Source organism: Erpetoichthys calabaricus, chromosome 11, assembly GCF_900747795.2.
Source record: "Erpetoichthys calabaricus chromosome 11, fErpCal1.3, whole genome shotgun sequence".
NCBI classification, from domain to species: domain Eukaryota; kingdom Metazoa; phylum Chordata; class Cladistia; order Polypteriformes; family Polypteridae; genus Erpetoichthys; species Erpetoichthys calabaricus.
This window is the reverse complement of record NC_041404.2, coordinates 108,922,703-109,057,397: the sequence shown is the minus strand read 5'-3', so window position 1 is coordinate 109,057,397 and position 134,695 is coordinate 108,922,703. Positions and strand designations below refer to the sequence as shown.

Genomic DNA, 134,695 nt, shown 5'->3' with positions numbered 1-134,695 from the left:
ATAGATGTTAAGCCATCTATAAGCTTAGAACGCCGATTCTTCAAAAATTTGAAGGAACATTGAAATATCTTCGTAGTACATGTTTAATTATTCTGTCCATCTATCGTTCCAATGTTGCGCCAGCCCCAGCAAGAATACAGCGCGAGGCAGGAACAATCCCTGAACTAGCTAGCGCTGCGCCACTGTGTCCTCACATGTTTAATTAACAATATAGATCATTTAAATTACGTTAACATTTTATCTGTGTAATGTAATAAACATATTTTGCTTCATTTCATCTTAAAAATGATATCGTCATCATATGTAAATACGCACTTTATGAAGTGGCGCAGGTTGTGCAATATTATAATTGTATCGCAAGTTTACAGTGAGGTAATTGTACTTGTAAGTAAAAACAGTTCTACAAGGAGCACTTGATGGACTGATTGAGTGCGTTTATAGGTCTTGGGATGAAACTGTTTCTGAACCGCGAGGTCTGTACAGGAAAGGCTCTGAAGCGTTTGTCGGAATGAGAGCAGTTCAAATAGCGAATGGCTGAGGCAGTGTGTGCTTGATTCTGTATACTGGTAATTCTCTTTCTGATCAGCTGCTCCCAGTGGTGCAGTGAGAGTAACAATGCTAAAGCAGGTATGGTATTTGGAATAGTTTGGCCATTCTGTGGACCATTATATTGTTACAGGTTAATTACCATCAGATGCCTTAAACTAATGAACAATATGCGGTTAATTTCAGTGTATTTGATAAAGCCGGCATTATGGATGTAAAAAGAAAGGGAAACCACCCGGGAACAGCAGCACTGCTTTGACACTGGGTGTCACCAGTTTGCAAAACTGAGAGGAGAACTTGCGTATGCCAAGGTTGGAAATACCATGAAAATGTACGTGGCTTTACGCCAAGTTTAGGTTTTATACATCGCAATTTGAGCATGGAAATGGGCTTACGCAACATTTTTGTGCATACGCACCATTTATACATTAGGCTCAAGTTGTCCTGGATTTCATGGAGCCTGCATTGTGTAATTGATCTAGTTTTTTTTCACTTCTGCAGGAGGGAAACTGATGAGGGATTTGCAAGTCATGATGTCACCCTCTATGGCTGGGATCTGGATGTGTTCAAGTTGCTTGTGAAGATGACTTGTCAATGCATTTTTGGTGTCAATGGTTGCAAGGCTGAGGCGTGGCTTGGGGGATTGCCTTTTGGTAGGTGGTCTAAGTACAGTGCAGAGGATTGACCAGACAAGTCTATGGTCTACCCAGCATTCTGTTCCTTGTATTGTTTGTGGGATCAAGAAATCCTGGAGATCATGCTGATGGGCAATCATATGGTCCAGAAGGTGCCAGTTCTTTGATCGAGGATGCATCTATGTCATCTTGTGTTTGCTGGGGAGCTGAAAATTTGTGTTGGTAATGGACAGCTGGTACTCCACACTGAAGACTGAGAGATGGAGCCCGTTAGAGTTCATGTTTCCAGTTCCCTGTTTCCTCATCACATTACTCCAAACATCAGAGCTCCTTCCAACTCGTCCAACTTGTAGTCTCCAAGTAAAGTGGTCTTGTTTGAAGCAGGAACATTCTGGATTGCTTTGTCAAGGGGAACATAGAAGTTGTCCTTCCTTCCTATACACTAATGATTGTCATATGGGAACCTTATGCCAATGGAACGTGCAGGGTCATTAAGCACGAGCTGATACCAACAGGGCACTCTGGTATTTTCAGGAGGAGTGCATTCTTGACAATGAGACTAATTCCATGGATCCGCATCTCTGACTTTGGTCAGCCATTCCGGAAGAATGTATATCCAGCTGTGGTTCCAAGTGATGGATTGTTCATCAGCGAGATGAGTTTCATTGATGGCACAAATGTCCATAATTTGTAACTCTGATGCTACGAGGGCTGTTCTCTGAGGTGGTCAGTCAGTAGTGGTTGAACTTATGAGTGTGTGTAAATTCCAAAAAGCTAATATAAAAGATTTGTAGTTTTTCAACCACGTGTAGAGGGGCGACTCACCAGGTGTGGTTCCCTGGCTGAGTTCCGAATGGACAAACTTTGTTTAGGACACCTTTTATTGTCCCCTCCCTGTCAGGGGTAGGCAGTCCTATCCTTGAAGGCTGCTTAGTCATGCCGGCAGGACACAGACGAGGCATTTGTCCTGGGTGTGCCTGTGAATGGCCATCACACCAACGCCCCCATATGTACAGGTTCCATACTAAGAACATAAACCATCAACCAATGGTAGTTCTCTTTGTCTGTTGCACATCGCCGCAGGACTTTGATGCAGGAGAAAGGATGAGGAAGATAGATGGAAGGAAGAGCCTGCGCAAACCAGTTGTTGATATCGGTAGAAGTGAGGGTACTCAATCCTCAATTACACTGCTTCCCTTTCTGTCAGGAATCCAAATGGCAAGCCAGTTGCAAGACGACAAGATACAGCAGGAAGTTGCACCACTTTGAATAGACCCTTGGTGGGACAGAGTGTGGGTGGTTGAATCAGTCTTAGTCAGGACCTCACCTCTAACCTTGCCGCCATGGGTGGCCCTACCAGTAGAACATGACTCCCGACAGCATTGCTCAGGTGATCATTGAGGCACAGAAACCACTCCACCATATTAAGGCACTGACTCAATGGAGGGACTTATGTATATAAAACTCAATGCAATGGACTACTCCCTTCCAACATCCAGTTTTTTTCTGGAAATACAATAGCATGGAACTGCTTGGAGTATATTGAACTATATGATTGACTATCAATTGTTGATTTATATATTTGGAATATAATTACTGCACTGTTCAACAATTGTTTTTGATATTTTTCATGTTTTGCATTTATATCAAATATTACATTCATCTTCTCTCTTTGCTATCAGGCACTATTGACTATGAGCCAGCTGATTTTTTCAAATTGTTTTTGTCTGTGGAGTACTTTTGAGGTGTTAGGTATGGAAACATGCAGATATGCAGAAAATTTTGATTCTCCCTGTGAGTTATTAATGCATTCCTATTTTATCATTTTTCAGCCATCTATAATAACAAACAGCACAAGCCAGACAGTGCAATTTGTGGTAACAGATGTAAAGAACGTCATCAGCATTGCAATTTGTACTGCAAACAATATGAATTACCTATGTATTGTAATGGGCAGCCAGGATTCTTACCCGGCCGGGATACCTCCATATCAGAAGGACTGGGGGAAGGAGCTTGCATGGGGCAATACCTCCCCCAGAACGACAGAGGGCAGCCCCCCCTGGCTTGCTACAGTGCCATGGAGCATGGAAGCTCAACCCTGCTGGGGCCCGTGGCTACTGCCAGGGTGCGTATGGAGAACGGCTGAGCCCTCTTCTGCAGGGCTGCTATCACACCTGGAAGTGCAGCTGGAAGGAGGTCATGTAACACCTGGAGCACTTCCAGGTGCTCTATGAAAGGGAACAGCTGCCACAACTCGAGGAGCCAGAGTCAGGTGGGGGAAGATGAAGCTGGCCTGGAGAAGTGGAGGAGGAAAAATAAAGTGAAAAAGAAAGAAGAAGAGGCATGTTGTGGGACTGTGTTGTGCTTGTGGGAGATGGGGAAGTTGTTTCCCACAAGGGAGAAGGAAAATAAAAAGCTTGTGCTTACAATTGTGCCTCCTGCGTCTGTCTGTGTCAGGTTGGTGTGGCAGTGCCCGCCTTGGTGGTCCATAGTATGCAATGAGTTGCTTAGAATGGTATCAGGTTCATGCACTGGCAATTTGAGTGATAAAGAAGAATTTTCACATCTTTGAGGAAAGGTGAGTTATTCAGGATAAAACAATTTGTCCTACATCCATGATGAAAAAAAAAAGAGACATTCAAAAGGGTTAAGCTAGCCGAGTTACTTCACATTATTTTTCATATGAGACAGCCCAAGTAGTCTCTCTGCAGTCAAGCAATAAGCTCCAGGCAGGTCCAATTAATAAACTGCTTCAAATAGCGATTAAATACAGAGCTTAAGGTTTATCTGATATTCAGGACAGGACTGTCATAAAATAAGCATCATGTCTCCCACTATGCTAAAACACTAAACATCTATATTTATTTATATGTTCAATCAGTTTTTGTGGTAAACGTTCCCACCTGTTTTAAGGCTTCCTCTAATTATAGAGTCTTTATGGATACTACTCATTTGGTTATTCAAACATTTAAGGATTGCCTTTAAATGTCATTTATTTGAGGTGGAGCTAGATAAAGCTTTTCCAAGTGTTGAGGACTCTTTCTTTTCACTATTAAGTTATGTTTTAGAACTACGCGCAATGTTTGGTTAGCAGAGGGAGGCTAAACACAGAGAGAAGTGATGTGTTACCAGACTGTTACCATGCAGCACAAGTTTGATTTGCTATTAGAAGTGCCTTTGTATGATGTGTCAGGATGACACATTAAGCCAGACATCCCTTTGCCAAAGCTAAACTAAAGAGAGTTCCCTGTCTTTTAATTGGCGTGTTTATGATAAGACAAAATAAGAAAAAGTGCCTGTACAGCCACAGCTCACTCAATTGCTAAAATATTTAAGGTTCACCTTTAACCTTTAAACTAGGTGCTATTAAATAAAACGACCTTCTAAAGTATTTCTGCGTGCCTTAGTTAACTTCTGTTTATTAAAGGAGAAGTTCAGTATTTTTCAAGTCAAAGTTATTTCTTCACAAACATGGTATACATACATTTGCCACACAATATTGTGTTCTAAAGTTAAGTGTTTTCTATAATCTTTAAAAAATATCTTTCTGCCCTAGCATTTTATAATGGAGTAAATGGGGCATAGAGCTACACAGGTAAATAGAAGCTTAAAAACTTACCAAATATGTCAATTTTTCAAGCCAAGAAATGTAATTGAGCATTGAGCACACCAATAAAAAATAATTACTTTGATTAACTCCAAAATAAGGCTGAGGGAGAAAAAAAAACAATCTTCTCCTATTGCAGTTTGGTCTTTTGTCAGTAGATGTCACTGCCACACTCTTTGTAAGGCGCTGCTTTGAGACAGCTTTACACTAAAACTGGAGGGAGAGATGGTCCCTTTAAAAATGTGTAGGCTTTACAGAAGGTGAAATAGCAGGGGAACCAACTGCAACTTGACGTCTGTCAGAATGACATCTGTTATTACTATATTGGTGTATTTATTATGTAGCATCACATACATGCTAGTTTGTACCATTGACATTCGTTTTAAGGATGCCATCCCAGAGGCAAAGGCTGTGTGTTGCACTTTTTTCTACAGACATGCAGCATATCTACACAATTCAAGCTCACCTCACTTAGAGATCACCCTCACGCTGTAACTTTGTTATCTCCTCATTCAACAGCTACTCTGAGGTGAGATTGGCTAGACTGAATTAACCACTCACTTCTTGGATATATTCCTGATGCCAGAGAAACAGAACAGAAAAATAAAAAAATAAAGTAACTGTCAGGGCCTGGCATCTGGCTGAATCCTGCCTTGTCCACTGATGGAACCCTAATTGATGAAAAAATGCCTAATTTTTGGGCATGAAACCCAAATACTTAAATCTTATTGTCACTGGCTAAAAAATCCAGTTATACTAACTTCAATAAATTTGGGGCATACAGTAACTGTCTTCAATTAATAATTATAAGTTCAAACTTATATAGCACATTTATAGTGCTCAAAACCCTACAAAAACTCAAAATATAACAATACAAATTAAAGCAGAGAAAAGATTAAATAAACAATACTAGATACATTAATATCAGCATTAAACACCAAATGAATGACAAATAATATTCTTCTTCTTCTTTCGACTACTCCTGTTAGGGGTTGCCACAGCGGATCATCTTCTTCCATATCTTTCTGTCCTCTGCATCTTGTTCTGTTACACCCATCACCTGCATGTCCTCTCTCACCACATCCATAAACCTTCTCTTAAGCCTTCCTCTTTTCCTCTTCCCTGACAGCTCTATCCTTAGCATCCTTCTCATATACCCAGCATCTCTCCTCTGCACATGTCCAAACCAATGCAATCTTGCCTCCCTGACTTTGTCTCCCAACCGTCCAACTTGAGCTGACCCTCTAATGTACTCATTTCTAATCCTATCCATCCTCGTCACACCCAGTGCAAATCTTAGCATCTTTAACTCTGCTACCTCCAGCTCTGTCTCCTGCTTTCTGGTCAGTGCCACCGTCCCCAACCCTTATAACATAGCTGGTCTCACTACCGTCCTGTAGACCTTCCTTTTCATTCTTGCTGATACCCGTCTGTCACAAATCACTCCTGACACTCTTCTCCACCCATTCCACCCTGCCTGCACTCTCCTTTTCACCTCTCTTCCACAATCCCCATTACACTGTACTGTTGATCACAAGTATTTAAACTCATCCACCTTCGCCAATTCTGCTCTGTGCATCCTCAATATTCCACTGACCTCCCTCTCATTTACACACATGTATTCTGTCTTGTTCCTACTGACCTTCATTCCTCTCCTCTCTAGAGCATATCTCCACCTCTCCAGGGTCTCCTCAACCTGCTCCGTAATCTCGCTACAGATCACAATGTCATCAGCAAACATCATAGTCCATGGGGACTCCTGTCTAATCTCGTCTGTCAACCTGGCCATCACCATTGCAAATAAGAAAGGACTCAGAGCCGATCCCTGATGTAATCCCACCTCCAACTTGAATGCATCTGTCACTCCTACCGCAGACCTCACCACAGTCACACTTCCCTCGTACATATCCTATACAACTCTTACGTACTTCTCTGCCACTCCCAACTTCCTCATACACAGCTCTTGGCACCCTGTCATATGCTTCTCCAGGTCTACAAAGACGCAATGCAAATCCTTCTGGCCTTCTCTATAACTTCTCCATCAACATCCTCAGAGCAAACATCGCATCTGTGGTGTTCTTTCCTAGCATGAAACCATACTGCTGCTCACTAATCATCACCTCACTTCTTAACCTAGCTTCCACTACTCTTTCCCATAACTTCATGTTGTGGCTCATCTGAGAATAAAAATAGAAAAATACAAAATACTGCAAGAACACCACCTACAAACAGCATCATTTGTGAGCATTCCAGAGGATGAACTTTGTGGAAGGGTAAGAATGTCAGTGCGCATCAAAGGTCGGCTTTCCAGTGTAAATGGGCTTTAAGTTTCCTTTAAAAAGAATGAATTGAGTCAGCTGATCTAATTAATTTAGGGGAGGAAACTCCAAAGTCCGGGTGCTATGGAGTTGAAGGCTCTGTCACCCATAACAGGAAAACCTGTACATAAAACGTTTGAAAGGTATCATCCATTAGAATTGATAGCTTAAATCAAATTCGTTCATCCTGAAGTACTGACAGTAACAGCCTGCAGTTTAGTTAATGAAAGTTTAGCACTCTTTTTTGTTTTTTACCCATAACATGGCTAAATAATATTAATCATAAATACTTAGGCTTTCAGGCATTTTGTTTTTAATGAGACACAAACCGCATGATAAAGCATCAAGTTCCTGCAGATTGCATTTACTACAGATACTTTTAAAGTAGTGTAAACTCTGATTCTGTCTTAGCTATTTTAATAAAACACTAGTTTAAGAGCACATTAAAATTACAGATATGAAAGACAGATAAATGTGTGGTGGACTGCACGCCCATCTTCTATATGTTCATCCTCTTAGAGGTTTATTTTTTCATACCAGCTGGTTTTCTTACTTTTCCTCTCCTGCATTTCCATCTTTTTTTAAGGACCTTTAATGTCTTATGAAGTTGAATTATATTATGTCCGCATTTACTTACACTCTCTTTTATTTAGTTGTATATCCATGTTGTGTTTTATTATTAGCCCATGCATTGCATTGAGTTGATTGCTTTCCATACAGTGCCTTATTTATTATTTTTTGTCGTATTGTGTTCATAAGAATTACTTAGGAATGCTCGGAAATCACCATTGTTTTTTCTTGTCTGGTGCCTACTGACTCAGCCGTATGAGAAACCCCCACATATCTTATACTGTTTGACTCATCTTGATGTCTAGGTATGTAAGATGTTGAGCATTTTGGGGATTTCCCTCACACTTGTTTTCCTCTAGACCTGAAAAAAACATAATTTATAGGTCATTTTGCTCCATATTTTGTGCAGGAAACTACACTCTTATAATAAAGATCAAACCAACAAAACTCCAAAAAAATGGAGATCTGTAATATAGGCTTGTGAAGTGTCAGCTTATGGTATTCTCAAGGTTGCTAATCAGAAATATAATCATATTTTTGATATTTGACTATTTATTGGTGGTCTTAGCTCTCTAAAAAATGACAAACATAAGCATGTTAGACTATTTCAAGGTCAGCGATTATTAATACGATGTTATTTTTTATTTTAGATCATTTACTATCTAGCCCTTCATCAGAAGTGAAAAATTACAAATTTCTATATCAAGAATATTTCCATCCATCCATCCATTTTCCAACCCGCTGAATCCATACACAGGGTCACGGGGGTTTGCTGGAGCCAATCCCAGCCAACACAGGGCACAAGGCAGGAACCAATCCGAGGCAGGGTGCCAACCCACCGCAGTCAAGAATATTTAGACTTTTTAAATATTTAAATTGAAGCACACCTTTTAAAATTTCAAATATCTGACAAAACTACACTTGTTTATTATATACTTCTACCTCATTAGGTAAATCATTACACTTATATGAACATCCTAAATTAGGGCAGCTTACATTAATTCAGACATTTTTTGGTTATTAACATTCATGGCTATCAAGCTATAAGATTCAAACCTCTCTGTTGTTTTATCCCAGGTGGATGTTTACATAAACTGTATGTTACGTATGTCATGGGCCCAATGATGCCCTGTGCCATAGAACATTCGCTCAAATCACTGAGCATCTGTCGTCATGACTGAGCAGTCCAGTGAGTGACAAACAGTGACACAGGCACAAAAGAGGTCTGTAAAACTAGAATTTCTACTTTATTCTAGCAGGCACCAGTTATTCACAGTTCTTAATTCTTCAATTATTATGGCACAGTTGAATGCTATGGCACAATTAAAAGGCAAAAATCAAAAACAAGTGACAATTTAGTATATTTACAAGGGCTCCAAATACACACAATGAAATAAAAGAAGACACAAATGGTCTTCTTCCTCATTCAATCAACACCATTCAGTAAAGTTCTTTTACCAAAAAATGAAATGAAAAATAATAAGGAAGATATGCACAAAAATACACAACAGAAAAAACTCAGATTCCTCCCTGAACCAATCAATCAGTACAAGCACAACAACCCATGTCTGATGGCTCAAGAAAATATTTACACTCGACAAGAAATAATTTTTTTTTTCGTTTTTCGTGACTCGAGATCTTGTCAAAGACATACATTTTACAGGAAGCAAAGCTCATTGGTTCCGCAATAATTTTTTTTTTTTGTGAAGCAAAACACTGAGTTGTGGTACATATTCAATTTCAAGCATTTTCTTCTATTAACAAAGTTTCTAATTTGTCATTTGAAGAAGAAGTGCTTAGCTGGGGAATTAAATTTCATGCATAATGGTTCCGAAAATTCCGATTTAGGTTACTGTAAGTTTAAAAAAATTCCCATTTTCACTACACACAGCTGAATTAAGTTGATTAAATTGAAGTTTAATATACAGTATATATATTTTAATAAATATATTTTTTATAATATATTTTTTTCTGAATTCCATGGGTTTTGTGTGGTCATGGAAGATACAACTATTGCCAAGAGATTTTTTCAAGTCTCGCCCTCCCCTCTACTATTTCTGGTTAACGGCCCACCCCCACGGTCCTCTCACCTCTCATTCGTGTGAGTGCTTTTGTCATATACAGTTCCTGCGCTCTCAGCACTTATAAATTTTTTCATATTCCTCAATTTAAGTTCCCAATAAAAGAAGACTTATTATGTCCAAATCTTATTGAAGACTTTCATCCCAAAGGGTTATCAACAGAAGAAATGAGTACACGGGCAATCCTAGCACTGAGAAACGATGAAGTCAAACAAATTAACACGAAAATTGTCGATCAGTTACACGCCAAATTGGTTAAATGTGTATCAATAGAAAATGCTCAAACAGTTGATGGTGATCGTGCGGAAGATGAAAACATCAACTTACAATATCCCGTAGAATATCTACAACCCTTAACAATATCAGGTTTTCCACTGGCCAAATTAATGTTGAAAGAAGGATGTATCGTAATGTTACTGTGTAATTTATGTCTGAGTGATGGGCTATGCAATAGGACAAGATTAGTTGTATTCAAAATTGGTCGAATAATTCTGACATGTAAAATTTTAACAGGCGACAAGAAAGGTAATGTAGTACATCTTCTGCGGATAACATTAGGCACCAAAGGAGATCTTGATATGCCATTCATAGTAAAATGTTTAGAGTTTCCCGTTAGAATAGCTTTTGCTATGACAATTAACAAATCACAGGGACAAACATTTGAAAAAGTTGGTTTATTTATTAGAGAGAAAAAATGATACTCACTCATGGGCAGTTGTATGTTGCATTGTCCAGGTCCAAACACGGAATCAAAATTCAATGCGATATTGACAAAAAGTTAATTCCAAATATTATTTTTACTGAAGTTTTACAGTAAAAATATAAGTTTAAAACGTATTTGCATGTTAATTTCAAAGCCAAACAGAACAAAACGTATAATGCAAATAATACCTCTAACGCAACATGAAACATAATTTTCTTTCAATTTAGTACAATTTACTATTTTTTACTATGGTTAATTACTCACTTTAATGTAAAATAGTTAGGTCATTTATGCATATGTAACAATTTCCATGAAAATAACAATCTGTTTAAATTGTACATCCGTATCCCCATACGTGAACAGCAGAGCTGCGAAGTGGCTAGCGCATAGCGCACAACTGCGGGTTGGCCAGCGAAGCGAGCAGGGGGCAGAACGCCCTAGTTTCTAAAATAAATACAGTACACCTGACCCATGTTTAGCATTTTCATTTTGCACTTTTTTCTTGTTTTATTTATTTATTTATTTTCTGTTTATTAATTTTTATTGTAATCATTCCATACAAACGGATCAATTTATAACCAAACAAAATTGAAGACAAATCAAACCCCACCCCTGAGAAGGAGAGCTAAGCCAAAGGAGAATTGCTTAGGGCTTTTTAATAAGGCAACAATAAATAAAAGAAAGGGAGAAATAAATATATAGGTAAATAAGAGATGGAGAAGGGAATTAAATATATTGAATATATTAATAATATTGATTAGATCCTGCCAGGTTTTGAAAAAATTTTGTACAGATCCTCTAACTGAGAATTTGATTTTTTCCAATTTCAAATAATATAAAACATCGGTTTCCCACTGACTTATCAGAGGAGAGTTAGGAATCTTCCAATTTAACAGAATAAGTCTGCATGCCAAAAGTGTAGTGAATGCAATCACCGTTTGCTTGTCCTTCTCCACTTCAAGTTCGTCTGGAAGAACACCGAACACAGCTGTTAATGGGTTAGGAGGGATTGTGATACCAAGGCTGTCTGAAAGGCACTCAAAAATTTTGGTCCAAAATGATGTTAGTTTGGTGCAGGCCCAGAACATGTGACCCAGTGAGGCAGGAGCTTGGTTGCAGCGTTCGCAGGTTGGATCTTGCCCTGGAAACATTTTGGACAGTTTTAAGCGAGGCAGATGGGCTCGATATATAATTTTTAGTTGAATAATTCTATGCTTTACGCATATGGAGCACAATTGGGTTATTAGTATATTTGCGATAACTTGCATTTATTGGAGAGCAGAGCAGGGAGTATAAAGAAGTACTACAGGATTTTACTTCTATTGCGGACCAAGCCTGTGTATGTTCATTTATTTGTGTCCAGGTTTTTATGGCTTGTATGTTTGCTGCCCAGTAATAAAACTGAAAATTAGGTAAAGCCATGCCACCTTCTGCCTGAGGTCTTTGTAGGGTCGCTCTTCGGATACGTGAGTGTTTTGAGTTCCAAATAAATGAGGTTATTGTTGAATCTAACTGTTTAAAAAATGATTTATTGATATACATTGGAATGTTTTGAAATAAAAAAAGAAGTTTAGGAAGGATATTCATCTTAACAATGTTAATTCTTCCGGCTAGAGTGAGATGAAGGGTTGACCATCTATGCAAGTCTTGCTTAATTTTTTCCATACAGATGGCAAAATTTTGTTGATAAAGAGCTTTATGTTTACTTGTGATATTTACCCCTAGGTATTTAAACTGATCTGCTATGGTAAAAGGTAGGGTGTCCAGTCTAATATTATATGCTTGTGAATTCACTGGAAAGAGTATACTTTTATTCAGATTAATTTTAAGACCAGATATCTTTTGAAATTCTGTTAGTGCTGTTAAAACTGCAGGGACAGTGTTTTCTGGGTCTGATATATATAAAACCATATCATCTGCATATAGAGAAATTTTCTGTTCCAGTCCTTCTCTGACAATCCCCTTTATCTGATAAGAATTTCGGCAGTGAACCGCCAGTGGTTCAATGGCGATTGCAAACAGCAGTGGCGACAAGGGATATCCTTGTCTGGTACCACGTTCTAGCTTAAAGTAGTCTGAGCAAATGTTATTAATACAAACTGAGGCTTCTGGATTGGTATACAGTAGTTTGATCAATGCACAAATATTCGGGCCAAACCCAAATTTCTCCAATGCAGTGAAAAGGTAGTTCCATTCAATCATATTAAATGCTTTTTCTGCGTCCAATGATAGTAATATTTCTGGGGTGTTTGATTTTGCTGGTGAATATATAACATTAAACAAGCGTCGGGGATTGGAAGATAGATGTCGGTCTTTAATAAATCCAGTTTGATCCTGTGATATTACCGAGGGCAGCACTTTCTCCATCCTTCTAGCTAGAATTTTTGAGAATATCTTAACATCATTATTCAGTAGTGAAATTGGTCTGTATGATGCACATTGTGACAAGTCCTTTTTTTGTTTAGGAAAGACGGTGATTAATGCTTGACGAAATGTTTGAGGTAGTATTTGGTTGTCTCTAGCTTCTGTAAATGTTGCCAATAAGAGGGGAGCTAGCTGAGTGGAGAATTTCTTATAAAACTTGTTTTAACAAGTTACATGAAATTATTTTGATTATCACCTCCTCTGCTACGTTCTTTGATTTATGATTTCACATCTTGACCTTGTTTATAAAAGTATTTTTCAGTATTTATAAAAAGCCCTTGTGGATAGCAGAGAAAGAGAATGGAAAACCAAAAACATAAAGAGTTGGAGGGTTACCTTTGTCGGGTTCATAGTGACCAGAGGAAGGGCAAAGAAGCTGATCAGATTTAATACACCAACTTCCCCTTTGAAGAGGAAGAGCATGGCTGGTGAGAAGTCAAGAACTTCATCAGGAAGGCCAGCGTAAGATCTATTCCTGAGCCCAATGGAATTCCACATAAGGTTCTTAAGAAACGTTAGAGACTGAGAAGGTGGCTGTGGAAGCTACTGGAGGAGACATGTACAAAGAATTACTTATCTGAAAGCAGGCTTATTGCTGTGGGTTGTTTCATCACAAAGGCAGAGAATTCAAGGGAATATAATGCAGCTTCTAACTACTGCTAAAAATAAACAGGAAAACCTCCTTTGGAATCCTGGTAAATAGACTGACCACCTTCTTGTTGAACAACAGTTATATTGACATCACGATACAAAAAAGTGGAAATGAAGTGTGATCTGAAAGATCATTGAGATTTAAAGAGAAACCAAGGTGATTTAGCAATGTTAAAGCTCAACTTCCTTGTGGAGAAACCAATACATGGAATCCAACTGGCATTAATGTGAGCCTGGATGATGTAACAGTAACAGCAAGGTAGTCCCAGAAGGCAGGTGGATCTTGGAAAATTTGGTAGATCTTATCAAAGGGGCCAGAAAAAAAGCTTAAAACTATGAAAACCTTGAATTTAGACCAGTTTCAATTCAAGACTGACAGACAGAGAAATTTCCCACAGTCAGAGAGTTGCCAGTTAAGAGCAGGGGGAAAGATAAACAAATGTAATTTTAGTATGGGCGGCCTACTGTATAGTGACAGTTCTGATGAACCAATTTCTTCTCTTTCTTGCTAGCTATACTTCGAAGAGAACTGGTTGAATTATTCTTATGAGCTAGACATCAATGTATATTTTCATTTTATTTGCAAGCCTATCAATTTCTTTTTATACTTGGACCACTGAAATGGACAGCCCTGGATGAAAAGTGTGAGATCTTAAATCAGACACCAGCATTCTCTTTCTTTTTTTAAAAATTATTTATTTATTTTACCGAAATGGCAATACAAACAAATGTTCTTTGGAATTATAAACACACAGTTTCTTGTACAATTTGCCCTGCCCTGGTAAGACTGAACCACTTTATACCTGTGGATACCCAGCTTGACTTCAGTCTACTTGAATTGGCTTCTCAGTTCAGTTGGTTTTACAGCAAATGCGACAGAAGACTTTGGGAAGAAAATTCTGCTCTATGCATTAACCTTTTACTACGGCTCCAGAAGGTCATGCTCAAATTGAATAATGAACGGCAACCTTCAGTCTTTCTGTTCAAAGAGACAAATGGGCTTCTTGAAGGACCTCAGATCCACAGGCAGTAAAGCCTCCAGTGCAGAACCTTCTCTCCCTAATCATCAAGCCATTGAACAGAAGTGTGAATTGCTCTGAAACTGTTTTTTTAACACTGCTGTCATTGAACAATACTACAGTATATATAAAGTCAACTGTAAAACTCCTTACTTTGTCAATCTATCTGTGACAATGCCCACTTTGAAAGGGGCTATAAAAACAAAATGAATTCTGTATTGTGACAGTGTTAATATGAAAAGTAATACACAAATAAGGTTGACTCTGTTACTGCTATTTGTTTTGTAAACACTGCTCACTATAAAAGCTGTTATATAAAAAACATTGATTCCTATAATGTTATTTGCCTTATGCTGGTGTCTGCTATAAAAGGAGCTATATTTAATATCAGAAATCACCACAATCACTACTTATTATGAAAAGCACTATGTAAAACTGAGGTTATTTAAAAACAGTTGCTTGGTAAATTGCTTTTAGACACTACTATCTAACAAAGGCTTTGCAAATTGCATCTGATATTGAAAAATGCACACCACGAAAGGCTTTATTTGAAAAGAAGCTTCCTTTATCATTTGTATAATTGCTAACTAATAAGTACATTCCTTGGTACCTGCTCACTTTGAAATAAAAACAAATTTCAGTCTGTCTGGCATTTACACTTTTTTGGACATATTTAACATTCATTTGTGCGATGTGACATCTTTTAGAATGTATTATGTAATGCATACAATAATAAAATGCACTGAAGTTTTCATTCCAAAAGATGACACATCATAAACATTAGTACTACTGTTGAGAATCCTATAACAAATGCTGTATATTTGCGGCAACAGACAAACTCACAAAAACTTAATAAAGGAACATTTAAATTTAAGAAATCTATATAGTTAGGGTGATTTCTGTCCTTCCTCTGCTGTGGTTAAAGGAAGCTTGGTTCCAAGTAGAACTGGTTTTGCTGAAATTCAAGGAAAAGATCTTTCAAATTAGCACTCCCACCAAATCGCCAGACATATTTAAGTAATCAGTGATGTCAAATGTGAATAAGGATGTGTGATAAAGCACTGCAGGGACAGTTTGTCAAGCTTGACAAAATACGCCTGAACAAAGAAATGCAAAATTAGAAAGAGAAGCAGCAGCTAAGTGTACAAGGAAAACAAATGTAACTAATGGAGAAGTGTTCAGTAGGCAAGGAAGTGAAACCTAATTATTATTATCAAATAAATCTGAAAAGCAAAAATTTACAGACATGAGGCAGATACCACAAAAAAGTAAAACTCTGCCTCATTGGATGCCAATGGGATGGAACATCTAGAAGAATTTGCACTGGCAAATGAAGAAATGATTTCAGACTTTTACTGTGGTGTCATGGCTCTCCATTGTGAATGCTGAATAAACTTTGCAGATGAGAAGCCCATTGATGCTCACTGATGCTTCTGCATTTAGATTTGAATGCTAAGCCAACAGTCTACAGTTTATTGTATTGGATATACATATATATATAATAGAATCAATATGACTATAAGATTAACTGTAATATTTCAGAACACATTGCTGTGAAGGATACTATAGAAAAATTAACTGAAATATACTGAACTACTTGGCAAAAGGCTTTGTAACCATGTACATTATGAAAGGTACTGTATACAAATTTGTATATTTGTATTCATGAATCCCCCCCATTGTGTCCAAATCAGGGTTACCAGGTCCATGGTCTATCCAGGCAGCAGTAGTACACGACTGAATAACATCCTGGACACAGTGTCAGCCCATCGCCGTGCCTGATTGTAATGCTGCTCTTTCTAATTAGTTTTCTTTAAAAGGCACCATCTTAAACCGAGGTTGTTTAGGGGTTTATGGGTTTTGCCACAATACCATGGGAGACATAACAAAAAAAATATTGTTGGTGATTTTGTGTATTACTGACTGTAGCTAAGTGCTTTAAAATTTGCGTTTAATATATGAAGTGACATATGAATGAAAAACTGAAAAATAGACTTAAGAAAATGTTAAATACTAGAAGACTGAATGTCATCTCAGACTTGCATAGTCTATAGCTTGTGCTGACTGTTCAAACACAAACCCGACGCAAAGATGAACTGAACAGAGACTCCTCTAATTTTCTGGAGTGCTTTTGGCTTTTTATTGCCATCATTGTGGTTTACTCTGCTGCTCTGAAGCCTAAATGAGCACAACAGAAGAACAAAACAACTGGGAAATGTCTGTCTGGATGGGTCAATGGACTATCAGGCTTAGGCAGATTCCTTATTTCTGTTTTTACTCTCATCCCACACATTTATATCTATCCTGTCCATGTATGTACAGTTCTACTTGGTAAATAAGTTACATGAAAGAAATTAAAACCGCAAACGGAAGAAGACTGACGACAGCTGCTGCTTTATAAATGCAGCCTCCAAAGAGGCATCAGAGGTACATCCATTTCCTATATATGATGTTCCCGTTACACAGTTGCACAAGTTAGTTTCCAACTTTGCCTGGCTGACCTCAGACAAGTACACACACACACAACAGGCCAGTTTAGAACCCTCAGCTATTTGTATTATTGAGTTGTGGAAAAGTAAATGGGAATAATCTGCACAAAAATGGGGGAAACATGCAAATTTCACACAGACAATGACTGTGCTGAGAATTCAACCCAAGTTTCCAGAACTGTAAGACAGCATTGTGTTCCGCCAATCGTGTTCCGCCAATCTGTCAGGTTTTTAATTACTTCTAATATATTATTTATTGGTTATTATTATATTATTTCTATAGAAAGTTCTATTATGAACAACATGTCAATAAATTGCATTCAGATTTCATTTTATATGGTGAGTATCAAATAATTATATATTAAATTAATTTGATTTTATGTAGAACTTTACTGGTTATATTGCAAAGACCTATCTGAAATTATTTTTAAATACTGACCATGTTGTCATTCAGCACCAATAAATTTTATAGAGCCCCATTTGTGGCGAACACTCTTAAAAAGAACCATCCATTGGCTACTCTTTATTTTATCTCACTTCTAAAGAGTTATCAACCTATTGCACTTTATATTAGATTTTACCTTTGATGGTGATCTTCAATTGCTCATATTTTTATAGTATCTTACCTTATAGGACCAATTTGGTGAATTTCCCAGTAGTACACTTTCAGAAAGAACTAACAGTTAGGGTAATGCCCTTTATATTGCACTTTTTGTGTAGATATAAATCTCAAACTACATGGCACATATGCTACACATTAGGGAGTTTGAGCTTATATCAGAATCAGCAGGTAAAGAGACAGTGACAAGCCTCCTGGTTTGGGCTGAATGGCATGTTTTCATTTTGGCCATCATTTATGTTCCTCTAAGTCCACCCTTTATAAGGCAAAGAAGAAAGCATTTTAGAAAAGAATGGACATAAAATATGATGAGGAATGTAAAAACGAACGTTAATGTCATCGACATACTACTATGTTCATTATTGGGACCCCTGGCAGGACTACTCTTTACTTGTTCCCAAAATGCTGCCCATATAAAAAGAACAGATGCAGATCTGTGTGCTACTTGTTTAATTTCAGTCTCAGATGCTGTGGTGTCAGGACTTGAAACTGAAATGCATCTCCAAGTAATTCACTCACAAAAACTCTCACCCCATGACTTTAAGCAAAGGGCTTTTAAATCTAGAACAAGGCTGTGACACGTCCATATAGCACTGTAAAGCTGACAGTGACCATTTTGAACTGTGACACTCTTATTTGTCATGCATCCTAATGCCCATGTTAGAGTTCTGCCTACATGAATGTCTACCATATGATTCATATTGATGTTTAACATTAATAACTGATATGCTCTGAGACTGCTCTCATTATAAAAGGTGCTATTTAAACACTGAATGCGGTACTTACTATGGCAGCATTTGAATTTGCAAACTAATTTTGAACTCAGAAAGAGAACTGAAACTAAAAAATCCAGACATCAAGAGATTATTTAAAAGCTTCCCATTATCAATAAAAACCCTCCTCAAACTAAATATGATCATTCAAATTGAATAGAAAAGGACAAACCTCATAAAATACGGCCCTTGTAATAAATTAAAACAATTAACAGTGGAAAGTGTTATTTTGGGATGCAGTTTCCTCAATGTTATATTAATCATACTAATGACTTTCATTATTTGTTTTTCCTTCATAATGAAACTCCTCTGGTTTGTTTCATCTAAACACTAGAACATCATTAGTCCTGGCTTGACAAGTTAGTATGTTCCCACCATGTTCTTATGGTCTTCCTCTCCTCAGTACAAAGATATGAACTGGAGTTGACATTTGCTACCTAACTAATTTCCCATCCGCCTTTGGTTCCACTCTTGTACCTGCTTCTGCCAAGTAAAGCACGGGTTTAGGTTCCTTACTGCATGTTCCTAGTAAGACATGCCCCATGGTGTGGATTAAGCAAGTCCGAGAATTTCATTATGCTCTGTTATGTTATGTTACATGATACCTGATGTGGTTAAAAATGAAAAGCTTCACTGTGCCTAGTAAAAGTAAATATACAATTAAAATGCAAAAATCCTTGATTTACGCATATATGTGAAAAGCTTGCTTTGTAACTTGATGTGTGCAGTAGATATTAAAGAGTAACTATTTGAAAGTAATAGTATCATATATGATATTGATATGGCCTGAACAACTTTCTCCTTGTAAGGTTACACAGTATGTTGCCACATTTATTATTTTATTTTCTTTCACATTATTTGCTATAATTTAAAATTCTGCCTCTATACGGAGTATTAAAAGAGAAATCAAGCAAAATGACACCTTTTATTGGCTAACTAAAAAGATTACAATATGCAAACTTTCGAGGCATCTCAGGCCCCTTCTTCAGGCAAGATGTAAGTTACCTCAAAAGACTGCATATTGTAATCTTTTGAGTTAGCCAATAAAAGGTGTCATTTTGCTTGATTTCTCATTTCATCCATAATGGCTAACACGGTACAACACCCTAGTACTATTCAGTATTGAAGAAGGCTGGTTGCAGATGACTGTTGAGTTGTGTTTCCTTCCAGACCTAACGCTAATACTTAAGAGTGTAAATTAAAGAAGACAATGACATCTTGGTCTTGCACCTGATAAAACGACAATTTGTCTCCGTAATATTTTGGAGATTCAAATGTTCCAACAAAAATCTTCTTACATCAAACATGAGAAGCAAGTGTCCAGACAACCCACCTCAAATCCTCACAAAGGACATAATTCTTTTTTTCCATGTACACCATATTATATATACTAAAAGTAAATAGTGGAGTGAACAAGATGCCAGAAAAATAACCTTTTATCACCTACTTCCAGCAAGTTTTAGGCATCGAGTCAAAATAAACTCACATGCACAATACATACAAAAATATGAATATAGGTTATTGCACTGTGCTTAGGTACATGGCTAAATCTTGAGCTTAGTGTTCCATCATAATCGGTTTTTAACAGCCTATAAACATGGTACTAATCACCTTAATGACAGTGATAACTAAAATGAATCTCATCATTTGTCAAATGTTGTACTATTTATAAATTGCATTTTGACATAAGAATGTTTTGCTAAGTTCAGTGCAGTAAATGAATGGGATAAACAGTAGGATAAGCTACAACATATCACTAGTTTATGGTGGCCATTTTCCCTTGTAAAATATGAATGTGAATGTAATTAGTTATTAGCCATTATCTTACTGTAGACATTTCTTAACTATATTATAAATGGTGCATATTTTGTGTATTAGAAAGCTGGTGGAGATAAAGCATTATGTAATTTTCAGTTATGCAGTATAAGGTATAATTATGATTCCTGAATGCTTTGGATTTAAATGTCGCCATAGCCATCCACTGTATGCTGTTGACTGGCATGGGATAAAATAAACTGGGTGAGCAATATGGACCAAAGGTGGACATGATGAGACTAATGACACTATTCTGGATTAAAAAGTTAGAATTTATGTCAGTAATACATAGTATATAGACGTTCAAGTAAGTTATAGTATATATTTAAGTCCCAATCTCTATTTCTAATACAAAATTTTATATTTAAGTATTCAACAGCACAGTCAAACCTTACAATTACTGTCAAAAGCAGTATAATTTGTGACCATGAATTGTCCTGATGTGGGTGAGTGTGGAGTGTATCGTTTTTGAGATACCAGTCCAACATGGGTTAGGGAGACTGGGGCTGCTTTTTGCAATGCATCCACTGATTCCCAAAAATAGCGTGATGCCCTCTAACATAAGTCATTTCTGGCATACTTAATACAATGCTTTATAGACTGTTAATTACTGAAAATAAGTGAACGCTAAACTGAAGTGTTCCCAGCACATGTGACCATTCAAAAAGCTAAACTAGTCAAAAGAGACCTGGCAGAGCTGTAGACCAACAGCTTCCACGTATTGCTTTTGTATACAGTGGAATGTTATAATAAAGGGTTTACATATAAACCTTAGCAGTGTTTAGTGAAAAGCTACACGGGAATATTCAAGAGCATTTCTGATACAAGTGCTTTTCTAAAGTCCTTTTCAGGTAAAACCTGTCCTTTAATATGTTTGTGAATAAAAGCAAACTTCCAGAACGTTGTTATTTCTAATTGTTCCATCACTTGCAATCTAAAGACAAGTTCAGAATCACTGAATAATATTAATTGTGCAGAGTATTGTGAAATCTTTCTACACAACAACAAAGAATCAAAGTATCATCTACAATGTAAATATCAGTGTTGCACGTCAACACAGCAAGAAGCAAACCATTTCCAGAATGGTTTTTTGTTGGAGTAAGCTTTGGTAAAAATGAGACATTTCTCAGCTCATAGCGTACATGAAGATATTTCTTTGTTAATTTCACAGCAAAATACGCAACATCTTTTGAAACAACCTTCTTCTTTTTTGGTCCGCTGAAATACTTTCTTCTTGGGTGCCATGAAAAATCAATTTCATGTTAGGAATGTAATTCCATTGATTGTGTCCCACAATTGATTGTATTTGGATTAAACTAGGCATTCAAAATGCTTGCAAACTTCCCAAAGAAAAAGATAAGGAAAATGTTTTAGGAAGAGCTGTAGCACAGTCTACAGTTCTGCTGAGATATTATCCTGTTTTATTCTGAGGCTGCCATTCCAGCCTCTAGGGCATGTGTTGTAACTTCGAATACAGGATTTCATGCCAGAGGCTGGAGATCTCATACCAGAGTCTTCAGAGTCCACAGATGCATCTGAATCTGTCAGCGACCTTGCAGTGTACAATCGCACTGGTGACCTCAGTAATCTGCTGGGTGTTTCTGGTGGACTGCGCAACACAGGACTGCTGTGGAAGGACAAAGGGCTGGTAGGATGGTGAACTGGTGACTGAATAGCACCACTTATAGGAGAGATGGAATTTCCTTGTCCTAGGCCTAGTGGGGATGTATACTTTCTCCTGGCAGCATTAATAATATTTTTAGCCAACAGACGTCTATTTGTCTTAGCGTCAGACCCCAAAGGAGACTGGTTTTGCTCATCGCATGGTGAAAGCAGAGGAGAGGAGCATGTTGAGGAGTAAGGAGACTGTGGACTGGCAACTGAAACTTCACCTCCAGGGGACATCTTGGTGACATTGGTGCTATTGTCTGGGTGGCTGAAGCGTCTCGACTGAAGTGGCATCCAGGCATTATAGACAGGCTATAGAGAGAAACAAAAAAGTAATTTTCAGGTGGGTTTACCTGTATCAATAGCCATCATTTTACAAAATTCCCTCAGCCCATGATTAATGTATACTGTATATAATAAATACATAAAAGCTTGGCAGAGACTGCTAATAGATACTAAACAGAACTGCAAAATAATCACTGGCACATCACCTTCAAATCAATTAAAAACCTGAATCTTTCTCTTTCTACATACAACATATTATTAGGTGATTGCTTTCAAAGTGTAGCACCTAATTAGTTTTGCAGTGTTTTACTATTGTGAGTTAAGGGATTTGGATCATGCAGCATTTAATTTTACTCTGGACATGTTAATTTTTATCTTTAGTATTATTTAGTATTTATTTTCATTTTGCATGTTTATTCATAGCAGTGGCCATATTGTTGTTGGTAACAGCACTCATTTGCCATAGTGTGAGTGCCACTCAATAAGGTGGATTGAAAATAACCTAGAGTCTGCAAAATTGTTACAGATGGATCTAGACACACTTCATGCTTGGGCAGATATTCCATAGTTGAAGCTGAATGTAAATAAATGTAAATATACACAGCATATTGGGATCAAACATTTTAAAGTTCACGTCCTAACAATGTCCTAACAGATGCTTAATGTCCACATCCAAACAGTGAACAGATGTGATTATAAATGCTAGTAAGACATATCAGGCTAAAAGAAACACATTACTCTCTATGTTCTAATGCTGCTAGATGCACTGGTCAGACAGAAGCCTTTTATACTTGTGTGACTATCACATCTATTCTTGACCTATTACTATCTCGTTCTCCATTAGTTTCCTGTGTTTTTCAGGGTCTGATTTTGAAAATAAATTGTATAGTAAAGAAAATAGCTAATTCACAATGGACAGACCCCCATGCCTTCAGATGGCCATCTTCACAAGACATCATTATTAAAACTGAACACTTAGCTAGACATTTTCTGGAATTAACCTGTTTCAGTCTTGAGAATAGAAGACTATATAGGGACCTAGTCTGGTACTAAGGCCTCAATCAAACTGATTTAGGACAATGCTTTCAGGTAAATAGAGAATATTCAAGGATATAGATGGAAAGTAAGGGGAGGTACATTTAAGTCTAGAGCCAGGGAGTGGTTCTCCACAGAAAGAGTCATTTGAATCTGTAACAAACATCTGAATCATGTAGATGATGTAGAAATCTTTTTAAAATGTATCTGAGGAAGACATTGGGAAATAGTAGCAAACCTAACAAACTTAATGGACCGAATGGTCTAATGTTACAATTCTTTTATTCTTAAGATTTGCTGATTTGTGTCTTCCAGAATTTTACTTAAAATATGGCCTTGGACATCCACTTACTTTAGTTCATTGTTTCGGCACAAGGTAAAAAACACACAGCATGATCTCTACCAAGCACTACAGGTGTGGAAATCAGCAACTCAGTTTTTAAAATCCTACCTCTGGCAGATTCAGTGTATCCTTGCCATCAAATCTGTGTTCCACCAAAACTATGCTGGTTACCTTTTTTGCTATGGCATCATTCACTACAACTTGCTGCTTTAACTGACTGTCTTTAGATTTAAAGAGTTACAGTGTATTGAACTATCTCTGGCTGCATTAACCTTCTGGGATAAACTGGCATGATCTTACCAACCCATTTGTAAGAGTGAAACAGAAACACATTAAAAGCTGTTATGGTTAAGGGGGGAGACCAATGTACCTCTACCCACCATATGTTGGTGCCGAAAACTTTAGACCTAAGCAGAGGCTGTAAGCCTTTCTGCATCAGACCATCTAGGCATACCACATGCAAAACACGGACATCTTACTGTGCTTCTCAATAAAGTTAACACATTCATTTTAGGTCACAGCCATATTTCTGTTCTTTAAATTAAGCTCTAAGTGGTCTTCTAAACTGGGGTAAATTCTTAAGGAATAAAAAAATAAGCATGATTACATTATGTGTCTGTTAGGGTAATAAACACTTAAGGTGGTGGTTTTGGTTCATTCATTGCCAATTTCATAATGCTAGAGATGACTTTGCACTGTGGGTAACACAAGTGCATTGTTCAATTTTCAGCTTGATAATTTGGAGTGAAAACTGTGGCAATTAAGTTATTTATTTAGAGATATGAATAAAAGTTATATAAAGCTTCTTAAGGGTTGGTTGAGACTACTGCTAATGCTTCCAGGATTTAGGAGCCCCAGTGATGTGGATGGCCTTCCATGTGACAAATAAAGATTAGTAAGCACTTTAAATTAACCTATCGATACCAAAAGATTAAACTAATTAATGGAGATACACCACTGTTACTTAAACTGAACGCAAACTGAAACAAAATGTAAGTGTTATGGATATGTAAAAGATAAAAATATAAACTACATAGATAACTTATAAAATTAAGGTATATCTTGCTACTTGAAGCATACACGTTAAATATTCTCTACCTTCTGTTGCTTTGAATTGAGTGGATAAACAAGCATTTGTGTTTATATTACATAGATATTTTTTGGGTTTTGCTGGCCATCATAATATGCATCCATCCATTTTCAAATCCTCTTAGTAGAGTAATGTGGAGACCCAGTGCATGCTGGTAACATCTGGCAAGATGAAGATTTCAGTTTGGGAAATGACTGAGGTGCCCAAATACTCTTAAAATGGAGGATTGAATGAATTCTTATATAGGACTGATTACTTTTTTACTAACAGAACTTGTATTATATGAAGCAGTTACTTTATATAATACAGAACAAAAGTGTTATGTAAGAAAGAAATAAACAAATTGGAGTAAAAAAAGAAAGGTGGCCCTTAACACTCTGAATCTACAGAATAACTGTTACAATACACTGTAACAGGACCTACAGAGAGCTTGACTGTCTCTTGATGTCATCCTGGAGACAAGTGACCTTTTTCTGGGTCTGAGGCATGCATGAATATGACACAGAATTTCTAGTCAAGGTATTATGGGGTACCATACTCAAGATGTTCATGGAAAGAACTCCAATGAAAAGATTTCATTTCTGTTACAATGGACTTTGTGTAACTGCTAGGTACAAGCATCGTGAATGAACAACCATTGTTGTGAATTCAACTTTATTAGTGCTGAATTTACTTAATAAGAAATGTGTGACTATACATTGCTACCTGACTAATAGTCATCCTTATTTTCCCTTTCAGTTATTGTGAAGATTACCCGTGGTTGAAATTACATCACATGTAATCATTTGATAATGCTGTGACATAAGGTGATAAATTAACTGGCACATTACTAGATATCATAATGTATAATCAAACTGTTTTAATCCAATTCAAGGACATGAAAGCCATAGTATACACCGGCAGGAATCAGCTCTAAATGGGGCACCAAACTTTTGCTGCAACGACATGAGTCTAATGTAATTAGGAATATTTCATGTTAGGTGCTGTCAATTAATGTGACAGTGAGTTTTGTGTTAGTGTGTGGATGTTTTTTCTTTTCACAAGTGCTGTTTCATGCTCCTCCTCTTTCCAAAAGTTAAGCACTTCAGTTATGCAGCATTTTCTTTTCCTTTCCTTTCTTATGATTAGAATGTTTACCAATTTTAGAAAGTGTTCTGTCAGAGACTTTTAGACTGATATGACTGATATGTAGAATGTTAAAGAATAAAGGAGACAGAAAAGAAGGGCAATGCAGGAAAATGAAATGAACTTTTAATGAAACAGAGGCCCTAAAGACATTAAAGAAAACAGACAAAGAACAAAAGAAAGGATTAAAGTTGGAAATATGATGTGTTTCGGGAAAAAGAGAAATCAATAACTGAAAGTAAAAAAAGTAACAATAATAAACAATAAACAGTTACAGATTCTTGACCAATATATTCACTCCACTGCAGGTCAGTGTGCTGTCATAGCACAGAAGCAGGCGTGTATTTGGCTGAAAAGGCAGATGGTTGTCAGTTTTTTGCCATTAAATCCTCTCCATTTCAATTTCTTATTTCATTTGGAGTGGGCAGATGTCTCAGCAAAGAAGCTCACTCTGAATACTTTTACCTCCCTATGGGACTATTTACATGCAATATGGAGTGACACCAGATGTGTTATGAATGGGTAGAAAATGCTTTAAATTGGCACCACATTGACAATAGACTGCATTCTAATGTGCAATCAGCATTATATATTTTAAAATCCTATATCAAATGCAGTTCGGATCATATTTTGCCAGCCAGATATAAATATGACACTTTCTAGTAATCGAAGAGTTTGAAACTGTCTCAAAAATGCTAAGAATCAAAATCATGTTTAAAATACACTGACAACAAATTTGGCTACTTTTTAAATTACTGTTGTGATGTGGTTCATTTTAAGAATAAATGTTTTCAGAAATCTTGAATTACTGAACATTAAAAACAATAAATCTCCAAATGTGTAAATATTTCTCCTATGTGATGATAAATTTAAATAAAGACTACCTGACTCACATTTCTGAATAATTAGTGGCAACCTTTTATTCCAAAATAAAAAGCCACCTATTCTTCACAAATGTGAGGTATGGTATCAAAGACATTTACCAAACATGATCACAAAAAAAACCCCCAAATGTACATGAACCTGAACATGCTTCATGAACAAATATTGTCCAGACCAACTGCACATCAATAATTAAACCACAGCAGTTTGAGGAACCTATGGTTCGCTATTTTCTACTCAATACATTAGTTTGCCTGTTTCATTTAGCTAAAAAAAAAAAGTAGGCTTCCACACCTGTGGTTCAATCCCTGCCTTCTTGGCAGAGAAAGTTGGCCTTGGAGCTTGGATGGAGGAACGTGGTGAAGAAACTCTTTCAGAAGAGAAGGCCTGAACTGGAGAAACCAGTGACTCTGTTATCTCATAAGATGTTCTATGCTCTGGTGTCATTCTCATGGCTTGACCATTAACAGGGCATGATGGTGCTGGCTTTGAAAGATATGTGTTGGACTTAAAAGGGGAAGGACTGTTAAACTGTGGAGACAAGGGAACAGATGGTGAAACTGGCAAAGAGCTTTGTCTAGTGTAAGCTTTGTCATGGAAAATTGGTTTGGGTGGTGGTGCAGCTTTAGGAAGAGACCTAACAGGGTCTTTTGTGGGAGAAAGAATAAAGAGAGAAGAATTAAGCTTATAGGGTTGGTGCTTTGCTATTTCCATCTCTCTTTTAGAGCAGCCATTTTCCACAGTAGTATGGTCTTCACTGACTGATGAAGTGGCTGTTGGGTTATTGGTAGGCCTGGGAAAGTTAAAAGCAGCACTGGCAGAATATGCCATGGCTTTCACCCGCCCCTGCATATTAGAAGGGTACTTCCAGGATGAAGGCAAGGAAGCAGTAGGTGATGAGCACCTTTGAGAGGCCTCAGGTGGCTTTTCTATTGTGTATTTTTCCATTCTGGATTGCCGCTTAGCAAACAGCTCTGCCCCTTTTCCTCCCACATTTGTGAGCCCTTGAGCTGGTTTGGGTTGAGGTAAGACTCTCCCTCCAGAGCTCTTTAAACAGGAAGACCAATCTGGCACTTTAACTTCATCAGAATCTTCTGCCTTTAAGAAGTTGGAAGCTTCTGCACCTAGGACTAGGTTTTCTTCATCGTGTCCCTGGTCTACTGTGCGTCTTTGCTTCTTCTTGTCATCAACTCCTTGCACCAGGGATAGGAGTTCTGGGTTGGGAGCCACCTTTGGCTTTTCTTGAAAAGTAAACATGGACTTTCTGGCTGCCCTACGTGTCAGTCCTTCCTCAAGAATGCCACTCTTCACTGTTATTTGTTGTTTTATTGGTACACTATTAAACTGAGGCCTGAAGTTATTAGGATCATCCTTTCCCACGAGTGATGCTGAAGGAAATTTCAGTGCTGTTTCTGTTACTGAAATGGATTGGGGTGGGGGAGATGTTATGAAAGTTGGTGCCGGTTGAGGAGAAGGAGCAAAAGTCAAAGGAGGAGGAGCAATACTCTCAATAGGCCTTTGATTTTCATAGGTCCCAGCCAAAGAAAAGGTACCAAAGGGCTTTGCTGTTCGATTGGCAATTCCCAATTGCTGCTTACACTGAAATATGGCTATGCCTTCATTGCACTCAGACTTTAGAATTCCATTCTCAGCTCTCTCAGTCACGTGTGGTGCATCAAAGCTTGTCCTACACTCTTCAGCTTCAAGAGCAGGCTTCTCTAGTCCCTCATTGCTTCCAGGGTCATGCACAGGTTCTGCATGAAATTCCTGATCCAATACCAACGTGCAAAGCTTGGGAGTCAAGTCATTCATTACATCCTCTCCAGCTTGGCCCTCATGCATTTCTGAAGCATTGTGCACACAGTTCTCTTTACAGACTCTGTCACTAGGCTCTTCCATAGTCTTTGCTGTAAATTGACCACTTCCTGAATATGCTGACCAGTTTTGCATAGGATGACTGAGTACCTTTGGTTTGTAGCTGCTGCTTAGCTCCTTAAAGAATTTACTTTCCCCTATGTCAGTGTGCTTGTGTTGAGGATCCTTGTCCACATTCCTCTGAATGTCTTGCTCTCCTCCTTTCCCAAAGCTGACCAAGGTGAAGGCATCTACTCTCTTTTTACGTCTGTTAAACAGCTGCACACCCCTTGAATTGTTGTTGGGTGGTGTTGTTAATTGGGCAGCTATTATCTGACTCCTATCCTTGGCTTCTCTCAATTCTTTTTCTGAAAGGCTGGCACTCCGTGCAAGGTCTGAAAAAAATCAAAATAAAGCACATTCATTAGTACTATAGCAGTGTTCTTAAATGTAAGTGAATGAAAAAAACACAGAATCATGACAAACTTGGAGTTAGAATAATGTAAACTCCCAGGAAATAGCAGCACACCTCTATACAAAGATCAGGATGAAATTGACTTTATGTGATGGGTTACTAATTGCTCAAAGCATAGCTGCATCTTTGTTATGTGACCAAACCTTTTCCCCGATGTGTTTTTTTTTCATGCAATCAGATGACTCTCCTTCAAAATGTCATCAACATTTTGGTTATTCAAACGTTAAAGGAGTTACTTTTTCACGGAACTGACTAATTGTCATAAATGTTGACATGTTGTTTGAAGCAGACAGGCAGGTAACTACCAACAGATCCCAGGAAAGTGCAATTCAGAGGGAGAACAGGATAGTCTAGAGGTGTATGTGGTTTTGAATGCAACATAGTAAAGATATCAGATGCAGCAGGATGGAATGTGTTAGAAATGACAGTCCTGCTGATTTTTCCATGAAAGACACAGTGTCATGTTTCCATTGATAATGAGCCACCAGCCACTGATGAAAAACACTGCAACACCTTTTGTGGAGAAATATGCAGGTTGAGCCCAGCAATGGGACCTAAACAGGCTTGTACTGAATGATGCCAAGAAATAAGAAGGTGTGATTGCAATATAGTAAATAATAGTAAATAATAGAAATACTGAACACTAGAGGACTGAATAAACATCACTTTGTAGTGTGCATCCCAACTCCTGTTCTTTCATGCTGATGGATGGATTGGGTAAGGTATAGCTCATATTGTACTAGATGGTCAACAATACAGGCTTGTGTTATGGTTTGGGTGTGTTTCCACAGCATATCCTAAACTCCTTGAAACAAGCGATGTCTATAAGCGCTTAATGTCTATAAGCACTTTCCCACTGTTGGAACTTTGTTTTCAGGAACTAATGAGTTCCTATATGATGTAGGCCCTGGGGCACTTTGTGTGCCGTCTTCAAGTTGTGTTCCCACCACACAACAGGTACTGTAACATTTATGCAAAATATACGACATTCGAAGAACAGTGATGCAGTGTTAAGTGAGACACATTCAAAAGTTTATGGGGGACCACAAATCCACTAATTGCTTTAATGCAGTATATGGCACGGCTATGGAAAGTGATGTGGTGTGAAAGGTGGTACGATCAAGACCTCCCCCCACCCACTTTACTGCTTCAAAGCAATCGTGACTTCACAGGGCAGATTACTGACATTATTGCTTTGATGCAGTGCATGGCAAGGCACACTAGGGAGGTGACTATGAAAAGTGATGCGGTACCAAGTGTGGCACTCAATCATCACAGAAAACTCTCCAAAGTCCAAACTACTAACAGATTTGAAAATGGCTCCAGTGCTTGTGGTCAACCAATCAGCACAATTTAGTCCGACTCATGATAGTTGCTGATTGAATAAAAAGTACATACCCTGAAATATGTACTAAAAAAGTAAGAGGAACTACTTACTAATAACTAGAAATGGCCCAAGTTCCTGCGGTGGGAATGTTACAAAAATTCCTACTTTCCCAAATAGTTCCCATTCCTTAAAAAAGTGCCAGCAGTGAGAAGACACCATATGTGCTTCAGAGTGTCAGGCCATCATTGTTGATCTAAGACATCACTTCAAGATAGCAGCACATTTAGTCTATCTGTTAAGGCCATGTCATATTACACAACTTCTCCAGAGATTTTCAATCACACACTTTATTTATGTAATCTTAGTGAAACAAAGGCAGTCATGGCATGCTCCCGTGACTACCAGCCATGTAGTTTGATAGACCAATTCACTCAATGCAATCAGTCTGTGACTCGCCTACATTTGATTTTGCCTTAAGTCACAGGGGAATGCTTGTTGTACATGTGAGAGCTGACAACTATTAATCACTCACCTGGAAGTGCAATACATACTGTATAGTATGACTATAAGGAATAAAGAACTTTAGTGTTTTGGACCTGACAAACAGAAGAGAGACTCATTTGTTGCATATTGTGTTTTACATGCCATGGCAGAATGAAAACAAGGGTAGAGATTGTGAATGAAATCAAGTAAAGGTAAACTGTTATTATCTCTTTCCCCCTTGTGGGCTCACTCTGTGGCACTTTGATAATATTTTGGCTCTGCTTTGGTCCTGTGGAAGCACCTCAAAAACTGGAAGGCTATTTCATTTATTCAAACATGTTCTATGTGTGTAAAGATATCTAATACATAAAGATTAGTATATCTGTATGTACATCTGGTACACAAATCCACACTGTTGAATCTGTCTACGCCAACTTTTGCAGTTGCACTATTCCTCATTTTTAGAGGGGAATACCATCGATTATGTGTCATTTTGAACATTTTCCCCCTGTGGCTGCACCTGCACTGTATTAGGTAAGGGCCCCTTGGAGGCATTTTTGGGACTTTACATGGATAAGAAAAGTCGTTTCTTAACAGTGGGTTTAGTTGGTGATATTTTATATTTTCTCTGCTGGGACTTTATGTAATGATCACTTCTGTAATTCATTCCACACTGGAAGCCACTAGGTACCCCTGCTAGTCGACTACAGAATCACTAAGATCTGTATGTCCATTCCCTCAAAGCAATCTGATTGGTCAGTTTGGCTTTGGTGTGACTGGTCAGCTTGGTTGTGGTGATATGATAAAAGAGGAAGTGTGAGTGTGAAACACACGTGGAGGAGTAAAGACCCATGCTGACAGAGTCACCTTCAAAGATGCCAAGTATAAAACTGGACTGGAACTGATAAAGATGCCTCATAAATGATAATAGTCTGAGGAGCAGGCTTCATGGGAACACTCCTGGGAGCACCGGTGATTAGAGGTTCAGTCAAACACAAATACAGAGGAAGGGCGTTGGGCAAGGGATAGCAAATATTTGACAGGTACCATGGCTAGTAAGATAATAAAATGCCTTTGTCAATGATAATATAGTTCCTTCCTTTCTGCCTGATCTATAGAATGAACACAAGTTAAAATGAATGTTGGACATCTCTGACTCAACAATCAATGATTTTTAAAAATGTAGCACTTATCTACAAGAGAGATAGTGAAATCATTTCCATTTTATTTATGAAATGCAATAAAGAATGAAATATTACACATTTCTGCGGTGGGTTGGCACCCTGCCCGGGATTGGTTCCTGCCTTGTGCCCTGTGTTGGCTGGGATTGGCTCCAGCAGACCCCCGTGACCCTGTGTTCGGATTCAGCGGGTTGGAAAATGGATGGATGGATATTACACATTTGGCTGTGCTTCCTTTTCAGTTTGAGAGGGTTAAAAGGAAGCATTATATTCTGGTTTCTTTTTCCAAAAGCATGGCTTCCCTTTTGATATATAATGCTAAAATATGATCTGGAAAAATAGCCGCCGTGCTTGTAGTTGAAAGGGTCTGTTTATTCACAAGAACCCTGTATCTAATAGCTCCTGGCACAACCCCGGCTAGGCCATCATAATTACATTTACTATGATCTTTAGGAAAGAGCAGTAAGATTTTTTTGATACGAGTTATTCATTATTTTTAATTGTGCTGAGCATGTAGAGACTGAGAAAACTGAGACGGAAGAATGAATGCTGTCTGACGAGGCAGAAAGTAAGAAACCTGAGAGCCAAGAAAACAAGGAGAGGAGGCCTGGAATAGAGATGCATCTTGGCCTGTGTTACGTAACATGTGCACATTTGGGATGGTAAACAGTATCATTGCCAAAATAAAGGAGCAAGCTGTCATAAGCTTACAGTTATGAATGCATTATTCTGGAAAATATGTATTTCTTTTGGTTTAGGCAGCAAGCATACAAAGCTATCAGCATTCCAGCCCATTCCACCCTCCCCCCATTGGGCTGCAAGCTGCAGTTAGGAGACTTCAAGTAAGATGACTTCAAAGGCTACTCTGAATTGTGCCTCCTGATCAAAGGTGACTAGCACTCCTGTAGGAAAGTGGCGTCTTGCAAAAATCATAAGGACACATAGAAGCTGAAAAGGGAGCATTTCTCTTCCTTAAATGCCATTTGAATGATGATTCCTCTACTAAGTGTAACTGAAGAGTTTATCATAAATAAGTGTGCTGAGAAATGAATGTCTCCTCTAGCACTCATGATCAAAACTCTTGGAATTCAGAATACCTGAATATGGTAGCATGCATAATTCATGTTAAAAGTAGCACTCTATCCAACATGTCTACACACTCAGTTTTTTAAGAGATTACAAAAAATCCAAAATACACACCTTAGGCTTAGGCTCAACGTCTTGTTAACATCTTGCTTTAAGTTTTTGTTTTTTTCTTTTTCCCTAACTATAATACCTTTGAGGGGTCCTTTTAAAACTACTTTGTGTTCTTAACACAGAATTGCCTAAAAATAAACATTCTAGCTAGCATACCATAATTAAACCTCAGATCACCACACCAGTGTATTAACCTCCCATCACACTTTTCAGTTGTAACATTCAATGACCTACTCTTAGTAAGTGGTGGACAGCAGCAGCACACCTGTGATTGCCAGTCATATCTTGTGACAACCTTTAGTGAGTCATAAAAAGCTGTATCCCCCAACCCATCGTGTGGCAAATAAATTGCTGTTTATTTATCTGGTGACCAATAAGTACTATATGATATTCTATTCTCCAGGTTTTACAGCATATTCTTTTATTCTTTACTAGGGGGCTTCACCCCCTGCTCACTTCGCTTGAAAACCCGGTCCACTATTCCCTCCTGCCTGCACTATGCGCCATTGTGAAAAGGGGGGCTAAACGCACCCCAAGGAGACACAGTCGCTCCTCCGAAACCCCTCCTAAATGGTGATACAATGGGCAACAAATAGAGTTTTTTTTTACCTCCTCTTTGCTTGATCAGCTGCTGGCTTGCTGCTGCTGCTGCTGTGCCGCATGATCTGTATCTTGTACTGTGCTTCGAACGTTTAAAAGCCTGTACAGCAGCGGTCTTTTTGTCTAACTGCCTTGTCTCTCTTCTCCCCCAGACATCCTCAAACACTATTTGATCTCTTTTTGTTGTTCTGTTATTTCACCGAGTAATATTTTCCGTTTGTTTGCGCTAATGCACTCTTTACTATCATTTTTTTTCGCGGGACATGAAAGTGTCTTTCTGAGAAGGTCACATCTCATCTCTCTGAACAGGTCTCATTTCATCCCAAGTATTTTTTATATAATAGAGAGACATTACAAAGGAAATACAGTATTGACAGTTTTGGATCCTATATGGATGTTTGTTAACTTTCTTTCAGTCTTATTCCAATGTGCTTCACAATGACTCTCCGCCAAAACGTTTGAATCTTGCAATTTTCAAAACCGGGCTGAGAAGTCGTAATGGGGTTGTGCGCTCTGTCACCCTCTGCCAAATCATGTAGATAATACCATACCCAGCTGACAGACGCAGGGGAATGAGACCTGCCAACTTCGGTCGTGTAGTTTTCCAACTCCGACATTATATGCATTACATATCACTGAATTATATATATTGATTATTGCTAGAATGTAGTAATTTTAATATGCATTAATTGTTAAGTAGAATGACAAAAAAAAGTAAAATACTTTACTTCAAAGGATTTGAAAATGTGTTTTAGGAAATTACAGTACAGAGGCATAGCTAGGGTTTTCAGCGCCCGGAGACAACTGAAGATTTTACACCCCCTCCTGTTTGCCAAAATGCAATGGAGAAGGGAAATTTGGCACCCCCTGGATGCTGCGCCCGGGGACAGATGTCCCTCCTTGCTCCCCCCTAGCTACGCCACTGTTACGGTAATCTGGTTATTGAAATTTTATTACAGATCATTTTCTTTACTGAAAAGTGTTTTAAAGATACAGACACCATCCTTTTAATAGAGGTCTCACCTGATGGTGTTTTCTTTATACATAAACTAGCCAACAACAGCGGCTTCACCCGCATTATTAGTAAAACAGGACAGTGAGGAGGGACATGCACAGCTCTCTACTCCTGACGTCACTCTTCCCCCTCCCCTTGGCCAGCAGCGTCTGTATGGATATCGCTCCTGCAAGCAAACTATGATTCTTAGTGCAATGAGAGAAGTCGCAAAATCAACCGGAATGTTCAAGCAAATTATAGAAAAAAAAGATCTAAATCCATTAAGTAGTTCTCTTGTTCGCTAACTAAGTGGAGTTAAGGTTACGCCCTGAGGCAGATGCGTGAGTGAGGAGGGCCCCGCCCTCTTCCCGGTGCCCGATGAGTCTCTCTCGGATTTGCGCTAATAAATTGGTACTGCAAGCGAACTATGATACTTAGCGCGATGAGAAAGCAAATTATAGAAAAAAAACATTAAGTAGTTCTCTCGTGAAAAGCGGACAGACACACAAACAGGTCTAATAAACTATTAGAAATTTTGCACTTGGACCATGAAATTTTTAAAACCGTTTCTTAGCAAGCACCTATGGGCCAAGAGTAACCTACATTCCAAATTTCATTCCATGGCTCGGGAGATTTAGTGATGAATGAGTCAGTGGTATTTGGCTTTTATATATAGATTTCCCATTACTGAGCAAGGAGTTGAGCTTGGAGTAACTTTTAATGATGAAATTGAAATGCCTCATAAAAACTTATCCAACTTTCAGTCACTCAAATAGCCAAAGAGCAGATTCACAAATCCATACATATTCATTCTCAAAGACTTTTCAAAAATCTAATTGACACTCAAGTAATTAAAGGAATTTCAAGTACATCTACTATTTAACCTATGATGGTTAAATCCTTTCAGAATTGTGAATTTGTGGTAAAATATTTGGCAGAAATGAAGAAGTTGCTGTGGCAATTAAAAAATGAATAAACAGTATAAGAAAATCCCCTAAACTATTGACCCTGTATGCAGCTTTAAATGAAAACAGAAATAACCTCTAAGAATTATGTATAATAATGGATAAGTTGACCAATTAGAAATTCAAACTGTCAGGCAGCTTCCTGCTAACATTGACAGTAATGAATTAATATATTTAAATAATAAACCCGGTAACATTAGATTCCATGTGGATCATTCAAATTCTTGATTTTGTACTGTTGGATCACAATAATTTACTTGATGTGTACAGCTCTTTAGCAAATTAAAGTTTAACAACAGGGAAGATGGTTCATTATAGGACACAGTCATGCACTCCTCAAACAAGACCAGTCTTAGAGTCACCAATTAACCTCACACGCCAGTCTTTGGGAGTGTCACAGGAAAACCACCATACTCAAAAGAAATACCCATACAGTGACAGAAAGAACCACTTATGGATTTCAAACATAGCCCAACTGGTATGTCAGGCCATATAGATTGGTATGTTAATATGTTGCTTGAAATGTTAAATTTCCCCTTGGGATTAATAAAGTATCTATCTATCTATCTATCTATCTATCTATCTATCTATCTATCTATCTATCTATCTATCTATCTATCTATCTATCTATCTATCTATCTATCTATCTATCTATCTATCTATCTATCTATCTATCTATCTATCTAAATGTGTACAACACTCTGGGTCTGTAAATTCAATTGTGCTATATAGGAATAAATTAAACTGAAGATAAGTGAGAGAATGAATGAATGAACGATCCTGTTTACTCAGGATCATTTGGCAAAAAAAAATACAAAGTGGAAACTCATTTTGAACCTGACATCAGTCTGCATCCACATTAAGCATCCTCATAGTCACCAATCAACCAAAAGACCATTAAAGGAAACCAATGAAAACACAGTTTGAAGCTATTTAATGTAAAGCAGGACTATAGGGAGCTCCATCCATATGATGCAAGTGGAATACAGTCCATGGTGTTGTCTATTAACATTGTAGTCTCCCAGGAAGTGACTTCAGAGGCAGACCACTTGGGGGCAGTAGATACCAAGGCTGGGTTGCCAGGTGCAGCTGTTTTTAGTTTAGCATTAAGCCCCAGGTGCAATTCAAACCCTGCCTTCAAGACTGATTAGAAAACTGACAGAGAAGGCTGTAATGTTTTGTTTAACATTAATGTTTCTTTTCAGTTTTCTTATAAAAAAAATGTTCTCCAATTATGTTGAATCATTTGGAAAAACATATTTCTGCCACTCAAAAAATTCTATTGTGTTATTTCACAAAAATACTGTGTTTTTCAAACACTGTTGCATTATTCTGCAAAAATGTTGCCTGGTGCCATCAGTTTCGTCATGAATGTAACATGCAATCAAGCAACAAGAACTGAACAGACATCATAAGCATACTACAAGTGCTGAGGAATAATGTTCATCTGCCCAGTTTAGGGTTGCAGGGAGCCAGTTATTATCCTAGCAGCCCCGTGTGTAAAGCAAGAATCAACTGTGGTGGACAGTATGGCAGGTTTTTGAAGGGCTCAATCTCACAGACAAGCAGAAAAGATTGTGCCTCGTGCAACTTGGTAACAGAAACCCATACATAAAGTATCTGTTTAGTTTTAATCCAGTTATTTGCTGTACATATTATTTTGAAACAGATTGATCTGGTGGCAGAGTGGCTGGTGTTCAAACCATAAATCGTATAGAGCACAGGTTAGGAATGGAAAAAGGGATGTATGTGGCATATGAAGGACTAAATGTTTTTTGGTAATTGAGAAGTACTACTGTCACATTTCCAGTACTAAGTGTCAAAACAGGTAATCATATGCAGTTAAGCACACTCACTGTACCAATCAATCTACAAACACACAGGGAGCACTGTAAGGTATGAATCCTAACTCTGTGCTACCACTCTGCCTAAATATTAAAACATCTGTACTGCACTTACTTAACCTTAACCTGAATACAACTAAATGTACACCTATAACTTTTCTTCTTCTTCTTTTCTGCACACATGGCACAATCTCACTTTCACTACCTGTCATTTAACAATTGAAGCGTGCACAACGAGACTGCAGCAGGCAATATCTTCGTGAAATACCACAGATAAATTAGGGCTTAACAAAGCATGTGAAATTAAAATTATACTTACAAAATAACAATTTTTGCAAAATAACGCAATAAATTTTACAAAATAAGGCAATTCATTTGTGAAATAGCACACAATTTTTTTTCTGAGTGGCATATGTTAACAACTCCACATTAATTTGAATCCTGAAGCCATGTTTTATGATAAAATAATGTAATGCTGATATTGTTTCTTTCATGCCAATGCCATTTATGGAAATCGTCCTATTATACCATTATAGGTTTACAGGATTATTATTATCTTACGTACAGAATACAAAGAACTTCTTACTTGCATGTGCTACAGTTAGATATAATTAAAGCTACATTTAACATAACATTCTCAAGTCATTTCAGTGTCCTGGGGGTGCCGATGCCAATCTCAGTAGCACTGGGCACAAGGCAGGAAACATCCCTGCCATGGCCACCCACACTCACACAAGGGGCAGTTTGGAATTTCCAAACAAAATGATCTGATGTGACAGGAAAGCCAGAGTACCCGGAGACTTGGGGAGAACGTTGAAACTCTGGTGTGGGATTTCAATCCTAGACACTGGATTCTTGAGGCAGCAGCACTACAAACCTGGCCACAGTTCTTTCCTAAAGCTATCTATATATATAATTCACTAAGACCATGGCAAGCAAGACGCATGCAAGACAGAGCCACGCCCGCCAACTCACAGAGCCCCGCCCACCAACAATTCACTAAGCAGCCGACCATGGCACGCAAGACAGAGACCATGGGATACGCACGACAGAGCCATGCCCGCCAACTCACAGAGCCCCGCCCGCCAACTCTAAGACCATGGGATACGCACGACAGAGCCCCGCCCTCCAACTCTAACCCTCCTCCCGCGTCATGGGATACACATGACAGAGCCCCGCCAGCCAACTCTAACCCTCCTCCCGAGTCCACCCTCGCTCTCGAGGCATGCACACTGCCTGCTCATGTGCCAGCACACAACACCTCACCAAACACTGCCTCAGTTGCTTTCGTCTCTGCTACAGTCCACATGCACCTCTGAGCCACGTTGACTTTTCATTGTTCTTTTCGGTTCCTGGGATACGCACGCACGCACGCAAGACAGAGCCCTGCCTGCCAACTCTAACCCTCCTCCCATGTCATGTGACACGCATGACAGAGCCCCCCCCCACCAACTCTAACCCTCCTCCCGCGTCATGGAATACACACGACCGCATCCACCCTCGCAAACTGTTTTACACGCCGCATACAGCGATTCCCATCCGCGACAAACATGCTTCTTCTTAGATGGTTCTGCAGGAACGGGGAAAATCTTTGTCTACAAAAACCTGATTCATACTATACTAAAAGCGTAGTGTTTTTGTTGGGCTGCCCGCCTGCCTGTTACCAGCATTCACTGCAATGTACTGGAGTGTAAAACTATCGCAGCTGCTACCTCACAAACTGTCCTTATTCCCTGGATTTCCCTGTATAATTCACTAAGCAGCCAACCATGGCATGCAAGGCTGAGACCATGGGATACGCTAAAAGCAGCCGGAACCAAAAAGAACAATGAAAAGTCAACGTGGCTCAGAGGTGCATGTGGACTATAGCAGAGACGAAAGCGACTGAGACGGTGTTTGGTGAGGTGTTGCGTGCGGGCACATGAGCATGACGTGGTAGTAGGGTTAGAGTTGGCGGGTGGGGCTCTGTCGTGCGTATCCCGTTTTCAGTCACAGACAATTGTATGTTGCTCTCTCCAGAGTTCCATCTTTTCATTCACTCACAGTCATATCCTCAAACCCACCCCATTTGGACAACTGTGTCTTTCAGGAAGTGTTCACCCATCAATAAATAATTATGCGGCATATGCTATGCCGCGGGTTGGCTAGTATTTATTAATTTATTAAATCTTGGGTAAAGACTGAAAATAGTTAAATATTCCAAAGTTTATGTGAAATGTAACATATGCTCCATTTTTAGTACTTCTTTGTCTGTGTAGACTGATCCTGTGAGACAGTATGTGTGGATGTACGTGCACCCTTTAATGAACTAATGTCCCATCCAGGATTGCATTCTGCCCTTTTCCCATAAAATGCACAAAAGATAGTAGTAATAAAATAAAAAACACAATTTTTTATGCCAAAAAAATAAATAAAAAGTGGTGCTCACTGGCTTGACTTCTATGAACATATATCTATTTGTTGCTACTTACAACATAAGTAGAGTATGTTATTCTTCGACATACCCGATGCACCCCTGTAACCCTTGCATAAGGAAGTACAAGATTTGAACCTCTTTTGGCTTCAGTTCCTCCATTTGACAGTAAAAAGCCAACATTCTTGTAGATGCCTAGTGTTAGGTCATGCGTCCAGTATCTGATTATATTTAAGCTCCGGGCCTTTGGTCTCTCCTTCAGAACAGACACCGGTTCCTGTGTCTGGTTTGTATTAGAGGCCCTTCCTTTGTGTCTGGTTTGGGTTTTATGTGCTAAAACAACATGGAGGGAAAAAAAAGCAGAGGGGTGTTTTAAAGTAAAGCCTATACAGTTAAAAGCAGATGAGTGAAGAGGATAAGTGAGGTCCATAAGATGCAGCTGTGCGCCTTTCATGGCTTCCCTAAGCTTCCAATGGCTAAAATGCATTTAAGCTGGTAAGTTTGTTTCAAGGACAGTAAAGAATGAAAACATCCTTGAATTGTTTTTTTCAGTCTGTTTCAGCAGCATGGCAGACTGAAACTGGACTAGCCCACATACAGAGGTTATCCTGGGAAAATGCATGAATTTGGTCAAGTAATGACAAAGGGCAAAATTTTAGGGCCATTGTAAAATGCCAATGCACATGTGCATGCCCACTGAGTCTGTGCAGAGCATGGCAAACAGACGAAGATATGATAGAGTAAGAAGGAAAGAGAGAGAGCTGCCAGTGTCTGTGAGGGCAGGCAGACACAGTTTGGTGATTGCCTAGTCGCTCTCCACATCTGTTAACAATCATCCTTTCAATCAAAAATATACATGCAGGATAAAGTTGCAGAGGTGGGCAAATGACAACCGAACTGACTCTTCTGTTTCACTTAGGAAGCAGGCGTGATTCCAGACAGGTGGAAAACGTATGGGGACAGTTTCAAGGCCATTTCTTTCACAATCCACATGTTTTCAAATGCTTCTATCACTGAGGCTTGTTTTGGACCACCCGGGATATAATTCTTGGATTCTGATTGCAGAGCATTTAAGGACATTCCAGACACACTTTGACAAAGTTCATTGAAATTTAAAAAAATGCAAAATATAGATGAGTTTCCAGAAAGCTCAAATGTTTTGGATGACATTCTGCTCGCGATGTAAAACAGATTGGCAGGAAATTAAGTTAATTTAAAGAGACTTGTCTCCTTCATCTCCAGGCCCCCTTTCAGCTGCCACATTGAGCAGGCTGAGGAGAAAATATTACAGTATACTGCAGAGGCGGAATGGCTGCTTTGTGTTTTGTGGACAGTGTAGTTAAATATTTACTGCTGCAGAACTTTCCAGAAAACCAACTATATTTTGGGAGCTTCCAAACGTATTTATTTATATAATTCCTCATTTTTAAAATTAATTATTAACTAGGCTTTTATGGACAAAAAGTAAAGAAAAATAACACAGAGATGAGGAAAATACTCAAAGTAGTTGGCTGCCAAGCTTACTTACTGTACCTCCAGTTATAGATAGATAGATAGATAGATAGATAGATAGATAGATAGATAGATAGATAGATAGATAGATAGATAGATAGATAGATAGATAGATAGATAGATAGATAGATAGATGGATAGAATTTTATACCAAATGCATTCACAAATTGAGATGAGCATTTTTAGGGAAAAATGTAAACACTTCAGTAAGCAGAATATTGAGAAGATAAATAACCTAAAGCATATGAATAACATGGAGAGATAACTACAGAATATATTTTTATTTGTAAGTTCACAAGTGTGCAGCCATTATCTTCCTTAAATAAATGCATCCTTAGTCCCTTTTGCTCATTTTTCAAATGAGACAAAAGACACCCCTCTAGTAAAGCAAAGCCCAATGTGCGTGGTTCAGTTAATGTCATTCCAAACTGGTGCATCTCACACTTATTATAACACTATTTCAAAAAAAGGTTACAAAGTTTCCTTTGACTGCAACTGAATATCTTGCCACGTGCTTGGCATTTTACAATCCTAACCACTTTGGCACTAATAATCAAACTACTAACAGGTGCTGCTCTCTTTCAGCGCCCGCATGGCTGTCAACATCACCGTTTCATGTTTATCCACTAAAGTACAGCTCATGGGGTGCAGTGTCCATGCATCCTTTCAGTCAATACTAGTCATTCCATATTTTATGTAATTGCATTGACGATCATTGTTTCAAACTGACAATCATATACACAGATAGTATTCTGTGCAGGCCATACTGTTTATATGTACTGGTCAGAAGAAGAGGAACAAACCCCACAAGCAAAAGATCTAGATGGGCAATGGAGAACCTTGAATCTTATCAGAGTGAAGGAGCATACTCTGCATTGCTAAATATTGGTGGAGGAAATGGAAGTCCCCATCAATAAACTGTTTACAGATGATGGCACAGATATCTGCACCAAGTGTGCCCAACAACACACAAGGTGTTTATTGGGGTTCTTGCAGATGAGGCCTTTAATTGGCAACAAAAAGTCTCAGATTGAGTATGCATTGTGGAGTATGCATAGTGATACTACAGTTGGAAGTAGGTGATTCACTGGAAAAGAGAAAGAGTGACCAAAATACAACTGAAGGAGACACAAGACAGGAAAGAATGACAAATGAAATATGTTGAGGACACAGTAGGCAAATGGAGATTATAACAACAGTAAAGTATGGTTAACCAGCAGGATAAATCAGATGAAACTGAAGTCACAAAAATTAAATTAAGATATTAAGTGACCATTTACACCATATGAAAGGTCTGAAGTCCTTAGGAATTAATTAATAAAAAAACAATTAAACCCATTTCAATAAATGGCTGACTGAACCATTTTTTTTTTTGGACTGGGTTACCAATGACTAGCTTGGAGAATTAATCTTTTTATCAGCAATTAAATTCTACAATGGATGGCTGCATTTCTATTATTTGGGGTTCAATAAATAATTCCTGTTACACAATTCAGAACTAAGATGAAAAGGTCAATCTTGTTGACTCAATTGTAGTCACATAAAAAGCCCACTGGAGAGTGAGAATTCCAAATATTTCTAAATTACTGAAGAGTAGCCAAACAAAGTCTGTATATGCTAAGCGTTGTCAGAAGCATTCCTCTCTAATCAAGATGTTCTTTGATTGTTTTGACAGACAGAACCTAAACACAACATTTGTGAGCCCCAGTGTTTTTTGCTGATTGTCTGGAGGCCGAAAGGCTCTTTCTCCTTTTTTTTTTTTTACTGCATGCTCCCTCAGGAACCTCTAAACGTGGCCAAGTACAGCTCGCAGCTTTACTGTCAGCCACTGTTGCTCCTGATGGTACCTCCTGCTGGGGTCCCTACAACCCTTATTTAAAGCATGTACAGTATATCCCTAACATATGATTTGAACACGTCTTGCATCTTAAAATTAATTAATAAGCCTTTCAATAAATAAAATAAAACTTTTCACAGCTTTGCAAAGAAACAGGAGGCATTTCTGACAAGATCAAATTTAATTCAGAGATTTTCTCCAGAGTCTACCTTGAACCAGCCCATCTGCATTTGCTTGTTGCCAGTCATTTCTAGTCATAAAGGATATCTCTTTATTTAAATGATTCTAACAATATTATACAGACATTTTATGAAGCTTCTTATCCCACAAGGGTTTGCAGGATACCAGAGCCACATCCTTACCTTCTATTTATATATTTCTTGTTTGACTTTTGTAAGTATTATAAATCAAAGATATATTTAAGTTTCCTCTGTGGATTTTTAAACCTTGCAGTCAGCATTTGTGTCTTTGTGCTGCACACCTGAACTTCAAGATGAAAAAGCTGAACACTGAAGTAATGCATACTAATGTAAAGCACAGAAATGCCAGACATTTCTCTAGGCTTTGATCCCATAAGAGTTAATATAGTGCATTTTCTGGTGAGTATTATGACAGGATGTTTGATGAGCTAATTAATACTACATTACACATTCTTTTTACTTTACATATTAGCACATAGTACGAAAGTTTTTACTACTTGTTTTGTGAAACACCTACAGAGTGTAAGTAATACTATTTATCTGGTCTCTCATGCAGTCTGATAAACCATTCACCATGTGAGTAACTACAGCCTAAGCTCTGTGGCCTTCCTTAAAATTTCCAAAGTGTCTGTATTCTCTTGAAATGTACTTTCAATTGAATTCAATTTGATTCAGTTTTGTCTGTGTAGCATTCTTCACTGTGTTGATACTCAGTGCAGGCTGAGAATTCTCCCAACAAATTCACAGGTAGATACAAATACATATTTTACAAATTACTGCTTACATAAGGAGTACACATAAACTCGCAGGAAAACAAAGTAGTTTGAAACTGATTAACATAAAATGAGCCCATCAATATATGCTCATTAATTAATTGTTGAATTCAATACAAGTTAAGCATTCCTAATCCAAAATACCCATGACCAGAAGTATTTCAAATTTCAGATATTTTCAGATTTTGGAATATTTGTATATCACGTGATCATGTTGGGATATGCAGCCAAACCAACTAAATGATGATTCACAGGTATAAAAATTCATATCACCAAACCGCATTGGTGCATTGAAGTGACAAACATATTAAACCTTAAACTGATGAATATGATGTCCAGACTCTTATTCCTGTTATTTTAGTTCCCATTTAAGAGGGCCAATGCTGCGTATTTGCATGTCAGGAACATCTCAGTCAACCTTTACTCCATCACGCTGGCTGTGTTGGCAGTAATTAACCAACCAATGAGGTGCTACATTCCAGTTTTTATATGGTGTGTACATACAGTACATAAAACATAACATGTCCTTGCCAAGAAAAAAAAGGCAATTTGCAGGAGTGTTTGCTTTACCTAAAATAATCAGAGCAATTTACTGTACTCATACTGAAATGAGAGTCATCTACTGAGAATGACACTGCGTTTGTTAACCATAAGCAGCACATTTCATTAAAGCACAAGCCATTCATTGGGGACAAAGCTAAAATCTTGTTGACTGTGTTTTGATGCTTAGCATTGCTTGATGCTTCATGTGGTGCTCTAAGCCCCTACCCCAATGCACCCTGAAAAAATAAGCTCATTTTGAATCTGCACATATGTTTTTCACGTCCACTTTTTGATGAAAGCTTTTTGATATGTTCACAGTCAAATCCAAGTAAAGTTTTATAAAAGAGACCCCTGGTGTAGAATTTTCCATTTCTGTTATCATGTTGGCAACTAAGAAAGTTTTGGATTTTGGAGCGTTTCAGATTTTAGAATTTCAGATTAGGAATATTCAACCTGTATTATTATATGCTCACTGCTTTTTATAGAACTTATGTATGTAATCATAAGAAGACACAAACAATCTTCACAAAAATCCTCTTCAACCTTGTTCATCAATCCCCATTCACCTACATTCTGTAAACTATTCAGAAGACTGAGATGTTAAGGTCCTCAAAGTACTATTATTGACCACAATATTTTTCTGTAGTTTATTCCATATATTCTTTTGTTCTCTGTGTGAAGAAAAACTTCCAAACATTTGTGAGAAATGTTCCCTTAACCAACTTATATCTGTGCCAACCATGATCTCAACGGTATACACTAAAAAAACCCAGCTAAAATCCCTTGGATTAATTTCTTTCGTAATTTTCAAAACTGTTCTGTCAAATCACCTGTCAACATCCATTTGTCTAAAGGTTAAGCTCTTTCAATCTTTCCTCATAGCTTACAAATAGGGACTTGGAATCAGTCTGCCTGGTTTCAGAAATTTTTTAATGATTAAATTATTTAACTTTCCACTTTAGTCCAGGATATTCAGCAACTAATTTTTCCTTGTGCACTTTGAGTCTTATGGTGGTGCATTGGTAATGCTGCTGCCTCGCAGTAAGAAGACCAGGGTTTGCATCCTGGGTCCTCCCTGTTTGGAATGTAAAGATTTCCTACCAAAGACATGTAGGTTAGGTAAATTGTTGACACAATATTGAAACTGGTGTGTGTTTGATGTGTTTGTTCTGTGATGGACTGGCAGGGTTTGTTCATGCCCTAAATTAATGGCTCTTCTCTTCTACTTAACTGACCACCTGGGTGTAACTTGTGTTTAGATTACATATTATATTTGTGTTCATGTACGTTTCCTCTCCATATTCAAAGACAAGATTGTACTTCAGATGGAAACAATAAGTTGAAGAGTTGCAATTGTTTAAATGTTTAGCCCTTACAATGATCATTCCTGTCAGAATAAGCTTAGATGCACTATGATGTGGATTAGATAGAATTGTAATGAGACTTTGTGCAGCACAGTGTTGCTATGCTGTTGCCTTACAGCTCCATGACCCTCAGATCAAATCCTGGTCTTGGCACTACCTGTGTGGAGTTTGCCTTGTCGCCTCATATCTACAAGTGTTTTTCTCCAGTATTTCAAAGACATGTATTTTAGGCCAGTTGGATAACCTGGATTGGGCTGGTGTTGGTGTTTCCTGCCCTGTCATAGACTGGTATGACATCAAGGGCTGGCTGACCATTCAAACATAGTGCTGTCAGGATGAGCTCTAATCCCCTTGAATCAAATTGGATTGAACAAAAACAATGTGGGTGGACACTTTTTTCACTTATTGCTGGTGGTTGTTTCCAGTCCTATTCTTGTTTGATGCTGGTGTGTTTTCAGTTGTTGGATTTACATGTTTGCTCCTCATCCATGTAGATTTCCTATTACAGTTCAAATACATACTGCTACTTCAGGTGGAAAACTTACTGAAAATAAATAAATATGAAAGGACGAGTGTGCCTTATGAGCGATTTTTGATACTTCCGGTGTTTACTTAGGATAAGCTTATTCTCACAAATCTTTGCATTAGATAAAAAAGTAATTAAAATGGATCAGATAATTTCTCTTCCAGGATCACAGCTATTAATAATGTCTCAAAGTTAGGATTCTATATTACACTCACTATAACTAATTCTTAGGTTTTGCTTGTGAACACAGTTTTATAGATTGCATTGCTGATAAGACCATTAGAGACCTTCAGTCTGTCTCACTCATTTGGGTTGCCTCTATCACATTCTGTGGTTTTTTGAAGGACCATCTTGTATTTCTTTCAACAATATGACAAAATGACTAATAATCCTAACCACTAAAGTTGATAGTTGAAAACGTAATCAAAAAGTATGCAGTGCAAATAATCTTACAAAAGAAGAACAAAGGAAGAGGTGGTAAACAGGTAGAGTAGTACATTGGGGAAAAAAGGATAATGTAGGAATCAGAGAAGAAGCCATGGTGACTGATAAAACAAAGCACTGTAGTTTAAGCACTCTTTCATTTTTCTTGTGTGTAGGTTTTCATCCACAGCATCAACTCACAAAAAGTCTGGTTTTGACTCAAAAAGTGGCACAAGCTGACACATGACACGTTGTTGCCTGTCCATCCATCCATTTTCCAACCCGCTGGGGTCTGCTGAAGCCAATCCCAGCCAACACAGGGCACAAGGCAGGGAACCAATCCTGGGCAGGGTGCCAACCCACCACAGGACATGTTGCCTGTAAACTCTCAAAATGTTTGAGGATTTGGGAAGAATTTTGTAAACTAATCCCAAGGAAAATCAACAGCATATCTATATTACTAAACAACAGTTTAATTTATGCACGGACGGCGGATGCATCGAAGCGCATGCACACTGCGCCGCAGCGCCCCAGAGTCAAACCCAGCAGGTTCCCAGAGTCAGTAGGTGGCGCCCAAACAACACAACCTGTAAACTAAACTTGCTCTAATCCACTATGCCAGCAGTCGGTGTCAGCAGAGGCAAAGGAGTCATGGCTCCAAATGGAAAGAGCTCAACGATTTGTAATACAATACCGAGCCCGTACTTCCCAGAGTCAGTACGTGGCGCCCAAGCACCACAACCTGTAAACTCCACTTGCTCTAATCCACTGTGCCAGCAGTCAGTGTGGCATATTTGAATCACATAACGGTAATTCAGTATTAAATGTAAGTTGGATTATGCTTCCTAACAGTAAACGACTTCTACCTAACGACACAGCCACAGAACAACAAAGACGAGACCGCATGGATAAAAACAATACACGGAGGCTCCTACAACGCGCTTCAGGCACACCAGAAGCAAAGATGTCACGGCTCCACAATGAAAGAGCTCAACTAACGGAAATACAAAACGAGCCCGTATGGATAAACACAATGAACGAACGCGCCCACAACACGCTTCTGACACAGCAGAGGCAAAGGAGTCACGGCTCCAAATGGAAGGAGCTCAACGATTAGTAATACAAACACGAGCCCGTATGGCTACGACTTGTAAACGAGCCCATATGGATAAAAACAATGAACGAAGGCGCCCACACAAAGAAACCGCTTTAGTACAAATACAGTATGTTTATTTAATTAAATGAAAACTTTACCATGGCTACGACCTGTGAACTAAACCTGAGGTAAAGCGTGCACGACAGGTTGTACAGCCGCCCGAACGCGACCGCCCACACCACCACATGTACCACCTTCGTTTAGTAATGTAGCCCTCCATGCCCGGATCCGCCGCCATGGTCACTTCAGCACGCGAATCCGCCGCCATCAGCAAACGACTTCTCCCTGACGACACAGCCATAGAAAAACAAAAAAGAGACTGCATGGATAAAAACAATAAACGAAGGCGCCTACAACGCGCTTCTGAAACACCAGAACCAGATGAGTCACAGCTCCAAAAAGAAGCCGCTTTAGTACAAATATGTTTATTTAATTAAATGACATTTCCCAGGACGCACCTACCCTCCATGATATTTCATCCCTCCAAATATCGGAGGGAACAGAAAGTGATTGCCATTCTTGGATTTACGATTCTTTCGAGAATCACTGGGTTGCTGGTCAACACAGAAAGAACATGTAAACCCAGCAAGGAAGATAATGCTGGGTGCTGTGATATGCTGCTAAATCTAAACTTGGAGATTTTTTTTCCCATACTGAATTGCCACTGAAGTGTAGTTAAATGTTCAATTGTTTTTTTCAGCTCTAATTAACTGGACCGATAGTACGTTTTTCATTCAGAAGATCTAATTAGTTTCCTGTCAATGATACAGACTTTTTTGTCTAAAATCACCATAATCCTCATAACACTTATATCTCTCTCTCTGCTTAAGGAGTACACAGTAAGCAACACAGCCAACAATCTAGGAAGACTTTATAAGGTGCATTCTGTTTTACTTATTTTGTTTTCTCCAGGGTATGTCATACATTATCCAGAATCAAATCATTAATATAGTGAGGAGTATAAGAAGAACTTCATGATAACTTGTATCGTTGTGCAATAAATGCATATTTTGTCTCTCTGCTTCACAAGACCAGCTTATCTGGTTATGTATTTTTTCAACAACACATTTTGTTAAGCACTATTAACATTTATGGATCCTTTGATGTACAGAAAGCATCACATAGTCTAAGTTCTGTGGCATCCTGTTCTTTACTGCCAGTGAGATAGCCATCTGTCGTGTGCAATAAGTGACCTTTTCCAATCTACAGGGTGACTACACAAACATTTCACAGGTCTCCTGGCATGATGTATGCCACAGCCTGGAAATCAACTATCAGAGAAAATATTTGCTAAGCATGACTCAAATGTTTCTTCTGATGTTTACCAAAAAAAAGGTCTGATCCATACTTATCTGGAGCTTGTATGTTCTACCTTGGCCTTCGAGGATTCTTCCATGGATACTTTGATTTTTCCCTCCACATCTCAAAGGATTGCATTGGTTTATTAGGAAAGTTTGAAATGGCTCACATTGGTGAATATGCCTAATGCTCTAGAGGAAAGCTCTGGGAACATATACTTGAAGAGTTTGTGAATATTTTTGGAAAATTATAAACATGTGTACATTGCATACAGATAGAAAAAAACACACAAGCTTAAGAAGGAAAAAACTTTGCCAAACAAGATCTAAAAAGGTACTTGGCTGGTTAATATCTCTTTTGTCATTCAATTGTATTACTGTGTTTGCAGTTTTATCAGCAACAAAGAGGAAACCAAATTCAGAAGCAAAGTAACAGAAGAGGTGGAATGGTGCCATAATAACATCTTAATGGAGCTCCAGTAAAAACAGTCAGCAACTTTACAAGCCTGGCTACAAGGTCACAAAACTGGCTTAACGGGTCACAGAACACTGTCAGCCTCTCTAAAACTCATCAGTGCTTTCAATTTATGGGGGTTTAGGGAGTTTACAAGACAACACTGATAAATGTTTATTGTAAATGCAATACTAGGGTGTTGTACCATGTTAGCCACTATGGATGTAGTGAGAAATCAAGCAAAATGACACCTTTTATTGGCTAACTAGAAAGATAACAATATGCAATCTTTCGAGGCAACTCAGGCCCCTTCGTCAGGATCTTGCCAATAAAAGGTGTAATTTTGCTTAACATGTAATTGCATTAAAGAGTGTCCTGAATGGTGATACTACAGTATGAATGAGCAAGACAAATGCAAGACAGGAAAACCATACAGAAAGCTGTGAGTTCTGTGCAGAAAATCATTGTAACCAACCTACTCTATATTGGCTAAATTTTGAGTTGTGCTGCAACAGAGTTCAGATTATACTTTGGAACCCAAGTCATGCTGGCCATGACTAGGTCTCTCCCCTTGGGTCTACAGTAGTAGGAGGTAATATATAATATCAGAAGACTGACCACCAATTTCAAAAACATTCTCTTCCTTCAAACAGTCAACATCATATGCAGCTAGGCTACATACAAATCAGCATTTGCTGTACATGGTATTGTACTGTTTGCACTACAGTACTATTTGCATACTATTCTGGACCTCAATGAGGTGGGGGGCTTCAAACCAAAATGACCCCCTCTTTAGATCTACACAAATCCACCCACAAAAATATTTTTTAATGTTTGACAACAGAAATAAATATTTTGTGCATTGTTTGGCTAAAGAAAACAGTCATAAATTGATGTGTTGTGTTACATAACTTCATAAATTACTGTGTTAATAAAGTTTGTGAAAAAATGTTGTAACACACACGGGGGATGATGGAAGAGGACGTGCTTTAGAAGAAGTTGCCATTCAGCATCAGAGGGAAACTAAATGGTCCAGTTAAGATGCAGTAGTGTTTGACATATGGTGTTTCAAGTATACAGTATCTACTCTCTATATATAAAATCCTAAGCCTAAAAGTGCAACGATTTTATGTGACGTTTTTTGTCACACTTTAAATTGTGCTTATTTTAAAACCTACATATACAGTATATGTTTGGTATCATTCTTTTCAAAATTTATCAAACTTTGATGTGATGTTGATAGATTTTCAGATTCTTATTCTGTTTGTAAATGATAAACTAAAAAATATCAAGAACTCATGTCCCGCGAGACGAGACTTTGTGCCAAAAGATTTAACCACACCGGCCGGAAATAACAGACAAAAAGTAGGACAGCTGCTGTACAGGGTTTTAAATGTTCGAAGCGCCATGCGAGATGCAAGTCAGAAGCTGATCAAGCAGAGAGTAGGTAAAAAAAACTGTGTTTGTTTCCCATTGTATCACCATTTAAGAGGGGGTTTCGGAGAAGCGACCGCGTCTCCTTGGGGTGCATTCAGCCCCTCTCGTCACAACGTGAGCAGCAGAGACGCGAAGTGGCTGCCGCATAGCGCAGGCCAGGGGGGTTGGCGAGCGAAGCGAGCAGGGGGGAACCCCCTAGTACTATTATATTATACTAGCTGTGTAAGCCCATGCGGTAAAAAGCCCGGGGTCCTAGAAACTATTGAAAAAGTCAGAAAAAAAACTGAAATATAGATATGTCAGGTAACTGAAAGGAACTACTCTGGGCGTCTCTCTCTTAGGTTTCGTTGTGCTGATGTGCTCGCCTCGCTTGTGTATTAGGGGCGGGAGGAAAAGTAAAAGGGATACCGTTTTGCAGATGTGCTCGTCTCGCTTGCGTAAGAGTTTCTCTCTTTTCTTAGTGGTTTTACTTTGGCAACAGAGTCACTTTCTTCTTCCAACTTGTTAACTTGGGGCTGTCTTACCGGCTCTCTGAGCTTCATGCTGTAGTGGCCTCGCAATTCCGGGCCGGACAAACAGACATACACACTTCCATGTGTAGACGTTTAGTTTTCTGTTTCCTCGGAGGTGGAGCCCTTACCCCGACTCCACCTCTCACTTCCGGGCCAGACAGACATACACACACTTCCATGCGTAGACGTTTATATATAAGACAAACATTATATATTATATAATGTTTGCATGTTTTTTTGTTTGTGGAATGCATATCCATGCCTAAGGTGATTCAAATGTCTACATTATTCATATCCTAAGTGATAACATTCTCCATATTAAATTTATTATGTATTCCATAGTACCAGAGTAAGATTTCAGCATTTAGCCAGGGATGTTTCACATACTGACCATGAGCCATACAACAAAAATATGTTAGTAAAAATGCTGGAGTCTCAAAATGTTGTATGTTTATACTACTGCTGTTTTGCATAAATCACAACAAATTAGCCAGGCACAGTTTGATCTCTGAAAAAGCATTATTTAAATGCTAAATAAATGTTTCAGATTTTTTTTTTTTGTCCAAACTTTGCTAATGTGGGGTGGGGCCCACAATCTTTGCACTAGACCAGTGTATATGTTCTGTTGTACTGTGATTGCCATCGTATGTTTGTCATCTGTGTCTGTTTTTCTGTTCTAATTGGATACAGATGAATGAGCAAGTATTCCAATACACTTTATATGGAAAATAAAAATCTCAAGTCTTATCTACTACATGCAGTGCACTACTGGTTTACCTTGTAATGCAAATATCGATAATTTGTAACTCCTTAAAACACATTTTACTGGCTACCCTGCACTAAACATACTAATCTATCCCAGTTAGAAAATTCCACTGTGTTGATAGATGAAATACAGAGTTTAGTTGTTGAAGAGATCATGAAGCTATATGCATTTTAAACACTTTTGCCATATAAGGTGAATTAGTCTACAGAAACTTTATAATGAAGAAAAGCATAAATAGTGCTACAAAAACCACGGAGTGACAACACTGCAGGCTCTGTCAGTGCAGACCTCACAGCCAAGTGTAAAGAAAGACAAGTAGAGGTGACACTTGTTTTTTTGAAGAGGAGGAGGTACTCAACATTATGCTTATCTATGGGTCAAAAAAAATCTTTGTTTAACACAAAAGGAGGCCTCTTGCAGCGTAATATATCAGCTGACAGCAGAAGAGAAGAATGCATGATGCCGAAAGGAAATTCCACATGGTGTGAGAAATTGGTCTGACCTTTTGTTTAAAAAGTCACGGATGTTTTATTTGTGGGCACAGCTGTTCCTGGAATGCCTACCACCTTTTTTGCTTTGCTCTTTCATATCTACTAGGGTAATCATAAAACAATACAGTAAGAAAAATAAATCACAACGGTGATGCTGATTCTGAACTTTGTTGCCCTTCCTGCCCTCTCGGCACCCAGGAATGGACAACATGATGGCTTTACTAAACATTCAGGCCTGTCCAAGTGCAAGGCGCTTCAAACTTGTCCATCTATTAAAAGCTTACACTTCATAAGGCCAACTTTCTTTGTCTTTACTGATTAATAAAAAGCTGGACCTGCTCAGCCAAAGAGAAAGAGATTAGTCACATAAGTGCCACAAAGTGCTACATGATGAAAGTGAGAGGGCCATCACTGGGGCCCAGGCATGCTACATATTACTGCCCTTAAATTGGTCACATGCTTTGCACAGTTTCAGTTCCAAAAATAATGGTTATATTCTAAGTAAAAGGCAATTCATGATGCATCATGTCTTATGACACAAAACTCAAAAGAAATGATTTTTTAATCTGCATATATAGCAGTGTAATCCTCCTCTGTAGAAGCAAAGAGGTGGCAGTGGCCAAAGCAGGGGACTGTGTGGCCCAAAGCTGTTTCTACAGTCCTGACTGAATGACCTTATATTGCAAAGTGCTTAGTAAAAATGTTAACCACATTAATGAGTGTAATGTATCAGAGACAGCACCTACAATTTACTGCAAACTGACAAAAGTAAAACACAAGTGCAGATTGGAACAATTGTTACTCAAGAGCCTCTTCATTTCCATGTCACTAAATGTGTTGATCAAGATTGTTAACACTCACCTGAAAATGCAATTTTTTTTAAAGTTCATTGTTTTTAAAGAGTCATGTATAGTCATAATCTTAGATATCCTGATATCTACAGGATGTTCTTTGTAGAATTATTTAATAAATGTATTCTTTTTTCCAACATGGAAATATATAAAATTAATAAATAAGAAATAAAGAAATATAGAAGCACATACACTTCTATAAACATACTTCTATAAACATATTGAAATAAGCAATAAGAAATTACTGCTGCAGATTGTGGCTGGACTGCCTTCTGCATGAATATTGGATGTTTATCTTTATGTGGATTTCCTTTCAGTACTCTAGTTTTCTCCTAAAGTCTGAAGACATTGTAATATTAGTAGCAGTGGAAGTAGTAATGTTAATTCTACACGATACAGTGACATTCTTACTTGCATGTCCAACCAGCATGCAATATGTCACCACTCACTGGGGTTATGATAAAGCAAGGCATTTATATATTCATTATAGCATGGATTCGCAATCTGTTGTGGGAACTTCAGTGACTATTAATTTTCATTGTACAGATTTAAGGAAACACTTTCTTACATGGTAATTTCTTAGTTACCCTAGTTATTTGTGCTTAGTGTGTATTTGTATTTGTGCTTAGTGTGTATTTGCTGTCTACTGTCATACACAATGATAACTAACAGTATGAAGCATCCATATATTGAAGAGACCGCTGTCAAAATGAACAAATGAAGAAATAAACTCAAGTAAACCAAGAGACTCTAGAGGGTAAGAAACTCCAAAACAATGACACATAGACACTTCCTTCTATCCATATATATTGACAGGTATGAGCACTTAGGGGACACTTTCAGGGCTCCAATAAGGTAAGCAGTATCATTCCATACAAAGAGAGAGTTCAAAGCAAACAATTTCTCCTTTTTCTCCTGCAATTTCAAAGATCAGCTGCCAGCTAAATGTTATAACATCCTTAGCATCCCTGGATGTGAACAATCTGAAATAGTAATTCATTGTTGAACCCGCAACTCAGAGAAACTCAGCTCCTTACTCAGTGACTGACATTGTGTGACAGTGGCAGAGAGCTTTGACAATGACTTTGATTTTCTTTTGTATTTTTCTGTTCTTTTCTTTTATTAATAGGATTTCATGACAGAGATTTCCTAAATCTTCATCTTGTTCTGTTTTCTGTTCTTATAATGTATAGTTTTCTTCACACGTTAATCAGCAGCAAGAGTTGTAGTTCAACAAAGAATTCAAATAAAAGTATGCAAGTGAGTAATTAATTGGGAAGAATCAAAAGAATATGCTGTAAGTGTTCCTAGAATAACACTGAAAGACACTAAATCACAAAAATCCTCAACCTCTACTGCACATTTACATTGATAATGCAATATGATGATCTAATAAATTTTTAATCTTCAATATATTGATTGCATGTGATGACTTGAACTGTTTATCATATTTATATAAAAGCTAACTCTAACCTACAGCTAACTCAGGCATATTTTAATGGTACACTGTATAGCACTTGTATGCTGTCAGTGCTAATTTAAAGAGCTTCTAGGCGGAATGGCCTTATGGAACTCTAAACAGGACACAATCAATACCACTGGTTTACTCTGCAACCTTGAATGAGTTGTATAATCTTAAAATGATCAAACCGTATAAAAACGGGAACACTTGTAATCAGCTATGCTTATACACTGCTTTGGGGTTGTGTTCAGAGCCAATTTAGGTTCCCTATTATGGATATGGGCATGCAGCCACCAATGGAGGGGTATCCAGCCCGGGGCTGGCTACTGCCATGTGCCCTATTCTTGTATTGTAAAACATGGGTTCAGAAAATGGATGGATGGCTTTTACAGTCTTAGAATTTAATCTGTTGCTGCGGATGGTAGTGTGGCTATGCTTTTAATCTTCAAACTACATGGCTGATGGTGCAATCCTTGTCTCATCTTATTTTCTGAAGAAGTTACTAATCCTACCTGATTGTAAAAAAAACTTAAACACGTAAACAACTACATTGCATCTCTATACTTCTTAATGTCTTTAAAAAAATGGCTACTATCAGACATCTGATAAAAAGTTCAAGCTTGCATAACCAAGTAGTCTTTAATTTAAATTCACAACTTTTTTGAAAGGGAACATCACTCCAAATGTCTAAACAATTGGAGACCTTTGTTTAATTAATCAGTATTATTTATTACAGTTGAAACACAGGCAGATTGAGTGACTTACTCAGGGTTACACAATGAGTCGAACTGGTAGACTTGCTACTAGGCCATACTGCCTGAACAAACAGTTTACAACTACTGTATATAAATCCTGAACCGGTACACATACCAGATGAATGGAGTTTCCCCTTGATGTTCTAGAAAGCTTAAATTTGCTCAGAGTGACTCATTGTTGAGACAAGCATCCCCAGGTAAATTCAATCTGGATTTTTAAAAATTCTTTTTAATAGTTTACTCATGTGTTGTGTAAAAATTGGTATATCCAGGTTGTTTCATAGTGGAATCACCTAATGTTTTGTCATTTAGGGATTGGTTCAGTTATAAACAAAATGGTATTTATGAAATTAATTACAATAAAGATTATGGATAGTGTGGTTCCTTTTTTGTTGACGATTTCAGTGCTCCTGGTATATAAAAGGGACAAACAGACTTCAGCTAAATGTGCACGATGTTTATTGATCTAGAGAAGACACAAAGCTGACAAGGTGACTACAACATTTGATTTCCATTTATTTTTTCTGTCTGCTTGGTCCAGTACTTGGTGTATGATGGATGGAATCAAGCACAAGGTGGCACTAATCTTGGACACACTGCCTGTCTGTGGCAGTACACAGAGTCAAGTAAATATAACATTAAAGTGTCTTTTAAATTATATAAAGGCTGTCAGTAAAAAAGTCATCCATCCACCCATTTTCTGCTGCTTATTGGCCATATCACAGCTGTCTAAAAAAAGACACCCAGAGTCCCTTTTCTCCACCATGTCCTCCGACTTCTCCAGGGGGATACCAAGGCTTTCCCAGACCAGCTGAGAGATATAATCTCTGCACCACGTCCTGGGTCTGCCCTGAGATCTTCTCCTGGTTGGACATGCCTGAAACATCTAATCAGGGATGTATACAGGAGGCATCCCAATGAGAAGCCCAAGCTACCTCAACTGACTGCTTTAACATGGAGGAGCAGTGGCTCTGCTTTGAGCTCTTCCCAAATGTCTGCGCTGCTCACCCTGTCTCTATGGCTCTACACAGACACTCTGCGAAAGAAGCTCATTACTGCAGCTTGTATTCGTGATCTGGTTCTTTTGGACACTACCCAAAGCTTATGGCCATAGGTGAGGGCAGGAATGTAGATCAACCAGTGTGATTCAGGTGGCAGTCGAAGGAAAATGTCTTGGCAGACTGACTCCTGGATGCCCAAAGTGACTCTAGTAAAGACTTCAACAGACAGAAATTCATGCTGAGCAAAATGCCATTTATGGGTAGGCACATTTGCACAAACACAACAAATATCCTGATGCAGCTTAATGCTGCTAATTTATTTTACAGCATAGGAGGAATCTAACATGAAAATAGGGAGAACATGTTAAATGTGCATGGAATGGAATTGGGCCTGGACTGTAATTGGAGTTATAAACTAAACACATATAACACAAGCATGAATATATGCAAGGGGCACAAAATAAGAAAAGTCAGAAAATTGATTAATTGATAGGTACACTTAAGTAACTCTAGTGATTGATTACTTTAGTAATGTTCTACCCAGCAGAATTTGTTTACTGATCATGTTTACTCAACAGAGAAAATGGTGGATGCTACTGAGATTCCAGCTTCCTGATGAAATGGTATATGTTAAGAAATAGTACCAGGAGATAGAAAGACAAAGAGCAACTCAATGCTCATCCATCCATCCATTTTCCAACCTGCTGAATCCGAACACAGGGTCACGGGGGTCTGCTGGAGCCAATCCCAGCCAACACAGGGCACAAGGCAGGAAACTCAATGCTCATTGTTAAAAAAATGAACACAAAGAGTCTTTTGCTCTCTGAAAGGGTGTCCACTTCACCGAGGAGTTGGTTATTGCAGAAGTAAATAGCCATACAGAGAAAATGCTGCTGAAAAAATGTATACAGTAAGGGCTGCAACATTTTATAACAAAGAAAGGCAACTGAGAACACTCAGATGAAGTCAAAGTAATTTCACCCAAAAAAGGAAGTTGAAATTAACATTAATTTAATCCAAGAAGTAGCACATTCCTTCAGATTTGTTTTACATCATCAGTGAACCACCTTTCCCTGACCTATCTTGCCATTAGAATGATCTAGAGTTCCACTACTAAATGGCAGGCATAATTTGAATCCGGCATGATGGCGCAGTAGGCAGGTACCATTTCCACCTTCTAAATCCAGTGATATGTTTTTGAATAATGTGCCTGATTGTTGTCCATGTAAAGTTTGTAACCATGTCTGCATATGTATTATGGATATTATAAGTTTTCATTCCACATCTTAAAAAAACTTGTTGGTTAGGTTTGAATTTCCCCCTGGGATTAATAAAGTATCTATCTATCTATCTATCTATCTATCTATCTATCTATCTATCTATCTATCTATCTATCTATCTATCTATCTATCTATCTATCTATCTATCTATCTATCTATCTATCTATCTATCTATCTATCTATCTATCTATCTATCTATCTAATGGTAATTCTAACATAGCCTTGTGTAGCTGTGTGTGTGTATGTAAGTGGGCCCTTGTCCAAAGCTCTTTCCTACTTTTTGCTCAGTGTTGCTGGGATAGATCCCATCCCTATGAGACCCTGAATTGGATTAAGTGTTTGTGAGAATATTATATTAATATGATAGTGGGTATGATGAAGGGCTCTCACACACAGAAGAGCAGCAGAGAGTTTATGGAGGTCCCAATTCATACACTAGTAACAGTGTTTTGACTTTTTACAACTGAATTCTAAACCACCCTAAGCAAATCCCCTAAAACCTGATGTAACTGAAATGGCTTACATTTAGCAGAGTCGGTGAAGAAACGGATGAATGAATTACCAAAATTAATGTGGTGTCTAAACTTCACTGAAACCACATCAATGAGTGAGCCATGACTGAACCTGAACATCACTTCTCTCCAAGTCTTTGCACTATATGCTGCTTTACTAATATTGAGCACTTTGAGCTATTGATCTGAAATGAAGATCGAAATGAAGGCTGTTTCATGGGCCGACCTTCTGCACAAGTTCAGTAGGTGTCGAGACATTGCATTGTTTACCTTGCCAGCAGTGTACCAGCTGCTGCTCCATGCAGAATTTTGTAAAGTTAGCTCAGCGTGTTGATCTAACTGATTAAACATCAGGCTGCTTTGCCAAGTGCTTATAGGGGATTTTTTTTTTCTGCTTTCTTTTTCAAATGAGATCATGCTGTTGTGTAGTTGAACTCATTCCAGGTGGCCACCCTGGTAGTGCATGCCTAACCCAGACCGTTTTATAGCAAGCAATGCAAATTATATATTTATTTAATTAGACTCTGCTCCTGGTGTGCTGTAATTGCTCAAATCACCTCAGAAGGTAAAAGTTATGGTCTTCATCACAGGAAACATTTCAAATAGCATACTTGTTTTGTAACATTTATGTTAGGAGTATAAGTCTTGATTAAAAGTACAAATATAACATGGGCAAAGGAAGTGGCACTTCAACCTAAGTTTGCCGTATCACCAGACAAACCTTGAAAGTTATAATTGTAGGGAGGAAAGTAAGAAAAGGAAACTCTTTCCTGTAAATTATTGAATCCATGATCAAATGATTATTTTATATTGTACTCTAAAACTCTAAATTATTAAATTCATGATAATTCAATGAAATTATATGTTAATTGGATAAAGACAATTAAATGGAATTCAATGGATTAGAGGATAGTTCAGTTGTAGTGTATGTAATGAAAAAAGCAAAACCTACAGAGCTAAAAATGGCACTGGCACTCCTATAGTAGTACCACATGTTTCCAGGTAAAGTTAAAGGTCTTTGGATGTATAGGTAAGGAAACAAAAGGCCTAATCTTTGGAGCATGTGCAATAGGTTTGGGCCAGGTAGGGACCACTTAATGTCCATGCTAGTGTTTATTGTTAAAATTCGTCAGTGAATATGCTGTGTTTGCTGGTAATCTTGTCAGCTGAATATTTTCCTAGAAATTCACCATGCAGTCAGCTTAGGGAAACATTGCTTTCAAGCATCCTATGATGCTCTGCAAGGCCACCGGAATATTACAGAGCTGCATCAGCAATGCGCAGAACTTTTATGCATGCCTACTATAAGATCATTGCCAACTTGGCCATAGCTGGGTTGCAAGCACAAGATGACAACAAAATGCCACTTCAGCTACTGAGATGTGCTGTCACAAAAATTACAGTCCCTTTAAGCAAAAACGGGCCTTCTTTTTTGCAAACATGCTATGTTCTAATGGGACCGTCAAAATTCACCTCTTTATTACTTTTTTATTCACAGCAGAACTCAGTTCTAGCAATAAAATGTTTGCAACTCTAATGCTACATTCACCAATCCAATTTTCCCAATTGTGATCCTTATTAAAAAATAGGAATCATAGATACAATATAAACTAACACATTTCTTTATTAAAAAATGCCATGTTTTCCTGACTAAACTTGTAGTGCATGAAGTGTTATCAGATTATCTCCTCAAATATACTGTCTGACTGCCAGATCTGCTCGGCACACATCCCAAACTGAAAACCAATTGGGATAAGATGGGTTCGCTCTTGGGCCCAATTTAGCATCACCGGCTTATCTAACCTATATGGATTTGGAATATGACAGGAAATCTGAGTCCTAATGAAAACATATGCAGGCATAAGAAGAGCATGCATACTGAATCAACTAATCCCTGTGCCACAACCAGGTTATCAAATGACATTTTTAACTTTTAAAGTTTGAATTCTGCAAAATGTCAAGGTGGTCCTGTTCCATATTTTAAAAGTGTGCTCTCAGCATGAACTAGAGCACTGTATCTTTTTTAACAGAGCACTCTAAATGAAGCCTGTTAACATTTCATTGTACCATAGTTGCTCTTTTTGTTCTAGTAACTGAAAAGAGTTTCGGCAAATATCTTAAGGAAGTTTTCTGGTACACATAACTTGTTGTCTATGTTAAGGTCTAGTTAAGGTTTGCAAGTCATTTTCTTATACAGTTCCCTATGTTGAGGCACACACTGAAAGCATGAAATACAAAAGTATACAATGAATATTACTTCATCCATTTCAGAATTTTCAGAACATTAGAATAACTGTGATGAAAACTGTAAATTCAGTCCAACAAGCTTGTCCATTCTATTCACCCAGATAATCCTACTCCCCACCGCATTACTTACTAATTCAGTGGTGGACCTAAATTTTTGGTGCCCTGAAGCTTAAACTGTTATGGGGGTCCCTTCGTAGCCAGCAATGAGTTCTGGGTAACCACTGTTGTCTTCTATAATGGAGGGTTTCCACGAAAGATCACCACAAATTTTTAAAAAAATTAACCACTACATCTCAGATTTTGATTTAGATTTCTGTACTAGATTGACTGCAAGCAAAGAAATAAGCTTTCATTTTTTGGATAATGTAGCTTCTGTGGCCCCTCAAGGGATTAGGGACCCTGAAGCTTAAACTTCATTGGATTCACAGAAGATCCACCCTGTGCTAATTTATTCCATGCTTCTATGGTTCTTTGTGTGAAGAAAAACTTTCCAGTGTTTATACAAAATCTACCCTTAGCAAGATTTCAACTGTGTTGCCGTGATCTTGTAGCAGAATTTATTCACTACAAGGCTATGAGTAGAAGGAGAAAAATGAAAGCAATCCTAGATGGGAATTCAGTCCACTATATTAGACACTCTTGACAATTTATTGTCACCAACTGTCTGTGAGAGGAATTGAGAGACTCGGGAAGAACACACAAACCTCAGACAGGATCCGGACTTCAAGAACTACACTTCATCTACATCACCCAACTATGTGAAGAAAAATAAACAAACAAACAAACCAGAAAACTATAAAGCTGTCACAGGTAGCATTAACTGCATTTTTTGAATTCTACTTCAGTTTTTTCCAATGACTGTCTTTGAACAACATTGCTAATTGCTAGTTCATACATTATGGAGATTCTTGTTTAAATGTTTTCCAGTGATTTTCACAGAATTCCAAGCAAAGCACTTGTAGGTTTGTGTTCACTGAACACAAAACTATCAGTATGTTTAGCCGATTCTGGCTAACAAATGAACACACCAAAAAAGCTCTGCTCCTTTCTATGCGCAAAGGAAAATATTGATGGAAGTAGTTTATAGATTGGTTAAACACACTAAGATACATTGTTAAACCCACTCTTTCCAACACAGGGAACAGGAGTCTATCTCAGTGGCATAGAGAGGGAACAGCAGAAACCAGCTCAGAAGAAGAAGCAATTGCAGGAAACAAAAGTATGTACTGTACATTCACAGGTGAAATCAAATATTATACCTCTGTCTCATGCATTAGGTCAGGTAGGCAATGCTGTTTAAACATTCATTTTTGGGCTGTGACATGATTGCATATTTAATAACTTGCTATCCATATCTTGCTATCCATAATATATATTATGATGATTAGGAATCACACTTATGTGGATTTGTCTTTAGGGTAAGTTTGTCTTTGTACCATTACACATAATTCACTTTTTCCTTTTTTGGGGGTGAAAGCCTGGGTTGACAGCAGTGGCCCTAACCACTGGGCCAACTGGTGTACCGTGCAATTAGGTAATCTAAACAAATAAATTAATAGATAAATAAATATTGAGTAAAAATAGAGATGTGTGCAGAATCAGTGCCGGGACCCTTTTTTGTTTTATTAACACAAAATAAACTACAGAGTGCAAAGTTGAATAGTTCAAAGTCAAATGGCGAAAGTTTCGTTTTTATAACAAGGTCAGTAGACTTAAGGATGACCTCAGCTTGAATGAGTGCTTGTTTCAAGGGACATTTTTTTAGGATTCACCAGCAGAAAGTGCACAAGTAAAGCCTGAGGGTGGTCCTGGGTAGTGTAGTGTCTCCTTCATATCAAACCTTAGTGGCATAGAATAATGTGCGAGAGTTATCACATGAAGAGAACGTTTATTTGAAAGAGAGAGTGCATCTGAAAAAACAAAATAGAACTGAGACTTTTGAAAAATGTTTTAAATACTAGTTACATCTGTTTGTTTTACTAATTTTTGTGACCAAGACTCTAAGCTTGTGTGCTCTATTCTAACAGTGGGACGGGTCACTTTCATTACCTACAAGTACAATAAAATTCACATTAGAGAGGATCCTCTGAAAAGCACTTGGAGACTCCCAACTACATATATATATATATATATATATATATATATATATATATATATATATATGCTGAATCGAGTGCAACATACAAAAACGATCGGACTGTTATTTATAACACCGTGATAATAAGCCATAACCAATCAGCGTGAATCAAAAGGATTCCTGCACAACAGGGAAGTGTAAAATCATCTTGAACTTCATTTTGAAGTCACCTGGACTGTGAGCTGCGCTGCCTGTTAGCAGCAAGGAGTGCGTGCGGCGGGCAGTTGGCGAGCACATGTTAGAAATCGAAGCTCAAACAGGTTTGTTTTAATGCGTTCAGGAATAACTGAGAATGGTTTTAGTCTGCGGGCTGGAACCAACATAAAGAGCAATCAAAACCCGACTCTCATGGATCTCAGCCACAGAGATTATGTGGGTAAAACGCGGGAGTAATTGATTGCAGTCGTCTAGCGGTACACTAACAGTCTAGGAGTGGCGAAAATACAACTAGGGTGACACAGACCGTAAGTTATGCAGCTGTTAGCTAAGCAAACACCGTCCACCTGAACTGAACAACCGGAACAAGAGCATTATCGATTTTATTCGGCCTCTGATTGTAGTTTCAATCTCAATCCATAAAATCACAGATTTTTCACTCAATATAGGGAATTCTTCCTAGTGATAGTCATGTCCCAGAGAGAAAGTTAGTTCAATGCAAGGCTATAAAGGGCTGTCCACAAACTAACATAACTAGTATATTGCGTGTAACGGCACTATGATAACCATAAACCTACTGTACAGGTAAAGCCACGTTAAAGAATGCGTTCATATTCACCCATCCATCTCACTGAATATCGCAAAACTCGGGAACCATTCCTAATGCACGGAGGCAATGAACCCAGAACTGGGCATCCGTGTTTCATTCCATTTTAAATTACAGGCTGACAAAGAATCGTCATGTAATCAGTTTCGAATGTGATTACATTTTTGGAAAAGTATTTTTCCATACTTATAATTAAGCACACTGACCAGAAAAAGAACATCTGATAGATAGATAGATAGATAGATAGATAGATAGATAGATAGATAGATAGATAGATAGATAGATAGATAGATAGATAGATAGATAGATAGATAGATAGATAGATAACTATCCGTTTATTGTTTTAACAAATATTCTACTTATCCCACTCCTCTTATAACATTCTGGCAGCAGTGGCTAGGAAACGGTGGTGGTATTATATTATCCATCCATCCGTCCAATATTATATTATATTATGTTATATTTAGTATACGGCACTGCATCTTAGCTTTAATCTTGACAGTCAGATCAGCCTATCTTTACCTGTACAAAGTACCAGAGAGCTAAAGACATTCTCCTGCAGCCAAAACCACCGTTAGATGCTGCTGATCTCCAATCGAAATCCTACCATTTAGCGAAATCAAAGTCTGTTTTTCCCAGTCACTCACTGCAGTAAAAATCAGTCCAGTGTCTGCATTCAAATCCCAACTGGAAAAAATATTTTAGTCCAAGATAGTGTTGCCAGGCTTGTCCAGTAATAAAGGTTTTCAGTCGCTGTCAAACGAGTCCTTCCTTTTAGCTGAAGAAGTGCGGATGCTGAATAGTTTTTTTTCAGTATATTTCTCTGCCCCCGAGAGAAGGCTAAATTTGAAAACTTTAAAACAATTTAATAAAAACAATAACAATAATAGAAAATAACTGTGAAGAGCTGAAGTTGGCATGTTGTCGGGGTGAAATGCGCCTCACTTTCACACGAGTCGCTAGTTTTCCCCGAGTCCAAAAAGTGTCCATGCCTCTGGGCTTTTCTCACTTCATTGCGCGAGTAGGGCTTTAAGTTCCGACAAACTGAAACCTACCAAACTTAGCGTTTAGTATATAAAACTTGAGCATTGTGTTCTAGTATTCAATGAACAGAGTTTACACCATGAGGAAGCTGCAACGTTGTGAGCGTATTGCCATGTTTCCCCATGCTTTCGGCGAGCTAAGACATTAAACAGTATAGCCTTCTTCCCCTTCTTACCTTTAATCCCTGTAACTCCTTTCCCTTTGCAAAGGCACGGACAGCTTTCTCATTTTAAGTCTAGAACTGTTCTCCACACCCCTTTTAGGAAGAGCAAAGGATCGCATTTCTTTTTCATAGCAAATGGCAGCGTCTGTCAAAAGAGAGTGTCTGTCCCTCTCAGCTGAAGCATCCCCTTGTATGTTTTATAAATTGCGTTGCTTTTTTTCTCTTCAAGCTGATGACTGCGCCGTAGACCCGATCATCGCAACGCAAGCGTGCCAGTCTGCTTGGTCCTAATGTCCGCCCTCAACGTAGAAGTTTTTAAAAATGCTGCAAACGATGAGGGTACAATTCCATTTGAATAATCTTAAGTTAACATCGTCAAAAATACTTTGATCCAAATTCATTAACACTGGGGATTATGATAAAATGTAATGTACTGTTTGTTTATACTACATATTTTTTAATACTTGACGGTAAGTAAAAAAAGGCCAGCATCAACTGCATTTTGTGAATTCCACTTCATTCTTTTTTTGCCTCATTAAGAACAAACTTGATAATTAGTCTCTGTCCGTGTTTCTAGTTATTACATAAGGGAGATTTATGGAGTTGAAGTGTTTTCCCGTGATTTCCACAGAATTCCAAGCAAAGCACTTGTAGGTATACATTCACAGAGGACAAAACTATCTATATTTAGTTGTGTCTGGGAGACAAATTAATACACCAATAAAAGCTCTGCTCCTTTCTTTGTGCAAGGGAAACTACAAACTACTGATGGAAGTAGTTTATAGGTTACATAAACACACTAAAATGCATTCTTTAACTTAAATAATCCAATGTGGGGTACTGAAGCCTGTCCTGGCAGCAGAGGACACATGGCAGGAACCAACTGTAAAGTGCTAAGCAGCCCATTGCAGGAGATCTGTACATGCATATGTGAAAACAAATATTAAATTTCCACCTTGCACATTCAGGTCAGATAACCAACACTGATAAAATGGTGAACTTGACTTGTGTGCATAATTAATATCAGTTTCAGATTATGATTGCGGCTCACCTCTTGCAAGGATTTCCTCCAGGGTGAGTTTATCTTTGTGCCATCATGCAAAATCTATGTTTTGGCATGTCAAAGATCGACGGCAACAGTGCTAAACACTGGGCCAACTAGTGTGCCATGCAATTTGGTAAGCTAAAGAAAATAATCGATAAATAAATATCAAGTAGAAATTAAGTTATGTGTACAGAATCAGTGCCGAGCCCCCATTCTTGTCTTATTAACACAAAATAAATTACAGAGTGCCAAGTTTAATAGTGCTTGCAAGGAGACTGAGCATGTTTACTAATAATACAGTCACCCACATGCTTGTGTTCGCTGTATATTGAATAATGCCTGGCTCTCTACAAATAATGTATATGTGAAAATTTACCAGATCTACCTATCTGATGATTATTCTTATCCTAATGCTTTAAGTCTGTATTGTTTTTGCTTTGTATGTGCTTCACCAAGCAAATTCTGTTGTCATCTTAAATCTATATTGTATGCTGACTTCATAACCTTCTGACTGAAACATTTAGTTATATTTCATTTACTATGTACATAAGGATTACTTATGAACCCTTTGAAATCTCTTCAGTCTTTTTATTTGTTTGTTTTGTCCAGAGTCTGCTGATTCACCAGTACCAGAAAACCTTCACATATGATATACTGTTCAGTTTATCCTGATGTTTAGCATGACATCGAGCTGTTTGGGGTTTCCACCTAGTTTTGGCCCTCTAGACCTGAAAAATGCTATTTTTTAGAACATTTTTGGACCATTTTTTTGTGCAAGAAATTACATCCTTATAATAAAGAGCAAACCAATAGATGTCTTCAGCAAAAATGATCAGAAACACTTGGAGTTGTGCATGCCGTAATGGGATACAAGGAGTCAAAGTTACTCCTTTTCACAAACCTTCAAAAAAACGAAGAGGCATGTGGAGTGTCATTTTATTCTATTTCGAAATTTCTCATCACAAATATAAATATTTTGGATATTTTATTCTTTACCATTGGCCATAGCCCTCTAAAAGCCAACTCACATAAGTTTAAAAATTACAAATTTTAAACATATATACACAAGGCATTGTTTTTGACTGCTTCAAGGTCAGTGATTGAGAAAATGTTTGATTATTGATCCTTTACTAGGGATCTTGTTCTCTATAGACCTCTATCAGGAGGTGAACATTGACAAATTTCTATTACAATTGATAATATTTAGACTTTAAACATTTATAAGGAAGCATACAGTTAAAAATTCAAATATTTCATTCAATTATTCTTATTTATTATGTACATCTACCTCATAAAAGAAATGATTACATTTCTTATGAACACCCAAATTAGTGTAGCTTAGACTAATTCAGATTTTTTATGCTTGATAGATAGATAGATAGATAGATAGATAGATAGATAGATAGATAGATAGATAGATAGATAGATAGATAGATAGATAGATACTTTATTAATCCCTGCAAAGGTTTGATAAAGAAAAGTAATTTTTCAAGACATCACAGTGTTCTTTTTTAATGTGTTTGTTTCTTTCTTGTTGAAATGTTTTGGATAAGTCATCTTAGAGAGTTCACAGAAATTGAGTAGTAGCTATGGACTTAGAAAATGATAGCTTGAAATCCCACTTCTGACTCAATATCCTAGTGTACACTGTGGATAGTTTATTTATATTAATATACGTAATCTCATTATAAATAAGTAATAAAGATGCAGAAAAAACAAAAAGGTTAATAAGTTTTAAAGATGTACCCAACTATTCACCTAATCCTACAGCCATTACACGACACATCACAATTGAAATTTCTCTTTCCCAGTTTCACTACAGAAATGTCAGTAGCCCTATAGAAATCTGTTAATTTGTCTAGAATTATACGCAACAGTCATTAGTTATAAGTATTAACTTATTTGCAATGGTCTAATCAACTCACCAGCTTCATTCTGAACTCATTAATTATGACAGGCCATTTCTTTTATGATTTTCTTCTATTAATTATGTAATTTGCATCATCAGTTGTACCTATAATTTATATAAAACCATAAAAGTACAATATAAAATAAAATATGATTGGAAATATTCTAAAAAGCAATCATTGTAAAATAAATATTCACATTAATGATGTGTATATTTCCATTGAGCTTTCGTGTCTTTCAAAGGTTTGTAAAACTCCTTTGTTCACTAATAAAGACACTACATACAAAAGAATAAAAACTGAATGATTGTTGACAAGTAAGTTCTACATGCTCAGACACATTATTTCATTATTTTATGATATACTTTTGAATATTTTTGTACAGTACTTTGGTAGTGTTCATTACAAAAGGCACTATAAATAGGAAACTATGTGACAAAGAGATCTAAGAATCAATGACCTCTAAAGCTGCTTGATACTTATCTTTTCTGTTAATGTACAATATTTTCTGCAATTCTTTTGTAAAATGAAAGGCTCAGATTTGATTAAAGATTATTTGTGTTTAATGGACACAATCTTTCTCACTCTGTCTTCCCATATGAAGATTTTTAAAAGTGCTGTCTTTGTTATCAGTAAGAATTACTTTATTTATTAATAATCATAATGATTGCTCCCACTGACACAATCAGGATTAGTTTTTACTTTTATGAGCTGCCTTTTTTAGCTTTTTATTTTATTTTTTCTTCTGTTAAAATGTTTACTATTGTTTAGTGCCTTTTATGCCAAGCAGTGCAGGAAAAAAATAAAATAAAAACTTCAAGTAAGGGCAGCGTTTGAAAGGCTGTAATCTAGTGACTTTCCCAGGGGTCCGTGGTGGATCAGTTTCACTCCTGTTATGCTGTGGTATTCATGTGGTATGCTCTCTCATAGGGATTGCATCATCGTCTCTTCATTATCTGTATGTCCAATGAGTCTTAGAAAAATTAAGGGGGGTAAAGTACTATGCACCCCCAGGCTCTATAGATGTGCTTTTCTTTGCCATTCACTTGTCTGACTTTATGATGAATAAAGTGCTGATGGGTTATGCCTGTTCTGTTACATATTAGCACTTTGAGGGTAGGGGGCTTGAAAGAGACATGGCCTCTGCTGACACATTTAATATTTTGCTAAGGAAGCCTTTCTCCAGTGGAACTGTAATCAACAAATGTATTTTTTTACACTTTCTCCAGCTGTTACAGTCATTTAGGAATCTGGATAACACAAGAAACTCCCTGCAAAGCAGACATTCAGGCCTTGTTTGAGTGTTTCGAAGTAATATAATTGTCTGCTTTAACGTTTTGCTGAATTGAAGAAAAGAAAATAATAATAATAATACTAGATGCTTTGAATGTGCAATGCAAAGGACAGTGTTGGAGGTCAAAGTAAACATTATTTGACTACTTCACTAAAGAGTGTGAGCCAGAGAATACAATGTAGGTATTTACAGCCCCTAAAAGCTGTGGTTCTAAAGTGGTTGGGACATCTGAAAGCAGCAACCCTAGGACCCAATGCTAGACACCAGAGATTAGGCAAACTGTCAGACTGAAGAAAGTGGCTTTCGGGGAAATGTTCTCTATGAGTCTCCTGACTTGGTTAATAAGATACCGACAGACTATGGGGACTGCTGCAAAAGTAGTTGTCGAAGCAAATGCTCAGGCATGTGAGGAGTTTGGAGAGGCCACAGAGTAAGACTATCAGATGGTCTCAACGTTGTTCTAGAAAACTTCGATGTCTCAGGAAAGGAGGACATGTTCAGCAAGGATGGGGAGGTGCTCACCTCTTCAAGGGAAATTGTGTAGCAGTTGAAGTAACACTATAAGGAACTCCTCAACCTCGTGGACATGCTCTTCTACCTGAAGGCAGCATAGGACATGTCCATTGGGGGGATCTAAATAACTGTTGCCGAAGTTGCTATGGTGGTCTGAGGATTTCGAAGTGGAGAGGTTTCTGGAGTGGATGAAAACTGCCCCACTATTTATCACGTTCGGATGCAGCCAACAATTTTACATTAAGACTTCACCGCAGATTTTAAATCTCCATCTGGTACTTCTTTGAACTTTTTTAAATTTAAGAAATTTGATCTACAGTTAGCCAAAGGCCCCCACTTCCATGAACAACTAACAATAGCACGTTAATCTTTTTATCACTTGCCATCTATGCAACCAGTTTCAGCCATATTTTATTTTTTCAGCCACATTTTGTGAATAGCACTAGTACATTCTGTTATCACAGATTTTCATTCTGATTATGATTCACTGTTACAAAAATGTACAACTAAAAAAATTGTGATGACAAACTTTTTGATGAAGTGGCTAGAAAATTATTACATTTTCCAACTTCCATGCCAGATAACCAAGTCTCTGAACATGCCTGAATGTTATGCCATGTAAACACAGATTGAGCAACTTTAAGCATCTTTCAAAGCTGGAAGTGTATCATCTGTTTTATATTTCTATAGTGATATATTGCTCAGCTGATGCATGTTTACCAGGAGCAAAACAGACGTAAGGTTTTTCACTGGACAAACACTGAAGAGTGGAACCCACATTGGTGAAGTGAGAGACAGAGTGGTTAAACAGAGGAGGAGGAGGTTGGGAACATATGCTGATTATAGCGTGTTGCTGCACGCACCACAAGACGAACCACCTGGATTGGGACCCGAGTGCAGCTATGCAACAGGGAACTTCTCATAAATTCCTATGTATGGTCAAGTTGTCTTTAAAAGACATTTTTCAAAAGTATTGGCATGTGGGACTGGCAGGACACTAGTTGTATTATCCTAGCTGCTAAATGGCTGGCAGCTGGGGGAATAAGGTGTTAGCTATAAATGGCTTTTGCAACAGTGAATAAAACTGAAAAACAGTTCTAAGTACTTTGGCTTATTGCTACACAGGAGTGCAGTGGAAATTTCTGTCTAGCTGGCTCCAAGTGGACTTTATAAGATATTCCCTGATGCCAATAGTATCTCTATGGTTGTGCTGGACTTGAAACTCTTTAAAGGGTAAAAATTACACTCTCAGTAGTATGTTTTTAGTTAAAAGTCAGAAGGGAAGTTGGGTTGATGCCTTGCTGGCAACGAGGTGCTGTAAACAGAGGTATGGGAAGAAAATGATAGATGATAACAGATTATTGTAATATAAATAAGTTATTGTTTTAAAGGACTCCTCCTGCTTATGTCCAATGACACAGGATAAGTCCAGGTTTTCTTATTCTGTTACTGTACATTAAAAATTTCAGTTTGTTTTTCTACTTATTAGTTTTTCAAAGTACAAAGAACCAAGCAATTGCTCTATGAGGAACCAAAAAACCTAATAAAGAACCATAAAATGCCATTAAAGAACCATTATTTTTAAGAGTACAGTTTGATGTTTTCTTATTTGAAACTATGCGTTACTCTTTATAATCCTTTTCCAGTAATTTTATTTATGCATTATTTTTGCTATCATTCTTTAGAGTTATTTCTGTCTCTATTTCAGGTTAAGGTGACACTGCAGAGTAACTCCCCTACTCATCGAGTTATCAGAAGTTCATTTTCAACTCATCTGTTTTGGTCACTGGTGTTACCAGTTCACAGCAGTGCTGTGAGTTCAAAGATTCAATCTTTACTGAGTAATTCGAATGTCCAAAGAGTGAAACTGAAGGAAGTTGGTTGTAGATTGCAGATATGTTATTTATATATCTCAGTTAAAGGGCAGGAAAGTGTCACAGTGGTGTGTGCTGCTCCTTCATGGATCCAGCACCTAGTGTTTGAATCTCATGCCCAGTCAATTGCACATTCTCCTCATACCCCAAAGACAGTGATTAGGTTAATTGACAATTGTAAATGCATGCATGTGATGGACTGGCATCTGTTGCCTGTCTCTTGACCTGTCCTGTTGTGGGTTTAAGAATGTTATTTATTTGGTAAATTAATGCATTATCATCAAAAAAAAAAAAAAAAAAAAAAAAAAATATATATATATATATGTATATATATATATATATATATATATATTAGTTACATCAAAAAGGTATTATCTCCAACAGGGTACTGATCAGCCATTCAGTACATCTGGGCACCAGCCAGCGTCTCATTGCCAGCTAACAAGTTTAGGAACATGAAACCATAATGTCAAAGGTTGAAACTCTAATTGCTGTCTGGTTATTTATGTTAACTTGTCTGATCTCAGATTTTCCCATCAATCTTTACTTTATATACTAGTTTCCACAGTCTATGCCATAACAAGACACTTTACAAAATAAGTAATACATTTCAAAATAAGAGCAATCCACACAATCAGTATTTTGCTGTTTTCTTTAGTGGTGCTTTGAAGAACTTTGGCATGGTGAATGCCATGAAATGTATTGCTGCAGGTAATATAGCTTTAGCAAATTATCCACTGTTCCATAACAGATAGCGAAGAAATGAATAATAAAATATTTGAAATTGTGTAATTTATAATTATATGGTGCAAGGATTAAGGCTTTGGTTGCAAATGGCATATGCAAATGTGAATAAAGGCCCAAGAGTAGTTCAGAGTGCTTTGGCTAACCTTCTGCTCAGATGGCTCCAGGTAGACTTTATAGGATATTCCCTGATGCCAATGGTAACTCTTTTTGTCATAGACTTGAAACTATTAAAAAGGTAAAAAAAAAAAAAGGTCACTCTAAGCAGGTATGATTTTAGTAAAGAGTCAGTAGTGAATCTGACCTGATGGCTGGCTGGCAAGGAAGTGCTGTACCAGGTAAAAGGAGAAAAAGGAGTGGCGTGGTGTTTCTGCCACCTCCCAGACCCAGTATCCTGTATTTAAATCCTAGCCTAGTCAACGTGGAATCACCACATTTTATGAATTTTCTCAGTTAATCTTTCCGCAGGTACTCTTAATTTCCTCTCATGTTCCAAAGATGCACAAGTAATTCCTGAATCTGAATTGGCCAAGAGTAAGTGAGTTAGCAAGTGTGCTCTACAATACACTGCTCAATGTTGGTTCATTTCTTTTGTGTATTAATTCCGAGATAGGCTTCAGCCCCAGAACACTTTGGATTGAATTAAAACAGGGTTGATCATTTATGGAATAATGGCTAATTATGAAATACCAGCAATCACTTAACCTCCTTGGAGATAATACTGAGTGTGACACCGACTTTGAATTCAATGTGAATATGGTTAAGACTGAGTCAGAATCAGGATGAGTGTAATGATCCAGTTTACAGTGTTGAGCCACAATAACTCTCGAGTCAGCATTTGTTTGCCACCTAGCGGATAAAATAATATCATGCTGCAAAAAATCATGAATATTTTTATACTTGCAAGGAGGCCATCAATGTAGCATGTGGAACTGGGTGCATTTAAATGTGGGCAGGGTTAAACCTTTAACTCCACCTTTAATTAATAGATGTCACGCATTTGGCGCCTGCTGAACTCCATGCTAAACAGGAAGGATGAAAACTGTTATTTGAGTCAAATAACCCTCCCAAAACCCTAATCTTAACCATAGTGTAACCAGGCACATCATCCTTACAGTAGATGTAGCCTGACAACTGTCACTACCAGCATATGTAATGGGGTATGAAGCCTGTAGATTATGAGAGGAGCTAACTGGTTAACTCAACCCATGTTTATCCACACCCCATTCAGCAAGATGCAGTGTGGGGTACTTGGATGCATTCTGCGACTTTATGGAAACTCTTTGGTGTGTAACTCATCGATATTTATGAGTGGGGAAGAACCATCAATCAAAGAACACAATGGCAAACGAAAAGCTGTAAACTGAACCACTGTTAAAATCAAGCGATAGTAATGATGATGTGAATTGGTCATCAGACATTGATGCAGACAGTGAAACTGATGCATACAGCACTGTGTAGCCAAATCAGTGTGATATGCCTGGTGACTTCTGCCGCATGAAGCTTCACCACGGTGCGACAGTAGCTGCATGGCAAAATGTCAAAATGATTGCAATCAAGTGCAAGGACAAGAAAGACATTAGCCCCTAAGCACTGTTCAAAATGCAACAATAAATAATGTTCTTGTCAGGGGAAATGTGGAAGTCACTAAGCCTTACACTTTGGTAGCCTACAATAACTACAATGGGCACATCAATTGTGTGGATCAGGCATCTACCATTCTTCTATTTAATGTACAAGCAACTAAAAAAATATCAGAAAACTGCACAAAGATAACACTTCTACTATCTTACAGTGTCGGTCTGTGGGTTGGTGGCTGTTTCAAAACATGTCACACTGAATGCTGAGGGTATTGGGTGGACAATTATTAAATAATTAGAATAACAAGTATTTGTGCTATTGTATGTATATTGAAAGGTACCGTAGTTTGCAAAGAGTGATTCCTAAAATTACTGCATTACCCCACTAAGTAACAGTGATACCTTAAAAGGATGGACCATGTTATGACCCTGCTTGATAAGAGAGCTCTCACATGTGACCTGTGTGAGCTACAGGGCTGCATATACTTCATATATTTGACCTAGAACTGCCCTGCAATCCAAGAGAGCACGGCAGTACCGAGTGAAGCCATGGGAGAGGAGTAGGCTAAGTTAAACAGTGAACTTAAGAATCAGTCTTTTGGGAGAGCAGAGGAATTGGCATCCCTTCCAAAACATCAGAATTTAAAACTGAGGTGTTAGGTGAGGCAATGTTACCCCACTGCTCAGTCTCTGGGTGTAGATAGAATTCAGGCGAGCTCTGCTGAAAAGCAAGATTCTGAAGACTCCCTCGGCTCCACTTAGCTGTTTGCCAGATGAATGATTTCCCAGCCCCGCCTGACCCATCTCTTTCTCTCTCTCTCTGGATCAACCGGGCATATAGAATAACAGCGGCATTCCACCATGCAGCGCTGAAAGACAGGATTAGCAGCAACTGCCTGCTCCAAGGCTAAACGCTTTAACATCTTCCTCTTGGGAGCATTTTGAATTTTAAAATATACCTACGACTAGTAAATGTGCTTGCTTGTGAATCCCATGTTTTTTAAAACCACATTTAACCAAGGTGAACAAAAGCTTGTGTTGTGGGGGTGAGATACATACACATTTAAAACGAATTATTCTACTTTTAATTATGGCTTCAGAATGTTTGACAATGGTTTTTTAGCACAATCAGGCCAGACCATTTTACTTAAACTGTAAAATAATTTGAAAATCTAACTTCTTGGCTGGCATGATTGCATTGTAGTTAGAACTGCTAACATACACCTCCAGAATCCTGGCTTTACTTCCAGTCTGGTCACCATTTATGTATTTTGCATGGTCTCCCATTTTTTGTGTGAATTTTTCTCCAGGTACACTAGTTTTTCTCCCACACCCCAAACCCATGTGCTTTATGTTAATCGGACATTACAGACTGTCCCAGTGTGAGTGTGCCCAGTGATGGTCTGGCTCCCTGTTCATTCCAGGTTTCTGTCTTGCACCCAGCACCACCTGGATAGGCTCTGGACACCACAAGTCTAAAATAGATTAAATAGGCTTGATTGTAGTAACATTATATAGCTATTATGGATGAACAGATGAATCTATATTTGTGTCATAACATTTATCAAGAAAAGGGTGCAAAATAAATAAATTTAACAGTGTAACAGATTTTATTATAATAAAACAATCTTGAAAATGTCTTTGTAACATATTATAATAATATTCAATATATGTGAAAGGTGCTATATAAAATATTTATTGCGGCATTGTAGCATAAAAAGATAATAAAATACCAATATATTGTAACCTACTAACATGCTGCAGTGAAGCAAACTGGTACTACATCCTAAGTCGCCTGCGACCCTGTATTGGAAGACACATGTTTGCAAAATAAATGAATACATCAATGATTAAAGATAGAAAAATAATGATATCACGATGCTGTCCCTCCTGTTTAATTTAATGGCCCATTAAACCTATAATTAATCAGTGAATTAAGAATGATCATGTCAGACAGACATTCAACTAACATAAATAAGAATGCATCAAGGCGCCCTAGAAATCTTCCATCCATTAAGTTTAATTCTATTGATTCCTGTAAAGCACTCTTCACTGAGCACTGCAGTGCTTAATTTTCCTGCTCTAGCAAAACCCAGCACCAGCTCTGGACAGCATTATTGTGTATACCAAGGACTACTTTTAAACACACATACCTGTAGGCCGGTCAGCAGCTGCTCAAATCATGTTAAGATAAAATCCAAGAGGACACAAGGAGAACACACAAGCTCCTCACTGATCAAGCTGGTGTTGTAGCAGCATGACTAAATACTGCACTACCATGCCCCCTACAAATAAGCATTGTCTGACAATTTTATAACTGGCAAACCAGATCGAGGAAGTGATTATCCTGTTGGCTGTTTAAGGTGTGCCAATTTTATTACTTTGCCCCCTGCAGTCTTTGCTAGTTATTCTGCTTTTTCTTAGTAAAATTACACTTGCTTGTTTAGAATTCACTGTCACCCAACTGCACAATGGCCATTAGAATTTGAGGACATGTTTGTATGAAGTGTCTAGCTCAAGGTCTGAGAGGGGGATTTGAACCTAAAGCTCTTTAGTTTTGCTCCTTTGCCAGCAGGCAATACTTCCAGTAAAATGAGCTGCCAGATAACATTCTTGCCATTTTTTGCAACAGTGAAAGGCTATTCATAATGTCTACTTGGATTTTCACTCTTAAAGACTTTGGGTTCCGCATACCTTGTCCTTAGCCATTTGTGACTTTTGTATCACATCCTAGAGGAAATACACACAGCGGTCAATAAAAATCAACATTCACTAATGAAGTGTAAATCAGACCAGTGGGAGGTATGGCCATTTTAGTGTGAATGACTGTGTAGATTCCATGTTAACTTGGAAGATAGGCTAGTAAAAGTTGCGTCCTGGTGTCGGAAGAAATGCACACCTGTCCAGGAAGGAATGCTACGTGATTAATTCTATGTTAGAATCTGCATTGACAGAGAGCGGGTGCCGCCCAGCATGCTTTACAGCCTGCATGAACTGTGGCATGCACAGCCAACTGGCTCATTCACAGCTCACTCACACAGACTCTCCTTTAGACTTCCTGCAATGGGAGTTTCCTTTTAAATGACTCCAAGTGCAGCCTGTGGTTACATTTATTGGGCTGGTTAAAAATGTACTTTATTTTCCGTTGGTTTGTCTAAGGGAGGCTTTTATTTCTGTTTTCCTGAAAACTCCCAGATTATTGTTACCATTGTGCTTTACAGACTATTCAATAAGTTCTCTACTTGGGATAATGGATGTCTATCTAGTTTGTGCATATACTTTACAACATTACAGAAATGGTTAGTATGAAAGGTTTAAGGGGTCAGCTTGAGCAGTTTATGGAACCGTTGGCAGTTCCAGGATAAGATAACACTAGCAGTATACACAACCCACTCAAACTTTTTAAAATGGGGGCATCGACTTGGGTTCTTTTGCTTTTCATGATTCATAAGTTTGAAATGCCAGGTAACAAACTGCTGACAGTAGATAAATATAAACACAAATGATACTGTATTTGTGCTGAACGGAGCTCCTTCTCAAATGTAATGGTTTGTGTAGTTTTATCGATTTCAATATGCTTAAGATTTCAGTGTATATTTAGGCATGGTTACCACTGTGACAAAGTGGCTTGACTCTGTGTGCTTTACAAATTACAGTTGGGAGCTATGGGACCATATCCAAGCCATTGACATTTACCTATGTTGCTAAACCTTCACCCAAGGTGACTTACAACATCTGAGATACAATTGGTTGCATTTCTTTTGTTTTTTCAGTTGGAGCACAGGCAGGTCTAGTAACTTCCTCATGGTCACGCAGTGTCAGTAGCAAGATTTAAGCAGGATTTCAAGATTTGAACTCCAAAGCCTTTGCCACAAACCGCACTGCCTAACATCCATTTTTCACTTACTACAGTTCAGGTCCTAAGGAACTGGCAACTATCCTGTCAGCAGTAAGGGCAAATTAAGAACAAACTTCATGGGTACCATCATTTATAGGAAACACTTACACTGGAAACTTAGCCAGTAATCAAGCTAAAAAATACATGTGGAAAATCCTAGAGTACATAAAGAAATACCCACAAAGATACTAAGGGAACATGAAAAATCACAGAGGCCTTTTTGTGATAATGGAAAGGCTTTTACATAAAATAAAGGACATTGTGGTGATGCAGCACTTAGCGTTGCTGCCAGGTTCAAATCCTGTAAACACATTTACCCAGTGTCTTTAGGTGATTCCATCCTAAATGCATGTAGTTTAGATTCCCTGGCAACTCTAAATTGACTCAGTGAGAGTGTGCCATGAAATGGACTGAAGTCCCATCTAGAACCGGCTTTTGCAATGTGGCTAATGCTGTCAAGAAAGGATTCACCTTTCTACAACCCATTCAGGCTTGGTTCCTACATTGTGCCCAAAGCATCCAGGATATATTCAGGTTAGAAAATGGATGGATGAATGGATAGGCAAATTTGAAAAATTTTACATCAAATAAAAGTTCACAGTGTTTGGTATATAGGGCACTATATAAAATAAAGACCTCATTTAAATGCAGGAGGCTGTCTGCCTCACAGTTCTAGGCAGCAGAGCTTGATTGCTAAACTGGCCACTGTCTAGTGTTGAGTCTGCATGTTTTCCTGATGTTTCATTTCCTCTCAGATCCCAAATATGTTCTTGTTTCTTTCCCTAGCAGGTCTAAACTGGCCCACTGAGAGTGACTGAGTGTGGAGGTGTGCATCTACTGTATGTGTATCTGTGTGTGTCCTCTGCGGTGGACCAGCCTCCTTAGGCTTTGGCTACCTACAACTAAATGACACAAAAGTGGGACCATAAAATGGATAAATTATTAACTACACTTTGTATAACCATTTTCTAAGATTAAGAGGGCTTCACCACAAAACTTCTGGTTCAAAAAAGAGCTACATATATGGCTTCAGTGGGAGATAGGCCATTGTCTGGGCAATCAATAGTGTGAAGTGCATACAGTAGTTATAGTCTTATAAAAGGTAAACCAGGACAGTAGAGAGAAGCAACAGAAATTCCATGCAGGGTGGTGGTCATGATCGTTCCATGTTTCTTTTTGCTTTTCACTTAGCTGAAAATTTGGGCTTTATTATTGTATATATTAATTTCTGTAAATTCTGCATGTTCTTACTAAACTTCAATAAAAGTGTTATGACAAAAGAGACACTCTGTGCAATTAGTTAACTAATTTTAGTGTGATGTCCATTTAAATCTCATCCTGGTCACTATGCTTGACCAGTTTGTATGTTCTACCTGTGTACATGGTGGCCTTCTCCAGTACTGTTTTTTTTTCATATTCTAAAGGCATGTAAATTACATTTGCTGGGGACTCATAAATTTGCCCTGGTGTGGTTTGGGTGAGTGTGCCCTGGTATCTCACTCAGGGTTCATTCTGGCCTTGTGACTATTACTGTGAAGACTGGCTAAACATGCATTACATGGGTGCAGTATGACAGTCTATGGTTTTATATCGAGTATAATTAGATCTGCAATCTTGTTGTGCCCCTCACTAATCTACATTCCATGGGTGACAGGGCCTTCAGCTGTATAGCGCCCAGACTCTGGAATGACCTACCGAAATTAATCAGGTCAGTTGACTCCATGAATTCTTTTAAAAAACAACTCAAAACTCATCTGTTCAGGAAGGCTTTTAGCTCTACTTGACTTTATTACCCTTCTCTCAGTTTACTTCTCTGTCAAGATGCTAATGTAACCTGTGCGTGTGTGCTAGACCATCAATTATGATGTGTTTTTTTTTCAGAATTCACTGTCTTAATCTTCTTTATTTATTTATTTGGTTTGTACAATGCTATATACTGTATATGCTGCCATTCTTTATTATATTCTGTAAGTGCCTTGAGCATGGGAAAGGCGCTATATAAATAAAATGTATTATTATTATTATTATTATTATTATCTTTTTTTCCTTGATTGTCCTGAATAACATAAACATAATATTCCCTGATGTACTTAGTCCAATTCAGGATTATGAATGTCAGAACCTATCCCTGCAATACCAGGTATATGGCAGGAAACGGCCTGGATAGGGTTCCAGTCCATCACATGACAAAGTCCTGCACTTATTCATGCCCAGTCTCACACAGGACCAATTAACTTAGCACACACACCTCTTTGGGGACTTTGGATAAAAACAGGAGCACACAGGGGAAGACACACACACATATAGGGGGGCTGCACAAACTCCACATGAACAACAGCCACTCACAAAGTTCATACCCATGCTGTGCTAACAGCTGCATCACTCTTCTCTTCCATATACAGGCTTGAATATGTGCAATAAATCATTATAGAATATCCATCTTTTTTTAATCTTCAGTATGTGGACTCCATGCTTTAGTTTGCGCGCACCAGTGTGTGTGTGTGTGTGTGTTTGTGTGACAAGTCTTGAAGCTTTAAACTTTGGAGCTGTAATCCTATTGTATACTCCACTTCTAATCCGGGGAGTGTGCTCATTTCTTCTAAATGTCGCTCCTAACTGTGAGCAGCTGCTCATCATCAAGGGCACTGTTGGATCTTGCTTAGCATAGCCGTCTGATGAGTAAATCCAGCTGTAGATTTCTTTACATGATGGCTTTGTAACTTTTTAATAACTGTACACAGGAAAAACAGCAGCGACATTTATAGCTTTCACATATCATGAATACTGCAGCATTGGACTTGCATTCTGTGTTTTAAATTATCTTAATGTTTAGAACGTCTCTGTCTGGGATTAAAAAAGTGAAAGAGCAAAGAGCGGCTTCAGCGCCTTGTCTTGGAATGCTGACAGATAATGAAAGCTGCTGATTAAAAGGATGTGTGTTGAATCATCTCAGGCTGGGCAGTTTCTTACATGTCAAAAATAAATTCAATTTGCTTGTTCAAAGTCCTTAACATTTTTCTTATTATAGTCAGTCTACAATATAAGAAAAAAAATGGAAAAAATATCGCCTTTTTTTGCTTTAAGAATGTAAAACCCATTGCTATATTGCATTTTCTTAACAGTTTACAGTATGTGGAAATACGAGACACAAGGGATCTTCATGGAAGGGAGAGTGAATTCCAGGCCTGGGGGGCTGTGCTGTCTTCTGGTTTTCACTCAACCTGAACATTTAGTTAACTTAATTGCCTTCATTATTGGACTAATTGCACACATCTGATACTCTCCAGGAGCCTCACATATCTAAATATTCTGTACAACAAGTCATTTGGCACATTAAAAAAAGGAAAAATTGCTACTTAGATATATTCAAACAAATAAGAAGCAATCAGTGGTGCAGGGGTTAACAGTGCTGCTTCGCAGCTTTGTGATACAGGGATCAGGTCCCAGTCTGGTCACTGTATGTATGCAGTTTGCTCAACCTCTGCATGCCTGCGTGGATTCTTCTCCAGCATATCACAAAAACATGTCAGGATTATTACTGACTCTAAATCGTTCCAGTATGTGTGAGTGCAAGTACCCCCTGTGATGAATCAACACCCGGGTTGAGATTTATTCCTCATTTTTCAGACCCTGTGACCTATAAACTGAACCAGTAAATGAATATTAAAAATGTTGCCTTTCATAATTTTGACCTCAGACAGTTACTCCAAACCACTCCAAAAATCTGACTGGTCTTTCTAATCTTTCTAAATGCAAAATACTTATTATTAATGCATCATGAGTACCACTGGGTAATAAATGATTTGTTAAAATGTAGTTATAATATCGGTATACCACTTGCTTATAAATTAATTCTTTTAAACTCCTTTGCTAACTACAAATACCTAAGGCTGGAAGCTTATGTCTTGTGATCAGCTTTTCTGTCACCAGCAATTAAATTTGAAAGAATTCATGAGTAGCTTTCATTTTCCCTCTATCTCTGGAATGGGTTTAATTTGTTTTAGGGTGACTTCTGGCAGGGCTCCTCAACACAAAGGATGATGGGCAACCTTGCTTCTTGATTTTCACTGAAGCTACTTAATAACAGGGAGGATACAAATCTGGGAGCAGCTTGGTGGCCAAAGCACAAGCTGAGCACCTGAAGTGGTTGTAGTTGATTCAGTTGCTTTATTTTTAAGAATAATTGTGACTGAAAATAGAAAAGGAAAATTGTTGTCAACTTGAAAAAATAATAACATAGAGGTGAAGCATCTCACTACAATTCATAAAACTGCCGAGTTAACACATTTTAAGCTAACATAATTGTTAATATATTAAATTTTACATTTAAAGAGTTTACTAAAGACTTCATAAGAATATTGCCTTTTACTACTTGACAAAACCAACACAAAAATAGGGAAGGCAGAAAAGCACAAAAGCGTTACAGCTATACTGCTCCAATAAATTATCAACTCAGCATGAATGAAATTTCCTGAACCTAATGGTGTCCCTCACTCCTCTTGTGTACAAAAATGTGGCAAAATCAAAACAATGGGTAAAGCATTGTTTTCACCACAGACTCTGTGATGTCAAGTCAAGTCAAGTTGGGGAGCATGCACTGGTACAGTGCGTTGCCGCAGCCACTGCACAATGAAACATCTTGGGAACCCAGTTTGCAACCCCCCAGGCAGACACACGGTCCAGTCCCACCCTCTGGAAATGACCCTCTATCTGCTGCAGCCAGGTGTTACATGGGTGACCCCTTGGTCTGGTCCAGCCACTCGGGTCCCCAACAATGAGGATCTTACGAGCCAGATCACCCTCAGGGAAACGCACCACATGGCCATAGTGCCGTAACTGACGCTCCCTCACAATGCAGGTAATGTGCCTCATTCGGGACTTCATGAGCAACCGCTCATTCGACACAATGTCAAACGAACGGTACCCAAGGATTTTCCAAAGAGACACAGTACCAAAAGAGTCCAGTCTTCGTCTCGTGTCACTTTATAGCGTCCATGCCTCGTAACCATATAGCAAGACATGAAGCACCAGGACTCTAAAGACTTGGACCTTTATTCTTTTGCATAGATATCAGGAACGCCACACACCCCTTTCCAGCGACCTCATGACACCCCATGCTCTGCCAATCCGTCTACTGACTTCTGTGATGTCACTGGGATTTAAACGTGTGTACTGCTGGAGGCAATTTTCCCCATCTAATTTTTGACACAGAGTGATTAGCGAAGGAAGGGTCAAGAAGAGAATTAGGTCTCATAGAAGAAGAAAAAATGGTGTTGGGGTTAAAAATCCATTCATTGGAGAAAATTGCTATGAAATTTGGTTAATGACTAAATTTGAAAAAATCTGCACAGTGCTATCTAGGAAGCCTAATATTACATGGTGTACATGCTTTACAATCTAATTAGTGAGTTTTATAGGAGCAGAATCATTAGTTTTAGCGTGGCCAAGTGTCCAGTCAAATATATAATGGCACATGTTGACCATATTGATGTGACAGCTGAACAGTGCGGGAAGCCTCCCATGCCTGTCTAGAATGGTGTGGGAAGACCACAGGAATAACACTGTAGGAGGACCAGCAGAGTAAACAGCAAGCTACCACGGTACATATGTCAACATTTTCCATCCTTCATGAGTAGTGAGAACGTGCTGATAACTAAGGGCTTACCAACAACTCACAGAGGTGAGACTCCAATTACAATGTCCATCACAAAATCTGCTATGGGATGCTCATCATCACTTACTGCTTTGAAGCTGGTCTTGGGCTTGACTCTTGGACTGCCTAGAGTTGGTATCAGGACATCTTCAGGAAGAAGTATTTATTCTAGCTTGTGAAAGACAACTATTGGATTTGCAAAGTGAAATTACAAAGTTTGTGGTGCAAGCCAGACAATGCTCTTGAATGATACATATCTTAAACAGTAGGTATCATGGTGATTATTTTTGTTACACAATGTGGCTGCTCACCTGCTATCTTTTCACAGTGAGCCCGCATAAGGTTTCCATCTCCTGTGTCTGCCTATGTGACAACAGTAGCATTCCCTGACAAGTTGGGATTTTTCTTCAATAAAACCAATGTGGGTGCATTTAGAAAGGCCACCTACAGTATGCTTCAGACCCTCCATGGGCAATATATTTCCTCTTGGAAGAGAATCTACACAATATTTGCTTTGAGGTGCAGTGAGGTCCTATTTACTTCTTTTATGACTTGATGCTCTGACACGTAGCCCTTATAGTTGTGCATTAAGTTTGACCCAAAGTCACTGAACTCCATCTACAACCCATTCTAGACCAATACATAATTCCTTTGATTCTTTCACATATACAACCTATGTATTATCTCTGGTTTCACACAAACAGGACCACTGCTTCTTGGATGCCGCCAAATACTCAAATATTCATATTTCATTATTAAACATCATGAGAATAATTATTTAAAAAAATATTAGAATTATTAACAAGTTGTAATCTGGAAAATTTAACACTGATGTATCTGTGTGCCATTATATCTTAACAACTTTCATTGTAAACCTGTTGTTCCATTTTATTGATTACTACGTACATATTTATTCTTCATTATGTATTTAGAGGACATATTTACCCAGAATCATTATAGTACAAATCGCTGATCCACTATTCATTTTCTAAGTCCACTTAGTCCATTTTGGGACACAAGAACCCAAAGTTTGAATATCGTTTGGCACAAAACAAGAAACAATGCAGGCTAGTATGTCAGTCAATTGCAGGGAATACTCATACACATGCCCAGACCAATGTATAGTCAGCAATGGCTGAATAAAATAGAGTATCTGGAGAAAATCTATGCGGTCACAAGTAGATCATGCAGACTCAACACAGACAATGACGAGGCCAGGCTTAAACCCTTTTCTCTGGAACAGTAGTAATGGCTGAGCCAACTAGGCCAAATAAGTTGAGTGAATACTAAAAAACTGAGTCTGTTTGAAACAAATGTATATTAAGACTGAGAAGCAATATTTGCAAGGTGTAGCGTCCCCTTTACTGGTCAGTAAAAGGTATTTGCATGTTTTTTTATTTATGTTTAAATTCCTTATCATCCACTGCATTTTGTACATTTGTTTGCTTTTTTTATTTCAAGTAAAGAAATGCCAAGCAAAATGACACCTTTTATTGGCTAACTAAAAAGATTACTAGGGTGTTGTACCGTGTTAGCCATTATGAATGTAGAGAAAAGCCAAGCAAAATGACACCTTTTATTGGCTAACTAAAAAGATTACAATATGCAAGCTTTCGAGGAAACTCAGGCCCCTTCTTCAGGCAAGATGTGTATCTTTAAAAATATTTACACAAAAGGATTAAAAACAATGTGACTGATTATTTGTAACATTGCAGATGATGAAATCTACTGTTATATTTAAAGTGGTTTGTGTCCATTTGTTGTCTGATGTCCAGTGTAATTAAAAGATAAAGACTATCATCTGTTGATGTCAGACACATGCTTCTCGGATGACTTAGTGGGGAGGGGTGTCTGGCAATTGCTCATTTAGTAAAATGTAAAGCTTCCTGCCAATCCGTCATGCTTTATTTTTGGTTGGACAGATTCTGTCTCACCACAGTCATGCAAAGAATGTATATGGTTCTACTTGTTTTCCGTACTGTTATTTAATTAAAAGTTAAAGACCACACCAGAAGTCACTTTTGTTGCACTTTTGCTTATGCACACACAGAGAATATACGCATAGCAAAAGTATAAGAATGGCTGACCTTAACTCTGTCTGCTCTAAAACAACAGTCTGACTTATCCAGCTCCAAAACAATCATTTCTCACTCGTTATATCAATTCATTTTAATGTCCAATTCATTATAACTTGGCTTCCTGAAACAATTGCAAAGTTTAGAATTTTAGCATTCGCCCCAAGTGTGAAGATGGCTATACAGAGTGCTTTCACCTCATGGATATAGCCAATACATTTTTTTTTGTTTAGGTTCTCTAGTTTGATTGCATCTGAGGCTAGAAATATGTCCCAGCAATGATTTTTTTAAATCTATTCACACTCAGACAAAGACAGAAAACACCACAAAATATGGAGATATCCTCCAAAATGTTAGCAACAGTGTAGATACCAAAGCCGAGACTTTAACATTGTCACCTCCATCTCATTTTGTCGTTATACTAACACTGAACATTCCATCCTCAGGATACCTTTTAAATTCAAGTCTTCAATCCTGGGGTTACTGCATCCTATTAGGCCTTAGGACTCCTACATTTTTCCACTTGCTTCCACTCGTTACGTATGTTTATTTTTTTCTTTACTAGTATGACTCCCAATGGACCTTTAGCTGCCCTTTATTCCTCAGGGAGGCTTAATTTCCTTTTTCACATCCTAAGGAGGAGACCCTGGGATCAGCCTCTCATTGCATTTTGCGTCACAGGCAGCTCTGTGCTTTGCATTTACAGTAGTTAAATAAGTATTTCAGTTTATCTCTCATCAGGAAAACAGTCAAATGCTTCCAAATAAAGCATGACTGAATGGCACAAGCTAAAGAAAACAATGATTTTTCACTTATAATGGAGATGGCATATAAAGATGTGCAACTCCAAGTTAGAGATTTGGGTCATTTACCTGAGCAGTTCTCAAAAGCCCTGCCAATAGCAGGTGGTCAAATGGTGAAGTGCCCTCTTTACAGTATGGCCTGGGTACTGGTAGTGATTGCTCTTCATTATACCTAATTTCTTTTTGAGATGTTATTTAAAATAAAGTGTGAATAGAGTAAGAAATCCATAAAGGTGTGCATTTTCTTTTTTGCAGAAAATCTGGTCACATGTGGGTATACTGTCTTTTTAATCCTAGTATTAATTACAATCATTACCTTTTTAACTGCCTTGATAGTATATTTTGCCTAATTGCTGTGCATTTAAAATGCACGTTAAAGCACTATCCTTTTAAAAAAATATTTAAGGGGCATGATATAATACAGTTTGGATGAATATATCTTTGAAGATGTAATCCATGTTTACACAGAAAACAAATAGTTTTGTTCAAGATTTTATACTTTTCAGATACTTTTGAGTCTATTAGTGTCAGTGCAGAGCAAAAACAGAAAAGTTATCGCTTGCTTATAAACACATTTTCAGTACAGCTCCTGATCTAAATTACAGTCATCTCATTGCTGAAATTCACCTCATCAACAACAGCTAACTCTCATATAGAACCTCTTTCCACTGGATTCATCTTGCTGCTCACCTCAGAATCTGAATCTTTCTCATTCTGCATGGTTGACTGGGAAATCACTCAGGGAATTTTTATGTCCCAATTAAGTTTTATGCAGTCAACCTCCTTTGGTTGCCTGATAATTGTGGAGGTTGCTTGTTCTGACTCCAGAATAACAAACCACCATCTTTTAGTGAGGACAGCATCTTCAGTTGTCATTCAGTTGTCATTTAACAGATGCTAATACACTCTGCATTTATCCCAGGGGGTCACTTAATTACAGACTATACTAACTTCTATGCCAATAGTATCATACTCTCAAAAACAAGGTGCATCATTCCAAACAGCAAGCCATAAGAAACTAAAAATGTCCACTCAATTACAAGAACAGTGCTCAAATATGTGGACAAAGGGGCTTTGAAAAGCTTATAGACAGTGCTGAAGAAAATGCTGAGTGAAGGGAAGGAAGATAGCAAAGCTAATAGGGAAAATGAACGTTCTCAGAATAACATGAAAGATGTGTGGAATGGACTGGACATAATTACAGAACTCAGGCAATCCATGACTTGGGTGCTAGGGGCACACATGGTTCTAAATTGATTTTCCTTCTAACTGGTAACTTCTTCCCCTATACCACTTATACTGTATCAATAACTCCTATCACTTCAACTGGTATGGCCAATGATGAATCCATCAATATTGTAGGCTGTCAATAACTTATGACCAAGTGAGGAGACAAAAGAGAAGGCTGCACATAGAAAAAGACCAGATGAAGTTACTTTTCAAGTACTTAATTCCTGTGCTGAGAAACTGTGGAATCTTTTGTTACCTTTTCAGCCTGCCGTTAAGGCTCCAGAAAGTGCTGCCGCCATGGAAAGCATCCTGTACTGTTCCAGTTCCAAAGAAAGCAGGCACCTACTCACCTAATGACTAAAAATAAGTCACACATCATGAAGACCTTCTTGTGAAATACTTATTTGGACCCAATACAGTCAGTCTATCAGACAAAGATTGGAGTGTAAGATGCAATTATCTGTCTGCTCCACGTGGCTTATATCCATCTGGTCAAAACTGGCAGCACTGTGAGGATTATGTAATTCATCAGTACATTCAATAGCATCTAGTCATCCCTGTTAAGGGTGAGCTTAGACTTACGCAGGTGGATAAGCCTGTGGTGTCCTGGACTATCTGTCGGCACACCACAGTTTGTATGGTTCAAAGCCTGTATCTCTGATGTGGATGTGAACAACACTGGAACACCACAAGTAACTGTCCTCTCACCTTTTTTGTTTATCCTCTACACCTCAAACTATAAATATAACACAAGGTCATGTCACTTGCACAACGTCTCTAATGATTGGGGTGTATTGCAAGGTGAGGTGAGACAAAATATAGTAGTCAGGTTGAGAACATTGCTTCTTAGTGCAGAAAGAATTGTCTGCAGCTCAACATCAACAAAACCAAGAAACTGGTTAGGTTTTTCTGTGCCAAAGAACCTCTGCCTTGGGGGTCCACATCAATGACAATCTAGATTAGTCTAGTAAGACATAGGAACTAAATAAGAATGGGCAAAACAGACTTTTTCTTAGGAGACTGATTTCCTTCAGTGTAGGTAATGACATCTTTTACAGCTCTGTAGTGTTCTGTGCCAGACACTTCAAGAGAGGCCCACCGAATCAACAAGCTGATTAATAAGACAGGTATAGTTAGGGGACACACTCTTGGAGATGTTTTTTCTTCTTTTCTTTAATACTTGTATATATTGTGCTGTACGTTGTTGCTGTTGTTTGTTATATTTCTTGAGCTTCTTGAAAAAGCTAAAATTCTCCTTGGAACAAATAAAGTGCTATCTATCTATCTATCTATCTATCTATCTATCTATCTATCTATCTATCTATCTATCTATCTATCTATCTATCTATCTATTTTATTGATCTAATGATATCCAAAAAAGAAAACAATATTATAAATGGCAGATGTTATCAGAGTGAGTACATGACTTAGCGCTAATGCTGGGGTCTCTGACTCAGTTAAAGTACTGGTGGATTGCAATGGCTTCAGTTTGCTACCAGTTTTATAATTAAGAGCTCATTCAAGCTGCTAGTTTTACTTTATTTAATCTTACGGCTTGGAAGTGTATAGCAAGTTTCATTAACAGTGCTGACTGACTACACATTTAAAAACTGTCTGGAATGAAAACCTGCACCCAGATTTTGAGACCCCTGATTTATATGTATTTACCTTTAAATGTTGCACGTCTGACAACAACTGTAGTTAAATATTTGGTTACAAGTTTCGTTAAGTGGGTAGATAAACGAACATGTGGATTTATACTGCAGTAAACACAAGGCGTTTGCAGCTGATGAGTTAATGTTTAGTTTCTAAAGTAGCAGAGGAACCGCTGCGGGGTTGTAGACTCAGCTGTTCAGTTGCGTGTTTGCTGAACTAATCTCTTAATCTCCCACTTTATTAAAACTGAATGAAGCTACTAATCGTGACAGACGCTATATGAAAATTAAGACTAATTTCTACTGGTGGGAGTTTTATAAGTTAATACAACCACTTTTGAAAAACATATGCATGTCAGTGATCTATTTACTTTTTTACTATATAGTTAATGTTAAAATGAGCGTGCACATCACTGCAAGTTTCATTCACCTGATATCAGACATGGATAGCTTTTATGGTCAACACATAACTGCACCGTTTACGATAAAACATGAATACCCTGCATAGTTATGCCAATTCCGTATTTAGTTTTAACAAATCGATGCGCATATGGTTGAAAGAGTAAAGAAAAGAAATTACTTGGTTTTCTGCTCCTAGTTGCGCTGGCAATGACCACAGGCTTCACTTTGTATACTTTCCACTCCGCAGGCGATTCTGTTCCGTCCGTCTCTTTCGCGGCAGTGGACGTTGGTACCAGACAGCCCGCTAAGCCTTCTTTACGCTCTCCGGAATTTCTGGGTGAAAATGAACTTCTCGATAAAGAGGTATCTTCAAGGCTCATGCCGCGTGCCACCCTCTGTCGCATCCCTCGCGTCTCGCATGCCTTGTCTTCACCTCGCAGCTGAGTCGTAGACATCGCGCAGTTCTTGACAATTGAGCTTTGATTTTCGATGGCTGCTGTTGCGTTGAGTCTATCGCTCTCGGCGCTGGTAGGCAGGCATCCGTCCGCAGCACTGCTGCCTAATTCACACGATCCTTTTGCTCCGCTCTCCTGCCCCTGGGACTCAGGATATTGGCTGACTTTCAGCATCGCAAAGCGCTGGTAATAAAGATAACTCGATAGAGTTATGTTTTTTATTAGTGGTTCCCTCAGTTCTCTTCTGTTACTTGTGAGACATCTTAATCCATCCCTTCCAATAAAAAGAAAACATATATAATTTCAGACTTCTTTCTTTCTTTATTTGAAGATGTTTGCTGTAAAAATAAAAATGCACGTTTAAGAATTCCTGGAATATATTGTTGGAGCTTAATAGCTTAATGGAGTAGTCCAGTCCGCATCAATTGCGTGTTGAAACTTTGGGCGAGTCGCGCTACACCTCAAAATTAAAACGTTGGACAGATGCAGGTATCTCTTCTGGATAGTTTTGAGTTCCGAGCTGGCAACAATGTAGTATTCATGTGTTAAGATGTCACACAGCTAAAACCATAAAAGACTTCAGCCATGTTGTGGGAGACCCGAGAGATAAATTACAACGCAGTTCACTTACAGTTCTTCACCTTTGACTTTTTAGAGTTTTAACACAACCCTACGTTCGTGTTTAGAATAAATGCTTTCGTGACCACGGAATGGAGCGAATTACACTCCTCTCTTTTATCATAACCATCTCCAAATCAGTGCTACCTATTTGAAGTCGAATGCTTTTAGACAATGGAATGCGGCGCTCTGCAGTTCAGGTCTCCACTCGTGTCTCACTCGCACCTTATTTTATTTCGATTATCTGTATGTCTCTGTGAATGCAGTTCCTTGAGATGACATTTTCAACACTCATGGACGATCACTTAGATTTTCTGCATGTAGGATGAGTACGTGTCTCTGGAACTTCTAAGGCATCTGACATAGGGGTTGTTATATGCCAGCAATGCACTTTATAAACACAGCCAGGTCTATTGGTCAAATCACACCCATATGCTGCGAAAAAATACTTTAAAGTTGTCCCATGCCTTTGGATTCAGCTGTTAAGGATTCACTTGGGCCTTAAGGAAGCGTTCAGCAAAATCTCCTTTCCTGTTTATTTTGATAAAATTATTTATATTTATTTATTGTCTGAGTTCAGAGGGGAGTTTTTTTGTTACTGTGCCATGTTTCCACAATATGAGGCATTAAGCTCCTTGGCAGCATATCAAAGGAAGTGAGCTTGAGTAGGACTGATGAGGCTGACAAAATGGGTTCTCCCAGCTCCCAGAACATTACCCTGCCTCCTGGCCCTGGATCATCTCAGAAGATGCCTTGCTTTCTTGTTATCTTTCCTCAAACATCTGAAACATTTAGATTTGCAATAAAGAAGACATGTTCTTGCAGTCATTTTTTGATTTGTAGCTAACAACTTAAACAATCAATGCAGGCAAATTTTAGAAAAATGATGAGGTGAATAACATAAAGGAAGGCCTTGTTAAGGATCAGGGAAATGATTGTTCTCAGCATTTGGGTTAAAAATTTTTTAGTCTTCTTTGCAGTAACTTTGTATAAAGTTTCTACATGTTGAAACTTTCATGTTGTTGTGAATCACAGCAAGAAAAGAATAATAAGAAGAAGAAATCCTTAGCCTCATGTGAAGCGTCACTTTTTCATTGTTGTATTTCCAAGTGCATCTGGGGATGTTCAAGTGAAAAAAGCATCATGGTGTTTGGAATATTCCTCCTTTAAAATGAACATCTGATGTTTAAGAATATATGTCTATGGAAAGATCTTCATCCTGAATTCATCAACCAAGCATGTAAAGTCTCTGGAAAAAAAAAAACCAAACAGACATGCAGCAGATTATTAATGACTTTATCCCTTTATTGGCTACAGATAATGAAGCATATGCTCGAAACATGTGTTACTATTGTAATTATAGACTTGATGTACCTGGGTCTAGAAAATGGCTCAATATTTTTTTTTAGCTATTTGAGTTAACTTAACAATGCCTCATTAAAATGAGGATATTGACCAACAAGGAAAACATTCAGTATGACTGTTTACTTACAAGTACAGTACAGTGTCTTGGGAGAATATAGATCACTAAAACAAATTGTGACAAACAATCCATGAGCATCTAGAATTCTACAGGAGGGATATAGTGGCATTCCTTCATGAGAAGGTCAGTCATCTCACATTCTCATAGTGAAAGTAGAAAATTCTGCATTAGGCATCAATCCAGGTTTTCTGTGAATGCTTGTCTGGTTTCATATTTTGTGTCATAAGGACCACTGCATGTGGATAATTTAACTGTCATGTTCACCAAATCTTTTCAGAAAGTGAGGAAGCATACTCTTTGAAAAAGGCATAATCATCCTAGATAATTTTTTTATGGGTCATAAAGGAAGTATTTCAGCACTAGGTGAAGGTGACCACATGAAATCAATAGAGACATAAGCATTTTTCTTGCCCTCATGGATATGAGCATACCCAAACTGTGCTTAAAAATACACTACCATTGTAGAAGATCCCAGGACCTTTTATCATTGAAAACAAGCACTGTTAGTTTCTGTTCACATGGAAAGCCACAGAATGTAAAGAACATAGTAAAGGGAAATTCATATGACCACATCCCACTTCCCCGTGCTTGACAGTCCATTACCTGTTGCTTGCCCAATGGGCTGTGCATCGCTAAGTTGTAATGGTGTCTTTTTATGCTCCAGCTTGACTATGCTAACCCAACTTTTAAAGATTATGACCATCCAATCCGAAGGTTACTGGTTCGAATCCTGTAAATGCCAAAAAAAGAGACTCTGTTGGGCCCTTGAGCAAGGCTGTTAACCTGCAATTGCTGAGCGCTTTGAGTAGTGAGAAAAGGCGCTATATAAATGCAAAGAATTATTATTATTATTATTATCCAGTCTGTAAAAAAGCACTATATTTATTTTTACATTTAACAGATTTTTACTTTCATCTTTGGTTAGTTTTGTCTGTGAAGTTAAAGGTCATGGATCAAGACTCTCATATGTAAAACCTGCATGCACTCAAAAAGGTGTGTAAGCCATTCCTTATACAAAAGTTGAGATTTATAAAACACAAACTTGGCTTGGAGATTGTTAATAGCTACACTAAGTTTTGACCACCTGTAAGTCCAAGGCAGACTTTTTTTGGTGTTGTTATTTTAGTGACTTCAGGTGGCAGGACAATGAAGTGAATAGAAAATCTCATTTCATTGCACATTTTAATGATGTGTCAGTCACATTCTGATGTTTTTGAACTAATTATATCACAGATAATTAACACATCCTCTCAATACAGCTGTATTCAGTGTTGGAAATAATGCATAATTCCTTTGCTTAATATTAATTGCTTTTAGTGTTTAGCCTTTCTAGTTTGTCAATAAAAAGGGTGTGCTGTGTGTTGTGAAACATGACTGGCAAAGGCAGCATTTGGTCTTTTGGAGGAAATCACCAATTGCAGGCTAAGGCAAGTTTTCGGGGATCACAATTTTTTAGCTCATAATAACAATTATAAGCATATTTAGTCTTCCTAGAGCTGTCCTCTTAGAATTCTCTTCTGAATTGGAGCCTGCATTACAGAGACCTTCACACAGAAATCATGCATTCCATTACAGGTTTTAACAACTGTAAAGTACTGGTGCCATGTACTTTCATGGTGAACTGGCTGACCAGTTAGGAATCTCACAGTCATCACTGAGCTGATTCAAGTTAAGTGTATGGGATGTTATAAGATCCTACCAAAATACAGGCAATATGCTTATTGTCAGAGTGATGAAGCCCAAAGACCTAAGGCAATTAGTAATGATGGCTGATTTTCCTAATGTAACTAATACAACTGACTGCACACATGTTACAGTAAAAACATCCATCTATCCATCCATCCATCCTCTTCTGCTTATCTGAGATCGGGTCCCGGGGGCAGCAGCTTGAGCAGAGATGCCCAGACTTCCCTCTCCCCGGCCACTTCTTCTAGCTCTTCTGGGAGAATCCCAAGGCGTTCCCAGGCCAGCCGAGAGACATAGTCCCTCCAGCGTGTCCACCCAGCTCACACTGCACCTGACCTCTTTGGCCCCTCCCATAGGTGGTGAGCCCATGGGAAGGGGGACCCACGTTACCTCTTTGGGTTGTGCCCAGCTGAGCCCCATGGGTGCAGGCCCGGCCACCATGCGCTCGCCATCGAGCCCCACCTCCAGGCCTGGCTCCAGAGGGGGGCCCCGGTGACCCGCGTCCAGGCAAGGGAAGATGTCGTCCAAAGTTTTTACAGTAAAGACACCATCACATAATGATTTTGCTTTTTTTTAACAGAAAGCACTTTCATTCAAATAATATACAACTAATATGTTATGCTCAGATGTGTATGACTAATGTTGTTGTGCAGTTATCCCCACGATTTCTTTATTTTATCAAACTGTGATGAGGGAAACACACTTCAGGGTTATGCTTTTTGTTATAGATGGCTTATCGGTAAATAAGTCTAATTGATAGGATTGCAGTTAAACTTAGTACTTTACAAACAACTTGTAAAATCTTTCTTTCAAGTGATAGTGGTGGTGATACATGGGTACCTCTAGTCTTAGTATCTTTTTGAACCCGAGACACTGATGATCATGAAAGAGTACAATGAGGACCCAGAACAACAAGGTAGGTGTAAAATGCATTGTGCAAGTGTAAAACCAAAGGGTTTTCCTTTTCCATTCCCTGAACCTCAGTGCCTTTCTTCTTTACCCCATTCATCCATTGGGTCTCCACAGCTGGGCTGAGATGCTGGCATGCACAGTCAAGAGGAGCGACCCTACCCTAATGCCATTCCTGTTGTTCACCACAGGTCTGCCTCCCAATCACTATGCCTACTGTCTGCTGCACATGTTCACAATTCCATTTCCCTGCTTGCTCACACAAACTTTCTTTCTCCAAAAATTTTCTTTCTTGATTTTCTCCTATACATCATTCTCTTTCTCTTTTTATTCTCAATCTTACTTTTTTTCCTCATCTCTATCTTTCTCAGACTGCTTTATACTCTGTTGGTGCAGGTGCTTAGCCAAACAACCTGCAGAGTGTCAGTGAGGACCAGCTAAGCCAATCTTGCCTACACATGAACATGCTACCAGCTCATTTCCCCATTGAACACCTCTTAGCCTTATGGATTTGCAGCAGCATGCATTCACACCTACCAAGCCTGAGGTGCACTCTTTTTATTACTAATACCTTTTACTGCCATATAGTAATGCATTTGATTACTAAAAATGTTTGTGATGTGCCATCTGTTGTAATGACAAATGTAATACGTTTTATTAGTTATTAGTACAAAACACATTCCAAAAGATGGTGCTACAATGATTACTTAGATTTCAGCCCATCTTAGATGGGTAGTACAGCTAGTTGTAATTAAATAATTAATGTGGTCTGACATGCTTCAAGGTACTTAATTGATTTAAAATGTTCAAAGCTATTAGCTGGTTTGACAGCTTAATGATACAGGAAATAAAAAGTACTCAAGACACAATTTCTTCCAGCAGTTCAGTGCTAAAGATCTATAAAGGATATACAGTATGTGTGAACGATTATGTGGGCGCCACGATGAGCTAGTGATTTATTGTTTTTAAAGGATGTTTCTCTGTCTGGCCTTGAAAAAGAAAGCAAATTCCCAAATCCATCAGCCAAAGAAGAATTAATTAAAAATCAATGTTTAGACAATTTAAAAATTGAGTTTATTGTTAAAATACAGTTTCAAATGCTTAATATATTTCAAAGATTGAATTACATCCAAATGACCCAAACACAATGAGAAACCAGAGGGATCATCATTGAAAGCAGTGCAGTTCAAATGGATTGATTGTTTGTTTTGATGGTTATCGACTGATGTGTTCTAATTTTCTTTGTTAAAAACTCTACTTTTGTTTTTGAAGTTGGCATTTTTTTTACTACAATGTCCAAACGATGTGTGTGCTAGGCTGTCTGGTGTCTCTAAATCGGCCTTATATGAGTAAGTGTGGGTGTGCAAGTGAATGATGGACTGGTGGTCTGTCCAGAGTTGGTTCTTGCCTTATGTCCAGTACTGCTAGGGTATAGTTTGGTATCTGTGACCATAAATTGAATTAAGTTAGTTTAGATTCACAAAGGATGCACAAAATGTCAGACACTTGTATTCTTCATAATAGCTAGAAAGTGACACCCAAGCCCTTAAAAATATGACATAATATTGCGAAACTGACTTAATCCACTTCAGGATTACTGGGGACTGGGGCTTATCCTGGCAGCATCAGATACAAGACAGAAACCAGCTATGCACGGGTCATCAGTCCATAGCAGGGCACACATATAGTGGACAATTTAGAATTACAAATTAACCTACAATCCACATGTTTGGAATATGGTCAGAAAACCAGAATATCCAGAGAAAATTCCATAGAGACAAATAGAGAGAACATTCAAACTGCAGGCAATAAGTGACTGGGTGCAGCAACATTAACCTCAGTATCACCGGTTAAGATATTACACACAGGATTTTTTTTGTTTTGGGAATGCTAGGGAAAAGAAGATTGATCAAAAACAGTGTTTATTCTAATTATTACCAATACTTCTGTCCATCTGTGCATAAGAAAGGATATAATTAAATTATTGCTAATTGGATGCAATAGCCTTTCAATTCATGTTCATCTTATATGCCCAAAATAATATTAAGTCAAGATGTGCAGGTCCCCAAGGTACTTCTTAAAGTAACACAGCTGTGTGAAGCTACTCTGTATTTTCAGATATTTGCACAAAAAAAAAGTCCTAAACAGTTTTCCTCCATTTATTAAAGCTTATTTTAAAGTAATAACTACGAATACTTTAATGATTCCCCTTACAGTTTGCAAAATGTTTAAAATTCCTTAAATAGAACCAATGAAAGATATGTCAGTGCCTTCTGTAACCCACAACCTGAAATCCTGCAGTAAGTGTAGAACTATAAGTGTGGCATAAGTAAAAGTATTTAAACACAGACTCACATTATATATGATAACTCAGCACCACTTTATCCATTTTAAATACTTGTGCATGCTGTCTGCTTATAGAAAGTGATTAGTCCTCCAGAATTCCACATTCATTAGATTTTGTAAGATGTACCTTTTATCGCCATGCCCCTAAAGTGCAATCATTTTAAAGACCTCTCTTCCATTGAGGAAGCTTTTTAAAAGTCATGGTAAACAGTCATATCCTTTACTGCTATAAAATGGTTTTGTTGCTTCCTCATAAAACTGCATCATGTTAGTTAAGTAGAATCTACCCCTTTTAAATCTGTACTCGCCATCTGTTAACACACCTGTAACTGCATCACTGCTTTTCCATTTTATATTTTCTTAATCACCCTATTAATTTCTTTTCATATAAAGTAAGCTAACTGAAGAGTAATTACTATGCCTTTAAATGAAAAAATACTGGATTGTCTACAGTCACTGAGAACCTCTCAATTTTGTGGTAAATGGCTTCTAAAAATAATTTCAAACTTCTTTCATAGCTTTCACACAAATGTGATTAGTCCTAGCAAGTAATTTAACTTTTGTCTTTTTAATGTTTGTATTTATAGTCATCTCTTTATCATTTATTCTGATTTTAATATTCTTAGTTACTTTTATGGATAACTTTGCTAGTGAACTCTTTGATTGTTTATTAAGTTACAGCATTAATAGAAAACTGACTAAAGAAAAAAGTGGAGTTAAATATAATGAAAATGGATATACGCTATATAAAAAGTTCAAAAACTGGATGGGGTGGACACATACATTGAAACAACATGTAATAATAAGGTCATTTAAATGTAATAACTATAATTTAATTCTGTTTATCTAGCAAAGAAGTCAATATTTTGAGAATATGATAGTTACTAAACAATTCCGAAACCAATGGGAATTATGTTATTTATTTGATATTTATATTCTGCTCCAGATCTGTTATAAGCAGTACATAGGTTTAGAAGATTTCTTTACCCAAAAAATTTCTGGGTATATATTGTGATTTAATTTTGCCTTTGTAAATTAGTATTAATAATTTTGTTATTACTTTCACATTATTGCAGCATCATTTTGTTTTGCTATTGGATGCTGCCATGGTAACAGTCTGCCATGTTAGAAGACAGCTCCCGGTTTGCCAGGGAATATGGTTTCAGATCATCAGCATGACACTTTAAATACCAGTTCAGTATCCATCCACGATTAAGGATATAAACACTGAGCTTCTTTTATTTTTTTGTTCTAATAGCTTTCCTTTTTGACTTCGACTTTCAGTTTCTGTTTGGCTTTGGTAATAGAATTAACATTCTTTTCATATTGACCCATTTTTGGCTGTGACTACAATTCATCTCCTGTTCCTTAAAGTATTCCTTCTGTCCTTCTCTCAACCTTCTGGCAGAATAAGCATCAACTTTATTTTTAATACACTTAGCAGAAAAAAAACCACATTTTGCCTATTATGTTTTTTATTTTACATTTAGCTTTTATGGTATTACCAATTAGACCATTTTGGCCAATGTGTTTTTCATATCTGTTTTTGTTTCATGCACACTTTTAACCATCATAACTAGAAAGGGATAATGGACGTTTTTCCTGACAGTGTCAAGTACCAAGCTAATGGAGAGCCTAAGAACTCTTTGCTATTCTGTTTTTTTATTTTTTATTTTTTTATTTTTTTAACTTTATTGATTTTATTGTAATCATTCCATACAAATAGATCAATTTTTACAAAAAATAGGATTGAAAACAAATCAACCCCCACCCCTGAGAAAGAGAGCATGGCCAATGGAGTAAAACTTAAAGCTAGTAAAAATTAATAAATTGATGAATTTAATAGGCAGATAAAGATAAATGGAGAAGAAAAAGAAATGTGAAGAGAATCTGCTTCCTCAGTGCTTTAAGAGCTTATTCTAAAATATTATTGATTAGGTCCTGCCAGGTTTTGAAAAAGTTCTGCACAGATCTTCTAAGTGAGAATTTGATTTTTTCCAATTTCAAATAATATAAAACATCAGTTACCCACTGACTTAAAAGAGGAGAGTTAGGATTCTTCCAGTTTGCAAAATAAGTCTGCGTGCCAATAGTGTAGTTGTAAGAGCAATTTTCCTAGTTATATAAGACTCATAAATATTTTACTAGATGACAATGTATATTCTATGGGAGGTTCTTATAAGAGAGAGAGAGAGGAAGCAGTGGGCTGGCGGGAGATTAGAATGTCTCCTGGCATATAGAGGGCAGCACATGGTTCCAGACAATGAGAGGCATGACCATGTTGCCCTGGGAGTTGGGAGCTGGCAGGTTGTAAACATGTTGTCATTCTCCTGCCTTCCTGGTGAGACAGTGCTGCCTCTTTAATGAAGACAGCTGAACAGCTGATACCCCACACTCTAGAGTGAGCTTAAGGTCCAGGAGTGTGGAGACAACAAAGGCCACTATATTGTCTTCTTGATTATTTTGTCTTTAACAAAAGCAGGACCAACCCTGTCTGGAGAGTGATACAGAGGACTAGCTATAAAGGAAACGAAGATGAGCTAATGAGCTAAAGGGCTAATGGGGAAACATAGTTAGTCACCGAAGAAAAAGCTCTAAATTCTCATTTTCAAAGCTGCATACTGTTCAATTGCTGGTTTGATTCTTGATTAATTTATACTTTGTGTGTGATTATTCAAAAAAGAGCACAAAATACCTGAGAAAGAAATGTAACGGAAGTTTTGCTCTCTGGGTTTTGAGTTGACTGGCAGCATAGCCTATGTACTGTAGTCACATTTTGTACCTTTATTTTTTCTACTGGAGTGTCATAAGCAGTGGCAGACTATCAATGTTTTTGCAAGTTGAAGGCAGGAACCAACTTGTAAGAGATGGCAGTTAATGGTAGAAAACACTGGTGCATGCAATCAAATTTACTGAATAAGGGCCAATTATGAGTCACTAATTAACCTAACAGAATGTGCAGACTACACAAGAAGGCTCCTCAGCTGGGAATCAAGCCAGGGTCCAAGTGTTGGCATCACAATCTGCCTGGTATCTGAACCCATTTTTTCCATTAGAGGATGTCAAGGCGATGGAGCTTATTTCCACAACGCTGTGTCTAATGTGGAAGCCAACTGCGTAAAGGTCATATACCCTCCCCCAAACTGATATGCACCTGGTTAAAAGTCATCATAACCATAACATGATGAGGGAAAAGCAGGAATATCAGGAGAACACTTCATTGCCAGCAGGGGAACCTGCAGACTCTACAGGAACAATAACTAAGCTGGGAATCAAAGTGATTCCCTGCAGTTGTACACATTCTCCAGTAAGCCTGTCTTCTCAACATTTTGAATATATTACGTAATTTATTTGGTATTACTGTCAGAAGGTAGACACCTTCTTATTTCATTAAAAGGATTTTTTCATCTATCTATTGATCAATCCATCAACAGAATGTACAAAGTGCTTGTCCAGTACTATGTATGGTATTATTATGAAATTTGGTCCATGTGTGACCCTTGCAATTAGAAGGAGAACCTGTTAGCTCAAATGTCAAAATGGTGAAACACATTTCAACAATGTCTCAGTCAGAACAATATGTCCAGTCAATTTAAAACAGTGCTGAAGAAAGATTCAGAAAGATGTTTGCGGTTTGTGGCTATATAAGAAATAAATATGATCACTGCCCTCATCAGACTGCACAAATTTGAGGTACAGTGTAAAAAGTGCAATCAAGATGGACTAGTTTTTGCTAATGAGAGTTCAGGGTTAGAGTTGTGGATGCCTGTTATGTTGCTTTTCTGATTGATTTGGCCTATAAAGCATTTTGAGGTAGAACTTGCCTCCCAGTTCAGATTCTGTTACTAGCACTGTTTGCATGGAGTTTGTATGTTCTTTCTTCCATTTTTCTTCCTTTATTCCAAATTCCCATATGTTAAATTAACTAGCCATTCTAAACAGGTCCAAATATGAGTGAGTATGGATACATGCTTGAGATTTCCCTATGACTGGTAGATGCAATGTATAGGGTTAGTTCCTACGTTCAACCCAAAGCTGACAACATATGTACTGGTTCCCCATGATCCTGAATTGCAGAGTCTTGGACTACTCAATTTCATACTTCTCCACAAGGGTTGAGCTGATGATGAAGATGAAGTTAATATAAAACATTATATTAGTTATTGCATGGCATGTTCTGTATCATATTTACAGTATTATAAACATAGACAGAAAATTAACAAAATGATCTGGTGAAATGGTGGAAGTGGACAAGTCGACAAGTTACCTCACTTCCTCAGATACCAGATTAACAACCATACAAGCAAGCCCAGGGAGGGTGCTGATCTTAATTTTCTTTCTTTTCAGTTTATTTTAATGGAACACTCCACCCAAAAATTATATTTTTAAAATAAGAATAAAATAAGAATAGAGAATTGAGAAAAAAGTTTATGATATGATGTAATCCAATAGTGACAAATGTGGCAGAACAGCAAACAGTGTGAAAAACATTCATGAAAACAAAAATCTCACTCTACTTATGAAGGTAGAGGAGAGGCTTATCTTCCATTCAAACCACAATATTATAGGAGTAGGTTTCCTGTGTCCTGATTTTTCTAGAATTAACCATGTGATATTTTAGCAAATCATGCTTGTTTTGAATGTTTTCAGCGTACAATTGGATAACAGACATGTGGATCATGTGACATTTTTTTATTTTTTATTTCCAATTTATCTTTTCTTCTTAATATCTAAATATCTAAAACTCATGTCATAAGAACCCAGGTCAAAGGACAGAACAGCAGCAACATTTACAGTATTTATATAGCACATTTTCAGTGAAAGAATGTAGCTCAAAGTGTTTTATAAGATGTCACAGAGAAAGTTACAAGAAAAGAAAAAACATGCACGATTAGGTAAGAATAATAATGAATAGGTAACAAAGGAAAAAAAAATCTTATAAAACATAGATACATAATTAGTAGAAGAGTAGTGTCATTATGTGCAATATCATATTGTAAGTCTGTAAAGATGAGTCCAGTGACAAGGTCTGATAGACAGATAAAAACAACAACAAAAAAAAAGAACTCCAGATAACCTGGAGAAAACAACAAAATCGCAAGGAATTTCAAGGCCAAAAAAACACCCAGTCCCTACTAGGCATTCCACATAACAATAATATGAGCTTAAGTCGTTCCTCATGGATTACATGGATTTATCTGAGAGGATTTGATGCAGTCAGTCTCGTGGACAGCTGGCGTAATAGAATACATTTGTGTTGTTTATGGTACAGTATTCTAAAACAATCTGTTGTGGCAAATGCTACAACCATTATATTTTTACAATAATGTGCAGCTAATCACAAAGTTGACTATAACAGTGTATCATACAGGCTTCAGAATTCAGTTAGGTGGTCAATCACTGTCTCTAGCTAGTTTGGCACACCCTTATTATATTGTTAGCCAGCTCTCTCTCTCTCTTTTTATATATATATATATATATATATATATATATATATATATATATATATATATATATATATATATATATATATATATATATATATATATTAGGGGGCCTTCAAATCATTATTTATGTTGTGTGTGTCAGGACATAAGCTATCAAATGAGACCAAGATCAAACTTCAAGGACCAAGGGTGCATGAGTTTTTGCATGACAGATAACACTTAGCATTTTATATATAGATAAAAAGAAGTATGATACTGTCAAATGATTTACATTTATATCTATTTGCTTAGTATATGCTTTTATCCAAAGCAACTTACAAAAGAGGTCAACATAATTGAGTAAATACTAGTCTGTTGGACCTTTTACAACCAAGTGTTACAGGACAAGGTTGCATAATTGATAATCACAAGCACAGAGCGTTAAGCCAAACACAACTCAAAGCTAATTAGCCTTTCCTTAGTTACAATAACCTATCAAAGCCATTATCAATTAGGCAGAAATTCACAGAACAAGAGCAGCCTTCAAACACTTCTTAAACACAACGAGGGAGTCAATGTGCTTTGTCAATGTGTATTATCTGTTGTTAAGAATAGACTCCTCCAGGATTCAGTATGAGGAGCAATTTATGTTAACTTATTAGGAGATGCCCATCACAATGGAAGAAAAAATCCTTTCTGAAACACAAAACATGTGGGCTGAAATGCCAAGTAACCTGAGAATCAAGAATCTTGCACAATCAACAGTTCTGAGAAAAATGCACAAACAAGAAATTATTGCAATTGTAAGAAAAAAATTACTACTACTCCTACTTTATATAAAAAATTACAAGAGCTGACATAGTGACACATAATGCCCACTGGTGCCCTTTAATAGAGAAAATAACCAGCAATGATGCCGTACATTATTACAAATATATGTATATGTTACGGTCTGGCCTAGCCTCAGATCTTGGGTTTAGCTTGTTTGGTTTATTTTACTTCATTTTTATTTTTCAAATTTTGTTAATGTTTTTGTTCCTAAATATATTTACTTTTCAATTATTTTATTCTTTAATGAGTATTATGCTATATAACTGTAATGAATTATTATTATTATTATTATTATTATTATCTTGTGTAAGAATGGTTAAGTATTTGTTAAGAATTTCATTTGAGTTCTCCGATTTTTGAGATTTATAAGTGTGGACCTGTTTATGGTGTGACGCTTGCAAGTCTGCGCTTAAGGTGTGGGATCCAGGCATCCACTGAACTTGTGATGTTTTCCCTGGTATTTTTCAGGCCTGATTTTTGACTTTGAGGCCTATTTTTAAAATTGAAGCAATCTTTTTCTGTTTTGTTTTGTGAACATTCCAATCAGGGATGCAATGGGGTGTATAATTTTTTACTAATTTGTCTTATGCTTTTATCTAAGGTGACTTACAACATTTGAGATACAATTGGTCTCATTTCTTTTGTTTTTCCAATTGGAGCACAAGCAGGTGAAGGGAATTCCTCATGGTCACATAGTGTCAATAGTAGGATTTCAACTCGCAACCTCAGGGTTTGAAATCCAAGTCTTAACCAATGAGTATGAAGAGTTTGTGTTTCATTTGGTCTCCAAGCGCATTGTTTTTGATTCCTATGAATTTTTTTTGCTTTATGAAATGGATGCAGAATGGGGGCCCAAAAACAAATCATGCATAACCCCCTAAACAGCCTGTTGTGCCCCTGTATGCTCATACCAGTCATGAAAAGGCCTCAGTCATCACAAAAAAATGTAATAATAAAACAAAACTAGACATAACCAGAATCAAGAATCAAGTAATAAATATGCACAGACAAAGTGTGAAATGCTGCCAATATGATTAACCTGTCTGATTGTTTATAAAAATAAATTCTATTTTCATTGATAACCTAATGATATTTAGGTGAATTAATTAATAATGATGAAGAAATTTAGACATGATTTATTGTTTTTCCCCTTTACAAACTCACTTAAATAAGCTGACCACCATGATGTCATGTCAATGGTTTTCATTGATGATGAAGATGTGGAAGCGGTGAGGATATACAAATACTTGAATGACAGGCTTGAGTGGAGTACCTACACAGAGGATGTATACAGGAAGGGTCAAAGTGGTCGCTGTTAGAGAATGTTTGGCTTATGTAGGCCACACAAACATGTTTTCTACTAGTCTGTATTGGGCAGTGCATTTTTCTATATGGTACTGTACTGTGGAAAATCGTTAATGTAGGTGATTCCAACAGACTAAATAATCTGATTAAAAAGTTAATTCAAACTGAACTCACAGGAGAAAGTGTCAGAACAGTTCACCCTGGAAGCTTCTTACTATCCTGGGCAATGACTCTCACTCCTGTATGAGGTTTTGGCTGAACAGAGGAGCACTTTTAATAACAGACAGACTGACAGAATAGCATTGCTTTGTTGCTATCTGAAGTCATCTTAATCCTAGGCCATCTATCTATCTATCTATCTATCAAGTGTGGGACACTTAAGACACAAAATTTAAATAAAACAATAATATAATGTATCTTCACTAAACAATGTGTAAAAAATCAAAATGATGGGAAAAGTAGCAAGGTACGGCCATATCCTGGCATTGATTAATAATTTTATTCTTTTGTTGTTAACTCATATCTCAGTGAGGTGAAACAATGAATGAGTAATAATTGCTAATACTCAGAAAAGCTCCATTTTTATGTATTGGTGATACTTTTCCTAGCTTACTTATACTTTTATTAGTTTTTTACTTAGGAATCAGTTTTAAAATCTTTTTGATTCGCATCACTTATACTTTTTAAAACTCACCTAATGCCAATATTACATGGGCCTTCATCTGTAAAGTCTAGAATTTTACTTCTGTATGGTGTATATATATTGTTGATACAGCTACTGATTTCACTATCACTATTGTATTATTTTCTGATTTACTTAATTTTTCTTGTGCCATTTATTATGTTATCTGTTGCAAATCCTCTCTGGTTGTGTTTCTGTTCTTCATATCTTGTAATGGCATTGGGTTACATTGTTATATTAATTAAATAGTCTGTACTGACCTTGAAACTGGACTAAAAAATGGATAGAGATGATCAACTGGTGACAGAAGTAAGCTGAGGCGACCATACGGTTACATCACAAATATAATCAACAGCCTGTGCTGTCATATGTTGCACACAGAAGGATTGGCCTAGACATTGACATTAGAGTTTGCATTTGTTTGTCTTTTTCACTTTATATTTTATGCATATTTTATATGTTTTTGTGTATATTTAAAGGTTCTGGAATAAAATCGCACTATAGCGCCCCATGAACCCACCAGACAGACGTTCAGGACACACGTTTAAAAGCACCAGAAGATTCTTTAATATTTTCTCTTCTATAAAGTGCACAAAACACCACACACTCCACAATTCTCAATAATAAATAACACAATAATAATCACACTCCTCCAACTCCCAGTAGCTCCGTTACATACCCTCCCATCTCCAGCTCCATCTGCTGGGGTTTCCCAGAGTCCTTTTAAAGTTCATGACCCGGAAGTATTCCTTCTCCGGGTCAAATGCCTTCTTCCTTCATCAAGTGTCCCAGAAGTACTGCGGGCTTCCATCCTCGTGACCCCGAAGTACTTCTGGGTTGACGTCATGGTAATATCCCCCTGGTTCTTGGTGAGCTCCCCCTGGCGGCACCCAACAGGGCTGAATAATCGGATTCCATGTCCCATGCTGCCCTGCGGAAGTCCGGGAAACCATTTCCATCCAGGGGAGCTGCCATCTAGAGTCCCGGGGGATGTATTGTCCTGTAAAAGCTGTTTTCTTCCTTTGAGGGACATCCTGGCCGGACTGAAAATTGTGTGACTTGAGAATAAAAGGAATTTATTTATTATTATTATTTTTATTATTATTATTTCAGTTAAAGCCAGAGTTTTTTGCAGGACTACTATAAAGCTGAAACATGTAAAAACAAGTTTGTTATTTTACTTTGTAAAGATATTAGTAGCAAACATGGAGTTAAATGGGGCAGAGAACTGTTAAAGTGAAAGAACAGAACCACTGAGGGGCTGATCTTGGCTTGTTCCCCTGATTCCTTCATTAAGCAATGTAATACCATTTGGAGTCACAATTAGAAGCAGCTTTATGTGCCTACTAGTGTAGAGAGCCATGTAGGTGGAAACACTGCAGCTTTTAAATTACATGACGGCTCATTTATTTACAGGCACCTTGCTGAGTTTTATTGTGTTATTATTTTCATATTATGTCGCCACCTATCAGAAGCAATTCAACTCATGTAGGATATAATCAACTTTAACTGTTTCAAATTTTTCTTGCAAGAGTAGAGTTCTGCATCAGTTCTGTGAAGACAAACTCTAGAGTCTGTCAAGGGCCAGAGCACACTAACAAATCCTTATGTTAAGGTACCAAACCTACAGTGGACACTGTGAAATCATATGTTGAATGTACACATCATGACCGATGTTCTGAAAAGACTGGGCATGGCTTTGTTTGTTGCAATAATAATGTATATACCATTCCATTTTCAGTGACCCATACAATGTATGTTACTTTTTGCAACTCAGAAAGGAGTGGTGAGCTGCATGGGATCACAGAGTAATGGGTTTTAGTGATATCTTATTAATTCATGTTCTGTTTCCTAGATATTACATCACACAACTTGGCAGTAATGCTATATACAAATGAGAATGATGGTAAATGCATGCCTTTAATAAAATGCATCATACTGTTTATGATCAGCTACAAACAATGATTGTTGTAAACATTATTTGGAAAAGTCTTCTGTCTGCTTCAGTTATATCAAAGTTTACAACTGAGAAAACAATTAAACAGCAGTAAGCAACGACTGGCTTTTGCAGACATGGTGGCACAACTCAAGAAGCTTGATTAGCTCTCCTTGAATTTTATCAAGTACTCTAGGGCTTTTCTATAGCTAATCTAAAAGCTTATAACTGTCAAATGTGTTTGAATGCTGAATTTAACTTCAAAGCTGAATTATCTAAATTTTCTCTTTTCTTTGTAAAAGGCCTAGAGGCCACCTTTATCTAAGTCACAAATTGCATTGTAAGGCCTTCATCACCTCTTGCCTGGTAAACAGCCAGTTGTCTCTTCAGTAATCTTACAGGATGGAATAGTTCTGTCCTTCAATCTGTCTAGCAAAATGTTGCCAGAATCCTGTAGTGCTACAAATGACAAAACCTTATAAGCCCTCAGCTAGTATTTACTGGCTTAGTCTACTTTAGGATCCTCTTTGGTATCTTACTTTTGAACTAGACATGCCTTATTGTTGTCTAAGGCGGTTACTACAAATAATTGTGCACAACAGCAGTTATCCTACAACACCATAACTTCATTGTTCCAGTTTGGATAAGGCTCTGGCTTCCAGTTTTGAGTTCACTTATTGAGTTTGTCTGCTAAAAGCATTTTCTGTTCATATTTAAATTCAAAATGAAGATGTGTCCTAATACTGGTATTCTTACCCTGAAACTGTACTTTGGATTCTTGTCTAAATTCCCTTTCACTTACTCAGCTTACTGATGAGTTGGTTTCTCCACATTGCACGTGTACTATATACTCCTTTCTGTATGTATGAACATGCACAAAGATTTCATATAAATTGTAAAATTTAAATGTACAAAACAAAGAGGCGGGGCAGAGTGTTCACAGTGAATGTGCTTTCCATAAAGGTGTTCACTACAGGGAGATGTATTAATTGGATGAAAATGCATGGAACCATTGATGTAAAGTGCTAATGTGGTGTCTTACCTTCTTATTGCAAAGACGTACACACAAAAGACTATCCACATTCCATGTGAAACTTTCAAAATGGTCTTCTGGGCATTTTATCCAAGATTCATATAATCCAGGAGATGTCTAGCAGAGATCACTCCGTATCAATAGGAAAAAAAAGAAAGCACTACAAGAAGAGAATCAAAGAATTAAGAAAATGACACAGCAGACTTGAATGCATTGTCTTAGTCTTCTTGGGGTAACCAACTCGCTAATGTCTATTGGATAGTCTTCTGATGCAAAAAATTAAGAGTCCACAAGGTTTTTGTTTTATTTTTTGGCAGGATCACAGTGACATTTGTAAACTCCACTTTCTGTCAGATATTACATTTGGACAAGAAACCACTGCACTCCATTGGCCTCAAATATGTTTCCATAATTTAAAAAGTAAACTTTTCCAGTAGCAGTGAAATCTATGTACTAAAATGAATGTGCTTGGAAGCATTTTTCTGCTTCTATTACTTTTATTTTTGGAGATTCTACTTGTAGTATGGCTTCTCTCATTAGGAAGAAAATGGTTATCAGATTGTGTGCTCTAATTTATAAATGTACGTAACATTAATTGACCCCCTCCATTTTCTGATTTTTATTTCAATTACAAAGATATTCTAAGTAAAACATATCATCATATCATGGCAGCAGAGGAAACAAGGTAGGAGCCATCCTTTGATGGCATGCCAGTTATGACAATCCCCTTGGGATTAATAAAGTATCTATCTATCTATCTATCTATCTATCTATCTATCTATCTATCTATCTATCTATCTATCTATCTATCTATCTATCTATCTATCTATCTATCTATCTATCTATCTATCTATCTATCTATCTATCTATCTATCTATCTAAAACACAATCGGTTGCTTCTGCCCAGGGCACCTTTCATTTGCATTTGCATCTACTCAGTGACAGGACCAATCAATTGTTATGCTCTTGACCATAAAAACAAAAAAATTTAAAAAATAAAAATAAACAGAACAAAAATAAAGCCCTATTGTAAAAGTATAACCGAGTGGTAAAAGCTATGAACAAATAAAATACTTAATTCCATTAAGGACTAGAATTGGCCTCAGTTTAAAACATTATTTACCATAAAAACCTACCAATCATATGTCTAGCAATAAAAAAAAAAACTCTTGAAATAGATTACACTTAAAGTAAGCAATAATTGATTTTGTTTGTAGTACAAAATTCTATATACAAATAATACTGTTGCTGTTCAATCCACTCCCTATGAAGAACATTTATAATAGATTAGATTATTCCCTGTCCACAAACAAAACAGCATGTTATTGTAATTCTAAGATGTAAATATTAAACAGGATAGTGATTTTTACGTATTAGTACATGAAGTACAAGTCTGCTCAGCATCTGTTTAAGTTATATAAGACACTTGTCTAATTCTACATCTGGAATACTGCAAATAATTTTGATATCTGTTTCACATGAATGACACACATAAGTTTAATTTATAAAACAGGAATATCTGAACCTAAACTCAGCACATTACCTATCCACCTTTCACACACATTTAATTCTGTAGCTTATAAATATTTAGCATGTTAGCTCATTGTGCGGAAGGCAGAAGTTTTCATTTCTATCAATTCCTGCTTTGTTTATAACCACAATTCTTATTACACATCTTGGCTATCCAGTTGTACTTAGTATTAAAAATCAACACATTGTCCAAAGGATTCACATATTTGTATAAAAAAAATGATAAATTATGACTATGACTGATCTTATAATATTTACTTACTTTATTTTGATGTGTCTGAGTGTATTGTGTGCTAATGAACACATATGTGAAAATGTGGATGAACTACTTCATTGTTCAATGTTTTTTTTTATAAATCTTTATTAATTTTTTAATCATTAATACTTAACAGATAATAATTGTTGCCACCTATTGCACTTCCAAATTTTTGTTTAATTCCTTGATTTAAATGACATTTCACGGTGTTATTACTGTATATGTTTTGTTCTCATTAATTTTAATATAAACAAATTTTTTTATTTTCCTACTTCATTTGACTTTTCCTGTAGCATTGTCTACATTTATTATTTCCAAATAATCACAGTCAACAAAAATCAAACAGGTACAAATGACAATGAATTCTAAAAAGACACAAACTCAGTTTAATTTCTGAACAATCATTAGCATCAGGGCCGGCTCCTTGGGACATGTAGCCGGGCAAAGCCACACTAAATATCATGGCAAGCCTCCCTCACCCCCAAAAACCACTTTTGGGTATAATGTCACTTGCAGGATTTCTGGGACTTTATCACATCATGCCCACTCCTAGTAGTTCAGACATCCCCATTAATATTTTGGCCTGGAGTAGTGGCTGATCAGAATGCAGTACCCGAAGCAACCAGAACATTTCAGAATAAAAATGTAAATGTTTAAAATCAGAAAAACTTTACTCTTGGGCCTTTCCTTGCTTTGCCTTACCCTAAATCTGAAAATGCTCTTTTCACTTGATGCAATAGCTGCTAAATTAGCATTAATATCCAGGCTTATAACCCAACTTATATTTAACTTTCAGCTGTAAAGATAAACTGATAATCACAAGCTAACCTTAACACTTGGCAACAAATAACACAACTATTACACACCCAGATCATTCATCCCGGCTTTAAAGATGAGGGAGCAGGGTGGTGCTCCATTTCTCCCATCTGGACTTCAGAAGTTGAGTTTAACCTTCCAATATATATATATATATTTTCATAGAAGCATGTTTTATTAAAGCAGGGCAGAGTGGTGTCTCTGAGGCTAAGGATCTGCACTGGTATTCTGAAGGTTGCTGGTTTGAATCCCTGTTACTGCCAAAAGAGATCCTACTCTGCTGGGCCTTTGAGCAAGGCCCTTAACCTGCAGTTGCTCCAGGGGCGCTATACAATGGCTGACCCTGCACTCTGACCCCAAGGGGTAATCAAAAACTAACAAATTCCTAATGCAAGAAATTGTGTAAGGCAAAATAAAGAACAAAAAAAAATATATGCACCAGTTTCATTGCATCTGTTTTACTTGGCAACTGACCTGTTTACCTTAATAACGATTTGATCACAAAACAACTCAGAACAATGTTGTCATAATAATTAAATTCCTAAGAAGTAAAAAATATTTTAGATGTAATTATTGTTCTATTAATTCAGAGTTTCATGTAATTCCAGTTAGAAAGGTTCCACCTCAAAAACTGAGCAATCCTGAGTAAAGTGGTTCAGTAGCATTGGCAAGAGATAGCAGTGAAAAAGGGTATGTCTGTCTTGTATCATAACTTACTGGAAGAATGATTGAGTTCCTTATTATTTATATAGATATAGTCTTCAGTATGTGAATACAATGATTTTAGCTAGGCTTTGGTTCTTGGGATTAACATGTGCTGCATGAAAAATAGATAACCATTTGAACTTTGAACTATTCCTGCACTTTCTGATTAACCTCAGTTATGAATTTTTGGAAAATGGTTTAAAATCTAGAAAGAAGTACATATATAGGTAATGGCATAATCAAATTTATAAGCAGTGACTAGATCAGGTGCAACTAGCAGCTTTATTACACCAGCTGATATTGATCTCTTCTACTGCCAGATTTTTACACTAGCTATTCTCCAAATGTATTGGCATGACATTAACTTTCCATATTCCAGCATGAATTCAAAATGGATTTTTGGTTTCAATCAACAAAGCACAAACATAAAAAGAAAATGATTGAAATGATAACTTACTCAGGAATTCAAGAACTGGCTGATGCTACTCCTGTGTAGATTAAATTTGGCAGTGTAAGATATTTGTGTAGTATTAGACTTTTGATAATACTCCGACAGCCTTCATTCATTCTGATAAGCCTTATCAGAAGTCTCCAGACGCTGTATTTATGACATAATGTTGAGACGGTGAGGCATGCATGAAATCATTTCCACTTAGGATATTAGATTTGCCCTACATTGTGGTTTTCTAACAAAGCCTCAGGGGTCAGTAAATTGTAGGCATTATATATAGTGTATGGTACTTCTTTACTCCATTACGAAGCTGTGGTGAACTGGAGTCAATGCATGAAAATAAAATTATTTACTATATTTTTGTAATGTTAAAGAATGTCAGCAGTATTTAGAACAATTCCATGTTAGACTTTTTAGTTGGTTGGCTGGCAGACAAATTTAATTTTGCAGTCTTTTTGAAAGCAGGATTTCCTACATGCGTTGAGAAATTAATTTGATCTTTTCTGAAAAAAATAAATAAATAAACCGAGTTTCAAGCTGCAGGCGACTCAAGTGTATTTCATACGAATTACATGGGCTACACAGAACTACAAAGTTTTGAAACTCATCACTGAGCACTCCACAATTTTACCTTTCTTTGCTTATTCTAACTAGTACATTACCTTCATAAACTATTTAAAAATGTCAAAATATCACCATTATTCCTGCATTATGTGATTGAGAGGAAATTCTGAATCTGAATTTTGGGTCCTGGTCTGTGGAATGGCTGCAGAAAGAAGAAGGTCTGAGGCAGAAATGTGGAATTGGAGGGCAGGCAATTCAATAGAAAAAAACCAGCATTTATTGTGACTGTTAATGTGTCATCCAAGGAAAACAAACCACCACACAATTTGTGGGGGGTGGAGGTGATGGGGTTTGTTAAGGGAGTGGTGGATTTGTTGTTTATATGGCTTATCTCTGTTTTGGTATTTTCTTTAGATGAGAAATACCTCAAATAAATGTTTTAATTGGTTATGCATTCTTGGTTTCTGGCTGTTTGGTAGTGGGGGTGGTGAGAAGGGTGTCTCCCTGCCGAGTCATGCTTTGGTTAAGAGCAGGCTTAGTAAAGTGTTTAGGGCCCAGTGGTGACAGCGTATCGGAACTTGATTTCTAATAGAACTCCTAAAAGCACCCGGTCAAACTGGCCACCATTAATTAGCAAAAGAAAAGATAAATACTGGCATCACTCACTTTTACATCAGGAGTATTGCCTTTTTGTTTTAGTTGTTAAGTACGACACATTATAATTGAAAGTGCAGCAAAAATGTAAGTCAGAAGCAGGAATATTATAAAGCTGTGTTTCAAAAAGTTGGTTCTTTATTTGGCACCCCTATAATTTTAATATAAAGTATTATTAATTTAACATTCATCCATCCATTATCCAACCTGCTATATCCTAGCTTCACGGGGGTTTGCTGGAGCCAATCCCAGCCAACACAGGGCACAAGGCAGGAAACAAACCCCGGGCAGGGCGCCAGCCCACCTCAGTAATTTAGCGTTCTATTAATAAAAATCTGACCAATGGAGTGGTACAATTTTGTCATACTTTAACCATTAAGAGGAATATTAGTAAAGTTCAAAAGCTTTTAGAGAGGAAAATTGCAGATGAGGCAAAATATTACTAAAAGAGATTCTTTCACTGCGGTGGGTTGGCACCCTGCCCAGGATTGTTTCCTGCCTTGTGCCCTGTGTTGGCTGGGATTGGCTCCAGCAGACCCCCGTGACCCTGTGTTCGGATTCAGCGGGTTGGAGAATGGATGGATGGATGGATTCTTTCAGTAAAAGAATAGTTAAGGAGGAAGTAAAGTATGTCAATAGTAAGGAGGAATTAAAATAGTCAGACAGTAAAATGGCAAATACTCAAAGCTTTCACTTTTCTGTGGTCTTCGTATGTGAGGAATTGGATAAACTCTCAGCAGTAATAGGAACTACTAGGGAGGATTTTAGAGATCTGGAAATTGTAGAGGGAGAAATACTGTTTGGATTGAATAGGCTGAAATCTAACATATCACTAGGACCAGATCAAATGTATCCTTGAATACTTAAGGAAGGTAAAATAGAAAGAACAGAAATAGAACAGAAAGCCTTTATTGTATTTGAAAAAAATTATGAGCACCACTCCAGCTGAGTACAAGAAAGCAAACGACACTACTTTGGTGAAAACAATAAAAACAAAAACATACAACACATAATACACACAAGATGAACAACATAAAAATAATAAAATATGAAAACATATTATTGCTCTAAAGAATATTGCACATTCAGCAATAGTGAATTAATCAATAGTGAGTACATACAGAATATAAACCCTTGATGCATATTTTTCGAAAGTTACTGCACATCGGGAAATTCTGGAGAACTTGAGAATAGCCAATATTATTATTATTATTATAGAGGAAAATCAAAAATGAAAACAGAAACATTGAAGAAAATGTTAAATATGTACAGCTATAAAATTTCTTTATATTTTATTTGAAAAAGGGGAATTTATAGGGAAACTTTTGTAAAAAAATGCATTCAGTGAAATTCAAAATGAATAGGGCTCTGCTGTTGCAAGATTGTAATAAGAAGGCTAAAATTAATCATAATCAGTTGATTTGTCAAAATAAATGAGGTTTATATTGAGAAGGGCTGAGTTTAGTTAAAGGATGTTGTGTTTAATTATTTGACTCCAATTATCCCTTTAATGGGTGGTTTAAACTAGGCAGCAATTACTTTCCTACATAGTACCTGTTGGTATTGGATAACTTTGTTCTTTGGATAACTGAAATTAATTTTAAAAAACAAAACAGGTGCCCTTTATCTAATATTAGGCTTTGGTTGAAGACCTGAAACTGTCAGTCTCTAAACTTTTCATAAATAAACTGGACAAATACTTATTCACACCACAGTATGCTTATATACTTATAATAACTATTTTATCTACTTCACCTTCATTAGTGTGATCATGATGTATTATCCACTGGCTTTAATTATCCCTTCTTTCCTCACTCACAATAAGAATAAGAATTTCTGTCCCCCTACAGTACTAGGGTGTTGTACCGTGTTAGACATTATGAATGTAGTGAGAAGTCAAGCAAACTGACACCTTTTATTAGCTAACTAAAAAGATTAAATATGCAAGCTTTCAAGGCAACTCAGGCCCCTTCTTCAGGCAACATCTTGAGGCCTGAGTTGCCTTGAAAGCTTGCATATTGTCCCCCTACAAGAAAACAGCTGAGCTGCTCACATGAATATATGACTGAGGCTAAACTTCTTCATCACATTACAGGCAAAATACTGATTTTTGATGCTGCGGATATCACAAAGATCACAATGAAGCCCAGTTTTAATCTTTGGTTTTGGCCATAGTTTAGAGACAATCTCTTCTGTGTTTGCTTGAGTGTAAGTTGGATGAAGTTTTTAATAGCATTTTGCACATATTTCATGTTACGTCTCCTCAGGTTAATGATAAGTTTTTCTAGATTATTCTGAGCCTCATGTCAACCTTGTGATCTTTTCCTGTGATCTTTTCCCATTTTTAATCATTTCATTCACAATCTTTAATTACTTTTTGGAGATGGTACTTTACTTTTTGAAGTGTTTCTTTTTTATTTTGCTTTCTGGCGTTTTCATTTATGTCTCTTTCCACTGTTAATGTTAAGGAATGCCTTGACTCCGGGTTATACTGCTCAGAAGCTCCAGACTTGTCCTTGCCTGTTAAATACCTGTTTGTCACAGCTGCAGAGCGCTGAGCATCAGGGCCACAGTAAATACATTCATTCAGTCGGCTTCTCCTGATGATAAAAGGGACCCTTTGTATCTTCCTGGAACTTGGGACCTTTAATTTTTTTTTTTTGTAATTTTTGCCTTTCTACAGAATGTTCACTAACAAATACTTTCAAGGAAGCATGAAAAAAATGCCAACTCCCAATGCATTATGTGCCTTGATTGCAAGGAGCATCCTTATCTGTCAGTTATTTGTTTTGAACATCCATCATTCTAACAGGCGAGGCTTTAACTGAAAGTGACCTCTGGCCATCCCCAGCTGCTCTCCCTTCAGATGTTTGTCTGAAGTGCTTTGCTCTAATGTTTATGACACTTTTAAACAGGAGGGTGAAGTTGAAACATGACTAAGTTTAAAAGCACTCAGAAATATGGTTGGATGTTCAAAAATGGGTTAGCAATCTTCAAGTGGCAAACAGCAGGTCTAACGTTGCCTTTTCTAGTTAATGGAGATGTTCACAGCCCTTAACTAAAGCATGGGTACAGAAGAAACATTTGGTTCAACTAGCCTGTCACGGATTTGGTGTTATGGTATTTGAGTGAATTTCTAAAGTCTACTGAGTAGCATTGTGGCACCTCAGCTCTAGTGTGTTGGGTTTGAATGTTTGAGTATTTTTAAGCCTTTTTATGTTATTTTGTGTTACTGTAAAGTATATTTTTAACAAGTACATCAAAACACTTATTTCCACCCAATCTATCAATAACAGATAAAGAAAGTAAAGCAGTATGTTTAAAAAATATATATTTTGGTGCAAATGCCCAGTAAGCAATATACCACACATTACATAGTTCAAGAAGCATGTCTTTCATCAGTCTGGGAGTGAAGGCACTCTTCAGAACACTACAATTCTGTTTCTGAAAAGATCTGAAGCAGGCACCCATTTCTAATGGTGTTCTTTCAATGTTCCCAAGGTCTACAACAAGTTCCTCCATGAAGTGATGCTCCAGACTAGATTGTTTTCCATGAGGTTTGATGGGGACTTCAAATCGGATCCCAAGGACCTTACTTTGACTTTTTTCCTTTACTGATTTCATACTGCCATCAGGATACTGAGCTTAGGTGCTTAGTAAATGTGCATATTGATCCTTATATGCTGCCTGGAAAACTAAGTACAAGAAATCTACTTTTATCACAGCCATGCCGCCACTAGCAATGTCTGGCCATCATGATTAAAGTAAAGTGAATGACCTGGAAACTGTTAAGCTGTGCACAACAGCAGGAGACAAACACATTTTGAAATGTAGAGGTTGGAAAGCTTTATCTTTATCAAGACTTGCCAGTGGACATGTATCCAAACTAATGGATTTAAGCTGAGGAATACATCCTGAAGGCGTGGCTTTTTAAGTGCTTAGTCAACCCTCTCTCTCTCACCCTCTTACACACACAGACACACACTCTTTGTATAGGCTCCTTACAAGGTCAGCTTCTCAGGATGGCTTCGCCCCTTTTGATAGTCTGAAGACACCTTTGCACCAGGTCTATACAAAATTTCAGGCCAAAAACACCACTGATTCAGAGAATGTAAATTTTTGAACAACTAATTTCTTGTGAAAGTGAAATGGTTTTAAAGATATTAGTGCTGTCATCTTAAGATTCTGTGATACAAGGTTTAAATCCCAGTCAAGGGCTTTGTCTATATGTGGAATTTGCATACATGTTTATATGCCGTTTCTTTCGGGTATTCCACTTTGGTCATTCTGGCCCCCTAATCACCCCTTGTCTCTAATTACTAATAATGATAATAATATAGTGATTTTCTCCCTACTCAAAACACTTAGACAGAGGGGAACCACCTCAATCACCACCAACAGTAATAGTGTAGCATCCACCTGAACGATGCAACAGCAGCCATAGTTGTGCCTGTATGCTCATCACACAAGTTAAGTTAGTTGGCAATTGTGAGTGTGTGTAAGCAAGTCCTGCAAAGTGCAGTACATGTTCCTTGTCCAAGGCACTTGGTGCCTTACACCCAATACTACCCAGATAGACTCTAGCCCCCTTTGACACTGAATTATATTGAGCAGATATTAAAATGTTGCTTTTGTAAGGTTTTAGTGATCTTAATGTAACAGGCTTCATCTGCAAATATGAAAATAAAAAACAGACATACTGTATATCTACTACAAAAACTAAAACTTCTCTATCACTAAATAAAGCACTTAGGAGAGCTACTGTTAAAAATGAAATAAGAAATATCAAAAACCAGGCAGAGAAGAATACCAATGGTTATGCAAAAGGTAACTGAAAAAGATTTTGTGTTCATTAGAAATACTTATGAACAATTTGAAACCAAGTTTTTTTTTGGTCCAGTGCCTCCTAATAGTGCGTTGCCTCACCCACCACACAACGAAACAGCTTAGGATCCTGGTTGGCCTCCCCCCAGGCAGACACACGGTCCAGTCCCATCTTCTGGAAATGGCCATCTACCTGCCACAGCCAGGTGTTAAGTGGGTGTCCCCTTGGCCTGGTCCAGCCCCTCAGGTCCTCAACAACGTGGATCGTGTAGGCCGGATTACCCTTGGGGAATCATGCCACATGGCCATAGTGCTGTAATTGACACTCCCTCATAATGCAGTTAATGTGCCTCTTTCGGGACTCAAAGTCAAACAAGGGGTACTCAAGGATTCTCCAAAGAGACACAGTACCGAAGGAGTCCAGTCTTTGTCCCAGGTCACTCTAGTGCATCCATATCTCACAACCATAAGGCAAAAAAGGAAGCACCAGTACTCTAAATACTTGGACCTTAGTCCTTTTACAAAGATATCGGTAGCGTCACACACCACTTTCCAGTGACCCCAATGACTCCCCATGCTCTCCCAATCCATCTACTGATTTCATAGGAAGAGTCACCAGAGACATGAATGTCACTTCTGAGGTAAGTAAACCTCTTGCACACAGACACACTACTGCTGGCTGTGCCCAAGAGGTCATTAAAGGCCTGACAAACCCCATATAAAATATAGCATTCAAATCATCTTAATGGCTAAAGTTATGCAAGATATTGAGCTTTTTGGGGTTTCCTACTATTCTCTAAACTCTAAAAACTAATTTTAGACCATTTTTGGACCATATTTTGAGGAAATTATATTATTATAATAAAGAGTAAACTAATAGGTGTTATCAGCAAAAATGATCAGAAGGACTTGAAGTTGTGCATGCCACATCAGCCAACTCCAGACATTCACTCCCTAATGGGATGTGAGGGGCCAAAGTTAATCCTTTTCACAAAACTTATAAAAGAATGTGTATCGGTAATATAGGCATATAGAGTGTCAGTTTATGCTAATTTGAGGCTGCTGATCACAGATATGTTAATATTTTTGATCCTTGTTTCTAGCCCTTTAAGAGCCACTCCCAGAATATTTAGACTTTAAGAGGCACACATTTAATATTTCAAATACCTGATTCAGTTTTTCTTGTTTATTGTGTACTTCTGTGTCATGAAGTAAATAATTATATTTCTTATGAACACGCCGAATTAGGGCAACTTATGCTAATTCAGACTTTTTAAAAATGATGTTAACAGTAAGAACAATAAGAACAAGTAACAAGTAAAAACAATAAAGGAGTGAAACATTTTAAATGCAGCAAAAGAGAACTAAAAATATCCAGAAAATTATCTGAATTTATATTTTTCTGAAGTTTTCGTATGCAGTGAAGTTAAAAGCTCCTTATAACCAAAGGAAATATTAATGAAGTACAAAACAATTTGGAGATTGCAGAGAAAGAAATATGAATAGGAATTGAAAAGGCAAAACCAAATAAATAGCTTGTACTGAGTAGCATATAACAAAGAACACTCAAACAAATTTGTAAATATATGTATATATACTGTACAATTATTTTGAGGAACTTCAGAAAAATGTGTAAATGGAAAATACCAGTCTGAAAAAAAAACAACTGTGATAAAGCTAAAACCTCAAAATCTACAGGTCAGTCATCTTACAAAAGGTATTTCAGGTAAATGAATAAAATCAATTATTATAGACAAGATTGAGCAACTTATTAAAGTACTTATGTATTAGCAGACATGGGTTTAGACGTGTGACATCATGTTTTTGTAGAATGATGAAATTCTGCGAGGAATCAACAAAAAGCATGTGATTCTAGTGGTGCATACATTATGATTGACTGTAGCTTAATTTCCTAAAGAGTCAAGTGTTCAAAATAAGAGATACGTTTGGCTGCAAAACTGACCAAAATACAGCAATAGCAGATTTAGTTGTAAGCAGTATTTTGCCAATGAGTTCATGTTAAAAGAGGGAGCTTTTTCAGCCTCAGTTGATTTATATAAATTATCTTTATAAACGTGTATCTAGAAAGCTGTTTAAATGTGTAGATGATAATACCCTAAAGCAGGGCTCCTCAATTACAGCCTGGAGGGCAGCAGTGGCTGCAGAGTTTCACACTAACCAATTTATTAATTAATACCCATTTATTTACTTCTAAAACAATTTTTTTGGGCTTTGTTTTAGTTAACTTGCCTGTTATGATTGAAACCCCTTAAACAGTTGCCATTAGGTTAGTCGTTTTCTTAACCAGCCGTCAACTAATAGTGTGGTTCAAATGTCAAAGCTCTACAGATAACATGCTTATATCTAAACCTATGTACATGCATCTTGAAGTATCTGAGTTAATGCAATATTTTGAAATAATTAATTGAAAAGGGAAGGACCAAGAGGGACAAAGTCATTCTGGACCACAAAACATATAGATATTGGTCCCAGAAAATGAAAAATTTCCATCCATCCATCCATTTTCCAACCCGAACACAGGGTCACAGGGGTCTGCTAGAGCCAATCCCAGCCAACACAGGGCGCAAGGCAGGAACCAATCCCGGGCAGGGTGCCAATCCACCACAGGACACACACACACACACACCAAGCATACACTTTGGCCAATTTAGAATCCACCTAACCTGCATGTCTTTGGACTGTGAGAGGAAACCAGTGCACCTGCAGGAAACACATGCAGACACGGGGAGAACATGCAAACTCCACGCAGGGAGGACCAGGGAAGTGAACCCAGGTCTCCTTACTGCAGTGCTACCATTGCGCATCGTGCCGCCCATGAAAAATTTACAATGTGATAAAGATTTGTCTTGAACAATTGAAAGAACTAACAAACCATATACTGTAATTACATGCAAAGTTTCATTAACTGCTAGGCCTAACTCCTACTTACAAAAATGTTTGGACAGAAAATCGAGAGATTATCTGTAAAAAGTGCAACACATTTGTGAAAGATACTCGTTTTTGCCGTATGGGTCTCCAGAAATCCCAGAGGGGAGCTACTAGACTAATTCTGTGGAATGAGCTATTAAGAAAAATTGAAGCAATTGATTTTTTACTGTTTAAATAAAAACTAGTAATATGACAAATGTTTGCTGTTATGTAGAGAATGAGCAGTTAGTAGTAGGACACTGACACTGGGAATACAGAAGGAAATTATGTCAACAAAGAATGGAGACTTTTCATGGTGATCCTCACAAACTTCTCTTTTTAAGTATATAATTTCTTGTTTGTGCACTCTGATACCACAATTTTATTTATGGTCACCAAACACTTTTACATGTTTGACAGAGTATTCAGGAATTGACTTTTTAGCCTGGTACATACAGAGCTGCTATCTTCTAGATGAGGACAAAGCCCCCGAGGCACCGCTCTTCTCCCACAATCATTTGCTAGATAAGAAGCTAGATGATATCAGAAGAAGACTGGCTTTGTGAAGGGATATCAAATACGACTGTGCTTTCTGTTTCTCAGAAAACGCAACTGACTCCAAACTGAGAACAGAGTAGGAGGTAGAGTATATTTTTTTAATAATAATACGTGGTGCAAAAACTCAGTCACTCAGATCATCTTTTTGTAGTCCGATTTTCAGGCAGCAGAGACTAAACTGTGAGGAGCTGCTAGACATTGTTCATCAAATTAAGATCACTGGATTCAACAAACAAAATGTGAATTACTTTAAGCTTATTAAAACAATCACTCATTTCCAAACAGGAAACTGCTGGTCACTAGTGAAATCTGCAATTCAATAGTCTTATACTAACACTAGTGATATGAAAACATACAAGAAATACAGGCATCCATATTACTAACCGAGAATGGTAAACTGGAAGGCATGGACGCAGGTACATGGCGATGGGACCATGAGACATAGTGCGCAGGCGCCTACAGCGCGCGTCTCATGTCTGATCCACCGCGAACGAAGGAGTCACGGCCCAAAAATGAAAGAGCTCAACTAACGTGAATGAGAAATGAAGCAACAACGCGCCCATAGCTAACGACTAACGACACAGCCACACAAAAAAGAGGATTCTGCGCTGCACCCCAGAGTCAAACGGAAGAGGCTACGGAGGCCCCACAGGTCCACAAAGATAGTACGGAAGGCGCGGGAAAGTACGAAAGGCGCAGGCGCCTACAACATGCTTCTGAACTAAACGTCCACACTACCCAGTATGGTCCACGCGCTTCTAACACACCACAAGCATAAACACGAGATAGTACAGAAACCATACAGATCCGGACTCCACAACATATGTGAATCACATTACAGTAATACAATATTAAGCACATTACAGTATGGTCCACGCGCGTCTAAAACACCGCAAGCAAAAACCCGACATGGTACAAAAGCCCCAAATATCCGGACTCCACAACATATGTGAATCACATTACAGTAATACAATATTAACAGTACAACCACAGAAAACACAGGCTCGACACCAGATGGGTAATAAGAATAAATGAACACTCCGTATTAAACATACGGCATCCTCACACGTCCAAACTACACAGCATATGTGAATCACATTACAGTGATGCATTACTAACAGTACAGCCACAGAAACCGCTCCGTATTAACAGTAAGTGCAAATATCCATCTTACTAACGGTAAACAACGTATAACTAATGGAGACACAGTCACGGCTCCATGTACTCACGGAAAACACAAACAGAGGAGGCTTCGGCATCCCGCCCCACAGTCAAACCAGACAAAGTATGGAGTCCCCAAACGTCCACAAAGCACAGCATAGTCACACCCGAGATAGTATGGAGGGCACATGCGCCTATACACCGCAAGCGAAGTACCCACGGCTCAGAAACGAAAGAGCTCAACTAACGTAAATAAGTGATTTTAACAGTAAGTGCAACACAACATACGTGAATCATATTACAGTAATACAATATTAACAGTACAACCACAGAAAACACAGGCTCGACACCAGATGGGTAATAAGAATAAACGAACGCTCCGTATTAAACATACGGCATCTTCACACGTCCAAACTACACAGCATATGTGAATCACATTACAGTGATGCATTACTAACAGTACAACGACAGAAAACGCTCCGTATTAACAGTAAGTGCAAATATCCATATTACTAACAGTAAACCACGTATAACTAATGGAGACACGGTCACGGCTCCAAAACGATACAGCTCGACTAACGGAGCTACCTGGATAAAATCAATGAACGCAAGCGCCTACAATGCGCGTCTCAAATGCCGCAAGCAAAGCGGGCACAGCTCCAAAAAGAAAGAGCTCGACTGACGGAGATACAAAAAGAGAGTACAGAACCCTGCACGTCCACACTACACAGCAAAGTCAAACCCGACATTGTACGGAAGGTGCAGGCGCCTACAACACGCTTCTAAAGCACCGCAAGCAATAACCTGAGATAGTACAGAAGCCCCAAATATCTGGACTCCACAGCATATGTGAATCACATTACAGTAATACAATACTATATGTACTCACGGAAAACACAAACAGAAGAGGCTTCGGCGTCCCGCCCCACAGTCAAACCAGAGAAAATACGGAGTCCCCAAACGTCCACAAAACACAGCATAGTCACACCCGAGATAGTACGAAGGGCACATGCGCCTATACACCGCAAGCGAAGGAGCCACGGCTCAGAAACGAAAGAGCTCAACTAACGTAAATAAGTGATTTTAAGATTATAATAACTCCATACCAAGGAATACTCATTCAAGGACAACACGACATCTTTACTACAAATGTTGTGTATAAAGATATCCTATGTACGTCATCTACACCTTTACACTCCAATATATCTCATACATAGATCTGCGCAAACTCAAAGACATTCTATACTTGCATAACATAACACTTACACTGCTATTCTCATTTACATATATTACATAGACCTACAGATATTGTGACAGTGGACATGATACATATGTAACAATTACCGAGACAGATAGTAATCTCTTTCAAATGTATTTCGGGTTACCCAAGACCAGGGGTTGGCGAGCGAACCGAGCAGGGGGCGGAGCCCCCTAGTAAGTACAGAAATGTTAATGCAGTTCCTACAAGTCATTTCCATGGTAATTGCAAGCTGAATACAGCAGTACTTGTGATGCTCATGAAATGTTGTAGGAACACAGGGTACTGTCGTCTGTTTGCATCTGCAGGGGATTAGTTCCAGTAGCTTCCTCAGATGTTAAAGTCCCTTATATAAAATGGTGAAGTATTAGCAGATAATATATGCACATCCTCCTCCTAAATAATCTCTAGATTACAAATAATAGCACTAGCAGCACTAACACACGAATGTCACCTTCTTTCTGCTTTATTGTACGAATGCTTGATTCCTTCTTACCAACCTTATGGCCCACTTTGGCAAGCAACATGCCACTTTTCAAAAGGTCAAAGATATTTGTTTTCTCATTGAGAGATGACACTTTACACTCACTCTTAGCCTTTGAGTTCACACTGATTAAATCCCTGTACTTTGTACATACCATCCATCACTTTTATCAATTCAATGGTTTAGTGAGGTCCTCAGACTGGCTCTGCCATAAGCGCTTGCAGCCTCTGGGGGATGGCCAATAAGATGATAAAACTTGATTAGAGAGAATGTAAAAATCGCATCAAGGTTTATGTAGGTGAAACAGTGGAAGGATCATTACTAAACCTCAAGGGGCGAGAGAGTCTCACCTCACCAGTACTCCACCTGGAGGGTATGCCTACACATCACTTTGTTCACGAGGATTCAGCATAGTGCTTGGCAGCCTGCACATTCCACTTTTGCTTTTTGGAACTTTCTGTATTTTTCTTTCATATTTTTAATCCACAGTTGATTAAATCTGCGGATTTGAAACCTGTGGATGTTGATGACTGAACGCATACAGATGCTTGTGGGTTAGAAAATAAAGTCTATTCAGTTGAATCCATAATTTCTATTCTGGATTAATTTAGTGCTTTCTATGTATGATTTGATTGTGACAACAAATTTTGTCTCATGTGAGACACTGCATGATTGATTCTCCCGTTTCTGTGTATTTTTATTTTCATTTTAAAATGGACTTTAGGATCATTTTGAGCAAAAGAGAAAACCATTGCTGTTTTTTGGGATTAGTCAAAGGCATATTTGATCAGGTGAAGGTATTATACTAGTACTTAAACTGATGTCAGATTATGTGACTTCTAGTCATGAGGTATCTCAGTTTTTCCAACTACAGTCACTGGTCTTGTCACCAGACCATATTAGTTTAAATGACTGAAAATTGCTACCCATTTATACTTTAACAACTGAATGTCAACTCTCCAGTACAGCCATGCTTACTTCTTTTTGTGACAGCCAATAACATTTTGTCTGAAGGATTAACAGGTTAACAGGTACAGTGAGTTCAGCCACAGCCGCAGCTCTTGTTTTCTTTTTTTTCTATTCTCTTTCAGTACATAAAACATGAGACATCAGAAAGACAAACCTTTCTTCTATTTGCAGGATTCTTTATACCTTCATCTCAACATTCTATGCATTATATGTCCGGATGAGTATTGGTTGACAGCTCTCATGCACACAGATAACTAAAGGCAATATTTTGATTTTATCAGAGGGAGTCGCAGACTAGTTGAGTGAGTGGCAGGGTATGTCAAATTAGGTGACTGCCTCTGACTCACTAAGATTGTGTTAATAAATGGCATTACTGAAAATTGCTACAAAAGTTATGTATTATGACCTATGATTCTTTACCAAAACAAATTTTCTGTCTGTTTCCTCATTTGCTGTAGCAATCTCACAGTGCTTTCCTTCAGTGATTCAAAATTTGGATGCATTCCATGCACACCAAGAGTGTAGCATGGAATGCAATGATGACAAGCCATGGGTTTATGCAGCTAGCAATATGGCAGTGCCCATGAAATTAATGCACAGAATGCTGGCACCTCTTGAAAAAATCCTGAAGAAAATAGCACCATGATGACATCATGAAAATAACAATAAAATTATGTAATGCACAAAATAACAACTATAATAATTAAAAAGATGGACTAAAACTAATATAACATTGTTAAATAAGATTCTGACGACAGACATAGGAAAAAAACAAACGATTAAAGCATATCAGAATGTCTTGTAATGACATCTTGACACAGAAGGCATAAGGAAGATTTTAAAACAAGTCCATTAAGCAGCTGGTCAGGATGGAGAGTTGGTGTATGTTTTAAAAACCTGCAGCAACATATTTCCTGGTATTTTAATGCCTCACTGAAAGAATCTGTGCTCCTCACCTTCTTGAAAAAACAACAATTATCCCTGTGCCAAAGAAAACCAAAATGGACTGTCTCAATGATCACAGACTGGTGGCACTAACTCCCACCGATGTGAAATGTTTTGACAGACTGGAGTAAGGATGCATTAAATGTACTTATTACAGCAACTGGTACACAACAAATGCTGTATCCCTTGTACTTCATACCATTCTGGCACACCTAGAAAGCAAAAACTACTATGACCGAGTAATGCTTATAAAGCTCAGCATTTAACACTGATATCATTAATCGCTGATCACCCTCTGCAACCTGATTTAAACTTTTTACACAACAGACCCCAGCATGTGCAGATTGTCATCTCAACACAGGCACTGAAGGTTACTGAGCCTTGTTCACCTATGACTGTGTGGCTAGACACAGTTCAGTTTCCATCACTAAATGTGCTGGTGACATCTCAATTCTAGGCCTGTTCACCCCCAATGATAAGAGGATGCACTAAGAAGAGATTTTCCCCGTTCAACTTGTTATGATAAAATATCTCAAACTTAATTTCAGCAAAAGGAAGTGGTCATAGATTGAAGAAGCAGAAAGTGTACAACCTTATTGGTACGCATGCTATGAAGAGTTAAAACAGCAGAACTGAATTTAGCTAAAGCTTCGGGTCTCACAATTTGAAGGGCCCATTGAAAATTTTCATTTTGATTTTATTTGTAACAGTTTTAATTGTATATTTTTAAAGTTCTAAAGGAACAACCCTTCCCCGCCCTTGTATGGATTTGTTATAGGTTTTGACAGTATTCTTGTCTAGTTCTTTTGTTACATAGCCTTATACTTTGCTAAATTTTCCAAATAGGACATCTACAGTGTCTTATAGCTTAGGGCTTCACCATGTCTAAATCTGGCTCTTAGAGACAAGATCACTTATGTAATTAAGTGTGTACAACACGTCTTTGCTATTGTCAAGAAGGATCACCCACTTAGAATTATGTACTTCATCAGATGTCTGAGGAAACCACAGACATCTCCACTTATGTTCACTAACTTCTGTAGGTACACAATACATTCTGTCCTCATTGGCTGTATTATATCAGGTACAGCCACCATTCAGGACTAGGAAATACTGTAGGACTTTCTGGATTTGGAGCTGAACATTACTTGCACACAACTTCCTTCTCTGCAGTGCTCATACAAAACACACTGCTTTGTACATCACAAAGTTAATTATATTTTGCTTGTTTACTTATTTTTGTTTATTTTTCTTGTTATTTATTTGACATCATTTTAATTACATGATCATGATATTTCACAACACAAAATTTGCACCATTACCACATATATTTTCATCTCATTCCAGGCAAAGCTGGGTAACACAGCTATATATATGCATTTGTGGGGTGTATTGATAAGGACGATGAGACTGGGTATAGGAGACAGCAAGAGACTTTGTTTCTTGGTGTAGAAATAATTATTTGAAGGTCCATATCAGTGACAGGTTGGACTGATCTCATAACAGAGAAACTGTATAACAAAGGGCAGAGTAGATTCTTCTTTCTCAGAGTAGATTCTTCATTGTTGTGTGGTGGACTGGTAACATCATTTCAAGAGAGGCCCACCAAATAAACAAGCTAATTAAAGGGGCCTTATCTATCTATCTACTGTTAGGTCCATAAATATTTGGACAGAGACAACTTTTTTCTAATTTTGGTTCTGTACATTACCAAAATGAATTTTAAATGAAACAACTCAGATGCAGTTGAAGTGCAGACTTTCAGCTTTAATTCAGTGGGGTGAACAAAACGATTGCATAAAAATGTGAGGCAACTAAACCATTTTTTTAACACAACCCCTTCATTTCAGGGGCTCAAAAGTAATTGGACAAATTAAATAACTGGAAATAAAATGTTCATTTCTAAAACTTGGTTAAAAACCCTTTGCTGGCAATGACAGCCTGAAGTCTTGAACTCATGGACATCACCAGATGCTGGGTTTCCTCCTTTTTAATGCTCTGCCAGGCCTTTACTGCAACAGCTTTCAGTTGCTGTTTGTTTGTGGGCCTTTCTATCTGAAGGTTAGTCTTCAGCAAGTGAAATGCATGCTCAATTGAGTTAGGATCAGGTGACTGACTTGGCCATTCAAGAATTTTCCACTTCTTTGCTTTAATAAACTCCTGGGTTGCTTTGGCTGTATGTTTTGGGTCATTGTCCATCTGTATCATGAAACGCCACCCAATCAATTTGACTGCATTTAGCTGGATTTGAGCAGACAGTATGTCTCTGAACACCTCAGAATTCATTCGGCTGCTTCTGTCCTGTGTCACATCATCAATAAACACTAGTGTCCCAGTGCCACCGGCAGCCGTGCACGCCCAAGCCATCACACTGCCTCCACCATGTTTTACAGATGATGTGGTATGCTTTGGATAATGAGCTGTTCCACGCCTTCTCCATACTTTTTTCTTGCCAACATTCTGGTAGAGGTTGATCTTGGTTTCATCTGTCCAAAGAATGTTTTTCCAGAACTGTGCTGGCTTTTTAGATGTTCTTTTGCAAAGTCCAATCTAGCCTTTCTATTCTTGAGGCTTATGTGTGGCTTGCACCTTGCAGTGTACCCTCTGTATTTGCTTTTATGCAGTCTTCTCTTAATGGTAGACTTGGATATCGATACCCCTACCCCCTGGAGAGTGTTGTTCACTTGGTTGGCTGTTGTGAAGGGGTTTCTCTTCACCATGGAAATGATTCTGCGATCATCCACCACTGTTGTCTTCCGTGGACGTCCAGGTCTTTTTGCGCTGCTGAGTTCACCAGTGCTTGCTTTCTTTCTCAGGATGTACCAAATTGTAGATTTTGCCACTCGTAATATTGTAGCAATTTCTTGGATGGGTTTTTTCTGTTTTTGCAGCTTAAGGATGGCTTCTTTCACCTGCATGGAGAGCTCCTTTGACCGCATGTTGACTGTTCACAGCAAAATCTTCTACATGCAAGCACCACACCTCAAATCAACTCCAGGCCTTTTATCTGCTTAATTGATAATGACATAACGACGGACTTGCCCACACCTGCCCATGAAATAGCCTTTGAGTCAATTGTCCAATTACTTTTGAGCCCCTGAAATGAAGGGATTGTGTTAAAAAATGCTTTAGTTGCCTCACATTTTTATGGAATCGTTTTGTTCACCCCACTGAATTAAAGCTGAAAGTCTGCACTTCAACTGCATCTGAGTTGTTTAATTTAAAATTCATTATGGTAAGGTACAGAACCAAAAATAGAAAAAAGTTGTCTCTGTCCAAAATATTTATGGACCTAATTGTATCTATCTATCTATCTATCTGGTTTGCAGGAAGAGACCAAGGATTGGATTTAATGTCAACTCCAGAACCTGAGCTGGGATAAGGGAGGTGAGTTATGACAAAGGTTCATCTGGGAGGAAGAGGAGCCATAGCACAAGTGAGAGAGAAACGAGAATTAAATGAATAATAATGATTGGAGAATTTTTGTTAGTTGGCAGGCCACTTCATGTGATTGAGAAAGACAATTACTTCAGCTCCTAATTTAGACACAAATGAACAGTTTTATTTGTTTTTACTTATTGTTTTTCTTTGGAATCACTGTGGGTGGGTTGGTGAAAAAAGCCTTAACACATTATTGCTGCTCTGATTATTTAGGCAATATATTATTTTTTTTTATTTTTGTCTCTTTGCAAGAGTTCTCACCAGTTTATGTGAATGTTAAATGTTTCTAATTTCACTTAACAAAACAAAAAAGCAGTTGAAGCAAGTGACTTTTTCTTGCATTTGCTTGGCTTATTATAGAAGACAAAATACCATCACTATCCTTGAATTTAATGGTTACACCTATTCTTCATGCAGAAAATTTCAAAACCTATTAATGATTTGAAGCTGATGGAATAGATCCCAGTAAAACAAAATTTCGTCTGGACCTGCTTCGATTTCACTTAAATGGAGGGCACAATGCCAGACCTAACATTTCTTCTATTGTTAATTCTTTTCAGCTTTTGTAGTAGACATGCTATAGCTTGTACACAGAAAAGTGAAATTAGTGCAAACAGTTTTGCTGGTAAGTGGCAGGATTTTCAAAATCTCTCTTCTCAAGAACACAGCTCTCTGATGATGTTTGAGGCTTCTAAGTCATTGATTATTAATTCATAAACCTTCAAGGCACAAGATGGCAGCAGATGTAATGGTCAATGCCATAGTATACCTCTTTAGATATACATGGTAATGTGTTGTGTGTAATGGTAGGAGATTGGCAGGTTCAATGACAATATCAACTGCTAAACCAGAAGAGAGATTTGTAAGCAGTGGAGACTTTTCCACCCTGTTCCCCTGGGCCAGCCAAACACAACCAGGTTTTGTTTTAATAGGACAAACTATACCAATTTAAAGAGGGATTGGATTAAACATTTTATAGTGGTGGCATTAATAGTGTAAACATTGATATTTTCAAAAGTAAATTGTAAAGAGGCTATTGCTATACTTAACTAAATCAAGTCATATCTTTGCAGCTCTCTTAAATAATGGACACACTTTAAATATGTACTGTGTAAGTGTATACTGGATGTTTTATAAGACAGACTTATAGCGATGGGGCCCAGTGCTTTAAATGAAATAGCCTTGAGGAGGAAGTACTTCTCAAACAGTAGCCTTTTTAGCACTTTTTAAAGTGCAATCAGGCCTGGTCTTGACCAGTCATTTAAAACAGTTGGCAATTAGCAGACTCCTTATGTGTATCTTTCCTTGAAATGACACGCCATTGGAGCAGATGGCACAAAACAAAAAGACACTGAATGAAAGTGGAAGAGTGAGATAAAGACACAGTTGGCTGGCTGGGAAATTATTTAAAAAGCATAAAGAGAAATCGAAGTAAGAAGAGACCAAACTGTGGATGCTGAGAAAGGTATCTCTCATTGTTAGTGACAGCATATAACAACAACTATAAGCAGACATGTAGAGGAGTTGTTACCCATTCATATACTTTTTGCATCCTCCTTTTAGATTAGAGAACCATTAGGAGAAAGAGGGAGACAATCTTGACAGAAACAGGTGTAGAACATGAAATAACCCTGGATGGAACAACAGGCACACACAAGCACATACTGGGCCAGTATATGGATGCCCAGCTAACTATTCCAACTGTTTTCGAAATACAAACAGTCAGAAAGAAGACCAACTGCAAACAAAGGGCAGCCATCCTCTCTTTCCTAAGTTTCATTTGTTGCCAATAGGCTAAATATTTAGAATCCCAAACATCAAATGCAACAGACTTAAGAATTCTTTTATCTTCAGATCTATAAGCATTACATATTCAAATATTTGCTGTTAATATAGTTAAAGTTATTTATCCTAATTTGCAGAAATCTTACGAGTGTGTGAAACTCATTATAACAATGGTTGTCTCTTTGATTATTGTCTTGTATCTGTATAACAATGTTTTATATTTTGTATGTTTCTGCTGCAAACAAATCTGGGATAATAAAAGGTTACCTAAGTCAAGAACCTACACACAGTGAACAACGAGACAGCCAACTGAACTTAGATCTTGGACTACCCACTGTGCTACCAAATTTTTACTTGTCTAAATATTTTGCATGATACTGCGGGTGTTAACAACTCCCCCTTGTTTACATTTCTAATTCTATTGTAGTTTTTTATGGCTTAGCAGTCTTTTGTTCTTGGTATATGGCTTCACAAGCGGTGACACTATTTGCTTTGTAGAAGGATTCAGTTCCTTCCTATTATTTTGCACATGTGTTTCATAAAAATTACAGATCTATATTCAGAGCTTATATATTCATATTTATGCTGAAAAGATTGCTAAAATTAATGAAACACGCTAAAATTTCTACATAGAAAATAATGTGATGAACAGCATACATTTATACTGGTTCTGTACCAGTTAATCTGTTAATGACAAATTACGTCACAAACTTCTCTTCACAACTCACTCATGATACACAAGCACATACATGAACAACTGCTGTAAGTTTGCATAGCTAGGCCATGAATTTCAAACAACCATAAAGACCAAGGAAATTTCAAAGGATCTGAGAGACCATTAAAATGTCTACAGACAAGTTGTACAAAATAAATTATTAAGAAGTGGAAGGTACATCACAATACCAAATCTTGGTCTGGATGATTACTCAAGGAAGAAACTGAAATAGGTATCAGGAGTTATAGGAAATAAACTGTGGGTGAAAATGCTCAACAATCAGCCATATGCTGGTCACTCCATAATGCTAATAGGACAATTCAGCACTTTTCCCTAATGTATAAAACCTTTTTTTCTATTGGTCTCTTGAAGGTAGGTGATTTTTGTTCTTTTTCAAACACACCTCGGCAACATTTTGATTATTTTTATTTTTTTATTATTTGTTTAATATTCCTTTATTTAAGAAGAAAGCACATCATGAGAAAGAGAAGGATGAAGTAGCAGTAAACTTTTTCTATTCCTACCCTGATGGCCTTGGCACATAAAGGCAATGTAAAGAATTTATTACATTCAGTTTTTGCACCCTGCAGCAGTCAGAATACTTAGCCGGCGCTAGCTTTAAAACAGTATCTTTTTCACCTAATTAAAGTTAATAATAGATAAGTAGGCACTGTCAAATGCACTGCTGTATTTGATATGCCTTCCACAGGTTACAGAGCCTGCGTTCAAATTACCTCCACACAATGGGAGCTGAAAGGTGGATGCTTCTAACAGGCTGATGCGACAGTGAAGCTGAAAAAAAGGTTTGTTTTTTTGTCATTATATTCATTTGAAGCAAGCTGACTTAGCCAAAGCCAAAACATTTGCATGGGCAAGAATTCATCAATTCATGTAAAGTTTAAAAGGTTTCAAAGTACCTTTTTACACACATTGCACCATTCACTAGATAAGAGCAAAATTATAAACTCTCAAAATCCTTCTATTAACCTGTTAGCAGTGTAAACCACATCAATGTTTGTTCAGAAAATTCAGAAAAAGTTAAATGTCAGTTTTACACAATTGGTGATATACACAGACCCTGAAGCTGTCTCTAGCAAACTTTGGACAGACCAAAAAACCTGAGGTAGTGGTTTCATTTTATTCACTGTCACACTGACCTACTACATAATAGTTGTGTTGTTTAAATCCTTTTTATTATTCAGCACTGATACATGACTCAAACTAGATTGGTCACATTGTTTTAATGTGTGTAGGAACACAGCTTCTTTGCCACTTCTGCGTTGCTCACCTTTCTATAGAAACTGGCTTTTTTGGCATTTGACCGCCTGAACTTCTATAGCGACTACTACCTGTGCACAATTAATCTTACATTTTACATTGATTTGTAATTACGAGCAGTAAATCAAGTGAATGAAAAAACAAAAGCACTCCCACCTGAAATCCAGTCGGTAGAGACAGGCAGAGGTGAGCAGCTTGCAGTTTTTGCTCCTGTGTTGTGCGCCGCACCACTTGAAGCTGCTGCTCGGCGTCTCTCTGTGTCTCCTGCTCCTCTCTGTAACACTCAATCCTTTTCTCCCGAGACGCAAGCACTGAGAAAGGGGGAGTGGAGCTGCAGCACTTGGAGCACAGAAGGCTCTTTGTCTGCCTGCATATGGTTTGCTTCAAGCACACTGAACACATTATACTGTTATATATTTTTATATGTAAAACACGTATGTTTTAGAAAGTCATGTCACCCAGTCAAAGGGCC

At 37.7% G+C, this 134,695-nt stretch overlaps 1 protein-coding gene across 1 annotated transcript; it reads right to left on the bottom strand.

Annotated features, from left to right (window-relative positions):
* Positions 1–14,205: 14,205 nt before the first annotated feature.
* On the bottom strand, positions 14,206–91,235 carry LOC114660806 (synaptopodin-2). The gene is made up of 3 exons (XM_028813717.2): positions 90,370–91,235; positions 26,973–28,927; positions 14,206–22,230 (listed from the first exon to the last, which is right to left on the bottom strand). The coding sequence occupies exons 1-3, from the start codon at positions 90,818–90,820 to the stop codon at positions 21,643–21,645; spliced, it is 2,994 nt and encodes a 997-aa protein (XP_028669550.1). The 5' UTR covers positions 90,821–91,235; the 3' UTR covers positions 14,206–21,642.
* Positions 91,236–134,695: the final 43,460 nt, after the last annotated feature.

Bases quoted from the DNA above. Each gene is read 5' to 3' on its own strand.
- LOC114660806 (XM_028813717.2), bottom strand. From the start codon at position 90,820: ATGCTGAAAGTCAGCCAATATCCTGAGTCCCAGGGGCAGGAGAGCGGA. The intron at 28,928-90,369 runs GTAATTTCTTTT...GATTTTTTTCAG, and splicing joins AACTAGGAGCAGAAAACCAA to ACCTTGCACGGAGTGCCAGC. The intron at 22,231-26,972 runs GTGTGGAAGCCT...TTCTCTCTATAG, and splicing joins AGGCAGGGATTGAACCACAG to CCTGTCTATAATGCCTGGAT.